General features: G+C 38.1%; 1 pseudogene; it reads left to right on the forward strand.

Annotated features, from left to right (window-relative positions):
* The first annotated feature begins 21,800 nt into the window (after positions 1–21,800).
* On the forward strand, positions 21,801–86,433 carry LOC139012848 (annexin A2 pseudogene; annotated as a pseudogene).
* Positions 86,434–144,179: the final 57,746 nt, after the last annotated feature.

Consider the following 144,179-nt stretch of genomic DNA (forward strand, 5'->3'; position numbering starts at 1 on the left):
TCAGCTGTCCTGGAGAAATACCCTCATAGAGAAGATGTTTATTCTTAGGCTGATTGTGCTGGCAAACAAAAAAGAGTTCCATGCAACTTTTTTACCAGGACTCGAAGCAGTTTTTTGTTTTGTTTGTTTGTTTGTTTTAAGAATACTCGAGGACTATGCCCTAGCCCAGTAGTCGGCAAACTGTGGCTCTCGAGCCACATGCGGCTCTTTGGCCCCTTGAGTGTGGCTCTTCCTAAGCCTTAGGAGTACCCTAATTAAGTTAATAACAATGTACCTACCTATATAGTTTAAGTTTAAAAAGTTTGGCTCTCAAAAGAAATTTCAATCATTGTACTGTTGATATTTGGCTCTGTTGGCTAATGAGTTTGCCGACCACTGCCCTAGCCGGTTTGGCTCAGTGGATAGTGGATAGAGTGTTGGCCTGTGGACTGAAGGGTCCTGAGTTTGATTCTGGTCAAGGGCACATGCCCTGGATTCGGGCTCCATCCCCAGTGAGGGGTGTGCAGGGGCAGCTGATCAATGATTCTCCCTCATCATTGATGTTTCTATCTCTCCCTCTCCATCCCTCTCTCTGAAATAAATAAAAATATATTTAAATTTAAAAAAAAAGAATACTGGAGGACTGGATCAAATTTCATTATGTCATATCCACGGAATATTTTTCCTGATAAACAGGGAAAAGAGTGAAACTGAACAGCTCCAAAGAAAAGCTAGTAGGATGTCGAGGAGAAACCTCTTTTAGCCACTGTCCCGCTGCTGTCCATTGTTGGCAGCAACAGAGGGGCTTTCTCTACAACCGTCCCAGCTTAGACTGCAGCATGCCACAGGGAGCGGCTGCAGCCCACCGACAGGCCACTGGACTTGCCCCTGGCGCGGCACCTGCTCTCGCCCAGTGGTTCTTTAGTTCTGCCAGACATTGTCTTCCGTGGCTCTGTGGGAACATGGGGACACATGGGCACGTCTAAGAAGGGAGTTTACGCAGGACCCTCGTTAGCAGGGTCCACTGGGTCTCAGGGGAGACAGGGTGACCGGCCTGCGCTATGCTGGGAGCCACCTTGACCCTCTGGACAATTCTTTGGAAAGTCCTCTTAGAGAGTCAATCACTGATTTTTCTTTTTCTTTTTAGCTGAAGCACCGAAGGAAGCAGCCAGGTGGTGTGTAGGGGTCATGCTTTATGAAAACTAGGTAATTTAAACATTAGATGCATTTTCAAAGTGGCAACGTGTTCCCTCTGATACTGGAACATATGCTTGTGGAGTATAATGAGGAGGGATGTGGGTTGAGAACTGGCCTAGCATTTAATTTCTTATGTAACATTAAAAAGTATTAAATATATGTAAATTGTATACAATAGCACCTCCTCACCCCTTATGTTGTATCGCAGTGCTTGTATTCAAGTAACCCTCACTCATATAGGGTTATCATTTTACTATCTCACGTCTTCACAGGAAGGAGGTTGTGTACATTACAATAATATATTTTGAGAGAGAGAGAGAGACCACATTCACATCACTGTCATTACAGGCTTTGTTATAATTGTTCTAGTTCATTAGTAGTTCTTATTGTTAATTTCTTGCTGTGCTTAATTTAAAATTAAACTTTATCATAAGTAGGTATATGTAGGGGAAAACAGTATATACAGGGTTCGGTACCAACTGTAGTTTCAGGCATCCACTGAGGATTTGGGAACATATGTCCAGCCAATAAAGGGGCACTGATGTATTACACGTGCATATACACCTGTGCTAGGAAATAAGTACTTTTCTCCAAGATGGAAACATTTTTTAATTGAATTTTTTAAAATGTATTTTCCTCTAAACATGCTTGGTGGTCATTTTAACACAGAAATAGTAGCAAAAGTTTATTTACTTATTTTTTTAGCTCTCGGGGAGTGATGCATAAAATGTGCTTCGACTTTGGTACATAAAAGATCTGGTGAAATAACTAGGTAGGTTAACTAGATGAAGAAATAAAGGAAGACGGAAGATTTATTGGCAGCCACATAAATATGTGAGCAGGGTGTGAGGTGGGGGCTCATATGATCAGAGCCATCTGGTTGCTTCCTGCCATATAGGTTAATTCATTCTTACAGCCTGTGACTGCAGATCTGTAGGTAACTTGCAACAACCAAACCACATTTCAGTGTTCAGACGAAAACTATTCTCTCTCTCTCTCTCTCTCTCTCTCTCTCTCTCTTCTCTCTCTCTCTCTCTCTCTCCCCTCCCCTCCCCTCCCCTTCTCATCCCTCCTCTCCTATCCTCTCCCCCACATATATGCTAGTTTAAAACATTGTCAATTCAGATTACAATGGCAAGATGCAATTTTTTTAAGTTTGGCTATCGTTCTGCCTTCTCTTATTTGTGTTGTGCTTTATTTTGGTCCCATTGAAAACAAGCTTTATCCTCATTTTTTCACTACTTTTAATGGCTTATAGATTTGTATTCAAGTTATTTGGATAATACCTTATTGTAAAAGTGACTTAAAAGCAAACAAAAAAAATTGCAACAGCAACTTCAATTCTTTCCTTCCTTAGAATTTTTGCTCCGGAATATTGTGGCCCAGAAGAGGCTGTGACATTTAGAGGATGTTTTATCATGCTGTATTCAAAAGGATAGGAAGGAAGAAGATAAGGAGGGACAGAGCAGGATTTCAAGGAGAACAACAGAGCTAGAAGAGGTCTGGGAGGACAGCACGTCTTGGAATCCTTTCAGAAACCTGTTCCAGTTTCTTCACGATGGCAGTTAGACTGTCCCTGCACATATGTGAGTTCATAGGGCCTATGAAAAATGGCAGGCTAGAGGTCTAAAATTACACTACAGATATAGGCTTGTAAAGGGAATTCTTTTAACTATTCCTTGGAGTTTGATTAATTACTTGCTTATTGCTGAAGACAGACTAGAGTGACCAGAACTGGGACTTTAATGAAGAAAATGAGACAGTTGCACAGTGCTTAGTATGGGAGAAGTGATGCACTAAAACTGTAAATGCTTTGGAATTAGCCTACCCCCTCTCAATTCCCAGCAGTAGCAGACCTTGAGGTTTCCTTGGCTGCTGTGGGTTGCAATGAGATATTTAGCACTCAGATGAGGATGCTAATCTCATTTGTTACATTTCATTTTAGAGCTCTTTGGGCAGCTAGATTACCAGAGAGTAATCATGCACACAGTTTAGCGCCATGTGTCTTTAATAACCCGGGCGTTTGTGTTTATGGGCTTAGTGTGGATTAGAATATATATTAGCTGAATATTAACAGATTTAATCAATCCTTTTTTGAATTCATGAGATTTTTTCACTTGTAAATGCACATTTAGGCTTTGACTTTTTGTTCATAGACACTATAGTACAAAGTAAGAGGAATAACTTTATTGTGTATCATCACCGCCACCATCATCATAAATCTCATTAAATTTATAATAAACACTGAGATCACTACATTGTGCTGGATGCTGTGTGAGTGAGATTCTGGTGAACACCAATTGTTTTTCTTTCTGGTAACTCATAAACAAAGGCCTCATATTTTTGGTCAGGCATCAAGTAAACATGAAATATTGTCACAAAGCAAGAAATCCTCTACTATTACAGAACAAGAATAAATACAAACATTATCGTCTGATAAAATGCACACACATGCATTCACACACATTTATATAGGCACACACACAAAAGAACATGTATCATGCTCAGAGCGATTGAACACAAAATTATTCAAGAAACACTGTTTAGTTAGCTCAGTTGAGCACAACACCTTAAAGGAGACCTTATTTGCTCCCTTACTCTGTTTTATGTTTAGGGGTAGAAAAAGCCTACAAGTCCAGTGCACACTTGAAAACTAGAAACGTGGTTGGCTGTTCAGGAATTACACACGGTAGCTTTTGTTATTGTTAGTTGGTTTTTCAAACTAGTGATTTGCTGAAAGTAAATAGAACAAAACACTTTGTTGATGGAATAAAAAATAATTTTTCATTATATTCTGCACAATTAGAACACTGTACAGAGACTATACAGCTAATATTGTCTTAGCTATTTCTTACAAAATAATTGGTAACTGGCATTATTCAGTGACGCAATAGTCCTAGACTAACTGTGTGTGTGTGTGTGTGTGTGTGTGTGTGTACATCCAAACTAGTTTTCTTGTATGACCAAGTGTGTCAGTTTTTTTATTCTATTGCAGCTGTAATAAATTAAATTTATTATTTTATGTATCTAGAGACCAGAAGGACTCAAACTAATGTGTCAGAAAGACTGTGTTCCTTATGGAGGCTGTAGGCAAAAATGTTTTGCCATGGCTCATGACTACTTCCCCAGCTTCAAAGCCAATTTGCAGCATATTTAAGTCTCTCTCTCTCTTTTCTTCTCTCAACACATCCCCTTATTGGACTCTTATGAGGACCCTTGTGAGTAATTACTTCAGATCCACATGGGTAATCCATGAAAACTTCCTGATATGAATATCCTCAATGTAATTACATCTTCAAAGTCCCTTTTTCCATGTAATATGTGGGAATTGCAAATGAAAGCAACCATGAGATACCAGTTCCGACTTACTAGAATGGTCCAAATGTGGAACACTGACAATACCAAACACTGGAAAGGATGTGCATAACAGACACTCTCACTTATTGCTGGTAGAATCCCCAAATGCTCCAGTTACTTTGGAAGGCCGTTTGTCAGTTTTTTGTAAAACTAAACAGACTCTTATGGTATGATCGAGCAGTCACACTCCCTGGTGTTTACCCAAAGGAGATGAAAACGAATATCCACTTGAAAACCTGGTCACAGATGTTTATATCAGCTTTATTCATAATTGACACCACTCAGAAGCAATCAAGATGCCTTTCAGTAGATGAAAGCATAACTAATCTGTGGTACATCCAGATAATGGAATAGCATGCAGTACTGAAAAGAAACGAGCTACCAAGCAGTGAAAAGACATGAAGAAAAGTTAAATGCATATTACTAAGTGAAAGAAGTTACTTAGAAAATACTACAAGTTGTATGATTCTGACTACATAACATTCATTAAAAGCAAAACTGCAGGTACAGTAAAGAGAACAGCGGTTGCTAAAGGTTGGTGGGCAGGGAGGGGTGAACAGGCGGAGCACAGAGGCTTTTAGGGCAGTGAAAAATGTTTCATCACACCATAATGATGAAAACATGTCATTATGCATTTTTCCAACCCCATCAGGAGTAAAAAAAAATAGTGTACACTGTAGTCTTTGGATGATTATGATGTGTCTACATAGGTTATCAATTGGAATTAATATACCACACTAATAGGGGCTTTTTACAATGGGGGAGACTATGCATGTATAGGGTGGAAGGTTATGAATAATATCTTTGCCTTCCTGTAAAGTTTGTTGTGCTCTAAAAAAAACAGGTCTAAAAAATAAAGTCTTAATAAGAAAGAAAAGATACTGTATTTTGACATAAAGCACATTAATCTTCCCCTCGGAGATTGTGAATAAGAGTTCAAAGAACTGTACATTCAGGAATTAAATACAGCCAGAATTGCCTCCGGCAGGGGTGTGAAAAGAATCATACTGTTTTTGTGTAGGAGAAATCAACCTCCTGACTTACGCTTGAGTGTCCAGCTTTATGTAAGAAATTGGTGAGAAAAACATTTATGGCGTTCTCCACAAGGTATAGCTAAGTTGAAACCTTAATAGTCCAGACATCAATGCTACATAGCCTCTGAGGGAAATTGCAATAAAACATTCATGTGAGTTCTATTTCTGTTATCTCTTGATCAGCACTTACCACAAACTGATTGTATTTGATTTCCTATGAAATTGGAAAGAGATATGAAGGTTTAAAGAAACAAATTAGCGTGGGAAGATATACTTGACTGCATATGAGAGAATATTTTCATTATACGGTAACTTTTGCTTTTCCATATCACAATATTTTAGTAGAGCTCCTGATAATTAATATTTAGATAATAAAGATACTTTGTACTCATTCAGAGAGAGAGAGAGAGAGAGAGAGAGAGAGAGAGAGAAAGAAAGAAAGAAAGAAAGAAAGAAAGAAAGAAAGAAAGAAAGAAAAGGAAATTAGCAATCTTATTACAGAGATTGCTCCCATGAGTTGGATTTTTTGGTTTGTTTGTTTTTGGTAAATTGGGTTTCATTCCTTTGCCAGAAAATAAATTATTTATCTAGTTTAAAATGTCCTTACCTATCTAGGACAGCTAAATATTTTGCAATATCAATAGCTAGAAGTAGCAAGTTCATTTCCTACTCTTTCCCAAGGTAACCTGTATGATGTTTAATAGAAAAACTAAAATTAAGCTGATTTTTCAGAAATTGAAAGGTAATATTTATTTAAAATGCTCCGTTCCAATATGCAGCTTTTCAACTAAGAACGTAATTATAAAAATGTATAGTTTAGTTATTTATTAACCTCAGGTAAAAATGTGTATATGTACACATATTTACATAAGAAAATATTACACTGTTACTAGTGATCTTAAAAGGTAAAATGGAAAAAAGCTATATTTCTATTTTTTCCTCATGCTCCTATCCTTGTCTTATTGTTACCAAAACATTTGTTGAGTAATAGTAAAATATTTAAGGGAATTTCCTAAATTAAGAGACCACTGTATTTTGGCTACTGCACTTACTTTTGCACCACAAAATCATTTAAAATTTTACCTTAGAATATTATTAATCATAAAATATGTATTACATAATGAGTGCTAGACAGGGTGAACAGAATTTTATGGCGCAAGTAAGTGTAGCATCTAGATTTGGGCACTGATATGCCTTGAAGCTGTGGGGACAGAGCCTTGACTCCTAGCTCCGCAATTCCCTGGCTGTGTAGTATTAGATTAGCTGTTGGAACTCTCTGGCTGTTAACGATTGTCTTCAGTAAAATACTAAGAAAACAGCATCCTCTATAAGGCTGTTGAGAGGTTTTAATTAGATGACGTCTGTTAAATACTTATTCTTTTATCTTATATATAATAAATGCTCCAATAATGAAATTATTTTTTTAATATTTTTTATTGTTGATAGCATTACAGATATCTCCCATTTCCCTCCCTTTCCCTGCCTTCTCCCTACTCCTACCTAAAATTCTTTTTTATTAATACATTTTATTGATTTTTTACAGAGAGGAAGGGAAAGGGATAGAGAGTTAGAAACATCGATGAGAGAGAAACATCGATCAGCTGCCTCCCGCACACCCCCTACTGAGGATGTGCCTGCAATCAAGGTACATGCCCTTGACTGGAATTGAACCTGGGACCCTTCAGTCTGCAGGCCGACACTCTATCCACTGAGCCAAACAGGTCAGGGCTAAAATTCTTGTCCTTAGAGGCAAGAGCGTCTTTCTGTCCACTTATTTTGTCCATAGGTAAATGTGCAATTGTTTAATTAAACAATTTAGTGCAGTAACTTTTTTAAAAAAAATGAAAGAGAACATGATATTTTGACTGTCTTAAGTTGTGCAAGTTCATATACCTGAAAACAGTGATGAATTTCTTATTTCAGAATTGTGTTTTCACTACTGGTTAGTGCTGGAACATTGATATATCAAATTGAATTTTCTTTATTTAGTATTTTTCAGCAGCAGTAAAATATACTTGAATTCCCTTTTGAGAAGCATGTATACTTACTCTTCCATTTACTTGCCTAGAAAAGACATTAAAATACTTTTGCTTATTGAATGTTATATTGTTGAATTAGATGCAACTCTACAGATACACTGTCAAGTATAATTTAATATCAGAATGCATTAATATCTACTCCAGTTCATCACCACATGGCTGTTTCTACAAAGCCTCTTAACATGCCTTACAGATAGATCAGCAGACATTGCTAATGATCGTAAACAACAGACTTGGCACTTGTGGCAACTGACTCCCATCTACTTTCAACCAAGTTGTCTTCATTTTGGAACCCATTCAAATTCAAACTTCTGTGGGAAGCCCCTATGGCAACGGTTCTCAACCTGTGGGTCATGACCCCTTTGGGGGTCGAACAACCCTTTCACAGGAGTCGCTTAAGACCATTGGAAAACACATATATAATTACGTATTGTTTTTGTGATTAATCACTATGCTTTAATTATGTTCAATTTGTAACAATGAAATTGGGAGTCACCACAACATGAGGAACTATATTAAAGGGTGGCAGCTTTAGGAAGGTTGAGAACCACTGCCCTATGGTTCTTTGAATTTGAGAATAATACCTAACACGTTATAATATCTGGGTAAACAAGTTCTGGTAATAAGTGCCCACATGACAAGGAAACATATATATCTTTAAAGATTATTATCATACTTTAGTGTTCTTCATGTGTTTATAAAATAAAACAAGGCTATATGTTATAACTAGAGGCCCCGTGCACAAAATTTGTGCACTAGTGGGGGGGTGGTCCCTTAGCCAGGCCTGCACCCTCTTCATTCCAGGACCTCTCGGGAGATGTCCAATGGCCGGTTTAGGCCCTCTAGCAATTTGGGACTGCTGACTCCTAACAGCTCACCTGCCTGCCTGTCTGATCACCCCTAACCACTCTGCCTGCTGGCCTGGTTGCCCCTAACCACCCTCCACTGCCTGCCTTGTCGCCCCTTACTGCCCTCCCCTGCTGGCCTTGTCACCCCTAACTGCCCTCCCCTGCCGGCCTGGTCGCCCCTAACTGCCTCTGCCTTGGCCCCCGCCACTGTGGCTTTTTCTGGAAGGACATCTGGAAGGATGTTCGGAATATGTCCAGTCTAATTAGCATATTACCCTTTTATTAGTATAGATGGTATGTCCTCTGGTCTACAAATTACAAATGCTTTCTTCTTACCAGTTCATTAATATGGAAGACTTGGTTAAAAAAAAATAAAAAGTTTGACTTAAACATCTTTTCAGTTAAGATGTACAACTTTCAAAAGACATCACAAGCTCTGAGGGAAATTTTAAAATCAAATCCTAAATATGTTATGGTGGAAAATTTTGGGAAACCTGAATTATATTAATCTGAGGACAGACTAAAATCCTCACGTCAAAGTCTTTGCATTTCTATTACTGTCAGAGCACAGAGTTACTTCCCTTTGTTTCTCATCAAGAAATAATAAACTCTAGCTTTGTGAGGTAGCAGAGCAGAGTAGGGAGGGACTCCAGCCATGGGATTAGGATACCTGGCTTTGACTCTAGCTTTGCGACTGTAACAAGGTGTGAATTTGGGTATAACTCAAACTCTCTAAACCTCAACTTCTTCACCTATTAATGGGCATAATCATGCCCACCTTTAGGATTATTATGTACATTAAATGAAATAATGTCTAGAAAGTACATATTATATAATAAACACTTTTGATAGTAGTTTTTCTCATGATTACCACCTTATCAGAAAGAAAAGGACACAGCAAGATAATGAAAAACTCAATAAAACTGTGTACTTTGGTTCAAATTTACGTAAGGAAGAAAGGCTAACACTTTATTTCCCAGAGATATCATTCTCTATCTTCCACCAATGCTAATCAATTCTATTCTCCTTTTAATAGGTTTTTCCATGCTTCAACCAGAGCAGACCTGTCACCTTAAAGAAAGAGATGAAAAGAGAGAGATGGTACCAGAAAAAGCTACATCTTTTTTTTTTTTTCATTAAACATATATTTTTATTCATTTCAGAGAGGAAGGGAGATAGAGAGATGCTGCCTCCCACTCGTCCCTCACTGGGACTGAGCCTACAACCCTGGGCAGATGCCCTGACCGGGAATCGAACTGTGACCTCTGGTTCACAGGTCAATGCTCAACCACTGAGCCACACTGGCTGGGCAAAGCTAGATATTTTATGTGTTTATTAAACATTTTAAATCTAGTCTCAAATTTAATTTTTTAAAATCTGGCTGTTCATTATGTCCTTCCCCCTACCTCCCTAAGAATTCATTTGCTGTTGAATACAATGATTTCCCCCATAAATGGGCTTTCATCAGCTATGTAAATAATATATTCATGAATATATCAGTCAAAATCTGAGTCTCAATCCTAGCCTACAGTCTAATTAACAGAGGGTCTCTTTAATATCTATCACTGGGGGAAGATCAATCAAGACACCAAGAAAGTAATCCCATGTCCATATGCATGGATCTGTTTTTCTCTGAAACAGAAGCTTGTTAACCAAACTGCCCTAGAGACTTGTTCATTCATAATTTGGTATGTTTCTTCTTTCTTGAAGTAATATAAAAATATTACTATAAAAATGTATAGGGGGATACATGGTGATGGAAAAATAAAATTAAATAAAAAACAAATACATAAAAATATCAGAATGCTTTAAATATTAATAACACTTTATCTGTAACATTGTACTCTGATAGCATGTTGTGTAGACTATTTTATTCAGTAATTTGGCTTTTAAGCACTTTTATTAACAACCAAGAATTCCTACTTTGGATGTCCATCTTTAAAACCACTCCAGCCTGGCTTGTTGGTTCTGCATAGACCTATGAACTAGGAGGTTATGGTTCAATTCCTGGTCAGGGCACATGCCTGGGTTGCAGGCTGGATCCCCAGTGGGGAACATGCAGGAGGCATCAGATCAATGATTCTCTCTCATCACTGATGTTTCTATCTCTCTCTCTTTCCCTTTCTCTCTGAAATCAACAATATATATAATAAAGCCACTACAATGAATTTCCATGTTAATTATCCCAACGTTGCCAGTAGGAGTCATGTGTAGAATGCAAACACACAAAGATGTGGTTGATTTCATCTCAAATGGGTTTGAATCAATTTTGCATAGGAAAATAACCATTTCTTTAAAAGATTTTAACTGTCCCCCACATATTTAAAATTTACATAGATAGCTTTACATAAATCGTTTCCTTTGTAGGAAATAAGAAAGAAGAGCCAGAAGAGAGAGACTGGGGTAGGAGAGGAAGAAAAGAGAGGCACGGCCAGTCAGTGTTAGAGTATAAAAGGGAGAAAACAGACATCTAATTTTGTCTATTAAGAAGAAAAGGAACAGATTGGTTTTCTATTCATTGGCATTCTATTGTGCAGGTGTCTCTACCAGCCAGTTTACTTATACATGTATAGAATGAGGGCAGCTGGGTAAGGAGTGATTTCCTAAACCCCTGACCTGAGAGAAAGACCCTGTTTTGTTCTTCAGCCAGCTCTCTGGTTGCAGAGTGAGAGCAGCTGCCAGATATAAATTTTCAAAGTGCATGCCTTCTTCAGCATCTGGCCTTAAAAGCTATAACTAAGGTCTTACCAGTTATCACCACCACCTCAAAGATTCCTAGAAAAATGTTCTTACAATTTTCTCTAGATTAAAGTAACCCAGACTTTAATACGTTACCTGACTTGTCTTTTATATTCTACAGCTGAAGTGAACCCCTACTAAAATATACTCTCCTTAACTTCTAAAGCAATAGTATGGATTAGAGCACACACGAATTTCCCATGTTAATTATCCCAATGTTGCCATTAGGAGTCATGTGTAGAATGCAAACACACAAAGATGTAGTTTGCTTTCACCTCCTATTGGCCTCAAATGGGTTTGAATCAATTTTGCATAGGAAAATAACCATTTACTTAAAGGATTTTAACTATCTGACAGAACACAAATGTGGAATTACAGTAAATGTGCTTTACCTTTACCCTTGAGTCACATGTTTAAATGCTTTCACTAAACTTTTTCTTTCAGTTTTTAGTAACTAGGCCAATGCTCACATACATCATAAATCTAGCTCATTACAATCATTCTTATCAATTTTGTCAACATATCATTTTATTTTTATTTCAGGTGATATATATTTATATATTGTATACATTTATTAATGTTTTTGTTTGTTTTGCGAACTTTCCAGCAACCTGCCTCAGAATTTTTTCTATATGGACCACCTTAGCCTATATAAGCTGATTTGTCCTCAGTTTTGCTTTCCAGGTGAGTCATCTAGTTTTAGAATCATAAAATCTCAGGAAGGGGAGGGAGTTAGTGGTCATCTAAGTCTCCTATTTTGGGGATAAGAGGGGTAGAAGTGAGGGTATAAATCCTATGTAAATGACAAGACATAACTACCTGTTGGGATTTAAGATTTACATGGAAGTCAGAAAGTTATTAAGCTACTTGACAACTTATTTCTATCTAGTCTAGTAAGTTAGCCTTAAACTCGGTAGTAATCAGTATGTAAGATAATAAATATCAGCACCTGATATGTAGCCATCATTGACTATGTGTTGTACATTATATAAAAAACTAGAGGCCTGGTGCACGAAATTCGTGCACTGGGGTGGTGGTGTCCCTCAGCTCATCCTGCACCCTCTCCAATCTGGGACCCCTTGGGAAATGTCTGACGGCAGTCAGACATTCCTCTCACAATCCAGGACTGCTGGCTCCAAATTGCTCACCTGCCTGCCTGCCTGATTGCCCCTAACTGCTTCTGCCTATCAGCCTGATTACTCCCTAACCACTCCCCTGCCAGCTTGATCTACGCCTAACTGGTCCCCTGCTGGCTCAATCGCCCCCAACTGTCCTCCCCTGCTGGCCTGGTCATCCCTAACTGCCTTCCCCTTCAGGCCTGGTCCCCCTTGCACCAACTGCCCTCCCCTGCTGGCCTGGTTGGCCCTAACTGCCATCCCCTGCAGGTCTGGTCAACCCCAACTGCCCTCCCTCCCCTGCAGGCTCAGTTACCCCCAACTGCCATCCCCTGCAGGTCTGCCCCCCCAAATGCCCTCTCCTGCAAGCCAGGGTCCCCCCAACTGCCCTCCTCTGCTGGCCTGGTCCCCCCCAACTGCCCTCCCCTGTTGGCCTGGTTAGCCCTAACTGCCCTCCCCTGCTGTCCTGGTCACCCCTAACTGTCCTCCCCTGCTGGCCTGATTGCCCACAACTTCCCTCCCCTGCCTGCCATCTTGTGGCAGCCATCTTGTGCCCACATGGGGGTGACAATCTTGTGCGAGGGCATGACAGCCAATTTGCATATTACCTCTTTATCGTATAGGATAATGTGGATATGATCCTTGTCCTCAAAGAAAACAAAAGGAAACTGGTCCTTGAAGCCATTAGAGAAAGAGTTGGCTTACAGTGGGTAAGCACTGGCAGCAAATGGAACAGGACTTCAAAGGGAAAATCTAAATGGAAGAGAATATCATGGAAGAAGAAAAACAAGCTGGATTTTTAAGGATTATAAAATTTTAACCACTAAATGAGCTAGAGAAAGTAATTTTTATAGGCAAATGAATGGAATAGGTTTTTATACATAAAGTGTATTATATGTAAAGTACATTATATATAGCACATAGTAAGAATGTAATCTGTATATTGGGGAGTAGTAAAAACAATATTTATGGGAGAGAATGGACAATGTTAAGTTGTCACACATTCATGAGCTTGGAGCTGATCCAGTAAAAAAGAATGCTTTCAGGAAGTTTGCCTAAGCAAGTTTAAACACGTGTAACTTCAGGATCTGAAAACAAGAGCAAATAGGGGCCCACCCACTGATTTGGACATGCAGAATGAAGACTGGATAACATGATGGATGTAAATATGGAGAAGAAGAATAGAAAGCTAAATTTTAGAGTAATAGAAGGAAGACCTTGTGTTTATACATATAAGTGACTGAGGAATAGAAGGGACAAATTACATGAATTAAGATTTGAAATGAGAGGATGAATATTTGTCTCTTGGGATTAAAATGGTTTTCAAAGAGCTGGAAAAATACTATTTGTTCATCATCATTTTAGGACTAAAATTCCCTTTAAAGTCTATTGAGTTTGAGATGGTAGTAGATATACCTAGTAGAACTACAATACTAGTAATAATAAATGAGAAGCTACAAGGTTTGGACAGGTTCAAGCCTCAGACTGACTTGTGGCAAAGCAACATACAAGTCCCAGCTTGGAGGGCAAAGCCCTCCCAGCACAATTATAGCCAAAAGGCTATGGTCAGACCTTATAGCCTGACCCTGAAGTCCTGGGTGGCTAAGGGATGTGGGCTGCGGTGGGTGCAGCAAGTGCTGCCTAAACAAGGCTTGATAGAGTTTGGAGAATGGCAACAACAGGAAAGAAACAGATTTCAAATTTGCAAGAACATTGTAAACATCTTGTCCTTGTTTTGCTTTGTGTGATCTGAATATAAAATAAAGCTTCAGCTTACAGGCTGTGTCACCATTTCCTCATCCAGGCACAGTGATCCCACCTGGTCTCAACTGTATTCTCTTGTGTGTTTTCTTTAATCCTTCACCGCCCCTCCTCAGGTTCATCCCTGGCTGTGCTGGACGCGGTTCAGATACCTACACTTGGGAGTGACCCAAATGAAGGTGATAATTGAAGTCAAGTAGGTAGATAACTTTTCATGTGCCTATTTATCTTTAGATTTCAATGTCCATCTTCCTGTCTACTTCCTTGATGTTATTTTACATAGGGCTTCACTTTGACATTCTCCAGCCTCCACCCAGGTTAGCAAAAAATATATCATAGCAGAGTGGCTTCGTTTTTAATCTACCATTGTTCTCTTCAATTATAAAAAGGGACTCTTGGGGTAAAAAACTAAAATCATCATCTGTACCTTATTACAAATCTTACCGAATGTATCCCTCACCCATGAATGTTTACATTTTAAGGCTTATCTCCATTAATGTGTTTAAAGATTTTTGTCCCATGGTAAAATAATTTCAAACATTTTTGAACAGCCCAGGTGAGCCTGGGAGGTATGCCTCTGAAATCACATTAGTAGATGGCCCATGTTTAACTCCCAGCCCTCGATAAATGACTCCTATAGAGCTAACTGTGAAGCAGAAGGCAACGAGCTATATTCTGAATTATTGACTATTTAATAAACTTTGCTGAGTGCATTTTAAGTTTATGGCTGTGTATCCTGAATCTTTGAGAATGCTATCTTAAAGAATTAAATATCAAGTAATTGACCAGAAAACTCCCACTCTCTTTTTATGCCATAACATTTGCTATGATGCTTTTAAATGTTTGGTAACTCTTTATAAAGATTCAGGGACAAAAGGAAAACCAGTTGTCCAAATTTTAATCCATAGGACTACTTTTGCCATTGTCATGTCAACTCTTAATTTCACTTATTTTATTTTAGTCTTCATAGCCAATCTTGATCTGACTCTTTTCCATGTGAAAGTTGATGTCATGTAAAAAAAAAATACAAAAAATGTTCTATTGATATTTTAAATTGTTACAACTTTAAAATTTATTTATGTTATCATACAAATGGCCACCATAGAAAAAAGTATAAATGTTTTCTGTTTTGGTTAATTCTCTGTATTCAACACTAAGAATTTTCTCTTTGCTGATCTATAATTTCACTGGAAAAAGTTAAGGGACTTTGCTTTTCATGATCATTAATTGTGAAAGTAAACATGGATATATTTTTTTAATTAAGCAATTAAAAAATAACTGAGCACCATTCCAATGGGTTGCATGCAGAATTTTTTCTAAATAAATTGAAATTGCTCTAAGAATGCCTAGGGTATGTGTCATCTCAAACAAAATCAAGTTATATTATAATGCAAGCATATGGTAGCTATATTGCTCTTAAAATTATGGTGCAATTTCATTACTTTCATGCCAATTACGCTGGCACTAACCAAGCTCAGTGTAAAATCACTATCAAAGACTCCAACCCATGTACTGAGAGGCATGCCAGGAGAAGTACAAAACAATATTGAATACCAGTTTTATTTGCTGCTGATATTTATTTATAGAAAGTGGCAGCTATAATTAATGTAGTCAGAGTTCATAACATGTAAATGGGCTGCTGGAACACAGTGAAACTAGATATATTTCAAATATCGCAGCCAACTCGCCCTCATAGAGGAACAGTTGTATTGTGGATGCAACTCTAAAATGGCACCCCAGAGAGGTTTCGGAATCTTTTGAATTACCATTGTTCCTTTGCACTTTCAGGATGGCCCACTGGAGTCCAGGGGCAGTGGTATTACTTCCTTTGCCAATAGATTCAGCCAGGGTTTAAAGGCAAGAAAAGTATAACAAGATTTCTGTTATAAATATGAATCCAGGCTTCATAGAATCTTTTCCCTATATAAATGAACCAAACCATTTATTTAAATGATAACTGTTCCACTTCTTTTGTTAGATTTATAGGACACAGAAGGGATGAGAAACAAACATATTAGAAATTGGTAGAATGTTGTGATCAATTAGTCTCTGTAACCAGACAGACTAGGATTCAAATCTTGAGTTGTCCATTTGCCAGATGTGTAAACACAGCTAAGCCCTTTAGCCTTCATTGCTCCAAAGTTTGTTTCTCTGCAAAAAAAGACATATACCTAATGGCAAGGTTTTTGTCTGGATTGAATAAGACAATATTTGTGAAGTACCTAGCACAGTGCTTGGCACATAGTGGGTATTCAAAAAATGATGCTTTGGGTGATGCTATTATTAGCAATGCTATTATTATAATACCATTAGTAGTGTAAAGGGGGCTCATCCATATAGAATGAAAAGGATTTTATTATATAAAAAAAACTGTAACGTTTGAGGGAAAGATTAGATTAAGCAGAGTCATGAAGATGTGACTTTGCACATACTTTGGCTTTCCTTTGTAGGTGTGATCATATGGCTGGCTTTGCCAGTAGAATGAAAGCAAAACTTACATGCATCACTTCTGAATGGAAGCACATAAGAGCCAGTAAGATATGTTCTATGTTCCCTTCTCCCAGCTGTTTTCTGCAGGTACTGTCAGCCTGCATCCCTGAATGAGAAGGACATAAAGCAGAGTCCTCAGTCAACCTGTGATGATTGGGATAAACCTTTGTTGTTTTAAGTCACTGATATTAAGGTGTTGTTTGTTACCACAATGTATCCTATTCAATCCTGAATGATACAGACTAGACATTCATGCCGTATTTGAGGGGTGAATGTGGTTAGAATATAAGATAAAGAGATTAATAAAAATCTGGAAATGAGACTGTCAATGACAATAAAGAACCTATGATGTCATTATAAAGATATAAACTTTTTTCTTATAAGCAACATAAATACACCAGATTTACTCTATGTGTACTGAATACAGGTAATGGGTCTACTACATTTTATACAGGATGGCATGCGGCAGGTAAAGACTGGAGCAGGAAGAAGATCCTACAGTAGACAGTAACCCAAGAAATAGGAATGTGAAGGGAAATAGGAGAGAAAGCATTAGGATGGCTTGAGAATATTGGTGAAATATGCTGGTTTGATAGATTTATAGGATACAGAAGAGCTGAGAAACAAACAAACAAACAAAAACATCTATAACCTCTTGCTCAGTTGTTTGGGTAGGTGTTAATGAAGTTAACTGAATTTGGTAAAACATATTGACCAAATGCTTGTGATTTCAAAAGCCTAATCTTTGGAAATTTGAGGATACTTATAAAAATAGTTTTATGTGCAGACAATAGAATTCATTTAAGAAATTATTAGGTCTAATTTAAGTGCATAAAATTTCATAAATAAATGTCACAAATTGTCACTCAAAAATTTTTACTTGTTATCAATTATTTCCAAGCTATGTAATGAAACAGAAAATAGATCAAATAGAAGTGAGAGTCAGTATGATCTTGATCACGGGTTCTGTGCCTAATGATTCTTGTAATTTCATTTAGAAACTATTTGCAGTGAGATGTTAAATCAAAATTTGTTATTTGTGTGCAAAGCATGGTTTTCTAAAATAATCAATTAACTGGAATATAATTTCTCTTCTGGAATATATGTGTTATCACTGCCATGCTTGCATAAACAATTTAATAAGAGTGCATTCTTTTGTATAATATTAATAGGATGGTAACGAAAATGTATTTAATCAGAAAAAAAGTAAATTGTATATTATAAATTTTTAATTATTAAAATTCATTGTTTGAAAGAGTACTGGCCTCTCCTACTATACCTTGAATTTACTGATGTCAGGGATTATATGGTTTTTCTTCTTTGAAATAATAACTCAGAGTCATTACTCAATTAACGCTTGTTGGTTACAGAAACTGATGCAGTGATACCTTTTGTTGCAAAAATTCAAAGATGTTTTCATTTGTCTGCCGTAAATCTCCAGAGAAGCAATTTTATGGTAATTCAGAGCACTACACATTAAAAGAATGACAAACATTGAATGCTTCTATAAATACCCATAATATCAGTGTGTTATTATACTCCAGAACATTAGTAAAAATGCTTTAGAAAGAGCTTCAAATTGTGGGTCTATTAGCAATTTTACTTTTCCCAATAATTTCCACCAACTGCCTGTGGTTACCTCCTCTCACTCCATTTAGCTGACTTTATTGATAATGACTATATCAGTCTGACTCCCTAACTTTTCATTTTTTGTTTGTTTACTAGAACAGAATAATTCTATTTATAAAACTTATTCCTGTTACTTTAAGATAATCAATCTAACATTTGAATCCTACCAGACTTGTGTTTAACAGCTTTAGTGTGGAGCTTTTTTTACCCTGAGTCATATCTTCTTCCCTGTGTTAGCATCATCTGGAATCACTGTTATTTGTTTCCAATATGTATTTTTTTAGGAGGCAAATAAGCATTTATTTGAGATCAATAACAACAGCTATTTGGGAATCATTGATTTAGGCAGAAGCCCAAATAATGTTCCAATTAGGAGACAAAGGCAATGGGTATTCATTTGAAAGGAAAGGGGAACAAGTACATGACTAGAAGGAAGGCATTTATATTGGTGCAGATCACGTAATGTAGCGGTGTCAATTCTAAACAGGGTCTTTCATTCTCAGCCCAGTAGTCATCAGTCCAGTAGTCATAATATCTGCTTTCTTGTTACTTTTGCAAACAGTTCTTTTGCAAGGCATGTGGTTGCTTTAGACCCAGTTCAAAGATTAGTTTGCCCTGTTTTAACATTCCAAAGTTTTGAGGCATAAGACCTGCAAGGCAATTCCTCTGGCATGGCAGCTTGGGCTCCATTTTAATGTGGCTCTGTTTATGTTATCGTTTACATTATGAAATTCCTGATGCATGGCAACAATACGGATGAATCACAACAACATCATGCTGAGTGATAAAAAGAGTACATTGTGTGGTTCCATTATGTGAACTTCTAGAACAACTAATATAATCTGTAGTGACAGAAGTTAGGTCATTGATTGCCAAGACAGGGAGTGCTGGGGTGAGGGGCATTGGCTGCAAAGGGGCACAGACGATATTTTGGAGAAATGGAAATGTTCTTGAACAGGGTGGTGTTCACATAGTAGATGCTTTTGATAAGGGGTTTTCTCCATCACTGGTGGCCCTTTGGCCACTGTAGTGACTGAAACTGACCTGGGATCATAATACCTGGGGCCTGAGAGGACTATGATTCCAGGCAAGACTGCAGCTTCCAATCTTACTCACTTTCCATTATTCCCAAATTCACCTACAATGGGCAAACATTGGACCTATCTTCCATAACGCTTGGGAACTGAAAAATTGAGGTGGTGGTTTTGGAACTATTTTTGACTCCACCCCCATTTCATCATCTGTTTTAAAGGTCTGCATATTAATCTGCTTGGGCTGCCATAACAAATACCATAGACGTAAGCAACAAAAACATATTTTCTCACAGTTCTGGAGGCTGGATGTCTGAGATCCAGCCACTGGCATGGTTAGGTTTTCTTAGGTTCTCTTGGAAGCTCTCATCTTGGATTGCAGAAGGCCACCTTCTCTGTGTTTTCACAAGGAAGCGGGGGGGGCTCTTTGATATCTCTACTTATAAGGACATTAATGCCATCACCAGAACCCCACCTTCATGACCTCATCTAAACTTAATCACCTTCCAAAGACCCCATCTCCAAATTTTATCACATTGTGGATAAAGGCATCAATATATATATATATTGGGGAGAGGCACAAATTTAGTTCATAGCACTCTTCCAGCAACAACTTGGGCACCTGAGTGATATCTAGTCAGGTAACAAAAGGTAAATAACATTTGCCATAATTACCGCCTAATTTGATGAGCAATCCCTTGTTAATGGGCTCTATACCTGACTCTGTTGTGGGGAGGAGATGCACCACTGTTCCCTTACTCAGCAGGGATGTGAGGAAAGAGAATATTCTCTTTTATTTTTTTTTTATTTTCTTTAAAATATATTTTATTGATGTTTTACAGAGAGGAAGGGAGAGAGAGAGAGAGAGAGTTAGAAACATCGATGAGAGAGAAACATCGATCAGCTGCCTCCTGCACACTCCCCACTGGGTATGTGCCCACAACCAAGGTACATGCCCTTGACCGGAATTGAACCTGGGACTCTTGAGTCCGCAGGCAGACGCTCTATTCACTGAGCCAAACTGGTTAGGGCAGAATATTCTCTTTTAAAAAACCCTGAATTGACTGGAAATGTGATTTTGCTCATCGGTCTCCTCCCCAGGCACCCTCCTGTGCTGCCCAGGAGGGTGGTGAGCTGGGCAGTGCTAGTGCCTCGGCTTGGCTGCCCTCTCAGCAAGGGCTGGTCAGTCTCAGAACTTGGACTGTGTTGTCCCTCGCGCTGCTTGTTCTCAGGTATGACCTCTGAGTAGTGATTCTTAAAAAGAGGATCCCATTTAGAATTTAACATGATTCATCCAAAATTTGAGCCACATGAAATTTCTAGTATTTGACTTCTAAAGTGGAAATTGCATATGGTATAAGCCAATCCATGGGTGTCTATCAGGATTTGTAATCTGCTCAAGTTCAGAATGTTATGGGGACAAGGTAGAGTGAGGAGTTATCCTTAAAATATTTTCTTTTTGGTGATTAGAAGCCATGGGATACAATGCTGTTGCTATTCATGACAATGCACACATCACCTCCCCATGCCCTGGTCCCTAATGAAGTGGGGAGCATCAATTGGCCATAGTTGGACTGTAGCAGATGTGCTACATATGACAAATGGTAAACATATTGGGAACTCTCTATTAAAACAATACTGCCTCTGTACTCTGAACTTACATCCTAACACAATGTCATCATCAATAGGAAGTGGTATAATAACAAAAAGACTGCATTCTCTCTGTCCATTTAAATTGTTTCAACTTTAACTCAGTTTGAATTAAAGCATTTCTCATATCAAAAGCACAGCTAACTTACTTCTAAGTTATTTCCAGATGCCACTTTTAGTTCCAATATGAGTGAATCAAATGCTTGCCAGTTTTCCTTTGGAGCGTGCTACCCTCACACTCTTGGCATGCGTCTTTAGGACATCTCTCCCACAAGGTGGATGGCAGGCCAGCTTGACTGTGGAAGTCATTTCCAATTATGGTGTCATTGGGAATATCCTCTCTCTAATCATTCATTCATAAATGAATTTTATGATTCCCAATTTTATTGTAAAAAGATGAACACTTTATATGTTATATTTCAAGAAAATTATATTCCTTCAACTGGGTTTAAAATATAATAATTTACATCTGAAGAAATAATATTTGGCAAAATATATGAAATATACCCTATAGCATAGGTGCTCTACATCTTGAAGCTACTGATACTCTCATGAGATGATGGAGAGTAATTTTGAAATCCTGGTAACTATTGAAGCAATGATATGACACATGCTTTCTTTTAATTCTTATAAGTATATTTCCCATTGGCTAAATCACATTCACATTTAGTCCAATTTTTAAAAAATTTACCAGTTTGAAAAAAAATTGGGAAAATTCTTAAATAATTTAAAAGTTGTAGTTAAAGCTGCTCATTGCTACTGTAAAACAAATTACTTTCTTGCTTGTGTACACACACCGAATTTAATGACTATCTCTATATATAAAACCTTAATAAGCAAATAGACTGAAGGGCAGAACAGTCAAACAACTGAACAACTGCACAACTGGTCGCTCTGACGTGCACTGACCACCAGGGGGCATGTGTGGAACATGGCGGGCATCAGCAGCAGGCGGCAGAGTGTGGAACATGGCAGGCATGGCTGTGGTGGGATGGTGGAGCAGGTGAGCGAGGACGCCAGACCACGGAGGGCGTCGGTTGCTGTCATGGGGGCGAGTCTCTGGTGGTTACTGAAAATTCTTTGCTCCCATGCTGCCGTCCCACCTGGCGCTCACACCCACTGCAGGTGCTGGAGCCACCGCTCGCACCCGCTGCTGGCACCAGCCCCAATTGCTCAGTGCCATCAGGCCCCAATCACTCCACACCATCAGCAGGTATGAGCAGTGCTGGCGCCGTCAGCGCATGGGAGCAGCAGCAGGAGTGGGGCTGGGAGGGGGCTCTGGAGGATTGACCAAGACCCACCCCTGTGCCTACCACAGCCTCACTGTCCACAGTTCCTTTCAAGGTGCACGAATTCGTGCACTGGGCCCCTAGTTGAAAATAATACATTCGTATTGGTCTTGTGCTCTGGATACTAATTTTCTTTGGCTTTGTAATATGCATTTTTTTCTTTAATGATTGTTTTCCATTCTGAATGAGTTTTATATAATTGTGATATATCTGTTCTGTATAATTCATTTCAAGAAGCATACCAAACATTGCTATGGACATAATAATAAAAATAAAAGCATGCTTATAAACTAGGAAGAGTGGCTCAGTGTGGCACAGAGGTTGAGTGTCCACCCAGAAACCAAGAAGTCACTGGTTCAATTCCCAGTTAGGTCACATGCCTGGGTTGTGGGCAGATGTTCCTATCTCTCTATCCTTCTTTCTTCCTTTCTCTCTAAAAAATCAATAAAAATTTATTATATATATGTAAACTAGGAAGAAAGTTTTCTTAAGTTTAACCAAAATAAGCTGCCAGAGTGTTCTTGTAAGTTAGCAAGTAATGTTAATGGAGATACAAGTAAATGAAAAAGTTTAAAACAAGACTTCTACAAGAATACTCTGTGAGCTGAAGTTTATTAGATAAGAGTAAAAGTAGTTCATTTTTTAAAATAGGGACGAATCATTCTATGTATAATCATTTTCCCCATATTGCATATAATATGTCAGTATTTAAATGATTATTTTATCCAGTAAATTATCTTTAGTCTGGAACTATTTATAATATATTTAAATTGAAACTAAGTATTCAGGTATCTAGATAAGCAAAGGTTTTTGCCATATCTCAAAATACATGCCTACATAAGCCGGTGTCTATTCTTGCTGTATCTTATATTAATTTTTTCCCTTATGATATTTCACTAATGGCCTGGCCCCATACAATAGGGAATAATTGGTTTCTTAAGGAATAATTAGTTTTATTAGGAGTTACTTAATAAAAAGTGCATTGTGATTTACTTGGAGGTCATTGGCAAGAAAATTAAATCATAAAACCCTGAAAATGAAGCATGCCTATGTGCCTTGTGTGAAGCAATAAATAACCAGAAACTGAATTGATAATACTTAGTTTTAAAAGCACTATTTTAAGACTGTAGCAGAGATTGCCAAAATTTATCCAGCTCACTTCTCCTTTCATTCAGCTGAAGAAACAGATCTTCAATTAGAAACGTATCTAAGAATCAAAGATAACCGTGGAATTTGGATTTAAACTCTAAACATTGTTGAATATAATTAACTGTAAAATTTCTATAATTTACTTTATGTTTTACCTCATGAAGTGGTAGTTCTGGGGCGGACCCAAAAATCACAAAATTCTGCCTGATAAATACACATCCATCACAAACTGAGCATTTTGACATTGCGGAACCCATTTGAAAGAATTCAATCTAAAACTGTTCACAGCAGCACATGACACATTCAATTTTTCTACGTATGTTCACCTCATTTGGCCACTGGATGGTTTCATAACACATGGACACTCAGAAGCAAATATGCCATGGAAAAAGAAATCATGAGAAAAATGTAGAAATGTTATAACTCTAAAATATTCTACTCTTTTTATTCAGGATTAAGGTCAATACTAAAGATACATTTGAAATAAATACACATTTTAATAAGGTTTATTTACAAAATAATCTACTCAGTTTATTTCTACTTTGAAACCAAATCACTATTATAGAGCTTAAATTAATAAAAAAAGATGTTAATATCATATTCAAAATTGGCATTCCCTGAGATGTTGACTGATACTTGAGGGAAAATTCAATCAATAAAAAAAGAGCCATGTAGCAAACTGTCTCTAATTAGAGACTATCCCAGAACACCTTCTGGAAAAATAATTCCTTTTTCCTCCTTTTTTGTTATTTTAATTTTCACCTGAGTATATGTTTATTAATTTTAGAGAGAGAGAAAGAGAGAAACATGGATGAAAGAAACTTCAATCGTTGGCTTCCCATATGTGCCCAGACCTGTGATCAAACCCAAAACCTAGTTATATGACCTGACTGGGAATTGAACCCTCAACTTTTTGATGCATGAGACAATACTCCAACCAACTGAGCCATCTGGCTAGGGCCAGAAAAATAGTTCTGTATAAGAATTCTAAATAAGATATTGTTTTTATTTGCCTTTACCAATATTCTTTATCTACATCAGCTCAAGCCATGGTAGTTTTATAAATGCAAGTATGAAATAGGTCTATGAGATAGATATTATTACTTTGTTTCATCATGGAAAATCACCAAGAGCCTGACAATATGAAACCTAGCATGATCTCAAGTGAGTCAATATGACCTTGAATGTTAAGAATGTAAGGTAGACCAATATTCAAGACTGTCTTGTAATATAAAATTGCAAAGGCTAGATCACTCATGAACATTTGTAGAGGCATAGAATCTAAATATTTTCTTAGTTTTTTTATGCACATTACTAAACTTGTTAAATTCAATATCTTATTTAGAAGAATAAGTTTAAAATATTTCTTGCTTAAAGTTTTTTTAAAAGCTCTGGGATCTTTCAACGAAGGGCTTTAATTCTCTTATAGATTTGCTTATGTCTATAAATTATAAGGCATCAAAAGAAGTGAACTAAGTAGACATATATCTCATTTGTTTATAAATCACCCTCAATATATCACAGGCTTGTATTATTTATTTGTAAAATTTATGTGTACTAAACCTTTACAGTTGTCAACTTAAAAATTACATTTTTCTCTAATCAGATGTTAAAGATTGAGAGGAGAAGGTTGCCTTTTCAGCATTTGAAAACTAGGTAGTAAGAAACACAGAGGATATCATTTGCAATGCAAAACATAATTTTATTACTATACTTATAGGATATATATGGAGTTCTTTATTGAGAGTATTTCATACAGTTTTCTTTTCCCCCTTCCTGGTTATTCATCTTCAAATAAAAGCTATAGCATTTTAATCTTAGAGTTTCCTAGGAAGTAAAAAAAAAATGTACTCTATGTGGTAAACTCTGAATTAATTTAGAGATGCCAAATATATCTTTTAATTTAGGGAACCTGTTGGTATTTGCAATGGGTTATAGTACCTTTAGTTCGATTTTTTTGTATGTATGTGTTTATAATACATCTCTTTTAAGAAAATGTAAAATCAATGTTTTTTTGTCATTTTAAATAAATAGTTTAGTCTGACTAGTGGTTGTAGCACATTAAACTTCAATACTTGAGATCTAAGTAAAAAACTGTTTCATTAATTCATCTTGAATAAATCATAAAAGTACAGAAAATATAGGAAATGGAAATGGGGAAAATGCTGCAACTTATCTAGTTTATCCCCTGAGGCTATATAAAATTGTCACATGAAATATATCCTCTAGTGTTTTATCTTCCCATATTAAGCCATTAAATGGTCCTGGTTCAATACATACTGAGTAATTTCAATGCTCAACTCAGCACAAAATACACACATGGCAGAGTTCTAGTTTTTGAGGTGGTTTGTTTATCAGGTATAGGAATCTTACAACCAACAGATACTGTCATGCAGGAATTTACTTTTCAAGAGGTGATTTAAGTAATTTAAACATTGTGTAGAGAGGATTGGCTAACTATTGCGAATGGGCCAAATCCAGCCCCACTGCCTATCTATGTAAATACAGTTTTATTAGAACACAGCTACATTCATTAATATTTACCTATTGTCTATGGTGGCTTTTGCACCCCAGGTACAATGTTGAGTAGTTACAACATAAACTGAATGACCCACAAAGCCAAAAATATGTGCAATTTGGTCCTTTACAAAGAAAATTTGCTGACTAATTGAAGGGTCAAGATTGGCTTGCTTTTCTCATCTAAAATATCGCATCTTTGTGTACTACATAATTTCATCCTATTTGTTCAAAATATGTGGCCTCATAATACTACTGGTTCTTTTTATTTCACTGTTAGTGATTGAGATACAATTAGTATTATAGGTTTATTATAATTCACTAGAGGCCCGACTCATGAAATTCATGTGAGGGGCTCTGCCCTCCCAGCCCCAGCTGCCTCAACCTTCACAGCCCGGCTGCCTCATAGCCCCGGCTGCCTCATGGCCCCGAGGCCCTGTCCACTGGTCATTCAGGAAGGTTATTCCATAAGGCCGTTCCGCCATCTGGTCTAATTACCACATTAACTCTTTATTATATAGGATTGTGATTTTAATGAAACTAACTCCTGCGCTTCTTTTGTGCTGATTGTGTGATGTGTACATGAAGAACTAGCAATCACCTTAAACTTTATCACCGTCCCTCTAGTGCAGCGGTTCTCAACCTGTGGGTAGCGACCCCTTTGGCGGTCGAACGACCCTTTCACAGGGGTCGCCTAAGACCATCCTGCAAATCAGATATTTACATTACGATTCATAACAGTAGCAACATTACAGTTATGAAGTAGCAACAAAAATAATTTTATGATTGGGTCACAACATGAGGAATTGTATTTAAAGGGCCAGAAGGTTGAGAACCACTGCTCTAGTGCCTAATATTGTGTTTTACACAAAGCAGAGACTCAATATGTGTTGAAATTACATAACTTACATTTCAAATTTCAAATTAATTTCTCTAATAGAAATAATTCTGGCATATTTTGAAAAATGAATGCCTGTATTTCTGTAATTTTATTAGATTTCCATAAACTATCTTATATTTAAATGACCATTTGAAATGCAAATATCCAACTGAAATGCAAATATCAGACAGTGAGATAAGAATATGCTTCTACAATAAAAACTTTTCAGGGTAATAGGGTAGAGAAGTTCTGTGTTGACCTAGTCTGCAACCCACTATTCATTAATTCTCACAATCCCCTTAGATCATTTAGATCAAGAATACTTAAAAGTAGTCTTTCAAGTTCTATTGAATCCCCATAGGTTTTACCTATACCATGATTTTTTTTTTTTAAAAAAGAACAACTTTTCCTTTCACTTTTCTTCAAAGTTTAATTCTTTTATTAAAAACACAAGAAGGCCCCTAATGTAGATATTACATGTATATAGCTTTTTTTTTTTTTTTAACATTGTAAGGGATAAAAGTTAATGCATGATGGTAGCAGCTGGAGTAGTTGCACCTGAAATGGGAGAGAGAAGTCACTTCTCTAATTCTAAATATTTTTATAGAAGTTTTTGCCATGGAGTTGCATTACCTTTACTTAAAACGTGAACATCAGTAACTTAAAGAGATTAGATAAAATGTCTAAATGCTAACAGTTTGAACTCCATTACTATTCTAGTGATTTTGGATCAAAGATGCAATTTGTTTTACTTATTAAATTATTATGATTACCAGGACACTTATATTTTACATTTTCTGTTTATTATAACATTGAGAGAAACTTGTCCTAGACAGACACAATTATTGCCAGTTTCTGATTTTTCCAACACTACAAGTCATTCCCTATTGCTGGAAGTATGAGGTGCATGAGGCTACCCTGCAAAGCTCCCAGCAATTTAGCCTTCTGAAAGGATTAGAAAATGGGCTGGGCTTATAGGCTCAGCCTACCCAGGTAATGAGAAATGTAATACACGGTTGCATTCGCATTCTCAGAAGTTCAAATGGATTATCCATGACCTGGATCCTTCCCACCGCTGTCAGTCCTTAGAAGCGACCCACTTTCCTGCCCCCCCTCCTCTGTGAAACAGAGGCAGAGAGAGACTCCGTCACTTACTTGTATGTTCAATTTTCAGTTTAGAAAATATGGTTAAAATATGAAGAGTCCTTCTTTGAGTAGTGATTCTAGGGAACCTTTTACTTTTCTAATTAAAAAAAAAAAAGATGAGCAAAATGCCTAGTAATAAAGCTTAATTGTGGTGAATATGAGAGACTAATAATGTACCATAAGTTTTTAGAATTTTGTCATTTTATTGCCCGATATCACTTAGAAGATGGAATATTAAAAATAGATTTAGGAAAGAAGAAAAAAGATAAGTGGGGAGAAAGTTCTTTCTACATTATACTTTTGTTGAGATTTCATGTCCAGCATTGTTATATATATTTTGTCTACAGTCAGAAATCCAAGTGCTGTTCAAAGAATCAAGAAACCACGTAAGCTTGATGCAAAGTCAAGAAGAGAATGCATTTGTCTTGTCATGCTTTCCACCTGCTCACTTCAGAGGACGGCCTGGCGACATTCGTATTCTAACTAGCTGCCTCTGCCAAATAGCTCCCTGAATCTGTGTATAAATGATTCCCGAAGAAAATGACTTTCAGTGGTGTTTCCTGTCTTGTAGCTCTTTGAGGGAATAAAAGAGCACATTTATGGCGTTTTTCTCAAATCGGACCAAGGCACTTATTTGTTGTGAATGATGCTTTTAGAATTGCACACTGGATTGTTTGGTATTACAGGACATACAGTATATACAGCAGCTGAGCAAAAAGCGACAAAAAGAATAATGGAAATAAAGAAGCAACACTGCATGGCCGTACTGAATGGTATCGATACATTTTGGAACACTGGCTGAAGACGCTGCAGGTAAATCCATAGAAACAGGATTATCTCCACAAACGCGCAGGCTCTTTAGGAGGCAGCAATTCAGAGGTCTCCTGAAAGCAAAAAGATTCCTCTCTGAAAGGCAGTATTTGTGTTTCGTCTTCAGAATGACTCCATGAGAATAGTAGCCCCAAACCACACATTTAAAAAATTAGCATTGTTTTCACACATTTTATCATATTATGCCACAACAGAGGAGTTTACTCTCTCTAAGGTTTTTGCCTGAGAGGCATAAAGTAATGCAGCAATTTCAGAGCCATGGTTTTTAAACTATAAAGTACCTTCCGATGGGGATCGAGGTCACAGGCCAGGCGATTCCAGTTCAGCAGGTCTGAGGGTGGGGCTGAGACCCTGCCTTTTCCTCAGGTCTCCGGGGGTGCGGAAACTGCTGGTTTGAGGACCGCCTTTTGAGTAGCAGGGTTTAAAAGGCCTCCTGAAGTCTTAGTAGTTAAAACAAGATGCTGTTGAATGGGTATAAATTTCAGTAATGCAAGACGAAAATGTTCTAGGGATCTATAGCATTATGCCAATAGTTAAAAAAACTGTACTGTACACTTAAAAATTTGTCAAGAGGGTAGATCTCATGTTTTTGTTGTTATTGTTGCCATAATGAAAAGTATTAGTGCCCTGCAGGTCATTTTCTCCTCAGCTACAACTTTGTATTGATATCTTCTCTGTTCTTGTAACTCCTTTAGACCGGCAAAGTGGGCTCCATCAATTTGCAGACCAGCTCTATGTTCTCTGACGATTCTCTGGAGGAGTTTTAGAAATCTTCAGGTATAAACAAAAGAAATCATAAGGTTTCAATATGGTAATTTAATCTGGAAAAGATAATTGCTGTTTTTTTACCTATTTTTTCCTTTTCCTTTTTTTCAAGTCAATCCTGTAACCCCTTAGGAATACAATACCTGAACATGTTGGTCTGTGTGTGGCTAGGACATACAGATTGTTGGTTGCTACAGATCAAAGCTGATGTTCTCTATTTGGTATGTAGGACATTTGCAATAAACTTTGTTTGCTTGTTTGTTTTAAGAAAGATTTTCTACATTTGGCAAAATATTTCCAAACTACACAGAAAAAGAGACTCAATATATTCCCCATCCTTGATATATTCTTATAATGATAACTAGAGGCCCAGTGCACGAATTTGTGCATGGGTGGGGTCTCTGGCTGGCCTGGCCCGATGGGGGCTGATTAGGGCCAGGCTGGAGGGGGGAGGGGATGTGGGAGGTTGGCCAGCCTGCCCCACCCCCGATCAGGGTGAGGGGTCCAATCTGGGGCGGGGCTGGCTAGGGAATGGAGCCGGCCAGGAGGTGGGGCTGCAGGAGGTTGGCGGGCTGGCCCTGCCCCCAATCCAATCCGGCCGGTTGGCTAGCCACAGTGGGTGTCATAGTGACCAGTAATTCCCATCATCCTGGTGTTCTGGTCGCTGGCTTTTTATATATATAGATGCTACATATAGAGTTAACTAGAGAGCTTATTACTGTTTTGTTGTTGATGTTTATTTGGCTATTTTAAAATTTTTATGGTTTATATTAACTACATGGAACATTGAATTTATTTTGAAACCTTTATGCTTGATGCCAAATTTCACTATTCAAATTTTTTGTATGTATCCCATTTTCCAGGTTAAACTACTATCAGGAAGTTACTTTTCTTATGCAAATATAGCTTAAAACACAACTAAAATCTTATAATATGGTACAAATATTGATTTCATCATGAGAAATCAGCAAACAAAAAAAAGTTAGATGTAATCTTTATTTAAAATTACCTATAATGAAATAAAATTTTAAATATCCATAGATTCAAGAATATCCAAATAATTAATTTGTACTGATAATGAGGAGTATGTGTCTGGTGGAGAGGAAGCCAGCTGAAGATAAAGAAAAATAAACAAAAAACACAACCTCCCTTCCCCACCCCCCACCCCTCACCCCAAATGCTGTGCATGCTCAATTAGTAATAAAACATGGGACTTTTGGTGTATAAAATGGTCATTTTTTAAAAGAGAGAAACAGGCAAAACTACTTTTACAGAAAGTATTTGAAAGTTATAAAATTTGACTAAAAATGTGTATAAACACTCAAATATATATTGCAAAAGCTGATTTAAAAAGAAAACACAAGAAATCAATATGTGTACATGGGTGTTTTAAACAACATATACTTAAGGGCTAGCACATGTGTCACACATGATGCTGAGTGGAAACCATTAAGAAGAGAGCCATCTAAAATTGTTGTGGCCAAAAGTCTGTTTAATGCTATCACACACGTTCCATAGAACTTACAATGGTTTCCGTGATTCTGGCCAATGGGGAAAATCAGTTTTCAATTTGGATGCCAATCAGGAAGTTAGTTGCTTCTCAAAATATAAAACATAGATCCCTTCCCTGTAGTATGATCAGAGTCACAGAATGGGAGATTTTGAGAGGAGACAGACAGGCAGGAAGCCAATGGGCCTCATAAACAGAAAGAGAAAAGCACAAGCCATGTGAGATGAAAGGAGTGTGAGCCGCAGAGGGAAGACAGCAGAACTTGGAAGGAAGCAAAGGGATACTCATGGAACAAAAATGAATAAAACATTCTAAGCAATAGTGGCTCGTTCTAGTTTTTTAAGTGAGTGACAAGGAAAAGATATTGATATTAGAACTTTATTTAATAGTCAAATGTTGTTACATATACCTATGCATATATTTATGGTTAAATTAATTGTATCACAATATATATGTTTTTGATTTCATTTTGTGTTTTAAATCACTCCAATTAAATTAGCCATGTTTTTCATAAAGTTCTGAATGAAAGACACCCCTCCCCGCCGGCAAGTATTCCAGGCACACAGAACTTTCAGTGTGAAAATCAGGACAATCCTTAGGCAAACTGGGGAAGTTGTTCATCCTACACAGGTATGAACAGTTTGAATCTCAGGGACCTGTTTTCCTCACATAAGTTAGCAGGTACTTTATTTTCTAATTTTGAGCTATTATTTCATTTGAACAATGGAACGAGCAGGGCAACTAATTTTTTACTTGGAGAAATAATGAGAAGGAAGAGAAATATTTGAAAATTCTACGAGTGACTCATTCAGCTTCTATGTACTATATGATCATGCTGGTGTTTTTTCAACGATGTTAACCGTTCTGGTTCTATAAGATCTCAAATCACTACATTTGTTTGTAAGGTTTAACTACCTTTTAGCAGAAAGAAGCCCTGCTGTTAGGGCATCTGGTCAGTTTCTCATCTTTATGAAGCGAAGGGAATGCAAGATTCCAGCCTCATCTCCCGCCCAGTTGGTTCAGTAGCACAGTGTTGCCATTCTGTGCAGCAACTGTATTGCTTTGTAATTAAAGCTCTGGTGAGTTAAGTCCATCAGGCTCAGTAACGTATAGATCATGAAAGAAAAAAATATCAAGAGAAATTTTCTTCACCACATGAGTCAAGTAGCTCAGAAAGAAAGAGAACAAAGACATAACCCTGAAAGTGCACTTACCTTTCAGGGTTGTTTCTTAGAGTCACATTGATTTATTTGAGCTCGGCAGGATGTTCCTTTTTTAAAAGACCTAATTTACTAACAGTGTAGGATTTTCCAAGTTTTTCACTCCCCTCAGATTACATTTTCATTTGCTCTAGCAGTAAAGACTGCTTATGCCAAGGCAGCACAGTGGAACTCAGTGCGGGAGTCTCTCTAAGGCAGAGACATTGCCATATATCTTTTTTGTCTTGTATGAAACCTTTTCAGGGTCTTTAGGTCCGAAAAATGGAGAACAATTCGGCACTCATTGTAATTTACTATCAGTATTGACTTCATTTCCTTTTTTGTCCAGTTGAGGAAGGTGTGTCTCACAGGTTTTATTTTTTAATAGACCATATTAAATAACCATCCTAACTCATCAGGGGGAAAAAAAATCTGTAATTGTTCTGCTTTTGTTCAGCACTCTAGGACGTAATAGGATTAAATTTTATTTCTTTACGTTGAACTTGGGAGTGAAAAGGTTTGAGCAGGGTAACTCCACTCCGAATAGGGCCCTCTATAACGTGTCATCTAAACCTGGGCACTTTTCAGAGTGAAAGGGGATGTTATTAATAATTATGCTTGAACACCTGGTGCAAAGCAGGTTTATCCCAGGCAAACCAGGACTTGCAGACATGCTTAGTGGCCTCTAGAGGGAGTGTCAGAGTTCTCAACTCCAAACTGAGTTAAAGTGGGTACCTAGAAAAGAAAGGGAGTGGAGGGAAGGAGGCCCCGTGGCCAGGCTTGAGTTCATCTCACTGGCAGTAGCTCCCCACCAGCTGTTCCCATGGCTCTGGGGTTTGCTCACTAGAAGTTGCTTTCTTTTCAATGTGCCATTGTGGTTACACCTGAAGGGAAATTAGAAAATGTCTTCCGTGGGGGCGGAGCAGATTTCTCAGCCTGCTTCTAGCCAGTGCCAGGTGGAGAATGCAAAAGTCGATTTGTGAGTAATGAGTTACTGTATGTTTTAGTCTGGTGGTTCTTTGGGTGTGGGTAAGCGGGAGAGATCAACCAAAGGACTTATATGCAAGCATATAGGCCTAACCAATGGGCACAGACAACAGGGGGGTGAGGGTATGAGTGGGGGGGCGTTGGGGGTAATGTGGGGATAAGGACACATATGTAATAACTTAATCTATACAAAAAATTTTTTTAAAAGAAAACAATGGAGATAATAAAATAATCAGTGCTGTTTTAAAAAAAAGGACTTGAGGTAACTTTTTATCTACGTATTTGGTTACAATTAGCTCTGCATATAAATAGCCAAACCCCACATTTTAAATACAAGTTTCTCTTTCTCTTTCCCTCTCTCTCTCTCTCAATTTATTTTGCTGGCAATTTGAGTTGATCTTTTGTTGTTGTTAATCCTCACCGTAGACCAGTGATGGCGAACCTTTTGAGCTCAGCATGTCAGCATTTTGAAAAACCCTAACTTAACTCTGGTGCCGTGTCACATATAGAAATTTTTTGATATTTGTAACCATAGTAAAACAAAGACTTATATTTTTTATATTTATTTTATATATTTAAATGCCATTTAACAAAGACAAATCAACCAAAAAATGAGTTCGTGTGTCACCTCTGACACGCGTATCATAGGTTCGCCATCACTGCTCTAGACTGTGGTCGGCAAACCATGGCTCACAAGCCACATGCGGCTCTTTGGCCTCTTGAGTGTGGCTCTTCCACAAAATACCACGTGCGGGTGGGCACATACAGTGCGATTGAAACTTCGTGGCCCATGCACAGAAGTTGTTATTTTGTGGAAGAGCCACACTCAAGGGGCCAAAGAGCCGCATGTGGCTCTCGAGCCATGGTTTGTTGAGCCACAGTTTGGCGACCACTAACTATAGGGCCTAGGATATTATTTATATTTATTTTTTGAGAAGTAGGAGGGAGGGAGGGGGAAGAAGAGAGAGGAATGAGAGAGAGAGAGAGAGAGAGAGAGAGAGACATCAATGTGAGGGAGACACATCGATTGGTTGCCTCTTATATGCACCTCGACTGGGGCCAGGACCAAACCTGCAATTCAGGAATGTGACCTTGACCAGGAATCAAACCTGTTACGTTTCAGTGTTCAGCCAACACTCTGACCACTGAGGTTCTGGCCAGGACTATTACTATTTTTTTTAAGGATAGCTATACTTTTAGTTTCTTACTTGGGTCATTTTAACTAATTCAAAGGATTTGTTGGGTACCTAGATGCCCATGGGTTCTTCCTTCCTTCCTCCCTTTCTTTTTTAAGTTACAAAAATGCCTTGATTTTCTCCTTACTCTCAGGGAGACTGCGTTTTAACCAGCCATAGTTTTTCAAAGTCCTTCTTGGCTATATCTTAGATTTTGGAAATGGCAACCAGTTACATCTTCTACTCCACATTTCCTGGAATTTCAGGACTTTCTCAGTTTTTTTCCAATGTGTTTGCAATCCGTTCAAGTCTTTTCTGAACCAATTTAATTTGTAGTGCCTTGTCTAATGCAACCCACTCAAGCTATCAATATCCTGTTTTCCCATTCCTACAACCAAAGCCAAAATATATATTAGATGCATCATCTGCTTTCTAAGCTACAGCAGATGATAGCTTTACTAATTGTTTTGCCATGCAAGCATATCACCATCTTTCCAGCCTTCATTAATAATTTCTTCATCACCTACTATCTGACACTCAAAAGCATATATATCTATATATAGATTAGATATAGATATGTATATATGTATATATGTATAATATATAGATATGTAGATATTTGCATAATATATAGATATATAGATACCTGATTAGAGCAGTATTTCACTTTTGGGTATCACTTTTTGTATAATAAGCTTAGCTAAATCAGATTGTGGTAATAAATGACACCACAAATCTCAGTGGCTTCACAATAACCATTTATTTCTTACTCATGCTACTCCATCCATCATGAGTCAGTTTAACTCCTTACTCCAGAGCCCAGAGGAATGGAGCATCCCTTATCTTAGACATAGATGAGTGGACTAGTGGATTAACCAGTAGTTCTTAAAGCTTCTGCAGGATAGTGTCACATGCCACTTCCTCTCACTTTTCATTGGCCAAATCAACAGAATGGGATGATTATTTCTTCATCAGAATGAGCCCAAAAAAGAAGTTTCAAATTTGGGGAAAATAGTGTTATGAGGTCATTAACTGTTCCTCCCTCCCTCCACCTACCCCAGCTACCATTTCATCCATGTTCTCCCTTTGTCAACTGTCCCAACTCTGTTTTCTTTGTACAACAAGGTAGGCTCAAAATATTATGGCAGGTAAAAAATGAGTATCTATACTAATAAAAGGGTAATATGTTAATTAGACCGAATAGACCGGATGTCTTCCAGATGTCATTCCGGACATCCTTCCTGAAAAGCCGGGGCCCGGGTGAAGCCACCTGGGGTCCCAGGTGCCAAGGGCTGGCCAGAGGGAGGGAAGCCTGGGTCCTAGGTGCCTGCCGGTGGCTGGAGAAGGGAAGCCTGGGTCCTGGGTGCCGGAGGAAAGCTGGTACTGGCAGCCAGGGGAAGAAAGGCCTACTCTTGCATGAATTTTTGTGCATTGAGCCTCTAGTATTTAATATAAAAGAATTCACTCATGCACATTTATCAGAAATCAAACTTCCTATTAAAAGATAAAGAGCTAGAAAAGTAAATGAAAGAAGTATTCAGTTTTATGCTTTTTTTTTCATAAACTTTGTAGACTCCAAAAGACTACTAGATTTATATTTTCAATATGCTTACAAAAGAACAACTATTATTCATGCATTTAATAAGCTACATATAAATAAAGGAAAGAAAAGAAGGAATATAGTTAAGTACACTATGAACCAATTGCATATTTTATCAACTAAATGAGTAACAATGTATAATTTTATATGTATGTTTGTATCAAAACAGTTCCATCACTTTTAAATTAATGAGCGATGGTGCAGTATTATGTAAATGTTTGGATTTGAAACCATAGGACTGCAGAATGAAATTTCTAGCTTTAGTATTTATTAACTGTGTACTTAGGAAAGAAAATATTTGTGAAATCAATATGCACCATTATTCAAATTGGAGAAGGGATAAGATTCTTACTAAAACAATTTCATTTTTGAATTAATCATTTAGTTCACCAACATTATTGTCAGAGCCTCACTTTAGTTGCTTCAAAAACAAGAAGGACCAATAGAACCTGGCAACATAAGAAAAGAGGAGACTGGAAGACTTTTCTGGAAATTCCAGCACCAGACCATCACGGGGAACCCTTTTTCCAAGTCCTGTAAAGCATGGTACACAATAGAGAAGCTGGACTTTGGGGATGAGGCAAACGAGGAGGCCATTGGCATGTACTTTGTTGTTTATTTATTTATTTAATATGTTTTTATTGATGAGAGAGAGAGAGGAAGAGAGAGAGAAATGATTGGCTGCCTCCTGCACACCCCCTGCCAGGGATTGAGCCTGAAACCCAGGCATGTGTCCTCACTGGGAATCAAACTGGTGACCTCTTGGTGCATGAGACAACATTCAACCAAGTGAGCCACTCTGGCCAAGGCAGCATGTACTGTAAAACCTCTGGTGCCAAAAGGAGGATGGAAAATCTTTACCCAAAGGGCCAAGTTGGATTGCTGGTAAGTACACAGTTGGTCTAAGATAATGACCAGAAAATATATTAGGGATTTATTGGGTAGCTAATAGCCAGGTTGTGATTATCACTGAGAAAATTGACACTCAGGGAGGAGGGCCCTGAGGTGTTTTTTTTTTTTTAAATGCAGCAATAGAAACAATGCCTTCCATTTATTTTGCAAGAGATGCACCCAGTGGGAGAGACAAGTTAAAAACCACATACATGAGATAGAATGGTTCTGGGAGTGACATAGTACTGCATCTCTCTCCTCTTCACCACCGTCTTCCCCAGAAACAGCTCCATATCGCAGGAAGGTAATGTGGGAAATGAAATGTAATTTCAATGCTGTGTGGACTGAACAGGCACCTTAGAAATAAAAGCATAAAGTTGCTCAGCAACCTAATTTTATTTTGTGGGACTTCCAGTTAGTTTAGAAATCATGAAAGAGAGAACTTCAGGCCATCCTTAATATTTATGCTTTTGTTTTTCTAATTTTGTACAGGTGAAATAGTTCAATCGTGCCATAAGCTTTAATCCAGCACTTTTTGGAACTTTCCAGAACTGATCCTTTGCTGCCATTGCAAAACCAGTCCTCTCCAGTTGCAGTATTGCAGATGTTTCAAGCCATTCCATAAGCAGTTCATTCAGATTCTTTTTTTTTCTTTTTTAAAAATATATTTCATTGATTTTTTACAGAGAGGAAGGGAGAGAGATAGAAAGTTATAAACATTGATGGGAGAGAAACATCGATAAGCTGCCTCCTGCACATCTCCTACTGGGGATGTGCCCACAACCAGGTACATGCCCTTGACCGGAATCGAACCTGGGACCTTTCAGTCCGCAGGCCGACGCTCTATCCACTGAGCCAAACTGGTTTTGGCCATTTAGATTCTTTAAATTCCCTGGAAATACTTGGGTAGGCCTGGCACCATGACATTATTTAAAATGTCCAAATGATTCTTTTTTATGGTCTTATTGCCCATCTTGTTTTTTTTTCTTTTCTTCTTCTTTATCTTCATATTGTTCTAATTGCTAGATTATACATGTATAAACATGTCAGCTTTTGTTTATAGACAATTCAGTTAAGGATTCATCTTCAGTTTTATAAATAAACCATTCTTTTATATAAAATAAATAAATGTAGAATAAGCTATTCATAGTGTTCACAATTCTCTATACTTATCAAACTGTGACTTCTCTTCCCATACCAACCTATGTAGGTATAATTAATTTCCTATCAGAGAAGAACTTGATTTAAATCATAACTGGTGCAGTGATAAATCAATCACAAAAAGATTATTAGGTTTTCTGTTTAATTCTTGGGATTATTCTAGACTTTTCTTTCTTATGTTAGAATTATTATTATTATTATTATTATTATTATTATTATAGCTTTAGAGGGTAGCCTGTCCTAATTAGATTCTCGATGGGTTTGCAAACTCTGGGAAGAGTTGGAATTTCCTTTCTAACAATACTTTGTGAACAATATGGGTATCATGAAGTGGGGAGAGAGTGAACGGGTAAGAGGGGGGGATTCTATTTTCCACAGAGCAGTTTTCCCTGGAGCTTACATGCTGTTTCCCATCAGTGCTGCAAACCAGCAGGGTTTTTAGAATGAGTTGCAGTATTGCAGATGTTTCAAGCCACTAACATATGATTTGAATACCATTGTGGTAGGATTTGCTACAGATATAGTTTTGATTTGCAAACTGGAAATTAAATGTCTCTCCATTAATCCAACACTGTGTTATTTGTTCCCAGAAAAACCAAAGACTTAGTTTGCTACACTTTGTACTCAAATACAAGAGAGGTGACAAGGTTTGACATGTGTCCGTCCTTTCCACACCAAGTATGTGAGAAGATTCCCTAGGAGGTTGTTAGCTGGGTACTACATCTATTTGTGAAGTGGATGATAAACTATTGTTCCTCTTGTTTCATGACCTCTAGGGAGAGGAATGCAATTTGCACAGTGCAGCGGTAATAACCAATGTGACATTTTCAAAGGAATCTAATCATGGAATCTAAATATTCATACCCAGGGCCTCTGCTGAGAGGTTTTTTTTTTTTCTTTCTTTCTTTGAAAAAGTGCTCTTTGAATAGAAAAACACATTGTATGCCTTCAGATAGGTAAATATTATACTTTTAAACATATGGTTCATGGAGCACTATTTCTGCAAGTTACTTTGGAACATACAGTACTAGTCATCAAAGCCTTGTTAGCTGACCATGCAATATATCAAGCAACCTTTGCGAAGACACCTTTAATAATTTCACAGGCACAAGAGTCTTAAATTGGCATCATCCTATGCAAAATAGGTAGTTCAGTCAGTCTACATGTAATAGATTTTTTAAATTGTTAACATTATAAACTATTTTTGGAGAAAATAAAAATCAAATACTACCAGAAAGCTAGAAACCCATGTGCTCTGATGAACAGAGGTGGAGTCTCAATTCTGCATTTATGGGGGTCCCATTCGGAAAGTTTTATAATGTGAGTATCTCCTTCTATGAGCTGTAAAGAATTTCATTGGAATTTCAGTCTAGAGTCTATATATTTAGGATCATTGATGGGGTGAGACCTTTCTACTCTCTTCACTGTCCTTGGCGACTGGCTATGAGTATAAAAACATGTTTATTTTCAGTCTCAAGTCATTTTATTTCAAGAGACCTGTATGCTGGATTATTTCAAGAAAAAAATCAGGAAATTGTATTATCATGAAGAAAAATATGCTTTCCAACTACTCCTTTTTAAAAATCCCATGTTGTTGTTTTTCCAATTTATGTTAACAAGGGAGAATTTGAAATGTTAATGTGACTTAACCCTAAGAAACACTGCCTACAAAACAGCTAGAGGGTGTGTGCTGTTTCTACAAGTTACTTAACATCAAGAAAGGTAGCCTGTATATCCTGACCTAGCTCTACTAATTTGCCCTGAGGCCAGGCAAGAGAGTGTGCACTTGAAGGAGATAAAATTTCCTTTCCTGGAGCCACTTTAGATTGAGGGACACATTGAGTCTTGGTGAGACTAAAGAGATTGCACCACAATCAAAGTGCAGAGCTGCTATTGGGTTTGCTCTTGCTTGAGAGGAAGAATACCCTGCAAATGGGATGGGTGGACATAGTGGAGGATGAAAATCTAGAAATGAGAGAATGGGAGTCCCTGATAATCAAGCTGGGGCATCAGAACTGTCAACGGGTATAATGGAATAGAAGTTAGGGAGTAAGTATCGAGAGAAGCTGGAATAAGCTAAATGAGATGAAATGCTTAGTTCAGGAATGTGGAACATGTTGCTAAGAGCCTAGAACAAGCAAGTTAATTTATAGTGTTCCTTTTGGAACATTTGGTACGATGCTAGCAATTTACAATGCAGGTAGCTGCAAGGACAGCAGTTTTGACCTGAAGCAGAGGTATGGCTCTGCAACCCAGACAGCAAAGGACTTTTTCCTTCGAAGGACAAAAATCATACTAAGGGAATTTGTTGAACTTCAAACTAGAAATTGTCTTTATAATTATGCTTTCATTTTTATCCCCATGGGTTTTTACAGCTCAAAGTTACAGGGACTTCTCTTCCCAGCTCTGGAATCCTGGGCTGGGGGTCTGCTATGGAGCTAGGACCCCTTGCTCCTCATGGAAGGCTCCTGATGCAAAAAGCACCACACGTGGGTGTCAGACCAGCATGTTCCTGCTCTATACCCCTCCTACCAATCTCAATGTGCTTTCTACTTTACTACTCTAGTTGTAGGACTTCCAATTCGCCAACTTTCAGGCGGTTCTGAATGATGGTTGTTCCGTGTTTTAGTTGTAATTTTGATGTGGTTGTGGGAGGTAGTTAGTATAGGTGTTTACTTACGCTGCCATATTGGTTCTCTATAAGATACTCTTTATATGATTAAACCTTTCCATCTGATAAAATGGTATGCCATACAGTTGAAAGGGCGAAGGCTACGCCCTCCACCTTCCCCCAGGGTAAGGGCTACATCCTCTGCTAGCCACACCCAGGAACGGGACATCGACTTGTGCCTGGCCAATCGGCAAAGCACAGTCCTTTCTCCTCCCTTACTCCAACCCCCCCCCCCTATATAACCGGTCTTGGGGAGGGGTTCGCTCTCTCTTGGCCACTTGGCTAGCCGATGTGTCGGTGGGTCTGGTGGATAGAGAGCTCAAGTTAACTTGAATACAGATTCTTATGCTTTTACATCGAATTGGCTCCCTGATGTGGTTTCTTGGGAATCTTGTAATCTGGGCACAACAACAGTAAAATTCTGTGTTTAAAAATATTATTTAATATTGCTAGCAAATTTATATCATTCTTTCTTTGTAACCTAACATTTATTTTTATATTATCCCAAGGGTATTATTTCTATAAAGTGTCAAATGTTTAATATTTAAAATTAGACAATAAAAGAAAATATTAAAAAGTAAGTAAGACACTTACTTAAGGTGATAAGACACTACCACCTTACCACAAATAATAACCTTTCCTAATATGTACCAAACATCTTTTCAGACACTTATCTCTACAGACTTACATGTTGAAGTATAGACAGGCAGACATGAAAACCAAATTAATAGCATAAAAAGGGGAACATGCTATATATAGATTTTAATAAAAATATCACATTACACTTAATTTGGGCTGTTGTTGTTTTTGAAGAAAAAACACAGATGTGAAACTGTAAGAACCTAGATAGTGTTTTACCAAGAAAATATATTACTGTCTAAAACAGGTATCTTAGGTAAAGTTAAAAAATATGTATCAAGAACATAATGAATTAATATCATTCTGTTGTTCTTTGCACTGCATGTATCCTTTGTAATATTAATTGACCTCTTGCTCATAGAAATTGCTTTCTAGTTCTTAGATACTTTCTTTTTCTCTCCTTCTGCAACCAGATATATAATGATTTTTCAAAATGTATTGCATCTAGATTTTGTTCTGTAAACATTTTTTTAAGTTTTATTTAAGTTCTATATTTAAAGTGGATCTTAGTTTCACACCTGGTTTAAACTATGGTTTCTTCTTTCTTGAGTTATATATTTTTATTCGACTGACTTACTTGCCAAGTGGTTTCTCAATAGGGACCCCTGGGTGGTATTTCCTTGAGTTATTTCATCTTTAAAATGTCTGTCTGTTGATTTATACCTTGAATGACAATTTGACTAAGCATAATACTCATGGATCAAATTGTCTTCTCAGAACCGGAGACATTGTTCAATTTTCTTTGGCATAGAAAATTGCTGTGCCAAAGTTTGAAGCTAACTTTATTTTTCTCTTCTTGTAGCTGATCTTTTATTCTTTCTACTAAATCTCTAAATAATTCTCCTTATTCTTGAATTTGAAAAAAATTCTTATTAATTGTTTTGTTTATTTTCTATTTGAAAGCAAGTTATTCTTTATATTTTTTAATGTGGCACATTTCATACTTTATTTAAGGGAAATGTCACTCTATCATGCCTCTAAATATATTTTTTGTTCAAAATGTCAAGTTTTCTGTTGATTTTTCATTGTATCTGTCCCTCCACACTTGTTCACACATACATTGTATGTATATGCAAATGTTAATATAAGTTATATAAACAAGATACATATGAATATGTCTCAACAATCCTCTGTAACTGTTTAAATAATTGCATTTTTTTCTATGTTCATTATTATTAACTCAAGCCTTTTACCTATGTGTATAATTTGGTTTTAACCCTACCTTCTCAATAATTGCTGTACCCAATTTTATTTTAATTTTTTAAAAATATATTTTTATTGATTTTAGAGAGGAAGGGGGAAAGAGAAAGATAGAAACATCAATGATGAGAGAGAATCATTGATCAGCTGCCTCCTGCATGCCCTACACTGAGGATCAAGCCTGCAACCCAAGCATGTGCCCTGATCAGGAATCAAACCGTGACCTCCTGGTTCATAGGTTGATGCTCAACCACTGAGCCACACCAGATGGACTAATTCATTTTATAATGACAATGTTTCATTCTAATTTTTCATCAAAATTTGTTGCTTTGTTATCTCCCTGCTTCATTGAAACCATATATTTATTAGACTCCTTTAGCATGAAGATTATCCAGGCTTATTTGTATTATACTTTATAAAATATTTATGTACCATATTAAATGTTTACAGAGTTTCAGTGTCATGTTTTTTTTCAATTCTTTGTTTTAATTAATGAGCAGATATGCTAATTGCTTTATTTGTCATAGACATATTTGTGAATTTTTTTTTACATCTATCACATCAGAGAAGTATTAAATCATTGTTTGGGGAAAGATATAGCTTTAAATCCACTTTCTGTATCTTTGTAAGGCCAGGGGAGGCGGGAAAGGGGGCATAAATAGAAGTGTGCTGGGATTTTCCCTTGTTTTATCATTCGTGCATCTCTTACACGCAAACACCTGCAGCACTCCACTCAACCTCAGCTACTAAGATTTTGCTTTCTTACTTTGGTTTATACTTTTTAAATTATGGCATAAAGTTGTATACTTTTTCCTTGTGTTTTTTTTTTTTTTTGGGTGTGGTGAATTTTTACTATTTAAATTAAAATAATGTAATATGTATTGAGGTTCAAAGGTCTAAATTCTTTCTACTTAACACAGAGCTCTTCTAACATAAATGGCTTTTCTAGATTTCTTTATTATCCTTAACAATATGTTAAATTTTCTGTTTTAATATTTCTTTATTCACTCATTTTGTTTCCTGATTAAAACAATTAAAAGTACAGATAATCCTTATAAGTGGTGAAAAAGGAATTCTGACAAATCTTATGTACATTAAAGAGATCATAAAGTTATTATAAACAACTCAATGATGGTGAATTCAATTTCCCATATAGATTTTCAAATATAGATTATAAGGTTAAGTTGCTAAAACAATACAGTTGACCAAAATTAACTTTAGAAAAATAGAAAGTATACTGACTATGTATTTTATATTTTAATATGTAATATTAAACAAATTGCATCTATTATTAAAAGCTTCCCAAAAGTCGGGGGGGAAGGCCCAGTGGCTCAGAGATGAATTATTATTCTAGGAATGTAAGACTAGTTCAACAGTTGAAAAATTAGTTTAATTCACTACATTAATAGTATAAAGAAGAAAAATCATATGATTATCAGCATATGTGCATAAAAAGCATTTGATAAATATTTATATCCATTAAGGATAACTTAGCAAACCAGAAATAGAAGTGATTTTTTAAAAATCTTATAAATGTTATCTACATAAACAATGAAAATGTCCTATTTAATGGTGAAATATTGAATTTTTTTCCCTTTGAGATAAGACTAAAACAAGGACTTTTGTTTTTTTATCAGCTTTATTTCAATATTACATATAGGTTCACACTCAGTGTTTTGCAACTTCATGAGTATTTGTAGGCAGATACATCTTTGCTGTGTGTGTGGGAGTATACTGTACTTAGTAGGATGTTTAGTATTATCCCTCATCTCTACTCTCTGGATGCCAATATCACCTTGTCCTCACCCAGGTGTGACACCCAAAAATGTTCTTAGACATTATCAATGTCCCCTGGGTGTAGGGTGGGGGTAGTTACCTTCGGTTGAGGACCACTGTTCTCCCAGTGCAATTAAACTAGGAAAAAAAAGTGTGTGACTTGGAAAAAATATAATATATTTAGTATCTGTTGATGGTGTGTGTGTAAGTAGCAAATCCAAACTAATTTATAGATTAAGTTAATATGTGAGTTTAGGAAGATTCCTGGATTCAAGATAAAAACATTAATATTTATTCTACTCCACTATAACAAAGGAAATAAAACTTTAAATGTTGCCATTTTTAATAATACCAAAATTTATAAATCTAATAGGTGACATGTTCATTCTCTGAAGAGGATGATAAAATATTAAAAAAAATATTTAGAAGACCCAAATAAATAGGAAGATATATCATGTTCATTGTCTATACAATCTTATCAAAAATAATTTCAAATCTCTGTAAATAAATTTATAGATTCAATGAAATTCCAGTAGAAATGCTAGCAGAGTGTGTGTGTGTGTGTGACTTGACATTCTGTATATAAAATTAATTTTAAAAAAAAACCAGAAATGAGCTAAGAAAAGGAAAGACCCTGTGACAGAAGGATGGGGTGAGGAAGAATTACATAACCAAGTATCAAGAAATTATAAAGTTATAATAATTAGAGATGATATTGATGAAAAATTAAGAAATTTATGAATGGAACATAATAGACAGCCTATATATAAACCCACATGTATGTCGCCACTTGGTTTATGGCAAAGGTTGTATTGCACAGCAATTAGAAAAGAGCAGTTTTTCCAATAAATAATATAGGATCTGTTGAATATCCATAGTGGAATAAAATTAAACTTGGCCTCTATCTTGCATCATATAGAAAATCAACTCCTAGTGTATTATAGATCTAAATTTAAAAACTAAACTATAACATTCCTATAAGAAAATACAGGACAATATTTTTATGACCTTGGGATAAATGTAGATTGCTCCCACGGAACACAAAAAGCACCTACCTTAGAGGAAATGATTGTTCAGTTGTACTAAATAAAAATTAAGAATATCTCTTTATGAAATGTTAACAGAGTAAAAAGGCACCTGGTGGAGCAAGAGAAGATATTTGTAAAGTGTACAAGTGACTTAGGGTTTATGTACAAATTATGTAAAAACGTCAAAGATCAATATGTAAAGGGTTGAAAATGATACAAGGCACAAACAGGCACTTGACAAAATAAATATATGAAAGGGAATTAATCTTAAATTAGTTGTGAAGAAACTACAATTGTTAAAACTAAATGAGATAGTATTATGTACCTATGTGAATGGCTCAAGTCAAAGAACTGACAATATTAAGTTTTGACAAGGACAGGAGCGGTGGGGACAACTATACACTAAAACTTATGGAGATCTCAATTGACATATCTACTTATGAAAAGGCTTGATAGTAACTACTAAAGTTCATATTCATGTGGTACAACTTAGTTTCATTTAAAAGTATATATCCTACAAAAAAGGGTTACACCTATGCATTTAGATGTAAGTACAATGATATCTGTAGCAACATGAATAATAATGGCCAAAAGGCAATGGGATAATTCACAAATCCAAAAATAGTAGAATAAAAATATACATTTTGATTATTCATATGGTTTATTTACACAACAATAAAAGAGAATAAGTAACAGCTATGAAAGTGAATGAATGACAGTTTTATGCAACATGTATAATTCTGATTACACAATGTTTCCCCAACGAAGATAGATAAAAAAGAATAGATACTATACAATTCCATTAACATAAAGGTGAAAAACAAGCAAAGTAAATCTTTAGTGTTAGAATCATACTAATAGTTCTCCTTGAGTAATTAAGGACATAAAGGATTTAAATAATACCTCTTAGGTGAAGACATACTTCCCTGAGAATCTGAAGAATATATCTTGAACTTTCTCAGAACAGACAAATCTGTTTCTGAGGGAAAATATTCTAAAGTAAAAGGGGATGTTAATGGAAATATCATTTGAGAATTAAAAATAGATGTATTTCACAAAGTAATTGGTGGTATCATCAAATGGATTTTCTTTCCCTCTTTCTTCTTCTATTTTATCCAAGTTAAATTCCACCTAGCCTAAAAAGTGGACATTTGAAGATTTTTATTAACAACACTGCCGGAAGCCGGTCCATCCTTGCTGCTTGACACAGTCGCTGCAGGAAAGAAACATCTGCACAGCATATGTTTCAAGGGACCTGGCGTATATAGCATACTGTTCTTAATATGTTTGTTCCCCTTAGCGCTATGTGTTTTAACCAAGGTCACCTCTCCGAGAAAGGTTGTTTCCCCAGGTAGGGGTTTCTCCCTGAAGTTAGGGAGGGGATAAAACCCCTTAACTAAGTGCCAGGCGGGTAGTTAATCACTTTAACTACGAACAATCACGCTTAAGCTACATAATCTTTACTCCCTGGAATGGAGATAAGAAACACCCTAACTTTTGGAATAGAAATTGATAGGATTAAAATCAACTGGTATAAATACAGATGTAACAAGACAGCAGAAGACAGAACCTAGAAACAGAGACAGGACTTGGCTGAAGATCCCACACAGAACCTAGGGACAGAACCTATCGAGAGAACATGGCAAAAGATCCTGGACAGAGCCTGTCTACAGGACTTGGCTGGAGAACCTGGCTGGAGAACCTGGCTAGAGAACCTGGGGAACCTGGCTGGAGAACCTATCGAGAGAAAATGGCTACAGAACTTGGCTACAGAATCTGGCGGGAGAGCCTTGCTATGCTGATCAACTGAACGCTGCCTCCATGTCATTCCTTCTTTGCCGACTCCGTCCACACCTTTGGGGACCCCTGGACCTGCTGGGGTTAGACCCCAGCACAACACTGGAAATAATACTAGATTGTCTCATAGGTAAAAATATTATTGATGTAGATTTTACGTTTGTAAGGGCAGTGGGTACTGAGTGATAGTTCATATACTTGCTCTGATTAATCATATTAAATACATTTGCATGAGTTTGGAAGCCCTGCTTAATTATTAACCTTAATGTAGAAGGAGTTGATGATATTACACTAAGAATGTTTGGCCCTAGAAAATGGCATTTGGCATGCATCAAGAGTCCCTTGGCTTGCCAAGAAGTGCAATGTTAACAACCATATAATGAATTCGAATGAGCTGGTTTTGTGCTACATACCTATATTTCTCCTTGAAACTCCCTAAACCCAACATAAAAACAAGGTCATTAAGAATAAGTTTGACATCTTTCAAAGAGTAAAGATCAAACTCTTTACATACTGCAGTTATTTAGTCTTGTACATATAGGATAAAATATGAGACTTCTAGCTAAGGAACTCTGTAACTGTTCAAGTAATATTCAACACTGAGCAACTTTAAGTGTCAGGCAGCATAAGACACATTCTGACCACTGGGGTCAGGTTCCTGTTGCTAGGCAGCACTAAACATAATGGTAGGGATCCAGATTTTAAACTTATTTTATTCTCTCCTGTGTTTCATAATACAGCTTTCATCTTTTAACAACACCTCAAAGGGGGGAAGAAGACTCTAGTTATAGGGCTAAGTGAAAAATATTTTTTCTTGAACTTTCTACATCATGACATTTCATGGCCCCATTTTTACCTCTCCCCTCTTTCTTTCCTCGTTATCACACTGTGGAAAATAATTCCCAGATGATACAGAGTGACTCAGCGATGTCATACTCTTCTTTAACCTTAGTTTAGAAAATATTTTATGAAGTGTAATGGTCAAACTTTTAAGCCAAATTTTAAGCAGAAGTGTGCTCCCTGATACAGGTAGCTGTACTTCCCTAGCTCATCAGATCGGATATTTAATAAAGACTGAAGATGGAAGAGAATAAGGGGAATAAATCAATACATTTTCCACCCTAGCAGCTATTGTGCATATTTCCCTGGACTCTTGTCCAAGGGGGAGTAAGATTTTATTTTCTTAAATCAGTACACAGGAAAGGAAACAGTAGGAGGCTAGGGACAGGGATCGGTAGGGGAACCTGGGCCCAGGTGAAGTTCATTATAACTCTCTTGCTGCCTTTGTGTTTCGGTAGCAGGACTTAGGTAGCTGCAAACAAGAGTTATTTATGCTCCATTCTCCCAGCAGGACCTACGCACAAACAGGCTGTTTGGTCAGCATTCTGTTCCAAGAAGAAGAAGAAGAAAAAAATACAAAAAATAAGAAGTCAGACTCCATTTGCCTTTCTGATGTATTTTTTTTCTCTAAGTTTCTTAGGGATAAACCTTTAGAATGAAAGGCCAGTGGAGAAACTAACTTTACCTCATGATGTGGCTAATTTATGAGAAGCTCAAAGGCTTGATCACTGTCATCTATTTCTGGCTCTCTGATGTAGCAGACAGATGAAGTGCACTTATAGCTGACAGATGTGGAAATCCATATATAGCCAGACAAATCTCTAGTGGCTACTGATGCAAAATAATATGAGTTGTTTCCGAAAAGGTCAGTTGAAATTTGCATTTGAATTTTTCTTCCTGGGGTGCTTTTAATGATAGGATCGGGTCCTCAGGCTCCTGCAGTAAAATGTGCCCTCCAAATTTGTCAATTACACGAAGGCAAAATCTGGGTTGAGGAAATGCTAAAGAAAAAAATGTGCTCTGAATATTTACTACATGCACAGAGAGTGGCTGTAAGACAACTGAATGAGAATTGTGACATTAATCCACCCTTGCAATTACTCTGTTAATTGGCAACTCGATTATCAAAATTAGAGTTCATTAAAGGTAAAATGTTTCTTCTGTAAATTTCATCTTCTGTACAAGATAATACAAAATATGATGCTCAGTGGGAAGACTATTTTATCCACTTGGTTCTTTTTATGGCTCACATTTCTGGATGCTAAATTGTGATTATCTGTCTGATTCATTCTTTTTAAAGAACTCATCATCCCTATTGTTTTTATTTATATAAAGCTAGATTGCTTTAATAAACTCTCTAATCCCAACTCTCTGCACTGTACAGTGTGTGAGGACTCTTAATTGCATTCACATTTTTCACTTTTTATTGCAAAGTAAAACAAAAATTCAAGATTATTAAAAGCCCATTTAGATCTATACACCATTCCATTATATACTCAATTTAATAATATTTTAATTAGTCATTTCAATGGCTTGACTCTAAAATTAAAGAAGTGTTGATTGTATAAAAATAAAGGTGTTATTGGATATTATAACTTAGCTTGAGTCAATTTGTTTTGCTTGTAGGGGGTCCTCATTGTGAAACATACGGGATTTTGTACAGTAGAGAGTACATGGTTTTTTTTCTTTTGTTTCCATTATTATGATTGTTTGTTTGAATGCCATAATTTAAAAACAACAATGAGGAAAAAAGACAAGCTACTTTAATAAAATTGGTTCCTTGGCCACTGGAAGAGGTGACGGTATCTTAGGGCAGTAAGTTTAGTTGATACCTTTTCCTTTAATACAGTACAGATTACCTTTGTATCTTTACAGCATCCATCTCCGTGTATAACACATAACCAGCAATCAATGACTATCTCATGAATGAATTAGTAAACATCTAAAACAAATACTGTGCTTTCAAGAAGTACTTGTAGAGCTGTTTTGAAAAGCTAGTTAAGTCGTTGTGACTATGTATCTATAGGCACCCTCACACATATATTTAACTTATTGCTGCAAGGGGTGCTATTATTGCTCAAGTGTATGAGTGGCTTTTATAAAAATATACATTTAACATCAGAATCAGAAGTTAATTCAAATGGAAAACCTTAAGCCCCTCTTCTGTTTCTGGGAAGCATTATTCTGTAGTCTTCGTTGTCCTCAGAAATTTCTGGGGAAAGGGTGTTTTTTTTCTTTCCAAAAAAGCATATTTCAGTTAGAGTTGAAATGTCTTTCTAATAATTTAATCTGAATCCCATCTGCTGTTCTCTTAACCTGCTTCTCCTTGTCTTGTCAGTGCAATCAGAGTGGTCTTCACTCATAATTGCTCATGACTATGATGACTTCAGGTAATTCCTGCAGTGCCCGCAGATAGACGATAGCAAGGTCTGAACAACTGCCATGTTTAGCAAAAGTCTTTTTTCTAGTTTCAAGAAAGAGATTTTTGTGAAAGCTGATTTTTTAAAGAGATACACTTGGCAAAATATGATATAATACTTAAAGGTAACACTTTCAGGATGTAAAACTTAGGTAGTTTGCCATTAATTGTATTGGGGCAGTGATCATATTTATTTTCCGGAAAATAAAATCACACTATCAGGCTACCTAGACAGTTTCCTATTACTTTTATCTACTGAATGAGAGGAAAACCAAATTTTCCTTCTTGATAACTTTTTCTATTCTCTACTTAGTTCAGTGTCCAATATCAAGCACTACTTTTAGCTATCATACAGGGTGGGGCAAAAGTAGGTTTATAATTTGTATGGAAAATAATACAATAATTAATAAATAATAATTCAACAGTAAATTGCTTTGGTATTCACAACTATAAACTTACTCTTGCACCACCCTGTATGTGAAGTGTAATCAACAAAATATAACACAGGAAAAATAAGAAACCTTTTATTGTGACCTTTGACCTTTCCCTTTTTCAGGAGTTTTACGATTTGTTTAATATTAAGTTCAGGATATTTCTATAGTTTTCTTCCTCTATTAGATGGCAAGTTTCTTGAGGATACAAATTCTGCACAATTTATTTTTGAATATACATATATATTCCATATCATCAATCATAGTCCACTTCACACTCCAGGTGATAAAAAAAGTACTTATAAATGAATACTTTTGCTGGGCTTCCATTGGCTATAAGGAAAAGAAACTCACTCAAGATAGCTCAAGTTGGTGATCATTTATTATAGAGGTAAATGAGAAGCTAATTACAATCTTAGCTTGCAAAATATATTGGTATGTGGCCTTAGAGGTACCAGAAGTAGATAAAAATTCTAGGTCTAAGATAATTCCAGCAATTTCAGCAGCAGGAATTCATGAAAATCTACTCTAGTGTCTCACCATTACTGCTTCTTAATAAGTTTCCAAAGTGTGTTTCTGAAGATTTCTCGCTTTCCTCTGACACACTTGCAAGATATTTTTAAGCTTATTTCACGCTTGCCCTGAGAACTGTCTTCCACAGAAGGTATATCACACACCCTTACCTATTGAAAACCAATGTGTACTCTTTCAATATTTTATTGATTTAGTTTAGATAGATGATAGATAGATAGATAGATAGATAGATAATTAGGTAACCTATGATTTGGCAGTTCTTTGGTCATGTGCTTTCTATTCAGGAGTAGGGAGGGGCATTCCTGTGGTCTACATGTGATGGTCCCTCAATAAGTCATTTCATTATAACCCTGTTTCTAACACTGTGGATTGAGACCTCTCCCATAGAAGTGACCTAAGTATGGCCTTATAGCTTAATGGTACGTTAGATCCAGTACTCCCTATGCCAGGTTATTTAAAGATGAAAGTTCTCAAACAAATATTTTTTAACTTATGTCTGTTTCTAATCATAGAGTATTTATATTTTCAAAATTATATGCTAGAGTTTAAATTACTTTCTGTGAGGAAGTTGACTATTTTAAAGGTTCCATTAATCTTGCAAGCTATGGTCTTTAATATTTTTATAGTGTTGACTCTTGTTTTCTTAAAGTATGTGAATAAATAATTGGGGTCCAATTCATTACTTCATTTAAATATTTAATATATAAGGTTATGGAATATCAAGGAATGTATGAGCAAACCCAAAATGAATAGTATGGTATACTAAAGAATAGTAATATGTATAGATATATATGTTAGTCAGAGAATAATAGCCTGAGATAGAAGATGAGACTATGATGTTAATAATATGTGAATTGAGTTAGTTTAAAATGTCTCCTTCCTAAGGACTTATGTGCACACACACACACACAGTTTTAAGATTTGTCATCAAAGAAGTGGGGTATGAACCAAGAAAAAAATATATCTCACTGAATAAGGATTGCAGGAAATGTAATAGGATGCAGAAAGTTATTAAGGAAAAAAAGGAGTGTAAGATGTGTAAAGCAAAATGGTATTGAGGAGAAAAGATGAGATTTTATAATCATATCTGTAAAAAAAAGAGATAGAAAATAAGCTCATTAATAAATTAGAGGAGTTATGAAATTAAAGAAATCAGTGAAAGCCTCAAATGATTGAGATGCTAAATTACTTTAACAAGACAAATGAAGAAAAGTAATATAAATAATTAGAACACAATAGTCCAAAAGTAAAAACTTACAAAAGTAGGAAATGCACACTTGAGAAACTAAATTAGATAAAGTGCATTGAAATAATCTACAGCAGGTCCTTGAATAAGTCATTTCATTATTACCTTGTTTAAGAAAAAGGTTCTTGGCCTGGATCACTCTCTTTATGGTGTTTGCACATTCTCCTCATGTCTGATGTCTGTGTGAGTTTCCTCAGATACTCTGGTGTCCTCCCATATCTCAAAGATGTGCACATTATGTGAACTGGTGTGTTTAAACTGTCCCAGTCTGAGTGTGTGTGTGTGTGTGTGTGTGTGTGTGTGTGTGTGAATGCGTCCTGTGGTGGAAGGGTGTCCTGTCCAGGGTTGGTTCCTTGCCTTTAACCCTGAGATGCCTTTAAAGGCTCCCCACCCCCAGTTCCTGAACTGGAATACGTGGGTTGGAAAAGAATTAACGTGGTTTTATTCATCATTATTCTATGCACAGCTTACACGTATTTCAATGTTTCATATTAGAAGTGTTTGAGGGGTTTATTTAGCAGTTTGGTGATGTCTATGTGACCAGAAATATGCCCAGACACTTCTCTTGTTTGTATCAGTTAGCCTGTGGTAAAATGGTTATGTGATGTCATTGCATTTAAAACCACAGTTTCTGAGAACCTATGGATGATACTTAGTGAGGGCCTATGGTATTTTGCATCAATTTTAGGAGAGCAACATAGACTTCACATGTGTTAATTTCATAATTCTCAAAATATTGCTTTGTAGATAGGAATGTTATTCCTTATTTGCCAGTGGATTAAATGGATGAAATTGCAACTGAAATTTTCTTAAAGGGAAAGAGTTTTGAGTCATTAGTCACTAAATAGATGTGTTACAACTTTATAACATTCCCAAATAGTTCTTGTTGTCATTGCTTTAATAAAAAAAGGAGGGTGGATATAAAATGCAATAATCATTACAAAGAGTTTGTGGTGATGCAAATCCATGATGGAGAATAGAATAGGAGAGAGAGAGGAGTAAGGTATGAGCCACAGAGAACTCTTTAAATTTTAGACTTACAGAGATTATATTTGAAACTGAATGAAACATAACCTTTTTCCCCCTATTCCACAGGCTTGTTTAGTAAACCAGGCTATTGTAATGTCTGCTGCTTATTTAGATGTTATTTGATACACTGGCTATCTGGACTATATTTGACTTGGACAAGCCAAATATTTAATAGTCACATAGCATATGACTCACAGATTTTACAGTATATGGAGGAATCATTGCACCTACAATAAAAGCAAGCCATTGAAAAATGAAGTAAAATGTTCAAGACCATATTAATTACTTCTATCCAGTTGCTATCAGTGGCAGTCAATGTTTAGACACAATACCTCTGTGGATAAAGGCAAATTGAAATAGTTAATATCTTTCGTTAAACTGATTTACCAGCACTAGAATACCTAATGCACCTTTTCTGGATAATGGTAAAATATTTCACTTTTACTTATATATATTTTTTTCAATTAGACAGAAAAACCAATCATAATGATTTAGCATTTTGACTTCTTTAACTGTTGTTATAATTATTGGATCCTGCATTATAAACTGAATTTATTTTGCATTCAATCTAAAACCCTGAAGCTGTGCTGGAATGTATATGCTTAGGAAATCTATTGATTCTTACTAACAAATGGCCTATGGTACATGGGCAAATCATATGTACCAAATGTAGAATTTAATGTGGAAAGGAAGGATGGTGGTTAAGAAGAGCTATGAACCTGTAACCATTTGGCATCTTCTATGCTTAATTTTAAAAAGCTGTTTACAGGAAATGCTGTGCTTTCTATTATAGCAGTGATTCACAAATTGTAGTCCTAAAATGGGCAGTAGCAGTATCTCCTGGAAACATGTTAGAATTTCAGATTCCCAGGCTCTGCCCCAGACCTACTGATAGGGCCCCTTAATCTGTGTTTTAACAAGCCATCCTGTGACTTTAAGCATGTCAACACATGAGCACTACTGTATGAGTTTTTGTAAGTATAACATTTGGGCAGAGTTATTACATTTTAAATTGGAGAGAATCTGGGTTGTCATATATATCCTATATAATAAAAGGCTAATATGCTAATCAACCGAACGGTGGAACGACCGGTCGCTATGATGCACACTGACCACCGGGGGCAAACGCTCAACGCAGGAGCTGCCCCCTGGTGGTCAGTGCACTCCTACCAGGTGAGCACTGCTCAGCCAGAAGCTGGGCTCATGGCTGGTGAGTGCAATGGTGGTGGCAGGGCTAAGTTTGTCCTACTGCCACCTTAGAGGAGTGGGCCTAAGCTGTTAGTTGGACATCCCCCAAGGGCTCCAGGACGGTGAGTGGGCACAGGCCGGGCTGAGGGACCCCTCCTCTCCCTGAGTGCACAGATTTCATGCACCAGGCCTCTTTTGTGTATATATATACATGCACACACACACACACACACACACACATATGCATGTATACACACACACATATACATATATATGTATATTTGAGATTTGGTCAGAATGAAGATATTGATTAATTTTGAAAAAAAAATAAATGCTTAAAATGATTACTGATAATTTAGGACAGTATAATTGTTAACACCTGCTAATGTATCTGGTACTGAGTTATTCTACTTCTTTCTCACAAGAAGTCATACTATATGGACATATCAATTTTAAATTATTTCAAAAATATTTTTTCCTTAACTTCAAACAAAAGTAGACTAAATTTTACATATTTAAAGTTTAAATTCATTGGTAGTAATTTATTTGTGGTTTAAATAAAAACAATAAAAATAATCCAAACAATAAAAGGATTTCTTGGTGTGGTCGGCTGGCTGAAGCCCAGCTGACTAAAGCAGGTTTCTGGGGTTTTGTTTAGCTTCTATATTTGCAGCATAGTTGCTTAGAGTTGCAGCTGAGAGGCTGGCAAGTCAGGAGGGGGACGTTGGAGTCCATCATCACTGGAGCAAGCAAGCCTCCCTGTTCGCTTCAGTGCATGGCTGCCCCCCGCCATCTTGGCTGGCAGTTAATTTGCATATTGCCCTGATTAGCCAATGGGAAGGGTAGCGGATGTATGGCTAATTACCATGTTTCTCTTTTATTAGATAGGATAGATTTATTAATTTATTCATTCACTCCCTCAACCAGTATATAAGAATCTATTAGGTGTTAGGGCATATTCTTGTTGCTGGGAATAAAATCAACAAAATAAACTTCCTATTAATAATATATTTTCTTAATTCACCATTTAGAATTAGAATTTATCATATGCCAATTGATTACAATGATTTGATTTTTTATCTCCTTGGTAATATTTTAGCTCTAATTTACTTTCTATCAAATGCCCTGTAGATGGTGATTGGATTGGTTAGAAAAAATCATCTCAATAAAACTAGATTTGGGTGCCAAATACACCTCAATATATTGACTACATAACCTTGAGAAAGCCAGTCTTCCAAAACTCATCCATTTCATTTGCATAATGGCAGAGATAACAGCTCTGAACGTCCCCCAAGAGGTTTTGAAGAGAAAACTAGATAAGAACTTGGAAGTTTATTGCAATTGCTATAAAGCATTACATATGTTGGGTTTTTGTCTGTAACAAGTCACCATTTCTAAATTAATCAATTGCATACATTAAGTTCTGCCACTGACACTTACTAGCTCTTCGACCTTGAGTATGTTACTTTATCTCTTGGTACTAGAATCTCCTTAAATTAGTGTGGTGGTAATATTATGGAACTCATAGAATTGTTGTTTTTTCAAATAAGGTATAACAAACATGCGTAGAATACTGTTTAGTATATTGCTTACATTTATTAAGTGCTTACTATCTTTGTTTAAATTATTTTTAAAGAAACCTTTTCACTAAAATGATATTTAGGCTAAACTTAAATACTTAGGCCCTTATATTTCCCCATACCTATGAATATGAGCATATTTGGTGTTTCATTTAAAACTGACCCCTTGATACAGTGTAGGATATGTTTGTTTTGAAGAAAAAGAATGAACTATTTTAGCTACTCCCTTGACTCTAATGAAACAATGTCAAAAAGAAGATGAAGTTATAGGCATACCTTAAGATATTGCAGGTTCAAGTTCCAGACCGCTGCAATAAAGTGAGTCATAATCTTTTTGCTGGTGGAGGGTATTGCCTTCAATTTGTAAAAAAATGCAACATCTATGAAGTACAATAAAGTGAAGCACAATAAAACAAGGTATGCTTGTATATGTACTTTTTGGTCTTTCAGTTTTCAGATTAACTTACATTTTCATTTGTTGATATAACTCTAGTGTTTTCCAAGTTAAGCAAAATCCAATCGAAGAGGTAACATTGTTTGCTACTTATTTGTTTTGCCTGTATATCTTGGTGATGTGCATAGTTTACCACTGACCGAGTTAGCCATGGTTTCTCACAAGCCTGGATCATGTACCGAGGCAGGAAAATGTAGCCAAACAACTGAAAGACAAATAAAGGCCTTATAGTCGGAATTAAATTTTTGTCCCGGTAATAGAAATTTAACTAGATAATGGTATTGCTTCCTGGCTGCAGGTAGCCCACAAATCCACCTGGACAAGAATTATGTTGAACCCCTTCTGCAGCTGCGGGAAGTGAATGGGGGGGGGGGGGAGGAGCAGGACAGGAGGTGAACAGCTGCAGCGAGACTGAGAGAATCATATCTCCTGTGCAGCTGCCTTCTGAGGCTCCTGACCTGGTGAATCATGGACTATGTGAGGAGTGGTTTGTCTGGTGAGGAGCATTTCAGACCTGACCACTGACAGGGCCCATTAGCCTGAATACCAGGCATCCCTGGATAACTAAGGAAGTGACTACTCCCTGTCTCATAGAGCCAGCTTATCTACCAAGGTTAATAGGGTAGCTCTTTGATGGATAGCACATCTGGAAGGGAAGCAGCAGGAACCCACACACCTGCAGTTTAAATCTCAGAAGCTTTACCATGTTTTATGTTTTATATGCTATATTTTAGTGTAGAGGTGAATACGGTTCTTCCCCCCCGCAAGAAAAGTTTAAGACTATTGTTTGTGTCCAGCTTCATAGTTCTCCACTAAACCCAGTCTTCATTTATTTATTTTACTCAGATATCCCTACACATTTCCACACCCTTTAATTCATTTTTTGTTATTTTTCATAATGTGCTACCTCATTAGAACTCAATGAAAATGACAGCAGGCTGATTGACTTTAGGCTGCATGGACTTGGCAGAACACTGAACTTTTCCCTGGCCATCAGCAGGTCTCAGGGTACTTAGGTGAATTACATTCACTCCACATGCAGTTTTACATGGATCAGCTGCACGAGGTACACTGTTGTTCCAAATACACAAAAGGTGAACATATAAGCTTCTCAAAGTGGAGGTCATGCTCAGGTTTCATAGAAAGTCATCTCCACAATTGTCAACGAGGTTTGAAATACAGAGAGCGTGGAAGCAAGCATATGCTTCTCCATGCAAGTTGGACAACAACAGTCAGAAAACCCACAAATTTCAGGGGAAAATAAACAAAATGGGTACTAATTTTCAGAATCACAATTTTAAACTTTTTATTTTAAGTTTGAAAGGTAAATATCTTCTACCCAGAAATTATATGTATAGTCTCTTTCCCTTCAGATATGCACAAGTTTAAAATAAAGAAAAAAGGGCTGTGGTAATATTTTTTGCAGTAATATTTTGTATGGAGAAAAAAATGTAAACCACCTCACTGTCTACCAATAAAGAGGTGTTAATAAAGTATTATATAGTAATATAATTATTACATAGTTATTGAAAAGATTGAGGAATGCATTTATGTATTGGTATGAAAAATTGTCTAAGATATATTGGTACTTAAAGCAAAAAAGAAGAGTATCTTATTGAGTGACAGTTATGAAAGCTATCTATCTATCTATCTATCTATCTATCTATCATCTATCATCTATCATCTATCTATAATCCATGTAACTATCTAACTCCCTACGTATATATTCACTCATCTTCTCTCTACCTAGTGACCCAAGCACATAAAATGTAAGGAAGGATGAACAACAACAACAAAAAATGGCAACAGTGATAATTTCTGGGAAATGAGGTAGGGAGAATCTGTGTAAGGAGAATTGTTACCTATTGTCTTGTGCTTCTCTATCTGTACTAGTTGTCTACTGCTGTATAACAAAGCACCCTGAAGCTTGGTGACTTCAAACAAACACCACTTATTTGCTTACAATTCTGTGGTTAGCGATTTTGTCAAGATTCAGTTGGATGGCTTGTCATTATGCTATGTCATGTCTAAGTTCACTCCTCTGTTTATAATTGGAGGGCTAGTTAGGGGCTGGCTAGTCCAGAATGACTTCACTCTCATGTCTGGGCTCTAGGCTGAAATGGCTGAGATGCCTAAGTTTCTGTCTCCATGTGATCTCTCTCTCGGTTTGTTCATAGGCAGCAGTTTTCCAAAAGGGGGGGAGTGGGGGAGAAAGAAAGAAAGAAAATTGCAGGCCCTCTTGAAGCCAAAGCTTGATAGTCACCCAGAATCACTTTTGCTGTATTTTATTGGATAAAGCAAGTATCAAGACCAGCCCAGATTTAAAGAATGGGGAATTTGACTCTATTTTTCTTTTCTTTTTATTTTTCATGTACTCAACCCTTTTATTAAACTTCATTGGTAATGTCTGCCATTGACCTTTGCTGGGGGAATTTGCCCTTAAGATATTTGGTTAACATTTACTTTCTTCTATTTTTCTTTGTATATTGGTACAGTGTTTTGAAAATGAGGGGAAAATGTGCATAAAATAGTAAAGGGAAGTGCGTGAGAACTGAGAAATTCTCATACTTAGCTGTAAGACTACATTTCTTCATGAGAGAGCAGTAACATATCTGTGGCCATATAGAATCCAATACACTCTACTACTTGAATGTTTTATTAAAGGCATTTGTTGTTTTAATAAAAATGATAACAGAAATGATGGCATCAAGTTTTTATCTATAATAAAGTACTGGTTTGTTCAATTGGCATCTGCATCTTTGATGGGAAGAGCCTGTTTCTATTTTTTATAATGGAATGTGATTACTGGTTAGTTCAGAGTGATCCTGCAACATATACAAAAAGGTTTTGACTGTTTCAGAGTCTGCAAAGAGGTCCATTGTAGATGTGAAATTCCACATACATTTACAATGCACATATAGTTTTATTTTGTGGCCATTACTAATGACATTTGCACAATGAGTAAATGGCCTTATATGCAATTGCATTATCTTGTGTGTGTGTGTGTGTGTGTGTAGTTTTAATAAAATTAACAATATTTCTTCTTACAAAAATTTATCATTTAGCATTGTAATGATGTAATGTTCCCCACTGTATGCAGTAATGTTCTACAAAAAGGAAATTAAAACAGAAAAGTTATAAATTATTTTAAATAATTATTTTAATTAGTTTTTTAGTTTTCTCCCAAAATGAATCCAATGATTAACTGTCTTATTAAAGGAAACTACATCCTAATTTTTCAATTTCAACTGTGGAAAAGAGCTATCCTCTCCTGCCACATTCACAGATTTTACCTGTCCCCTTACTGTTCCTCCACTTTCCCTTCTCCTCTGCCCCAGGTGTGAGCATAGACACTTTTACCAATGAAACAGGAATTCATTTCTTATGGAAGAGTTACATCTCTAGTACTTCTCCTGTTTTCTTTGCATTTACCTTTGCCTCTTCCCTCTCACTGACACTCCAAAGCCAGTACCTTCTGCCAGTCCTCACCAAAGCAAAAGCACAGAGGCAGAGGCAAAAATTCCAAGGAACCACCAGCCAGTGAGTCGAATGAGGAGTCTCAGGGAAATGCTTACTTGCAGAGCTAGTTTTTTGTTTGCTTTGTTTTCTTTTATTTCCAAAATTTGATATGGTTTGCCCTAAAGAAAAGACAAATGACCCAGAGGTAAAGCTAATACAAGGGGAAGAGAGGACTAAGTGGTAAGGATTTCTCATACCTGAAGCTGGAATTTTCTGTTTCCCTGCAGAAAACAGCACTCAAATGAGGACGATGCAAGAGGAGGCTGACATTAAATAACTGTGTTCAAAGGCATAGTCTCACTCTGCCCTGGGGCTGTTATCATGCTAGGCATAAAGGGATAAAGAAAGAAAATGACCTCAAAATGCCCTGAGTTCAATCTATTTCCTGCTTTCCATTCCTGGTTTGGCTTCCTGTTGGCCAAACCTATATGGAAAATAGAGAGCAGGTAAGTCTATTGGTCCATTTAGGGGCAGTCTTCTAAGCCAAGAACAAGGTAAAGAAGGGCAGAGACAGGTTCCAGAAATGCAGTGAAGGTATATGGTCCAGGCAGAAAAGAGCAAAAAGTAGTGGGTGGGAGTGAGAAAGGAGATGGAAGAAGAGGAGGAAAAGGGAGAGAAGAAGGAACAGGAGATGAGAATAAATGCATGACCTTGTAGCTGGTTATCAAAATTTTAATTATGAGGCTTTTATTATAAGAACTAGGGGCCCGAAGCATGAAATTTGTGCATGGGTAAGGGCCCTAGGCCTGGCTGGCAATCAGGGCCAATCTGTGGGGTGACCGGCGGGGCAATTGGGGGGCCCCCACTGGCACCTGCCTTGGCTAGCCTGGGGCATGCAGGCTGGAGACAGCTCCTGCATTGAGCATCTGCCCCCTGATGGTTAGTGCGTGTAATAGTGACAGGTCATTGTTCTGCCGTTTGGTCAATTTACATATTAGGCTTTTATTATATAGGATAGGGAAAACTAATTATGGTAGTTACTATTTATCAATCTTGTAAATGTTTACATTCTAGTTCCCTTCATAGGTTAAATGGGAAGGTACCTGAGGGTAAAGATCCTGCTGATTTTACCTACTAAAGTCTCCTCATTAAATATTTGTTGACTTACATTGAATGATAAGCATATTTTATTGATTTTTGAAAAATAAAGAATAGCTCACATTACGATTGTCAAGGTTGTCTCTTACTTTCAGTGGTGCCATTTTACCACGGACAAGGATGTTGCATCCTTTCACCTGTCAACATTGTAAAATCATTAATCTACCACAATGTTTGCTAACAGCAGATAATCTGCGCTGACAGCTACAATATAAGTTGGTTTACCAACAGCTTGAAAGTTTCATGATGAAATGACTGGTCAAGTTAGTGTTGATGGCATCTGGCCAGAGCCATCCATCACTAATCCTGGAAAGCAGGACTATCTGATGGTTCCAGTTTTATTCAATCTATTTTATGCAGCCATGCTTGACTATGCAACAAGGGACCTCAGGGTTGATATTAGGATATATTTTGATCTCCTAAAAGGGTTTTCCACTTCAATAACTTGCAATCCTCCTCAAAAGTCCTTGAGGCAGTTGTTCATGAACTATTGCTTCATGATGACAACATACCCAACATGAAATGGATTTTAGAAAACTGTGTGGGGCTTGTGTCAGGAGTAGTCTGTTGGTTGAAGATGACATAATACATGTCATGTTTTACTAAAAAAATTCTAACCACCTCAATAACAGTAAATTTTTGAAAGACATTGTTGACAATTTCTTTCTTTTCGATTTTACTAATAATCACCAGGTAGGTGAGATAAAAAAAATTCAGAGTAAAAACAACATATTTGAGGCTAACAATATCATCAATAATTATTACTTTCATAATAGTGTAAAATTAATGTGTCTTTCTAAGTGCATACATTTGAAACATTCATTGAAAAACACTGGGTTTGACTGAATCTTAGGATTTTCTTCCTAATAACTATATAACTACTAGACATCTAAATTAAAATGAAAAGTTTATCTAATCACACAATAGTCAATCAAGAAGAGATATGAGAATATTCAAGATTTTACATATGAAAGATAGTTGACTTGGTCAATATCTTTCTCTTAACTAATTTCAGAAACTGGGCAATGCTTCAAGTACCTGGATCACCTCACTATTGATTTCATTATTCTAGTTTGCATGTTGTGGTAGCCAGTTTCCAAGATGGCCCTCAATGATCCTCACCACCTGGTATTCATATCATTGGGAAATCTCCTAGCACATTGTATCAGGGTTGGTGGTAGGTGACAAATAGACTCACACAAATTATTTCATTTTTGAGGCTAGGTCATAAATGTTACCATAGCTTCCTCTTCACTTTGGTTTTGCTTATCTTGGGGGAAGCTGGCCACCATATCTGAGAAGTCTTATAAAGGAGTCCATGTGATGAGGAACTGAGGATGGCAGCCACCAGTCAGCTGGAAACTGAACCCTCTTCCCATCAGCCATGTGATTGAGCTTAGAAGCAGATATTCCTGACCCAGCCAACATCTTATCTGCCACTCATGAGGGATCTTGTGCCAGAACCAGAGCTCAGCCACTCCAAGATTCTTGACCCTTAGAAACTATGTGACATATTACAATTTTTGTGTTTTTAGCTATTACATTTTAGAATAGTTAAGGTTTATGCAGCAAGATAATTAGTACAATGTGATAGTCAGATTTTCTTTAGTTTGTCAGGCAGCTGTGAAATGAGGAATCTCGTCATTAATTAGCTATGGGAGGATCATCCAGGCAGCAGTTGAAATCTGTGATGCATGAATCCCTGGGTATATGTGTAGGCTTTAGAGACATGTGAACCCCCAAAATTACCTGTGGAATTATATGGAAACCTATGCATATGTGTGTTTTTTCTCTTTAAAAAGGCTCATCGTTTTGTTTGATATTCAAATGTATATTTGATTTCCTGGTCTATGGCTCTCGTGTAGTGTTATATACTGAGATCACTGAGTGCAGAGTCAATCAATTTTTCATTATAACTTTAGCAACTTTCCATAGTACCTTATATAGTGGGTGCTCAACAGATGGATGTTGGATGAGGGACTGACTAGGTTTATACATTTATGTGCACATATACCTGTCATGGTTGGAAAACTCTGAATAGCCATATACTCTTAGTTGTTTTCCTATATGGGTTCATTCATCATCTCTTGTCACAATTATTGGGTATTTAGGAGTGTTTAATTCATGACTGTGGAACAAACTGAAGCTAAGTGGCTCAAACTGAGATAGCTTTTTTTGGTCTTAGCATAGTACATTCACACACTAGGCGGTGAAGTAGCCAATAAGTATGCATAAAAGAAATTTCCTGGATACATTTTGACCCTTTTTTTTTATGCTTCACACACAAAGAGTTTGCTGTAACAAATGCAGACTTTATCTTCATGTTTTTCTTTGACTTTCCGCACTCAGGAAAACCATTACCCCCAAATTTAAAAAAAAATTTCAGAGTCATTTGCTATGTTGACTGCTTATTGCTTCTGTCACAGCTTTAGAATTGAACCCACCGCAGTTACTAACATCCTGCCTGTCTTTCTTAAGTAGTTAATGACAATCTCATGCAATCTTTCTGGGAACCGGTATCCATTAACAAAATTGGTTTTCTTTCGATTGTGGCTATAAGTTGATGGATCCCAGTTCACCTATGTTTTTACCAAGGGTAATGCTGCTCAGGCCCATACAAAGGGCCCAAGTGTGTTTATTTTTAAGAACTTTGTGGAATTATACCCACTTCCATCTTCAAAGTACTGTTTGAAGTTCCTGCTGTAGTCTTGATGAGCCATGTACTCATTCACTACTTCCAATTGTGCTGGTATTTCACAGGCCCCTGGTAACACATTCCTCTTTAATTCAACATAATTAGTTTCCATCTAAAAGTTACCTTTATGAAATTTCCCTTTGAAAAAACATTATTTTCTCAGTTCTCTTATTTTCAACATATTTACTTACATCTGGGAATGTTTCCAAAAGGAGCTTTAAGAAATTATTGTATACTCATTTGGAGCAGGGGGAATACATCTATTGAAGGCCCAGATACTGCCACATGGAGAACAAATGAGGGCAATTAATCCTGGTAATTCTCAAAGTGAAAATACTTTATAACATGAAAAATATAGATTTAACAAATTGATTTTTCCATTTGAGTTATATTTTCTTCTTTATCTTGAGGAAATACACATAATTGTGGGTTTTTTTTGTCCTTTTTTTTGTCAAGATGCTAGTTAATACTTAGAAAAATGAAAGAGGATGAAAACAGATGCATATGTTTAAGCCATATAAATAATTTATAGCCTCACAATAATGCATTGTAATATAGGCCAGACTCAAAAGCATGGTAATTAAAGTGCTCATTTAGTATCTGTTAATGCACACCCACATGTCTCTAACACTTATAGGCCATTCACAGTTCTGTTCATTAGGCCCAGAGAGAATTATTCACTCTTGAATCCCTTTGGCTCCATTCATTCTTCAAGTTATGCATGCTTGTGTTGCCTACTTTATGCTTTATGCACTATACTGGGCTGTAGGAATATAGAGGTAAAGAAAGAGAAAATAATTCGGACTTAAAGACTGACCTAAATTCATACCCTAGTCTAGTTTCTATTGTCTATGAAACAGAAAACTCATCCAAAATGTATCCAGGAAATATCTTGTAGGCCTATTGAATGACTCTTTCATTCTCTATCTAGCACTGCCATGAACTTTCACTGCACCATAATAAAAGAATTAACTAAAATTTTCCAAGTAGCATGTTCTAGGACTTGCATCCGTATCCACTACTTTAGTCCTTAATCATTGAGCCTCGGAGAAGCCAGATGGGCTCCTCTGAGATTGTTTCATATGGAGCTTATCTTAGCCAAAATGTTCACCCTGAATTATTTGACAAACAACACTGGCTCCTTCTGTTTATAATCTCCTAATTTAATTTGAGGATTGTTTATATCACCTTCATTTTTAGAATGTTTATGCATTGTGTTGAGGTTTAGAGATATAAATTTGATAGAATTGGATAAAGGCGATGGATGAGGGCATCTGTTGTCTAGATTGTGCAAATGGGTAAGCTGGTGAGCATTGATTTTGATGTTTGTTTAGATTTTTTGAATGTGTGCCATATGCTATATATTTTGTTTTCTATCTAGGAGTTTATTTTAGAGTAATTTTAAAGAAGCCAAAATCAAGAAAATCAATTTCTGAAATCTAAAGCTATAATGAAAGAAACAGAAGTGGGAGGGTGGATAAACATAAGGCAGAAATCAAGAAGAAGAGAAAATTAGGCACTTCATGGAGAAAGTGGCTGCAGCACTCTTGAAAAGATAAAAGACTGACAGATAAAACGATCAACCGAGAAGGCATGATTTAGTTATATAATGCAACATCTATCTCGGAGGCCCAATCACTGGTTCTAAAAATTTCAGATCTTAAAAATTTGCATCTATAAAAAAATATAAGCCAGATGTTTAAAAACTTCACTGTTCACACACTTTAAACAGAGTTTTGATCATTTCAAACTACCTTAACTACCCCTACTCATACTCACCCTTGAGGGGATTTACATTTAAATTGTTTTGTTTTTACTTTTCATTGAATCATAGCACATATGTAAAAAAGTGCACAAGTAATATGTCTGCAGCACACTGAATGTTCACAAGGTGAAGGTAACTTGAGCACAAAGCATTATCAGCACCCAGAAGCCCCCCTCATGCTCCTTTTCATCTTTAACTTCATCCCACTCTCCTGGCTTCTAACCCCTGTAGATTGTCTTGCCATTTTTTTGAATCTCACATAAATGGGATTATACAGTTTGAACTTTTGGTTCACGCTTCTGTTTTCTGCCTGTGAGATTCTTTCCTATTTAAAAAATGTATTTGTAATTCTTCATTCTCATTTTACAGTATTCTATTCTGTGGATATGGCACAGTGTAATTATCCATTCTACTGCTGCCAGGCAACAATGAAGAACATGTTTTTTAATTGATTTTAGAGAGAGAGGAAGTGAGAAAGACATTGACTTGTTGTTCCATTTATGTATGTGTTCATAGGTTGGTTCTTGTATGTGCCCTGACTAGGGATTAAACCCCAAACCTTGGCATATCAGGAGGAGGCTCTAACCCACTGAGCTACCCGGCCAGGGCCACAGAACATTTGTAAACTACCAGTTTGAGCCTACTGGGGACTATGCTGCTATGGACAGACATGTTAGTACTTGTTTTCAGGGTCATAGGGTTAGCACAGCGTCAGCTTTAGTGGCTACTGCCAAAGGGTTTTAAAAAGTAAATGTAAAGCTTGTGTTTTGAATACAATTAAGTCAGCACTGCTCAGCAGAAGTCTAATGGCTGAATTTGTAGACTACAGACAAAATTGTGTGATGGAATTAATGAAACATCGTTCCTTAAGTCATCCCTCCTGTTGTTGTCCTACCATGTTTCCTGTCAAAAGGCCTGTCTCCTGAGGAAGGAGGTACGGACAAGAGCCATTACTCTTCTGACAGCCACGTGGCACCAGCGTGTCTGAAGGAGGGCCACTGAGACTGTCTAAAATGTTTGGAAGGGCCTCTATGTCAAAACCTGCCTGTGGATGGCATGACAGGGGAAAAAAAGTCATATCAAACCATGTGCATTTCCTTGTAACCTATGCCAAGTGGGTAAATTAGTAGAAATATTTTTTCAGCAAACAATAAAGTTAGCTGGATGCATGTTATCTTTACAGTTGAAATGGGAACATTGTAAGAAGGATTAGGTACACAAAATATATTTTTAAAGGAAAAACGATGCCTATCTGAAAATTTAAAAGTAGTTATATCTCATCTTTATATCACCAATTTTCTTAAAATAGTAATTTTTAAATGGTTATTTCCTTACTAAGCTATGAGCTTTGAATATAGGGGGAAATATTTTGTATAATCCTGGTCACACCCTCTGTTGTGCTACACTAGAAAATAATTTAAGGTGTATTTACTGAGTTTTTACAGAAATAATTTCTCTTAGTTCTATTGGGATGAATAAAAGACACAATAAAGTATTTCATGGGTGTGATCATTGTTTGGACATCTTGCTGAAAGTGGGTACTAGAGGACTTTAAGCAAAGGTTAGGCCAGTATCTTAGCTATGGAATGTATCACAGGTTTTCTTTCTTCAGCAAATATCCTATCTAATAAAGAGGGAATATGCTAATTGACCACCACACCATCACAAAGATGGCGGCGCCCACAGCCAATAAGGAGGGAATATGCTAATTGACTGCCCCACCTTCAAAGATGGCAGTGCCCACAGCCACAAGATGGCGGCGCCCAGTCTGCTCAGCCCCGCCGAGGTGGCAAGTGCACAGCAAGGCCAGGCCCACCCCTGCCTCTGGAGACCCCCAGTTCTCTCAGTCCCCTGGCTGCCCAGGGCTGGCTCAAGGTGCAGGCAAGCCTTGGATGGCGGCTTCCCAGCTGCCCAGGGCTGCCCAAGGCTCAGGTAACCAGGACTGGCTAAGGCTTGCACTGCCGGAAGTGGCAGCAGCAAAGGTGTGATGGGGCATCACCTTCCCCTGACCACAGGGTCACCTCCCACCCCTGAGGGTTCCCGGAATGTGAGAGGGGGCAGGCTGGGCTGAGGGACCCCCCCAATCCAGTGCATGAATTTTCATGCACTGGGCCTCTAGATTAAAATAAAATTGTTTAGGATGTGACATGCATAAAAATAAAAATAGATTGTCATTTTTAAGACTTCACAAGGATGATAACAATCAAATTTAGTTTAAAACACACGTTTGCATGCCTGCACATGAATGATCTTCCCATAGTGACTACTCAAAATGGAAAAGTTTTCATATCTAGTAATGGGGAGAGTAAGGGCAGAAATCACTCAACTAAAACTAACGCAGTAACGTTTTTTTGAAACTATTAAATTAGTTTAAATGATTTTGCAGTGATGATTTTCATCATCTTATTTTAGCTTTACTAGGTTAGGTTATGTAAGACTTTTGCAGCAAATATCTTACATAACCTTATCTAATAAAGCTTAAAAATTCAAAATTCATGTGTTGAAGTCTTAACCCCCCCCCCCCCCCAATGTGAGTGCATTTGGACACAAGGCCTTCAGGAATAATTAAGGTTAAATGAGGTCCTAAGGAGTGAGCCTTGATCTGATAGCATTAGGGTTCTTAGGAGAACAAACACTAGAAAGCAATCTCTTTTTTTCCCTCCCTCACTGTCTGTCATGTGAGGACAAAGCAAGAAAGCAGCCTGTATCATCCCAGCAGCCCTGTAGCTCTCACCCGAGACAGAGCCTGCAACTGAGATATGTGCCCTTGACTGGAATCAAACCTGAGACCCTTCAGTCCACGGGCCTCCAGAACTCCGAGAAAATAAAAGAATGCCATTCAGGCTGTGGTATTTTGTTAGGGCAGCCTGAGCACACTAAAACAGTCCATTAAAAAGCTGAGCTTTTTTTCCTTAGGTCATAAGGAAGTGCTCACTTTTAGAGAAGTGAGTTCATGCTGCATGCATGGCGCCTGGAGAAAAAAAGTAAAGGAAAGTGGCCCTTGAAATGTAATACTACCTTTCCCCATTTAGCTTCCTACAAGTCTTAGAAATGAGTCGCCAATTCAATTGTGTGTATTTTCAGCAGACATGCAGACGTTTAGCACTTTGGGCTCTGAATGAGCACTTCCTCTGGGGGAGCGGATTCCTCTGGCCGTGACATACAAACATTTGATTTCTATTTTATGCTTAATAAACCCCACGCTACTCACTATAAGAAAACATCTCAGGCCTTTATATTCACAACTGTTGTTGTTATTAATCCTCACCCAAGGATATCTCTCCCCTCCCCCTGCCCCACTGATTTTTAGAGAGAGTGGAAGGGAGGGGGGGAGAGAGAAACATGGATGTGAGAGAGACACATCAATTGGTTGCCTCCCACACACGCCCTGACTGGGGCCCAGGCATCGAGCCTGCTACCGAGGTATATGCCCTTGACTGGAATCAAACTTCATACCCTTCAGTCTGAGGGCTCATCAATGCTCTATCCATTGAGCCAAACCAGCTAGGGCTATATTCATAATCTTTTTTTTTACCCCCTTGATAATTTCCCAACTCAGCATGACCCAGCAGTGCAAAACGTGACTCCTTTCCACTCTCATCCGCCATCCTTCTATCCAGGAATACGGTGTATCTCTTCACAGAAATTCCAGCCTCTGTCTCAGAAGTTCTGATGTTTCAGAGCCTTTATTTAGCTCTTCTTTTATACGAAGATATTTTGAAATGGTAATATCACTTGTAAAGAGTCCTTCCTCCCTCTGGGACTAGTCATCATGTTTTGTATTGTTTCTGAAGTGTAACATGGGGCAGAGGTAATATATCTTTCAAGCTGAATGTTTTCATTGTCACCGGTTTTCATTTTTCACACAGACTTTGACGTATTTCAGTATTGTCGGTGGTGATGCTGTGGAAAGCTAGGAGCCTGAGGAGCCTGGTTCATCAACATCCCTGCTCCCCGCCCCACTCCGCCTCCCACACTTTCATATAAAATGGTAAAACTTAGATGATGACTAGCTTAGCAGTGTTGCTCTTTTTAAATTCTTTGTGAACTTTGTGCTTTGGCTGGTATTGATTTCCTTTGCCATTGTCAGTACAGCCCATGGAACGGTTGTGTGCATTATCCTCCAAAGATCTGTTTGTAACTTTTTCTATAGAATGACTTAAATTTGGGGGTAGAGTCTAATGATCCAGGAGGTATATGTGAAATAACACTAAAATAGTTCTTTGGTGGATGCTTACAAAAAAAAAAATATGAAGATAAACACTGAGTACCTTCATAATCTTATACATCAAAATGGAGAGACCTGTTTTGTGGTCTTTTGATAAATCCCCCAAAGTTTATGCCTGCCTGCATAATGAAATTATACATATAAAGAATATAATTATCATCTAAGTTTTCATTTTACTCTAAAAAGCATCTCTTATTTAAAAAGTATTAACAATCTTTATTCAATGGATGGGTGTAATGAAGAAATTACTGTAGCATTATTGGAAACTTTAACAATGGACAATAATAATAATTCTATAATTACATTACTTTTAAACAACAAATGTTCATTCCTCTATTGACTCTTAAGTTTACTATTGCTATTTCCATTCTAAACTTTTCAAAGGTATTTATAAGTATTAGTGATGTTTTATTTTTCATTATTCACATTTTTAATTAGAAAGATTACAGTCTATCTTTTTAATTTTATATTTATGTTTAAAAGTGTAAATATAAATTTAACCTAGATTTCTAAAATGTATAGTTGTTTTCAGGGGCACAAGTCAATCCATGCACTATAGCCCATCAGACTATCACAAACACAAGGGCCACATTCTTTTTACATAATAAAAGGAGTGGTCTGCAATTCAGTGAAAGCACAGTGCCATATTATTTGTATTTTATTTGTTTTTATTTATAGATATGGCTTGCCAGAGGATTTCTTTGGACCACATCAGTTTTGTCATGTAAAATACTGGTTTATTTCATATTCACTTTTGTTACATTGCTCCATTCCATAACTTATGCTGGGTTGCTATGTACATTTCTCCTATAAGAAAATAGGAGTTGTAATTTTTTTAGGTTCATGATTAGCCTAAATGAGAAATCCATAAACAGAATATTTAAAAGATTCAAGCCTGACAGAAAATTCTCTTATAATAAGAAACAACATAACTTCCATTGTAAAAACACATGCTTAACAGTAATTCGGGCGCACTTTATGCTGATGGTCTGCTGGAAATCAGGTAACTTTGGTTTATTTTTAAATTTCAAGTCGTTTTCTTTTCAATATAGCAAATTGCTCCCCCTACCCCTTTCATAGACTGATACCTTTTAAGTTTTTTCAAGTGATTAAGAGGAAATTCTACCTACAATTTTATTTCAGGCTCTGTCCACTTTATGAATGTCATTGAAAAGATGCTCTTGCTCAAATATCTCATTTAGAGGATTTATATTTCTGACATAAACACATTGCTATTCCTTTTACCTAATGGGAGATACAATAATGATAACAATGCATTGTTCTTAAATCTGAGAACTGGTTACATGGAATGCTATTACAAGACATAAAATTTTAATTTTGCATTTAGACAGGTAAAACATGTTGAAATATGCATTGAAAATATATTTATACATATACATAATTATGGAAAATATTATATATCAACATATATTTAAAGTATTTCTGTATGTATATATGTGCATGTGTATATAGCATTTTAAAACAAAGCTAGAACTACTATATTTATTTTTCAGTTATTATTACCTTTTGGACAATTTTGTACATTGTTAAAAAATTTTAAAGAATGTAATTTTAATGATTTCATAATATTTTGGCTTATGCATGTGTCATAATTTATTTGTCTACTCTTTATTGTAGGGCATTTAAATGATTTTGATATTTTTACTTCTGTAAAAGCCATATTTGAGATTTATGCATTCATATATGTAATTTATACATTGATTAAAGGTCTTTGATTTGTCAGGCAAACAGTTTACTAGGGGCTGAGAACCCAAGTGTGGAAACAAATAAAAAATACATAGAAATGCTTTGAAAACTAATGTGAGTGAGGACCTGAAAGTTTTTAATGTGACACCACTCTTAATTTTTATATTTTCTATGTAATGGTTTTCCAGAATATTTTGATCAACATAGCTCAGAAACTCCAAGAACAAATAATGTCATAAAACTCACTTGAAGATATTTTCTCCTTCCCATTCAGCAAATCCATTAGAAAACACATACCTCCTTCCTTTCTCAGTATGTGTGTATTTTAAATATGAATAAAATGTTGAATTTGTTGAGCTCTGGACTCCATGAATCTAATAACCCTACAGAATGGTGTTTGGCAGTTGTTATCAATCAGGGGCCCATTAAGTTGCACAGATTATCTTACAGACACCACAGGAATAATTTCCCCTCAGTTTTTAAGAACCTAATATTTGCATCTTTATTTTTATATAAGGAATATCTATTAATATTGGAATTCAATTATCCTACAACTTTTAAATTCAGTAAGTAGCTATGCTTAAAGCCTAAAGATTAATAAATGACCTAGTTAAACATACAAATTACTATGTTTATGGAAGAAAAAGACAAATTACATTCATATAGCTTAAGAGTTTAGTGCATCATAATCTAATTTCCAGAAAGCCATTGTATTTTAAAGCTATCAGGGAAAATATCTACTCTTGCTTTCTGTGAAGATCTTTCCCCCAAAAAAAACCATATCAAGCAATTAAAACCTCAATGTAAAAATATGAGCTCCTGAAAATCAGGCCTTCCTTTAGCTGTGATTATTATAGCATCTAGTAGATTCTGATCTTTCTACAAAGTGAAGATTTTAAATTTAGATAAAATAAGTGAGAAAGCCTTTGGCAAAAAAGGATTGAAATTCACAAACGAGTATTATGCTATGTACACTCTCTCAATTGTTTACTGTTTAATCTACAATATTTATTGAACACCTATTGTGTTGTAGGTTACAGAGATGTAGAAATTAATAATTCAAAGTATGTAAACTTAATATATAAGGTGTTTGGGGTGGTTTAAACAATGCTGAACAGGCATGTAAGAAAATGCTTACAATACAGCATGATAAATTTCCTCAGAGGAATAATGTGGGACATCTCTGGAGTACACCAATGTTCACAGCAATATTATTCACAACAGGCAAAAGTTGGAAACAACCCAAATGTACATCAATGCATAAATGGATAAATAAAATGCGGTATATACATTCAATGAAATATTATTCAGCCTGAAAAGAACATGCTGCAATAGGGATGAACCCTGAAAACATTATGCTAAGTGAAAAAAGCCATGTTACACTTATGAAATACCTAGAATAGTCAAATTCATAAAGATAGGAAGCAAAATAGTGGCTACCAGGGGCGGTGGTGATGGTGGGCAGAAGGAGGTTATTGTTTAATGGATACCAAGTTTCTGTTTGGGATGAAAAAGTTCTGAAGGTGAATGGTGGTGATGGTTGCACAATAAGTAATGTGAATGTACTTAATGCCACTGAATTGTACACTCAATGGTTAAAATAGTAAATTTTATGTTATCTATATTATACCAAAATAAATTTTAAAAGTTAAAAAAATTAACTCCTCTGGGCCATAGAGGAGCCCGGTTCTCAACCTTCCTAATGCCGCGACCCTTTAATACAGTTCCTCATGTTGTGGTGACCCCCAACCATAAAATTATTTTCGTTGCTACTTCATAACTGTAATTTTGCTACTGTTATGAATCGTAATGTAAATATCTGATATGCAGGATGTATTTTCATTGTTTGCGACCCACAGGTTGAGAACCGCTGCCACAGACCTTCTGCAAGAGACAGGGTAGGCTACATGTAGGACAGCCCGGATGTGAAGCTGGGTAGGGTGTTGCTGGTTAGACACAAGGGGAAGGAGCAATTCGTGCAGAGAAACCAGTCTCCATGGCAGGGAGATATGCAAAAGCATAGTAATCTACACTAATAAAAGAGAAACATGGTAATTAGCATACGACCGCTACCCTTCCCAGTGGCTAATCAGCATATCCTTATGCAAATTAACTGTCAGCCAAGATGGCGGCCGGCAGCCATGCATTGAAGTGAACAGGGAGGCTTGCTTGCTCCAGTGACTGCGGACTCCAACATTCCCCGCCTAACTTGCCGGCCTCTCAGCTGCAACTCTAAGCAACTATGTACTATGTTGCAAATAAGAAGCTAAACAAAACCCCAGAAACCAACCGGACTGAAAGCCAGCCGGACCACAACATTGTATCGATGTTTTCAGCAGCGAGGCCTCAGAGCTAAAGCTGGCCCAGAATAAGAAAACAAAAAAAGAAAACAAGGAGCGGTTGGGAGCTTCAGTCACCCACTTCCGGAAAACGGCCCTCAGCCCCTCACCCAGACTGGCCAGGCACCCCAGTGGGGACCCCGACCCTGATCCAGGACACCCTTCAGGGCAAACCAACCAGCCCCCACCCGTGCACCAGGCCTCTATTCTATATAGTAAAAGGGTAATATGCCTCCCAGCACCGGGATCAGCGGAGCAGCGAGGCTCCAGGCACCGGGATCAGCGTGACAGGGGGCAGCGCCCAAACCCCCTGATCGCCTGCGGCTCTGTGAGTGACAGGGGGCGGGGCCACAACCTCCCTATCTGCCCTGCTCTGTTCGTGACAGGGGAAGGCGCCCCAACCCCCTGATCAGCCCTGCTCTGTGCCTGATAGGGGGGAGCTCCCCAATCCCCTGATTGCCCTGCGGCTCTGTGTTTGACAGGGTGCGGCGCCCCAACCCCCTGATCAGCCCTGCTCTGTGTGTGACAGGGTAGAGCCATAACCTCTCCATCAGCCCTGCCCTGAGTGTGACAGTCACGGTGCCCCAACCCCCTGATCGGCCCTGCTCTGTGGGTGACAGGGGGCGCTGCCCCAGCTCCCCTATCAGCCCTACTCTGTGAGTGACAGGGGGGAGCTCCTCAACCCCCTCATGGGCCCTGCTCTGTGAGTGACAGGGGGCAGCGCCCCAACCCCCTGATTGACCCTGCTCTGTGAGTGACAGGGGGTGGCGCCGCAACCTCCCCATCGACCCTGCCTTGAGTGTGACAGGGGGCGGTGCCCCAACCCCCCAATCGGCCCTACCCTGAGCGTGACTGAGGGTGGCATCGCAACCTCCCGATCTGCTCTGCTCTGTGCATGACGGGGCTGCGTCCCAATTCCCCAACTGGCCCTGCTCTGAGCCCGACCAGGGGCTGCACCTAGGGATTGGGCCTGCCCTCTGCCACCTGGGAGCAGGCCTAAGCCAGCAGGTTGTTATCTCCCGAGGGGTCCCAGACTGAGAGAGGGCACAGGCCGGGCTGGGGGACCCCCCCTCTCCCTCCCGAGTGCACAAATTTTTGTGTACCGGGCCTCTAGTATCTTATAATTCCAAACAGTTCCCTGTGACAGAAGATACGTGGCTGTACAGGAAGCAATGGAGAGAATTACACCTGGAAATGATGTGCTGGGATCAGGTCATGAACAATGTCTATGGCAGTTTGTATTTTCCTACGACAATAACACTATTTCCTATTTCACATCGTCTTCAGGGCCTTGCCACTCCTCCAGCCTCTAATTCCTCTCCCTTCCAATTTAGGGAGGTTCATGATCTGCTTGTAAACAATGGGATGTGACATGTGCAACATGCAGGATTTCTGTGGGACTTCCCAAACTACATTATAAAAGCTGAACCAACTTCCACCCAAACTCCTGGCATGATTGCTCGTGGAGCCTTCAGCCACACTGTCAGCCATCTGACTCGCAGGGACCACCATACTGTGAGGAAGCCCACACAGAGGGACTACATGGAGAGGCCCTGACACTACGTAAGGAGAAGCAGATGCTCTGTCAGCTCTCAGTTGTTTCACCCCCACAGCTTTCCAGCTCCAGCTACTGTCTGACTGCAACTTCATGGGAACCTGGGAGCCTGCCCTGCAAGCTAAGCCCTTCTCCAATTCCTGACCCACAGAACCTTCATTGACAATGAAATGATTTGTGTGTTCAGCTACTGAGTTTGGGGTAACTTGTTACATAGGACACAGCAAATAGCTAACCTGAACAATGCCATAGGTCAGGCTCTGGAGTTTGAACTGACTGCTCAGTATTTTATGTGCATCCTTTGCTTTTTTTTTTTTTTTTTACCTTTGTTCCTGCTCCTTTCTTCACCTGGAATGCTACCCACTGAGATTTCTCCCTATTATAAGTCTTTGTGTTCTTTAAGGCTCAGTCACAAAACATGCCTTGATGACCCTAGCTCTCCTAGCTGAATATCATTGTTCCTCCTTGATAATAGTTTTTGTTTTGTTTGTCTTTTACTGTGTGGGTGGTATAAATTGCATCCTACAACATTTTTTTTTATAATCCATGTTACCTTTTAACAAAATATGAAGACTTGAGGCCAGGCATTGTATTTCTCACATCTTTGCAAAGTCTATCACTGTGCTTTAGATTTAGCATGTTAAAGGTGTTTGAAAATATATAGTGAAGGCATAAAAAGTACATAGAACACAGAAAAATGTTTTAATTTATGGAAAGCTATTTTCCTTTACCTAGCTAATACTACCGACTGTCATGAGTTTATCTTCTTTTCTTCTTTTACATTTAAACATGTATATATTTTTATGATACATATTAGATAACAGAAACTTCCAGAAAAAAAGTTATTTTATTTAGCTTGAACCTAATTTGAAAAGTAGCCAAGATATTCAGAAAGGTTATATAATTTTTGTCCTAAGTGCATAATCAGAACCTATATGTCTATGAAAACCAGGCAGACTTTACTTTTAATAACAACTCATCTAAATTTTGGAAATTGTCCAGGAAAATACAGGCTGCCCTAACAGCCAAGTTTCCCACCAATTTTCAGCCAGCAGTGAATGCTGAGAAATGAAGGCAGGGATTGCTTTTATATTCTAAAGCTTCATTATCCTTTAAGCAAACAAATGACAATCAAGCATACTTCCAGCAAATATACTTTCCTTGTACTGACCTCCACAAAATCATCCATGAGATAGCAACTATGATTTCTTTAGATTAAAAGGTTCTGCTAGACTTGAGATAATTATTAGAGTAATAGAGATATCTAGCAATGCAACCATAAAATAATAAATGCGTCAAAAATAATCAGATTTAAGAAACACTCATCTGAGTTATTCTAGAAGTTGTGATTTTGTGGTTTCAGAGAAATTCTAATACTTGTTCAATTCTGGCATTGGATAAAGCAAGTTAGAGAATTTTTTTTTTTTTAGATAAAAAAAGAAAAACAAAGAAAAATGCGAAATCTAGTCTCCCTATACATTTCACTCACCGCTCTCATTTTATTTCAAGGTCTCAGCTAGTAGTCTGTTGTGTCTAGAATTAATCTGTGAGAAGACTGCTTAGAAAGGCAAGACTTGAGATGAAATCAGTTTAATTTATAATTCAGGTTGGAGGGGAAATGGGAGAAGTACAGGGAAGGACGGTTACATCAACATTTATGGAGGGTAAGCATGGCTCTTGAAAAAAACAACATCAGGCTTTTGCTGTTCTGCTAGGACATTGTTGTAATGGGGGCAGGCTGATGCACAACATTTGGCCATGCTTCTAACAGATTTCAAGTTTTTGCAGTTTAAAGAAAAAAAGATGGTAAAACTATTGAGAGGGGTGAGCTTTACTGTCTCAATAAAATATTTCTTTTCTATTTTGCCCTTATACTCCCTTATTTCTTCCCGTGGAACTTGATTTTTTAAAACTGTGATTTAAAAACGATCTTATTTGATTTTTCTTTCCCAGGATGTTGAACACACCCCACTTCAAATGTGCTTACTATGCGTATCTATACGGATGACAGTTATATGATACTAGAGGCCCAATGCACAAATTCGTGCATGGGTGGGGTCTCTCTCTGCGTGGCCTGAGGGGATCAGGCCCAAACCCCACAGTCCAAGGCTGCTTGCAGCTCCTACCTGTCGCTCCCACTCATCCCGGCCCCACTATGCCTGCTGCGGGCTTGAGCCCAATCAGTCCCCAGAGAGGCTTGCGCTGCTGCAGCAGCGCTCACCAGCCATGAGCCCTGTGTCTGGTGCCCTCCCAAGGGGAGTGGCCTGGTGGATTGGGCTGGGACTAGCTCTCTGACATCCCCTGAGGGGTCCCAGATTGTGAGAGGGTGCAGGCCAGGCTGAGGGACCCCACCAGTGCATTCGGGCTGGGGATGGACTATGGGAGGGCTCCAGGTCATGTCTGGCTCATCTTGCTCAGTCCCGATCGGCAGGACCCCAGCAGCAAGCTAACCCACAGGTCAGAGCGTCTGCCCCCTGGTGGTCAGTGCACATCATAGAGAGCGGTTTAGCAGCCTTTGCATATCATTAGCATATTATGCTTTGATTGGTTGTTCGGTTGTTCTGCCGTTTGGTCTAATTGCATATTACCCTTTTATTCTATAGGATTAGCTCTTTCCTCATTATTCTCTACCTCCAGAGAGTACATCCTCATCATGTGTAAAATAAACCTAAACTTTAAAGAAGTCTGAAGGAAAACTTAATATGGCACTTAGTTCTTCTTTAAGAGTTATTAAGTCTCTACCTTATAAAAGTAGAAAGGCAGGTTAATAATACAGGAATATAGTGAATGTTTTGCAAAATATTTTTTAAATGTTTACTGAAATGCACTTGAAAAATAAAACTGTATTATAAAAGAGATTATTGGTTTGGAAATCAGTTTTATTCAAGATTTTATTGGTATTCAAGGCAAATACAAACAACTCTTAAATTCTGAACATACTTTCTAGAAAGTTGTAGTCATTTAAATAATTTTAAACATAGAACTGAATCATCCAGATGTGACTTTCAGGACGAGAGCCCCTTGGCCTGGGTGTCAGTGTCCCCGTTCCCATCACTTTCTGCTGTCTGTGAATGCTGCCCCTGAGAAGAGCATGATGGGAGCCCTGCTGGTGGAACTCAGGACAGACAGATATTTTTGTCTTCAAATATCGACATCATTTGGAATTACTGACAATTGCCTTTGTACTTACACAATGGAATTACTGTAAGAAATGTTATCTTGGGAATTTTAATAGAAAAAATTACAGCTTTAAAATCTGCATAAAATTTATTATGCATTATTATAAAATTATTTCTGAATCACCTGGGGAAATTTAAATTGTTTTTCAAAATTGCCCAGGGAGATTTGAAATAGTCCCTATGGGAATTTTCTTATAAATCAATTTTAGCCTTCAGACAGGAATGGGGCTAGGACAGAGGTGAAGTAGGAGAAGAATTAAAACAGTGGTCAAATAGTCATTCCCATGTAACAAGTAGGACACTTAACAACTGTTTTCTTTATAGCATTAAAGGGCATTCATTGCCATGACAAAATGTTCTATGTATAAACTCACATTGGAAAATCACTATGTCTTGATTGCATTCATCTCCCCATCAGGGATTTATAACTGAGATATAAATATTTCATTGAATTTTTAATAAAACCTTAATGTGCATGATATACAGAGAGAGCGCTACTACTTGAAAGCCCTGATATATGGAAACTGCAGCAGTTTTGAGGTGGATCAATAAATTTCATGACTTTGTGTTATGAGGATTAGGTATCATCTTGTCATTTACTATCCATTTCTCAAAAGAAAATAGCTACAATTAGAGTCCTAGGCTGTGTTTTTGGTAAGAAACCAAATGTCTCCCAGACATATGACTGAGGCTCTTTGGAGTATTCTGTCTATTAACTGACACCTTTTTTTTTTTTTAGAATTTCAGTTTTGCCCTAATTAACATAAGGACTGTGGAATACAGCATATCCCTGTAGTATATCATAAAACAAGATGGTCACTAGAGCCAGAACATTAATCTCCGAGGAACTAGAATTTCTAGAGAATATCCAAGATGATGTAAATTTTATGAAACCAAGTGACAAGATCCCATGAGTTGCAAACCCGTTTATTAATGGCACATAGAAAGTAAGATCACAATGTTTCTAAGAATTTCTGCTGGAGAGTTGTCCGGTGCTGAATTTATTCATCTTTAAAATGACATCCTTGAATTGAATTATTTCTAAGGGTTTTTTTCGTTGTTGTTGTTCCAAAATGTGTTTTTCTCACACTGTGCTTAGGAGCTATACATGAAATTTAAACCACACTAGGCTCTAGAGAAAAAATCCCTTGAGTGGTTCTATTTTATTTTATCTTATTGGTAGAAAGGCCCTGTAAACAGTATAAACTCATGGGCCAAGAGAAGTAGGTGAGCAGATATATCACTAAAGCTTTCCTTATAATATTAATGTCTGTTTTTATAGTCCAAAATTGGAGAGATTTTCTAGAATTCAGAATCTGGCTGATATATCAGTAGAGTCATATTATGTTTTAATGAGATTCCAAACATTTATGTGTGATGGTATGTGCTCAGTAAATTGGATAACATTGCAAAGTACTTCAGTGGAAAATATAAATTATTTATGTACTTCTTGACCTAAAGTACTCAATGGGTTTAGTGAGTGTGCATGGATATTCATTCTCTATTTTTGTAAAATGTCTTATGCTGAAGAATAGCTAAACACCTACACATTTGGTCGTATTGTTTTGTCCTTTGAGTAATGGGTATTAATTCTATAAGGTGGCCTTGAATATATACTATGAAAAAAAAATGCGTCCAGTATGATGTGCTAAACTCAGTTGGTTTACATACTCTGTTGACAACATTCTGAAGATTAACCAAAATTTATTGTTGGATTCTATGTATTTTCCTGGAGAATAAATATTAAACTTGTTCTTACTCAGTTTTTAAAAAATTATTATTGACTTTAGAGAGAAGAAGTGGGAGAAAGAGAGAGAGAAATGGGGAGAGAGAGAAACATCAATGTGAGAAAGAAACATCGGTTGGTTGCCTCCTGCACATGCCCTGACCAGGCATTGAACCTGCAACCTGGGCATGTGCCCTGACTGGGAATCGAACCCACCACGTTTTGGTGTATAGGCCGATGCTCCAACCAACTGAGCCACACCGACCAGGGCACTCAGTTTTTAAAAGAGTATTTCCTGCTCCGCATCTGGGGACACTCAGCTCTTGGCGCCCGGCCCAGCTTCTTTCAAAGTGTCTCCTGTTCTCGAAATTCTGTGCAAGCTCGGCTTGGAGGGCGATCGCTCCACACCCATAAGTGTGTATGGGTCAATCAGAGCCCACCCCAACTTCGATGCCCACAGGGACGCTTTGCACATTGAAACGGCCATCAAGACCAAAGCGGTGGATGAGGTCACCATGTCAAGGTTTTGACCAAGCGCAGCAATGAACAGAGGCGGGATAGTGCCTTCGCCTACTAGGGAAGACCGAAAAGGAACTTGCATCAGCACCAAGCCAGCCCTGTCCGGCCCCTGGAGACCGTGACTCTGGGCCTCTTGGAAATCCCTGCTCATACGATGCTCCCGAGCTGAAGACCTCCATGACAGGGCTGAGCACTGAGGACTCTCTCACTGAGATCATCTGCTCCAGGACCAGCCAGGAGCTGTGGGAAACTAACAGAGTCTACAAGGAAATGCACAAGACTAATCAGGAGAAGGACACTATTTCCGATACATCTGGCGACTTCCACAAGCTGATGTTGCCCTCGCAAAGGGTAGAAGAGCAGAGGGCGGCTCTGTCATCGATTATGAGCTGATTGACCAAGATGCCCGGGATCTCTGTGATGCTGGAGTGAAGAGACAGGAACTGATGTTCCCAAGTGGATCAGCATCATGACCGTGTCCCACCTCCAGAAAGTATTTGACAAGTACAAGAGCTACAGCCCTTGTGACATGTTGCAGAGCATCAAGAAGGAGGTCAAGGGAGACCTGGAAAATGCTTTCCTGAACCTGGTCCACTGTATCCAGAACAAGCCCCGATATTTTGCTGAGTGACTGTACGACTGACCCATATGCACCTACGGGTGTGGAGCGATCATCCTCCAAGCTGAGCTTGCACAGAATTTCGAGCAACACCGGCCGAGCTTGAAGTAGGCTTTAAGTTTCTTTTTAAGTAAGTGCCATATTCATTTTTCCTTTGGACTTCTTTAAAGTTTAGGTTTCTTTTACACATATTGAGGGTGCGCTCTCTGGGGCGGAGAATGTGATGGCAAATTTAGAGTTGATTGAATAGCCTCAATTACAGAGAAAAATTATATTTCATGTATTCTCAGGCCTGGCACATGATCTGTTCTCTAGGTTTTTAAGTGAATGAGTGGTTCTGCTCAAGGAATTTGACTTTCTTGGTTAAGGCCTGTGGTCCTATATACTTGCTTAAAGCATTGTTGATGTTATTATCTTAGATTTTTATCTTATTGACTATATTTTATATCTAACTGTAAAAATGGAGCATACATGGACAGCATTAAATACTTGCTTTTCAATATTTCACTTATATTATCATGGATTTGGCTCAAATTTGGAGCTTCCAAACAGTAATTCTCAAGGTTGTGTGCAGCACAATCACATCTTGCCTTAATGCTGCAATGGTTAGACCACTCTACTGACAATAGTTTTTGTCATCCTCAGAAATGCTTAGTAGGAAAAGAGATTAAGTAATCATTATTGTGATTTTGGTCCCTGGAAACAAAGAAAATAGATGGAGCAAACTCTTGTAATAATTAGGAGACTAGGTGAGGGTGAAGGATCCCCTCCAATAAGGGAAACAGCAAAGATGACCAAGCCACTGGAGACTTCGTTATATCCAAAGCACTGAAACTGGAAGCTAGAAAAAATATTTACTTTGGAGGGTAACATATATTAATCATTCTAAAAGGATGGGAGTTTTGTTGAGGATGGGAGGAGAAAAGTTATTTCAGAACCCTAAAGAAAAAAGATGAGAGAGGAGGTAGGCAAAACTATGTACCATAGATTGGAAGGCTGGCAAGTATCTGGAGACCAATTTAAGTGGTTATTCAACTCTAGTCATCTGGGCTTCACTCCCGAACTTATTTGCCCTGGACCAAAGATGAAAGCATTGGAAGGGACTTTACCAAGCAAAATGTAAGCTCTTGCTGAGGTTAACTTCTTAATTCTTTTCCCAACTCCTTTGTCCCACTTTTACATCTTCATCACATTAACTACAGAGACACAGTTATCATAACCTATTAAGGTAAAGTGTTTCAAAACTCATAAAAATAAATGTTGATGTTAGAAATGAAAGTTGATCTTCACACAAAGTAAAATACAATTGATCTTGTTTTGCCAGTTATCACCTGTCACCTCTCTTCCCTGTGCTCAACTTGCTTCACTGATTTAAACATTTCAGTACGGGGTGGGAGAGGTGGAGTTCTATTTTGAGATTAGTTTTCTGTTTGCTAGTTTTTGTCTTGATCAATATTCTTCACAGATTGTAAGTTGACCAGGGTAAGGAACTTGTCTGTACCTTCACCAGCATATGCACATACCCAGGCTGGTGCTGCATGTGGTAAAGGATGATATTAAAGGATGCAGGTGCTGAAGCCAGATGTCCTGAGCTGGATCTGGCTCTGCCATTTTGTGATCTTGGGTGTCTAGGTAACATCTCTCTGTCGCAGTACAATGAAGCACTGAGTATCTCATTAATACTATGGTACCAAATGAGGATAATAATAGTTTCTATCTTGCAAGGTTGTTGTGAAAGTTAAAGGATTTAAACACGAAAATCCTGTAGACACCTTCCTGGCATATATTATTTTCATTGTAGCTATTATTATTATTACTATTATTATTGGTGGTGGAGCTGATAATACTTGGAAGGAAGGAAGGAAGGAAGGAAGGAAGGAAGGAAGCAAGGAAGGAAGGAAGGAGAGAAGAAAGGAAGGATCAAAGTGTTCACAGACATGTAAGAACTGAATAAAATAACATATAACAAAAAGAGAAAGTGTCAGTAATTATCATTGTCAGGGATAGTCTATATTGAGAACTAGAGACCCTGAGCACGAAATTTGTGCACTGGGGGGTGGGGGATGGGGGAGGGTCACTCAGCCTGGCCTGTGCCCTCTCACAGTCCAGGACCCCTCCCTCCTTACCACCGGCCTGCTTGCTGCTCCTTATCTCTTGGCTCACTGCTCCTTCGCACTGCCACAGAGGTGGGAGAGGCTCCTGTCACTGCTGCTGCACTAGCCAGCTGTGAGCCTGGTTCCTGGCTGAGCAGCGCTCCCCCTGTGGGAGTGCATTGACCACCAGGGGACAGCTCCTATATTGAGCATCTGCCCCTTGGTGGTCAGTGCATGTCATAGTGACCAGTTGTTCCACAGGTCCTTCCACAGTTTGATTTGCATATTAGGCTTTTATTATATAAGATTTGTGTGAGCTCTTATATGTTACAGATACCAAATATTTATCTAATATTTGCTGCAAATACATTTTCCCCAGTCTGTCTTTTAAAATCTAGGCTCATTAGTGATTTCCCCTGTAGCCACATGGATTCCTTTAGATGCCTGTTTTCTTCCTCATTGGAATTCTGTTATTTTTATTGCTATAACTTCTTTTTTTTTAAGAGTCTCTTATTCTTGTTGAGTTATATTTTCTTCTAGTTTGCAGCCATGGGACCATAATGGCTTCACCTCTAACTTTATTTTTTAAAACATGTTTTCATTTGTTTGAGAGAGGAGAAGAAGAAAGAGAGAAAGAGAGAAACATTGAGCTCACAATCTGGGCATATGCCCTAACAGGGAACCTAACCAGCAACTTACTGATATACAGGACAGACATCCAGGCCTCGGGCTTTTTACTCTTTGTTGTTAATGCTTATAGGAGTCAAAAGGTCCTTCACAGGTGATTTATTATGCTAATGAGCTCATAGTTTCTGAAAGAGGCTGAAGATTCTCATTCAGGCTTTTCAACAGGACAGTGGCTCCTCAGAGAACCCCTACTCCTAGGAGACTCACCTTTCAACAGTAATGACAGAACAGCTGACACTGAATGGCCACTTAAAACAGGCCCCAGCACTCTTCTAAGTGCTTCACCTGGTGACCTGGTTTGATCCACAACCCCAGGAGGTGGCACTGTTATTCCCAGCTTTCAGATGAGAAAACAAAGGCGCAGAGTGGTTAAGTGATTTGCCCAAGTGCAAGGCAGAGCTGGGAGGCACACGGAGTGGGGGCTGCTGGGGACCAGATGTGCACACAGAAGAAGCAGAAATTCCCAGCGTGAGTGACAACTGAGGCAGGACAGGACAGTGCCCGGAAGAGAGGGAAGGCAGCGGGTATTGCCCCGGAGACGCAGGGAGCACATGCTCGCACCCGGCTGGACTCCTGACCCTCAGGGCTTTCATATTGCAGAGCGGTCTTCTCCCAGGGGCCCCAGGACACGGAGCAGGCAATTTCCACACCTGCCTACATTGCTAGTTAAACACTGGGGTTCATAAGCCCAGTGAGGGCAGGGCGCAGATAATCACAGTGACAACAGTGAGGCTTAGTACCTGTCACGCACAGGGCTGAGAGCCTTACGTGCATAATCTTATGCACACCTGTAACATTCCATCGAGTCTGGTACTGTTATAGCCATTTTATAGATGAAGAAACCGAGGCTCAGAGAGGTTACACAGGTATAACTGGCAGAGTCTGTGTGACTCCAAAGTCACCACGCCCTCGGCTACCCCCAACCCTCGGGTGGGTGGCGTTGCTAAGTCCAGCTTTTCTCTCCTCTTGCTCTGGGACACCCGCTGATCAGCAGGGCTGAGCAGAGGAGGAGAGATAGGGCTCCGAGGGACCCAACAGGGGACCTGGCCATTATTTCTCTAGAGCCCAGGGATAAAGAATCAATAAGCAAAAAGACTTGCCCTTTCCAGGCTGTTCTATTGTATCTTCTTCCCACTAAAACTGGTATGCCATGGGCGATCAGAGCCTGTGGGCCGGGGGGAGGCACCAAGAGGTCTCCCATTTCCCCTCACTCACTGGCCTTGCCTTGGGGCTGGTGGACCTCTGTATGTGGAGTGATGGCGGGGCGGGCCTTGGCCTGGCTGTCGCATGCCCTGCCATCCACCCCGGGTTCCCCCAGTTCCCCATTCGCCATCAGGGATTGGAGCCTGAAGGCCAGCGGAGGGACCGAGAGGTCTGAGAGGTCCGCCTTTCCCCCCAGCTCGCGGGTCCATCCCAACCGAGGGTCGCCCTCTGTGTGTGGGGGAGGGGAGGACTGGCGGGGCAGAGGCATTGGCCTGGCATGGCCTGAGTCCCCTGTCACCCATCCCTAGTTCCCCATTATCCAATGGGGGATGGGAGCTGCGGGCTAGGGAAGGGACCCAGCGATGGAGTGGTCATTCTCACCGCCACACCCCAGCTGCCCGGGGCCACTGTTCCGTTGTCCAAATGGTCATGAAGGCCCTAAGCCAGGGGGTGGGCAACCTTTTTGTGAGTGCGTGCCCAAACCAGCAAAAACTCTGACTCAAAATTCTTCTGCGTGCCAATCCTAATTTTTTGAGAACATGTTATGCCTACTTGATATCTCTTAAGGTGTACGTATGTGAAAAACCTTGAAGAAATAATAAAATTCATTCGAGCAACAAAAACACAGTATATGATGATGAAAAATACATTTATTTTTTAATGTATACATGTACACTGATAGTCCAACAGAAAACTTTATGACTCCGTTTGATATTATCAGTGGGACTTTTGCTGCTGCATCACTGATGACAGAGATTTTACATCAGGTTTATATTTCATGACCTTCAGAGATATGCATGCGCTACTACTTTCATCCGTCAGGCTACTCCTATTATGAGACTTAACAAAATTCATCACTGAGAACAAAGATTCACAAGCATATGTGGATGAAACCAAAACACTGGTCAGATCTAGGAAGGCAGGGAGATTTAAGGCAGAGGCATAGAAATTGCTCTTCCCCTCTCTCGTCAATCCATGTCTATGGTCTTTAAGATAACTTGTTAGGTAAAATTATTTATTTATCTAAGATGCACCTACACTGAATTTATCTGAAAAATTGAAAAGTCGATATTTAAGAAAGAAATTGTAAATGGAAGATTATAAGAGAGGGTTTCGAGTGCCAGCAAAAGTTACTGGCGTGCCATGTTTGGCACGCGTGCCAAGGGTTGCCCACCCCTGCCCTAAGCTATTATTAGTATAGATAAGTGTCAAGAATCATTGCCTTTCTCTGTACTTAGTGCTGGCAGAAGTAAATGGCTTTGCACACACTTTTCCTTCAGTCTCTACTGTATTGAAATACCTCCTCTTCTTGATACACTCTCCATAATGCCTCAACTGCATGTCAGATATCCTTTTCTTACAGCCACACCCCAGTCCTTTCACCCAACCCTATTGTATTGCTCTCATCACGCTACACTGCAGCTTTTCTAATGGAATGCTCTTGTGAGATAGTAATAGGTGTTTCATTTTTTAGAAGTTTCCATTTACAAGTTTGGCAGACTGGACTTGACTCCTCAAATTGCAGAACAGGTAGGAGTCCTTAGTGCACGAATGTATTTGGAGATTGCTTAAATTAAAATGACAATAGGCAATTTCTCAAATTTATTTCAGGCTATTACCCTTTTTAATTCTTGAGAACATTTTTTTAAAGCCAAGAGCAAAATGTGGATTATTCAAAATATGATTTCTGTTCTCAAAGTAATCTGTTTTGTTTGTTTGTTTTTATACTTTTGTACTTCTATTGCCCAACCAATGTATGGAACTTTATAGACACTTTATTCAATAGTATTTGAGTGTTAATTGTATGCTAGATCAATTCCAAGGCAACAGGAATACAAAGGAAAACAAGATATAACTTACACACAGTTGAACTTATATTCTCAGGCAGTGCCTCTCATAATTTTCATAAAAATATGCAGTATTGTAATCCTGACTTCTAGAACTACTCCCGAGAGACTTATTCGGTTTGTTTGGCAGAAAGCAGTCTTTTCTAGGGCGTTTCTGATCAATTTCATCATAATGATACTGGTATATTAGTTAGTGCTTTTTTAGTTACAAGTAACAGAACAATAAAACAAAAACAAAAGCAAAAAAACACCTACTCAACTTGCCTTAAGTAAAAGCAGAAAATTTTACACAGCAAGCTGGTAAAGTCTAAGCATGGCTATCCTAAAATAGTATTTTTAAAAAAATATTTTTACTGATTTCAGAGAGGAAGAGAGAGAGAGAGAGAGAGAGAGAGAGAGAGAGAGAGAGAAACATCAATGATGAGAGAAACATCATTGATAGGCTGCCTCCTACACTCTCCCACTGGGGATGGAGCCCACAACTTGGGCATATGCCCTGACCGGGAATTGAACTGTGACCTCCTACCTAGTTCATAGGTCCACCCTCAACAACTAAGTCTCGCCAGCCTAAAATAGTACTGTAAGACAATTACCTCTCTTCCCTATTGGCTATTTATTTTCTCATTGTTGGTTTACTTTTGAGGCAGGCTCTCCCACTCTAGAGCCTAAACAACTTTAGCTGTACATTCTCAAAGCCGAGCAGCAGAAGAGGGAAGACGGCTTTTCTTTCCCAGTTTTTCAACAAAGCTTCATTGACCTGGCTTTGGGCATATGCCTACCTGTGAAGCTATTAGGTAGCTTTAAGCTCATCTCAGCTACCTAGAGGTGGATGAAGAAGTGATGAATTTCCAAGGAAAAGCTGTATGCTAAACACCAACCGCCAACTCAAGAGGGAAAAAAAGAAAAGGATGAATAAATGGCAAGTTGGCAAAGATTATTCAAGTCCCTGTCAGTTGATGTCTTAGATGACCTGATCAATTATACCTAGGTATAATCATAAATATTTTATATGATATGTTTCATATGTGTATGAGAAGAAGAGAAATTTAAATATTTTTTTGAATAGAAATATTACTTTGTCTTTTTCAGTCCTTATATAATTTCTATGTCAAGATAAAGACAGTAATGTTTTTGCATAATTTTTTTTACTCCTGTGTAAAAATATGTCTGTGTAAATTAAAGGATTGCAATTTATATCTAAATTTTACAGCTGAATATTTTTAAGGGAAGAGAAACTAAGTAACCCAATAAATACTATTGGAAACATATTCATACTGTATTTAGTCACCTCTTGAAAAATTGGTATAGAACATTGAAGAAATTATCATGTTTGCCTCACTCTTCTGAGAATAATATCAGAAAATAGAATGGCAATATGTTCAAATATACATTTCCACATGTGTAGCACATATGGACAACTGGACCCTGACCCAAAAAATCAAATAAAAACATTCTCCATCCTTTGCTTCAGTGGATTCTGACAACTATTTAGTTGTTCATGTAGTGAATGGAACAGCTTGATAGAGTCTTTTTTTTTTTTAATATCACAAATCTATTAAAGTACATTTAAGGCTCAGTTTCTGTGAGGTTTAGCCAACATCTATGGGAAGACCTGATTCAGGAAAGTCAAACTTACTAAAATTTGATTGTAATGCTGGATGTAAGGGGAAAAAAATCCACCTGCAGTCTATTTTTGCAGATATAAAATGCTGCCTTTGCTAAGATATTATTCACCAACTTATGAAGGAAAACAAAAACCATAGAACACATTAGTTAAACACATCCTCCTTCAAGAACTACTGCCAATTGGTGTCTCATTTCTTTCATAAACTTTGCTTGAAAATGTTACAAATGCCAAGTGCTGAGTGTACAGGAAGTACTTCCGTTGTTGCTTTCACTGTATTAGTTTATAATTTATATCCCAAAAGCTTTTGTTGCTTAGGTAGGGGCTGACCACCAGTAAAGTACTGGGCAATAACATTAGAAATCAAATGCTTGCACTTAGATATGGGAAAGGCATCTGAAAACAGTTTCCACTTTCAAAATGAAACATTTGCATAGAGTAAGTTAAAATTTTACAAAGGAAATCTAGAATTATAGTAAATTAGGTTGCTGGGGGAAAATCAATCAATCTGCCTTTGCAACTGATACTATTTTGAAAAATACACCAAATTAAGGAGTATTTAATAAACAGACAGAAAGACACAGAGAAGAGAGACAGGGAAGGCTTATGGTGAAATATGCTGTACATTGCAAATAATAGGATCTCTTCAAGGTCTAGCTGAGATTACTTTAGCATTTTCCCCATATTTCAACATGTAATCCTCACTCTTGCTGGTTTAGGAATTTTGTCAAAATCCTAGAGTAGATTGCATTTAGACTGACTTATAATGAATACATGCACTCACACAATTCTACCACTACCACAAAATCATAATTTATAATTACATATACATATCATACCGATTTCATCTCTCACCATTCATCCTATGGTTCCATGCCTCAATCATTCATCATGACTTTCTTCATTGAGTGTAAGTTGCTTCCTCTTTGACCATCAACAGCCCATACAAAGCTCTGACACAGTCTTCTCTCTCCTCTGCACCTAGTTAACACTTTACCCATTTTTCAGATGATAGCCTAGATGTCACATCATTGAATTCCTCACTGCCACTGCCCCCCGAAACGTGGTTTATCAATTTGTGCTTCCCTGAGCACTCTGTTCTTCCATTACAATGAATTGTACTTGTTGCATTGTACAATTGCTTCTTTAATTATTTCATTCTCACACTAAATTGGAAGCTCAGTGAGAGCAAGAACCTTGCCCATTATACTTACACTTGTATTTCCAGCAGCAAATGTGGCAACTACAATGAGTAATTCTTAAATGAAGTTGTAAATGCATATAATTAAAGGAAATTTCCAAATAAAGAGTGAATTGTTCACCAATTCTATTAAATTACTAAAGGCCCCGGTGCATCAAATTCATTCATGGGGGGGGGGGGGGGGGGGTGGAGGGTCCCCTCAGCCAAGCCTGCACCCTCTCCAATCCAGGACCCCTCGAGGGATGTCTGGCTGCAGGTTTAGGCCCGATCCCGGGGATCGGGCCTAAACTGGCAATTGGACATCCCTCTCACAATCCTGGACAACTGGCTCCTAACCGCTCACCTGCCTGCCTGCATATTTGCCCCTAACTGCCCCCCCTACCAGCCTAATCACCCCTAACCGCCTCTGCCTGCCAGCCTGATCGCCCCTCAATGCCCCCCTGCCAGCCTGGTCTCCCCTAACTGCCCCCCTGCTGGCCTGATCACCCCTAACTGCCTCTGACTGCCAGCCTAATCGCCCCCAACTGCCCCCCTACTGGCCTGGTTGCCCCACACAGCCTGCTGCTTGGTCGTTTGGTTACCCCTCATTGCCCCCCTGCCAGGCTGGTCACCCCATGCAGCCTGCGGTTTGGCCATTTGTTCGCCCCTCACTGTCCCCCCTGCCAGTCTGGTTGCCCTATGCAGCCTGCTGCTCGGTCGTTTGGTTGCTCCTCACTGCCCCCCCCCCCTCCCCCCGCCGCCAGCCAGGTCACCCCACGCAGCCTGTTTGGTCCTCTGTTCAGTTGCGATGGTCTCTTAGGCTTTTATATAGATAGATTAGCAAAACTAAGACTTTTCTGGACTGTTATTACAAAACAACCTGAAATTTGGGTTTGTCCTGTGCTCTACAGATCCATTAGTAACATCATGACCTTCAATTCTTTTTTTTGTTGTTTTTTTTTTTTTTTTTTTTTTGTTAAGGAAAATGTAAGAACACTAGAATTTTTCAGAATGCTTTTCATTAGCCAGCTCTTCTCTTTCTCTCCTTTTGACTTCCTGAATCCTTAATGAGGATTGCCCCACTTTATATTTATCCTTATTTTAAGATATTATACCTTGGGTATACATTTCTCTTGGCACCATATTTGGAACTCATACTCTCAGATGGAGGCTATTTTGACAGCAGTCATAATCTGCTCCACCCCCCATAACCAAGCATGGACCTGTAGGACCTCCTATGAACTACTTTCCTTCATTTGGGGAAGGAATTTAGCTACTTTTCTTATTGTAATAGGTAAGTATTTTAATTATATTATTTTAATAGTGTTTTCAAATTGTGAGTCCTTAATTCTATGCACTCACCTGATAGTACAAGACATGAACACCTTTAAGAAAGAACACCTATGATTATGTTGATATTTCTATTATTTGGAGTGAGACACTTAAGAATGTATAAATTCACCTTCCATTCCTAAAAATGGAAGTTGATCCTTTCTCCATTTTAGATCTTTCAGAGAAAAAAATACTTCTTAAATATAGAGTTGATACTTCCATTGTAACACATTGCCTTATTTGCTACTGGTAAACAAGACGCAGGGTGGAAGAGAATTGAAATTTCCCTCTAAACTTAAAGAAGAAATCTATTAAGTAACACAGAGTTTAATTTGTAGATGTTTTTTCACTCCCTCTGTCTATAAAAGAGATCACGAAAACACAAGTGGTACAACAGAGATAACACTTCACAGCATTAAGTAAATTTCATCTCTCCAATTAGCATCATGGCTCAACAAGAACAGATGTACAAGAAAGGAATGTATTTGATGATTAAGATTACGTTGTTATTTAGCTTTTAATTATATAGCACTTGGAATAATAAGTGTGACCTAGAAGGACAAAGAGTTCAGATGTTTGGTTTCTTAGTATGTGTGTTTCCTGCTTTTGGCATTATAGCATTTAGTCAGAAAGGGGAGGACAGAGAGCACCTCCCTCAGATCACTAGGATTTTTTCATAATGGAGGCAATTGAACCACTGGACATCAGCAGCCCATATAAGATAATGTGCTGTCACAGTAAAGAATGTTTTTTAAATCAGCTTTATCAAGCCCATTAAATGATTTGTTGTCAAATTGTTGTCTCCTCCCTTTTCCACCCCAAGAATCTAAAAATTCTGTGGTTGGGGACAACCACAAAATGTAGGACAAAATGATGGAAATGTGACAAGACAACAAAGAAAGCCTAAAGTCTCCACGTTTAAAAGGATCAAATTAAATGTAAGTTTCCTCATTTGTTCTAGATTTCCATCTGGGATACAGCACTGATAATGCTCTACTGGCTTCATGCATTATTAACTAATTAATTAGTTCCTACACTGTGAAAATCTTTGAGATTAAGCCTGCCTATGTAAAAGAGCGAAATTTGCAGTTTAAAAGGATAGAACTCTCACAGCTATTCTTGAATTCGCTTTCATTTTCCTATAATTATAACTTTGACATATTAAAATTTGAAGCCACTTGCAGAACAAGTGCTGCTATGAGAAATGTACACATACATTTTAGTATGTCCTCTTGAAGGGGAGGGGGTGTTTTTAAATGAATATACTTTAATTTATGATATTTTAAAGCAGGCCAAGTGGGAAGAAGGAAAGTTATATATAGTCAATTATGGCACTTTTATGTAGATGTTTACTATGCATATTAAATACACTTAAGTGGAGAACAAGAGAACAAATCTTATTTTCAATAATAAGTCTTATAGAGTCAGATATAACAAAACAAAGACAAGGCAATATTGCATATATTGTCATTAAATATATAGATGCCTCCGATCCTTTACATATGAATGAACACACACATATACACACAAGTATATCCTCTAAAAATCACTTTAAAACAAGACACTATTAACAAGAACTTAATTATCATGCACAGTTCTTATTTTAAAAACAAAGGCATTAAATCCTTGCTTTTAGAATTACAAGAAACATTTTATTTAGAAAGCCTGTTGTTTATATAAACTATTCTTCCTAATTATCTAAATAACCACAAGCCACATTAACAAAACCACAGCAATGCAGTAAAGAAAATCTGTGTTTCCAAGTGCCCTCAGGGTCATCTTCCAGACTTCTCCAAATCACTATAATTAAGAGGCAATTGACAACTCAACTTCTCATTGGACATTTTTTGATTTGCAAAACTTATTGAATCAATTAACAGACTTAACATAAGAGACAAATTTAAAGGAACCATATAAAGCAACTCTACCAAATCCCTGTTTAAAAAGTTGGCATTTGTTATTAAAATAAGAAAGCTTAAATTAACTTATATAACCCTATGCATTTTCATTGTACATTAAATATAGCATTTCAAAGGAAATATTCTTTCTTCATCACTCGTCATATTGTGGTCACATTAGGTAAACAGTTCCTTTTGATTTCTCAACTCTTTACAATTTATACAGTCAGCCCTCCATATCCGTGGGTTCTGCATCCATGGATTCAACCAACTGCTGATTGAAAATATTCCACAAACACAAAAGTATTATGTTGTTGCTGATATTTACTATATAGTTAGACTTACCATGGTTGTGTCTTTATTGAACATATAATTTTTCTTGTCATTATTCCCTAAACAATACAGGGTAACATTATTTACATAGCATTTACATTGTATTTGGCATTATAAGTAATCTAGGGATGATTTAAAGTATACAGGGGAAAGTGTATAGTTTATTTGCAAACACTATGCCATTTTATATAAGGGAATTGAGTATCTGAAGATTTTGGTATTGGGGGCGGGGGGGCGCTTAGAACCAATCTCCCTGGACACCAAAGGAGGACTGTAGTTGCTAGTATTCTATGTATTGAAAATTTTTTCTCATGTCTATATCAATATTTTTGAATTATAAGTTGATTATTTTTGCATTTAAAAATATGTGAGATTCAAACATCAATTTGTTTATCCATGATTACAGCACAAGTGTATTGGTCATCAATTATATGCTGGTATTAAGCTATTTCTCTGGGCTACAAATGTTGAAGAATGCCCTCAAAATAAACAAAGCTTAATTTGAAAGTAAGAAAAAGAAACACCTGTTTAATAAAGTGTGGTAATTGCTCTAATTGAGTTTTCTATAAACTACATTGAGGAAAGACTTCTAAATTCAAATAGGTGACCATGGAAAGCTTGCACTGAGTTTTGGGATATTAAGTAGGTATTATTTCATGAAGTAAGAGTGGAGGAGAGAGGACTTTTATAAGCTTCCAAACATTTGTAAGTAGCATAAAATAGGAAATTTCCAAATAACAAATAATACTCTGTGTTAAGCAAAGGCATTTTAATATTGTCCTGAAAGCTACAGGGAGTCGCCACAGGATTTTAAAAGATTTGCATGTTTAAAAAGGTCACTCTGGGAGCAGCTTGGAGGATGAATTGTAGCTGGATCAGGCTAAAAGCAGAAAGAAGCAGTTGGGAAAACTACAAGAATAACCCACTTGACAGATAATAAATAAGTTTTAAACTTGCCTAACAATTGGGAGGAGAGAAAAGAGATATGACAGATTGTAGATAGATAGGTAGATGATATATACCCACATAAATACATACACAGGTACAAGGATAGAAGGTAGATAGAAGATTGATAAAGATACATAAATTTAGGGCATGAATAAATTTTCATTCAGAAATTTGAACTTTGAGATATTTGCATAATTTCTGAAAAAGGGCACCTGGTTGTCATTTAGTTATACGAGGCTGCCCTCAGAGCAAAGGTGCGCAGATATTGAAAGCATCAGTCAGGAAAGATGGGAGATTCCTGGGGGAGCAGATGCATTTAATAGGTGACATCTCCTTGCAGGAAGCTACCCAGAAGTAGTCAGGTAGAAAGTAAAGTCATAGATTCCATTTAAAAGATTTTCTTACAGCCCTAGCTTGTTTGGCTCAGTGGCTAGATAGAGTGTTGGCCTGTAGACTGAAGGGTCCCAGGTTCAGTTCTAGTCAAGGGCCCATACCCATGTTGTGGGCTTGATCTACTCGATCTGGTCAATGATTCCCTCTCATCATTGATGTTTCTATCTCTCTCTCCTCCCTTTCGCTCTGAAATCAATAATAAATAAATAAATTTTGTACAGTAATTAATAAAACCCCAACAAGGCAATTCTTTACTTCTTTCCCAAGATCCCTAGTCTGAGGTTTTACTTTTTCTACTTTCTGTGATGATCCCACTAGCAAGAGTCCTGAAGTAGTAGGTATCACAAATAAAAGAAAAATAGCTTTGAAAATTTCAGAACCTGCCAAATTAGCCCATAAAAACAGAGATTGACTATAAAATAAGAAGATATTATGTTGCCGAAACCGGTTTGGCTCAGTGGATAGAGCGTCGGCCTGCGGACTGAAAGGTCCCAGGTTCTATTCCGGTCAAGGGCATGTACCTGGGTTGCGGACACATCCCCAGTGGGAGATGTGCAGGAGGCAGCTGATCGATGTTTCTCTCTCATCGATGTTTCTAACTCTCTATCCCTCTCCCTTCCTCTCTGTAAGAAATAAATAAAATATATTTTAAATTTAAAAAAAAAAAAAGAAGATATTATGTTAAGAAAAAAAGTCTCAAAATATGTCAATCATTAGGCATCTACAAATATATGTTATGCTAGATTGATACTAACAAATAAAAATAAATATATGTTATATATAATATGATACCTAGATAAATTTGCCTTCCTATTCAATTAACAAAATGTATTACATTCAGAATTATGTTGCTTATACCTAGTTTGGCAGAAGAAAGTTGTTACAAAACTCTCAGGGGATATTTATGTAAGCCTACATTTTGAATGTGTGGCTTCTTTGGGGAGCACTGTGTTATGAGAACAAATCCCAAATCTGGAGGACGATGGAGTCCAGGTTCTTTCTGAGCTCAGGTCAGACCTTTCCTCTTCCTAGGCCCCTGATGAATATATGCCCCACGGATATGACAGGCTGTAGGGAGAAAACATTTCATCTCACCTTCCCATTCTTGTTTCCCCAAACCTCCTGCATATGAAGCATCTCCCAATTTTTCAAGATTTTCCTACTACCACTTACTACAGAAAATCACAGGGTGACCCTGCCATTGCAAACTTGAAGAGATTTCAGTTTCTAAAACACCAATATTCTTTAAAACAATTATTAATGAGAAAAGATATCCTTAGGTCCCCTCATTCTCTGCCATTTTTATGCTACATTTTACACATGTGAATCGTTTGAGAGGTTGCCTGAACACAACTATTTTTCTTTTTCCTCTGGGACTTGTCACTTTCCTGGAGCTATTGTTGAGGAAGTTTGCTTTACAAAATTACAGAACAGCATCTTGGGAGAGAAGACCTTCCAAAATAAGCCAAGTCATATAAAAACTCAAACCAGTACTTAACCTGACTATGTTGTTAATTGGATTTAGGTATAATCAAGATAATTCTGAATGAATAAGGGAAGAAGCTCTATAATCCTCATAAGCCAATTATTCTAAAAAACACATTAGGAAAAAAATCAGTGGGCTTCAATTCAGGAATTCAAGACTGGATTAAGATTTACAAATAAGTCAATGTCATTCACTAAAAAAGGAGAAAAATCATGTTTATTTTAATATATACGTATTATGTGATACAATTAACACCCATTTATTTTTTAAAAGTCTTAGCATACAAATAAAGATACTTCTTTTACATGATAAAAAGTTTTAACAAAGACTCTTAGCAAACTTCACACTTAATGGTAAAATATTGAAAAATTTTACTCTGAGGCAAGCATATCCACTAGTACTGGAGGACAGTGAAAAAAAACAGTTATGAGAATTTGAAAGGAAGAATAAACAGTCATTATATTTGGATGACATTATTGGTAATGTAGAAAATAGAAAATAATGTATTGTTTATCTTTAAATTTTTGAGTATGTAAAATTTTCCTTAACAGAGAACAAAAAGCATGAACCAGACAGGAAAAGAAAAAGAGATCACTAAATTAAGAACTCTGTTCCTCAAATAATATTATTAAATTAATCAAAAATAAAGGAACAGAATATATAATATGACTTTAAAATTTTTATTGTTGGCTTAATTCGACCACTCAAGAAGAACTAGACAAGAAAGAGAGTTAGAGACACTTAGAGGAAAGGGGAGTTAGAGAAACTAAGAAAAGGACCATGATCTCAGTAGCCATCAGGAGAAGGTAAATTAAAACCAGGACAACTGGATACCAATACACCTGAATGGCTAAATGTGGGGAGACTGATAATAGAATAGCTATTAGTGTTCTATTCCTATATATGGTATGTTCACTTTGTGAAAATATATAGAATCATAGTTATTATTTGTGCACTTTATGTATATGTTATACATCAATAAATATTTTAGGAAAAAGTTACAAGTGAGAAGTAGAGAGCATGGTCTAGCTGAGATTTAAAGTTGATTATAGGTAATTTCTGTCTATAGGAAAAAGGTTCATAAAATTCCAGTTATTCTGCTGAAAGAGGATCTGGCCTAGATTACAGATGTTGAGAAAAAGACAGAAGTGGGGGTGCCCTTCAGGAAATCACAACCAGAAATATCTACAGAGTATATGTAAGGAATGCAGAATCTCAGGACTGCTCACTGTGGGCGAGGTACTGTGTGGCACAATGCATTTCAAGGAGGAAAAAGAATTTAGTAGAGGAAAGTTGAACATTTCAACTTCCTGCTTAGGTTGTCATTTCCAATGGATTCTCATTTCCAGAATGTCACTGTCAGGGGCTTATGCTTTTGTTGTTGTTTGTTTAATATATTTCTATTGATTTCAGAGAGGGAAGGAGAGGGAGATAGAGATAGAAACATCAATGATGAGAGAGAATCATTGATTGGCTGCCTCCTGCACACCCCCACTGGGGATTGAGCCTGCAACCCAGGCATGTGCCCTGACCAGGAATCGAACCGTGACCTCCTGGTTCACAGGTCGATGCTCAACCACTGACCCACACCAGTCAGGCATGCCTATGCTTTTCACATGCTTTCGGAATGAGGTCCAAAAAAATAATCAGGCAATGGCAGGAAAGGAACAATATTTGACTATGTTTGTTCAATTTTCTTTTTCTAAAATGATGTAGGCCTCTACTACTGATGTAGGTTTCTTTGTCACATGTTTGCTCTCATTAGCTAAGAAAATAGGGCTGCATGTTTCTGTACAAACTGAATACACAAATGAGCTAGCCAAATGACCAAGGTGGCTGTTTTTCAAAAGTGTTGACAGTTGTTGTTGTTTTTTTTAATTCTTAATGGAAACCAGTCATTACTATCCTTCACTAATAAGACAATTTCTACAAACCCCAAGGCAATAATCCAAATCCACCATTAAAAACAATGTACAATTTTTTTATAGGTCTGAAATTTGCATAGGCCTGCAAAATCATCTCCCAAGATCTCCTGTTTTCAAATCCTAATCAGAATAAAAAAAAAAAATAAGGTTCTTAAAGTTTAATGATATTTTACAGTAACCTCAAGATTCCACCTGCCTCTTTATTTGTGAACCCTTTTTACTCATTTTAAAAAATTGAATTTTATCAAGCAATCAAAATAAACTAATTTAGGTACTCTTGTTGTTAACTGTCATTGTAGCTGCTTATGGTGTTTAATTTATTCTTGAAGTTGAGCTATATCCCAAGAGAAAATTATTCTGTTTATGACCATTTAAACTGCTAATCTCTACTGAGGGAATTCACTTATTCAGCAATGATTTATTTATGTACTATAGATGATAGATGGATAGACAACTAGTAGATTGATAGATAGATAGAGAGATAGATAGATAGATAGATAGATAGATAGATAGATAGATAAAGGTGATAGAAGATATTTAGTGAATACCTACTATGTGCTAAGGACTGAGGTTCTGACACAGTTTTGTCCTTGGCACAATGACAGCATAATCATCTGTTGGTTTATTATTATAGCACTTTTAACACTTACCATGGATCTGTGCCCCAAACAGAAGCTCAATAGATGTTAATATATTTAAAGAGTCTGAGGAAGAAAGGAGAAATTGAACAAGTTTTATGAATAAATCAACCAAAGAAGGAAAAATGAAACAAATAGAAAAAGGAAAATAAATCAATGTTGTATGATGCTTGCTACACTCTCAAACACTGTTTTAAAAGGAAGTTCTTATTCATGTATGTACTCTAAGTATTAATTCAGAAATAACATTACATGTACTTGATATATACAAAATATGGTAACTAGAATAATTCGGTTGTGCATGTGGGAAAATGAGAGGTCCATGAAATGGTAAGCTTTGTAAGGACTGAGTAATATGACCGAGGCATATGCCAAGAGCTGGGCATTCCTGGGTCACTGTGGCAGGCAGGGTTCCGCCAGACGATTTGGCTGCAGCCCAGCCACCCATAAATTATGATGGATTTGACTGAGCACTCATCTCAGACTTTTGTTCTGCTAAAGCTGGCTCAAATTCAAGTGGTAAACAATTAAATAAATATACCATTTACCAACTTAGCTGTGCAAACTCACAATTATACCACTGACCCCAAGGAAGACAAATCTAAAGACATAATTGCCTTCATGGGATCTGTAGTCTGTCAAGAGAAGGAACACACATAGTCTACAAAGAAAATAACTTAAACCAAAATGTCATCAGCACTGAGGCCTTTATATATTTTGTGGTTTGTTTCACTGGAGCAGGAAGAGTATTCAATTTGTAACATATTGGTATGATTATGTGAACTGAGTTGATCTTTGCTGAAGAAACCCTATTATGTTACTGTTTCTTTGGTTATAAGGATTTCTCTGTTCAAATAGGAAAAACCCATTTGAATCCTATTTTGTCAAATTTTAGTATATCTAGGGCAAACTATCCCTACGTAACTGTGTTAAGTTTTACTAATAAAAGAAAAAAAGGAACTAAGCTCTAGTATTATTATTACCAGAGTCAAAGAAGACATCTATATAAAAATATTTGTATTGTTGGAAAAATAGTTACATAAAATAGGCAAGACCTTGTAGTTTTTGCATAGTGTCTACTTGAAAAAAAAATCTTTACAATAAATTAATCCAGATAAGCAACAGCTCTTGGACCCTTGGTTATAGATTTTTTAAAAAGTAGAAGACATTTCTAGAAACAGAATGCTTGTTTCTATAATTCTTATTTAGCACAAAATTTAGTTTAATCACATCAGCATTCAGAGAAAAATCATTTGGTTTACCATTGTAAAATGTTTTGAAAATCATGTTGACCATCTGTGAGTCTCACTTAAAATAGTCAACTACACTTTGAGGAATGTGAAGAATTTATCTTTTTAATAATGAGTTTCATGAGTGTAATGAAAACTCTTATTTGGTAAATGAGAGACAACAATTGTGTTTCAGAAAAAAGGAAAAGCAGAAAAGATGCTCCAGTAGTTTGGCTGCCCCACAATACAAAAAACTGGAGTTTCACTTCCTAACCTTCAAGATTTGAGAAATGTTGATTGATTTTAGTGAATCAGTCATGGACCCTTTCAGTGAATTAATCATGATCATGTTAGAGCTAGAGAGACTCTTAGAGATAATGTGGAGGAAGCCCTTGAATTTCACAGGTAATAAGAGTCCTCTCCAGAGTTGTTTTCCCTTCCTGGTATAGGAGATGTGGACACCTTTACAGAGAGAAATGGATGCCCTACTTTTAACATGTAGTATCCTATATAATAAAAAGGGAAAATGCAAATTGACCTCTCACCTTTGCACAAGATGGCTGCCTTCATGTGGCCACCAGATGGTCGGCAGGGGAGGGCAGTTAGGGGTGACCAGGCAGCAGGGGAGGGCAGTTGGGGACGAGATCAGGCCAGCAGGGGAGCAGTTAGGTGTCGATCAGGCTGGCAGGGGATAAGTTAGCACTTGGAGTGCGGGAAACGAGTTAAGTCGGCTCGCGTGAATTGCGCGTACTCCGCGGGAGCCGTCTTAAACTCGGTTCATATAGATTTGCGGTGGAGTGCGGGAAACGTGTAAACTCGGGCCGATTGTAACTGCGTATTACCAAATATTTGTTTGTAATCCACCCTTTTGGTGGATGGAACAAAACCAAAAGACAGAGCCATCTTATATTTTGGCGGGAAATTCACCCGCACTCCAAGTGTTAGGGGGTGATCAGGCTGGCAGGCAGAAGCAGTTAGGGGCAATCAGGCAGGCAGGCAGGCAAGTGGTTGGGAGCCAGCAGTCTCCGATTGTGAGAGGGATCTCAGATTGAAGAGCGTACAGGCTGGGCTGGGGGACACCTCCTCCCCCCTCCAGTGTAAACCCCCCCCCCCCACACACACACCCGTGTGCACCGGGCCTCTAGTTTAGACAGAAAGAGGAAGACAAAGAGTACCTCCTGTGGTGGCTGTTTCTTAATTGCCTCCAGCTCAAAACAACCCTTTTGCCAAAGGGCATATTTTGGGGTGACATATTTTGAACCCTTTAAAAGTAATATATTTCACCTGCCTGCTGCCCACTTAAGTGTGTGAACAGGTAGAACAAAAGGTGGTGGAGAAAAAAAAGAGTGGAATTCAGGAAACAAACCATTGGTTCCCTTAATATAATTACTAAAGGAAAAATATCTCCTGTTTTTGAAGTTTACGAGTTGTAGACACCTTTACTGAGCCACTTGCTTATTTCTAAGGATGGCCTGCTAGAATTCTGTTTTCCTTCCTTTCCAGCTGGTTATTGATTGTTACATATAACCGTCTCCCAACCATCGCCATTCTCCAAATTTTATGTAAGCAGTGTGATCATCTTCCTTCATAAAAAAAGAGAAATAGAAAATGCAAAAGCATCCTGTATACCCATTATAATACTAATTATCTTTAAATTAATCCTGTATCAGTGAACTCTACTTGATTCTTAAAACTTCATTTATTAACATACATTCAAGGCTAAAATTAGTCTAGGTCAGGGGTGGGCAACCTTTTTGTGAGTGCGTGCCAAAACCAGCAAAATCTCTGACTCAAAATTCTTCTGCGTGCCAACCCTAATTTTTTGAGAACATGTTATGCCTACTTGATATCTCTTAAGGTGTACGTATGTGAAGACCCTTGAAGAAATAATAAAATTCATTCGAGCGTCAAAAACACCTTATATGATGATGAAAAATACATTTATTTTTTAATGTATACATGTACACTGATAGTCGGACAGAAAACTTTATGACTCCATTTGATATTATCAGTGGACTTTTGCTGCTGCATCACTGATGACAGGGATTTTACATCAGGTTTATATTTTGTGACCTTCAGAGATATGCACGAGCTACTACTTTCACCCATCAGGCTACTCCTATTATGAGACTTAACAAAATTCATCACTGAGAAAAAAGATTCACAAGCATATGTGGATTAAACTAAAACACTGGTCGGATCTAGGAAAGCAGGGAGAGGCATAGAAATTGCTCTTCCCCTCTCTCGTCAATCCATGTCTATGGTCTTTAAGATAACTTGTTAGGTGAAATTATTTATTTATCTAAGATGCACCTACACTGAATTTATCTGAAAAATAAAAAAGTCGATATTAAGAAAAAAATTGTAAATGGAAGATTATAAGAGAGGGTTTCGCGTGCCAGCAAAAGTTACTGGCGTGCCATGTTTGGCACGCGTGCCAGGGGTTGCCCACCCCTGGTCTAGGTGGATTTCTTTAAAAGAAAGGGCCATTCTAATAATTTTTGATCTATAAATGTTTGTTTGCCTTTATCTTGTGTCTATTTTAAGTGCATTAAATCAGTTTTCAAATATTCTTATTTATAAAATACTGCTCGTACACATTCAAATTATTTAATATGTAAAAATATCATTTTTTAAATAATTCACATTCTTGCTCTTCTTTTTCCAGCAAAGGGGGATAAAATATGTCCCCTTAGAGAGAGCTGCTGTCAGTACTAGTTTTTGGAAAGTTCATGCCACACAGTATGGCTTTCATATCATATTATAATTGCAGCTTTCAAGAGTTATGATTGATTAGGGCTTACTAAAAATTCCAGTGTCAATGCACCTTTAAAGGCAACAATTCCCCTGTATATGTAATAGCCTAGCCCTTCAATTCTTGACATTCTTTTCTCTCACCTTGAGGAAAGAGGTCATTCTTACTGTCTCTAGCAAAAGCACTGCATGAACTGGCTGCAATTTTTAACCTTACATTTATTCATACTTTTTAAAGACACAATATATAATTTCACTTTATCTTTTCCATTTTAAAAAAGTTTCCAAAATATCAACCAGAACTTAAAGTGTTATTGTGAAATTAGGTTCAAGTTTTTAAAATTTTAATCTGATGTCATGTTTGTTTTTTGTTTGTTTGTTTTTGCAGAGGGTGGAAGTTGCTGGTTTTGTTTTGGTTTGGTTTGGTTTTGGTCAGCTTTCCTGTATCTATTTCTCTTTTTTTAAAATATGTTTTTATTGATTTCAGAGAGAGGAAGAGGTGGAGAGAGATAGAAACATCAACGCTAAGAGAGAATCATTGATTGGGCTGCCTCCTGCACGTTCCTTACCGGGGATTGAGCCCACAACACGGGCATTGTACCCTGACCAGGAATCAAACCTTGATAGGTCAACACTCAACCACTGAACCACACCGACTGGGTGATTTCTTTCAAAGTTTTACTTTATTTTCCTGAAGAATGAGCAACTTATTATTAAAGTCAAATAGATTTTTTAATTTAAGATAAAACTTATTAATAACAAAGCAAGTTATTTAGCAAAGTACTATGGACTGGCAAATCAATGACTGCCATGATATAATAATGAATTTGATCATGAAACTTTATTTTTCATGACATGAAAAAGTAAAGACAAAAGGTGTCACTATGATTAAATTAAAAATTGCCAATGTGAATCTGTCAAATTTAATTATTGAGTTTTAATTGTGCAAATTAAAAAAAATTGACAAAACAAAAAAGCTTTGCAATGGACACAGACACCAGGGGGGTAAGGGCATGAATGGGGGGGTAGGGGGGTGGCAATGGGGGGAAAAGGAAACATATATAATACTTTAATCAATAAAGAAAAATAAAAAATAAAAAAATAAAAAGATTTACCTTTGCCTTAAGCAAAAAAAAAAAAAGCTTTGGGGTAACATTCAATATAGTTATTTTGGCAGAAGAAAGAAACCTGAGAATAACCAAGCAAACAACATCCAGAGCAACACCTTAACATGAGAACAATGCTCTGGTCATGTTTATAGAGTGAATTAAAGGGAATATACCAAAAGCTTTAATATTTTCAATGCTGTCATTATTCGTTTATTCTAATGATGATATCTTGAGGCATTAGGCTACATTCTTATATTTAGCAGAAAATAGAATTCACTGGAGGGCAATGAACTATATACACTTAATAAATTACTTTTTAAAGGTCATTTCGTGAATGGAAGAAAGCAGATTCTGAAGAATTTGTACAAGGTAAGGTCTTCTTTAGATTCTCCAGTGATTAACTCTGAGAAGGAAGGAAGTTCAACAAAAACATAAATGTTACGTCTCTTCTCAAATAGTTATAAATTTAATGTAGACTTTATAGATTTTCACTGAACTAGGAAGTTTATACATAGTCATGTGGTCTTCTATTGTTCAGGATATTTTTTTTAAAAGAAGCTTTTTTTCTTTTTTCTTTTTGTTTTAAAGAAATCTTTTTTTAAAACAAATTATTGTTGACACTATTGCAGATGTCCTCTATTTCTCTCTCCCTTTGCTCATCCCAACCCAGCCCACTTCTCCATCACTCCTCCCTTGGCCCTCCCCACATTACTGTCTGTGTCCATGGCAGTGGTTCTCAACCTGTGGGTTGAGACCCCTTTGGGGGTCGAAGGAGCCTTTCACAGGGGTCGCTTAAGACCATTGGAAAACACATATAATTACATATTGTTTTTGTGATTAGTCACTATGCTTTAATTATGTTCAATTTGTAACAATGAAAATACATCCTGCATATCAGATATTTACATTACGATTCATAACAGTAGCAAAATTACAGTTATGAAGTAGCAACAAAAATAATTTTATGGTTGGGGTCACCACAACATGAGGAACTGTATTAAAAGGTCGCGGCATTAGGAAGGTTGAGAACCACTGGTCCATGGGCTATGCATATATGTTCTTTAGCTAATCCATTCACCTTCCTTTATCCAGTCCCCCTCTCCCCCCACCCACCTCCCCTCTGACAGCTCAGTCTGTTCCATGTATTCATGCCTCTGGTTCTATTTTATTCATCAGTTTATTTTGTTATTAGATTCCACATATTAGTGAGATCATATGGCATTTGTCTTTCTCTGACTATCTTATTCTGCTAAGCATAATAATCTCCAGGCTCATCCATGCTATTGCAAAGGGTAAAGAGTTCCTTCTTTTTTATAGCCTCGTAGTATTCCATGGTGTAAATGTACCACAGCTTTTTCTCTACTCATCTACTGATGGGCACTTGGGCTGTTTCCAGATGTAGGCTATTGTAAATAATGCTGCTAAGAAGATAGGGGTGCACATATTCATTCTGATTGGTGTTTCATGATTCTTAGAATACATTCCTAAAAGTGGGAACACTGACTCAAAAGACAGTCCCAATTTTAATTTTTTTAGGAAACTCCATACTGTGTTCCATAATGGCTGCACCAGCCTGAATTCCCATCAACAGTACACTATGGTTCTCTTATCTGCACATCCTCACCAGCACTTGTAGTTTGTTGATTTATTGATGGTATCTATTCTGGCAGGTGTGAAGTGATACTTCATTGTAGTTTTAATCACTCCCCTAATGATTAGTGACTAAGCATTTTTTTTCATACATCTACTAGCCATCTGTATATGTCCTCTTTGGGGAAGTGTCTATTCAGGTCTATTGCCCATTTTCAAATTAGATTGTTTGTCTTTCTGGTGTTGAGTTGTAAGAGTTCTTTTTAAATTTTGGGTATTAAACTCTTATCAGATGAATTGTTGGGGAATATGTTATCCAACACTGTGGGTTACCTTTTTGTTTTTTGATGGTTTATTTTGCTGTGCAGATTTTTAGTTTGATGTAGTCCTATTTGTTTATTTTTTCTCTTGACGTTGGAGACATATTGGCAAAAATATTGCTCTGAGAGATGTCCAATATTTTACTGTCTATGTTTTCTTATAGGATTTTTATGGTTTTGCTACTTACATTTAAGTTTTTTATAGATTTTGAATTTATTATTTTGTATGGTGTAAATTGGTGGTCTAAATTTATTTTTTTACATGCACCTGTCCAATTTCCCAACACCATTCATTGAAGAGACTGTCTTTACTTCACTATATGCTTTTGCCTCCTTTGTCAAATATTAATTGACCATAAAGGCATGGGTTGATTTCTGGGTTCTCTATTCTGTTCCATTGATCCAAATGTCTTTTCTTGTGTCAGTACCAGACTTCTTTGATTATAGTGGTTTTGTAGTGTAGTTTAATATCTGGTATTGTGAGCCCTCCAACTTTGTTCTTCTTTCTAAAAAAAAAAAAAAAAAAAAAAAAGGATGAAATAGATTCAGGTGGCAGGGAGAACCAGCAAAACGTAGTTTTTGAAGCAACAAAATAAAAATTTTGCTTTGAATTATGTATATGGTATTAAGTAAATATTTTATTAATGTATATGGTAATATAATTTGAAAAAAAATGTGTGTGTCTTTTAAACATATTAAAGTTAATGAGAACTTTCAGAAGGCCAAACAAGGTCTAAACATTGTCCTATAGTGTAAAATGATTTGTAAAATCACAGAATCTTACAGCAGGAAAGTATGTTAAAGGTGAGTAAATTCTTTCCAAACACTACGGAGTAAATTATTATATAAATTGTATGATCGAGTGACCATTTTTTCTGCTTAAACATTTATCTCTACCTCACACAGGACAGAGCACTACTTTTTTGTGTAGCTTGATAAATGTATGAAAACCTTTTTTCCCTCTCATATTTACTTAAAAAATAATATCCACTCATAGATTTTTAGTTCTACCTTCTAGACATTTCTAAATTATTCATAATCTCTTTTCTGTTTAACAGTCTTTCATATATTTTATGACTATTTTGTATTTCCTCACTTTTTTCCCAACAAACATAGCCTCAGCTCTTTTTATTTCAATATAGGTCTTTAGAAGGAATCAGGAAAATTTGTATCTAGAGAAAGGAGCTTCATATACAAGAGTAAGCCATGATTCTGTCAAGCAATTTGATTGCATCATAAGGCTAAATCATTTAGTAAATATGCTTAGATATACAAAGCCATTGTGAAGAACTCCTATTCACAGTGAAATGAACTAGACCTCCCTTAATCCACATTACCTTAATACCCACTTCCTCAACATCTTAACATCAGTAAAAATGTCCATCATTATAGATATTTACCAATTTGACCTGTCACCCTACATCCCCAAGAAATTCCTTTCTGAGATTTATGGTATCTTTTCTTTAACCATTTTTGACATCATGAAGACTGAACCAGTAATCACTGGCAGATTCAACTTGTATCCTTCCATTTCTATTTTCATTTTCATTCCCATTCTTGAGAGATATTGTGCTTGGATTTAATTAAGACCTCATCTAGCATGTTAATTATCCCTCCTATTTTGTGTCAGTTGAAAATTTAATTATCATGTTTCATATGTCTCAGCTAAGTCATTAATATAAAAAATGATGGTCTATAAAGTGAGGTGTTCTCATCCCTTGGATTTCACAAGATGATTTGAGCCATTGAGATGGAGAATATTAGATGAATTTTATGTATTTTTTATCTATATACTTAGACTATATTAATTTTGCTAATATTTCTAATATTAATTGACTCATATTTGAACTAGGTTTTGATGTAAGAAAGAATGAGAGTAGTTCAAGACAGAGGCCTTGATGATGACAAACTAAAGAGTTTGTTCATATTTTACATATTGCTACATGTTGCCCTTAGTGTGTTTTACGTGAATTTCCTGGTTATTTAAATGTATAAGTAGCTTAAATATTTCAGTTAAGAAACTGTGAAAGAAAATAAAAATATTTTAACAAAATAGAAACAGACTCATAGAGAGCAGAGTGACAGGTATTGTGGGCAGGAGGAGGGAGGCAGGGTGAAAAAGGTGAAGGGATTAAACCAAAAAAATGCACAAAAAATCATAGACAGAAAACAACAGCATGGTGATTATCAGAGCGAAAAGGGGGTGGGATGGGGAGTGGTCAGAGAGGGTAAAGGAGAGGTAAATGGTGATGGAGATGGAAGGAAACTTGACTTGGGTGGTAAACACACAATACCATATACAGATGATAAATTACAGAAATGTACACCTGAAACCTGTATAATTTTATTAGCCAATGTCACCCAATAAATTCAATTTTAAAAATAAAATAATTACCACAAAAAATAAAATAATATATTTTTTTCAAAAGTAAACAAAGAAGAAGAAAATGGCAAACAGAACAGATGTTCACTTTCCAGGGTAACGTCATAATCAGGAACATTACACATATGAGAATCTAAGCATACTTGGCGATGTCAGGCCCCAAATTTTGTAATTTTCAAGAAGATCATTTCAAGTATCCTCAACTGTTGGGGATAAACAGTAATAAATGTACTTTGTGCCTTGGGATATTACTTAATAATTAAATGGAAGTATCAGTAAAGGCAAGACATTTTAAAAACATTCAAAATGTTATTAATATTTTCTTAGAGCAATTTTTTATGTTCATGAATCAAATGTCATTTGCTCAAGCTTTATCTCATCCTTGTAAATTTGACCTTTTGTGTGGGTTTTATAATCGACAAAATTTTAGCATAGAAATACTTAAAGAATTTATATGTAAATAAATATAGACATATATATTCAAATTTTTTTCTATATTATATTTTATATTCCAACCAAAAACACTTGATGAACACCAGTGTAATAAACTTCTCTCACCTAAATGATTGAAGTTCTATGAGAAATAATGTTCAGGCAGGTATGCATCTTCCCAGAAGTCTATATTTATTTTTCTTTTTTCTTTTTAAAAAATATATTTTATTGATTTTTTTACAGAGAGGAAGGGAGAGGGATAGAGAGTTAGAAACATCGATGAGAGAGAAACATCGATTCAGCTGCCTCCTGCACACCCCCTACTGGGGATGTACCCGCAACCAAGGTACATGCCCTTGGCCGGAGTTGAACCTGGGACCCTTGAGTCCACAGGCCGATGCTCTATCCACGGAGCCAACCCAGTTAGGGCCATATTTATTTTTCTTGACAACAGTGATATTTGAGAGGCTTGCCAAATATTCAGCTAAATCCCAACAAAGTGAAATTTCCTGAATGTTAGATGTTATCTGAGTGTAAAAGAAAATATGCTAATTTAGAACCATTATGGTTCTTACAGATCACTCTTCTTAAATATTTATAAATCATCTATTTAGTTATCAAGGCTTGGATTTTTTTAGGACATAATATCAAGTTCACCATATGGTTTTCACACACAAACTTCTTCTCTCAACTGGGAGCAGTATTTTCTCACTTTTAGATTTTTGTTGTTCCTCTTTTTTCTTTATATTCCTTAAAACATCCTAATACCTGAGTTAAAACTTCTAACCTTTGGGAAATTTAAATTGTATTTATTTAAAATGGCTAGCTGTGTTGTTACAAGCATTCTTTCTTATTTTTAGGCTTCAATTTATCCTTTTCAGTGTTCATTCTATATTTCAGTGAAGAACTATTCTAAATAACGTACTAAGTGTTGAGCATTTTTGCTTTACGTGTTTTCATTGTCGCATTTAATAATATGCCCTCTCCTATTCCTCTAGCAATAAGTCCTTTGAATACTAGTTTAAAAAACAGACACTATTAAAAATCGAAAAATAAGTTGGAGAGATATATGCAATAAATAAAGGAATAGGTAATATCCTCCAAATACTGACAATATACTTTTAAAATAGAAACAAAGTTCTGACTGATAAATGAGCAAAGGACATGAATTGCAATTTTCTAATAAAGATCTATAAATGGATTAAAAACATATTGGTCATTCTAGAAAGTTTTTAAGATGGTTTCCGAAATACACAAATAAAAATAGTATAAATAAGAATAAGAGCAAAGGAATAAATATAATTAGGATGGGGGGCATAAAATACAACCAGATTAGGCCTTAAAAAATAATACTATGACATGTATACTTGTCCTGTCTTCCACATTCAAGCTTCATATGAAAGTGTCTGATTGGCAGAACCTGAATCACATCCTGAAAACTTAGCTGCAACAGCAGGTAGGAAATGTGGATTTTAGCTTCCCAGCTCCTGCAGCACAGGAAGACACACTGAGAGGAAGATGGAACAGATATGGAGTTAGTCTATCTATCATATCTGCTACAATGCAATAGGCAAGCATATTTTTAAGCTGAGAGAAGGGGAAACATTTTATAATAGAAATGCTTGCTATTCCCCTTAGCATTAAGGCAGGCTTCAACTCATTCAGAGATTGAATCGCCTTTATAACCTCTTTTCAATTGGGTGCCACTGTTTTGTATTTGTCAACTCCTTCTTCCATTTTGCGGTTCACATTTTTTTAGTAAGGTGAAGTTTCAATCAGTTCCCCTTATGCTCCATTGAAATTTTAGACTGCTTCCTCATGGATTCCTCCTGGGAATCACAGTGATTGCACCACTGAAATGTTGTGGTGCTTATGTAATAGAGGCTAAACTATAAATGTGCAGTGGAGAAAAGTCCGTAATGCATAGGTCGTCAGTTTGTCCCTAGCCACGCCTTAACTGCTTGCTCCATCAAATCCTGGGCCCTGCATTTTTAAAGAATCAGGATAAATTGAAACTAGAAAGAGGCCAGAGAGGCCAGGCTTACTGACATAGTGCGGAAGCCAGGGAATATTAAGTGTTGCACTTGTAGGATTTTGGTGATGGGAGGAACAAACTAGGTAGAGTTAGTGGTCATAAACTGAATCTCCTGTAAGTGTCCTCTGGGAGAAGAAAGCAACAATGGAATTACTTTTATTTTTTTTGATTCATACTCTGTGCTTCTTTGAATTTAATAATTTCACAGTGAGGCTACAGGCTCATATGTAAATAGGCTACAAGCTCATATGTGAATTACGTGTAAAGTTTAAGCAAAGTGGCTCAATTATAGAAGAGTTTTCTCAGCACACCTACATTAGGTTCTTCCACTTTAACGAGAGTATAAATCTAGAGTTTTCAAAATGACAAACTATTAAACATAATGGAGGTACAGGATAAATCCTGTCAATTGTCTCATAGTACATTTAAAGACCTGGAATCCTAGCAGTGTGGATGCCCAGCAGTGTGAGTGTAGGGGTGTTGAGGGATGAAGGTGTGGCTGTGTCAAAAAGGATCTAGTAGGATGGTTTTAGTTCAGCCAAAGAGTGCTGAGTTTACAAATGTTGGCTATTGTAAACAACATTCCAATAAACATAGGGGTGAATATATTCTTTCAAATTAGTGTCTTGAGTTTCTTTGAATATACTAGGGACCCAGTGCATGAAATCTGCCTGGGCCTGGCCTGCGATCAGGGCCATCTTCCCCAGCTGCTGGCAGCTTGCCCCCTCCCCCACCTACCCCCAGTTCCCCATTTGCTACCAGGCCATCAGAGCTTGCCTGCCTGGGAGAGGGACTGAGTGGTCACTGTTCCCACCCACTCACTGGCCCCACCTCTGCCACGGGTCGCCCTCTGTCTGTGGGGTGACCTGTGGGGCGGGGGCCTTGACCTGGCACCACCCACATCCCCCACCACCCACCCCCAGTTCCCCATTCGCCATCAGGCAATGGGAGCCTGCCGGCCGGGAAAGGGACCAAGAGGTGGTCAGTGCACCTCATATTGACTGGTTGAGCAGTCGTTCTGGTCATTCTGCCATTTGGGTAAATTTGTATATTACCCTTTTATTATATAGGAATAGTGGCCTGGTGCATGAAATTCGTGCGTGGGGGGGTGTCCCTCAGCCCGGCCTGCACCCTCTCCAATCTGGGATACTACCCAGCCTTTAAAAAAGAAGGAAATATCACCTTTTGCAACAACATGGATGGACCTGGAGAGTATTATGCTAAATGGAATAGCCATTAAGAAAGACAAGTACCATATGATTTTGCTCATGTGTGCAATCCAATGAACAAAAAAACTGAACAGAGTTGAGACATACTAATGGATACAGACTGACAGCTGTCAGAGGGAAGGGGGTTGGGGGCTGAGTGAGAAAGGTGAGAGGAATAAACAAAGGAAAAATTAAGACGCATGGACACAGCAACAGTATGGTGATCGCCAGAGGTAAATGGGGGTAGGGAGAGGTAGGACAGTGAAATGTTCATTGAAAATAAATCCAAGGGAACAAACCCTAAGAAAACCTAAACACTAATCTGTAAGAATACATGTACCCTTATGTTCATCAAAGCATTATTTACAACAACAGGCCCAGTGCACGAATTTGTGCACAGATGGGGGCCTGGCTGACTGGATTGGGGTGGATCAGGGCTGGGCCTGTTGGGAAGAGGAGATGGTGGGAGGTTGGCCGGCTGGCCCACCCTGATTGGGGCCCGAACAGGGCTGAGCTAGCTGGGAGAAGGGGCTGTGGGCAATTGGCCAGCAGGCCCTGCCCCCTATTGGGGTGGGGGGTGCTGATCAGGGGCCAGAGGCCTGGGGAAGGGGCCATGGGTGGTTTGCCGGCCAGCCCTACCCCTGGATCAGGGTGGGGGGCTGATCTGGGGTGGAGATAGGTGGGGGAGGGGCTGCAGGAGATTGGCTGGTCAGCCCCACCCCCTATTGGGGTGTGGGGGAGATCAGGGGTGTGGCCTGCCAGGGGGAGGGGCTTCAGGAGGTTGGCCAGCCAGCCCCACCCCTATTGGGGTGGGGGGGGTGTGATCAGGGGTGGGCCGGCCGGGGGGAAGGGCTGTGGGCCTATCACGGTGGGGCAGGGCTGGCTGGGGGGAAGGGAGGGAGCATTTGGCCAGCTACCCTGCTCTTGATCAGGGTGGGAGAGTCCGATCAGGGGCAGGTTGGCAGCAGGAAGGCGCCACGAGGTTGGCCGGCTGGCCCCACACCCTGATTAGGCTGGTTCACTGGCCACAGTGGGTGTCATAGCAACCAGTCATTATGGCCATTATGGTTGCTGGCTTTTTATACATATAGATAGCCAAGATCTGGAAACAAGCCAAGTGCCCATCAGTGGATGAGTAGATAAAAAAGCTGTGGTACATTTACATGATGGAATACTACTCAGCCTTTAAAGAAGAAGAAAATATCATCTTTTGTAACATCTTGGATGGACCTGGAGAGTATTATGCTGAATGAAATTAGCCTCTGAGAGAAAGACAAGTACCACATGATTTTGCTCACGTGTGGAATCTAATGAACAAAATGAACTTACAAGCAAATAGAAACAGACTTATAGATACAGAGAACAGACTGACGGCTGTCAGAGGTTATAGGAGTGGGGGAGCTAGGTGGAATGACACAGACAACAGTATGGTGATTACCAGAGGGAAAAGAGGGTGGGGGAACTAGAAGAGGATAAAAGGTGACAGGAGACTTGACTTTGGGTGGCGAACATACAATACAAAATACAGATAATGTATTATAAAATTGTATACCTGAAACATATATAATTTTATTAACCAACTAGAGGCCCAGTGCACGAATTTGTGCATGGGTGGGGTCCAGCCAGCTCACCCCAATGGGGGCCCATTCCCCCTGTCGGCCCTGCCCCTGATTAGGGTGGGGGGCCAATTGAGGGCCGGGCTGTCCAGGGGGAGGGGCTGTGGGTGGTTGGCCAGCCTCAGGGCACGCCATAGCCACCAGTCATTCTGGTCATTCTTGTTCTGCTGTTCTGGTTGCTGAGTTTATATATATATAGATGTCATCCCAATAAATTCAATAAAACGTTTTTTTAAGTATATTTTTATTGATTTCAGAGAGAGGAAGGGAAAGGGAGAGAGATAGAAACATCAATGATGAGAGGGAATCATTGATCAGCTGCCTCCAACAGGCCCCACATTGGGGATCAAGCCCACAAGTGGGCATGTGCCCTGACCAGAAATTGAACTGTGACCTCCTGGTTCATAGGTTGATGCTCAACTGCTGAGCCATGCCAGCTGGGCTCAATAAATTATTTTTAAAAATATATTTAATAATCAACTTTTCTGTCCTTATTTTTCCTTTTCTTCTGACTTCTGAAGATCCTGAGTTTTTATAACCAGCTACACCAAAGCAGCTACACAAAACCACCTTCTCCATCCTGTCAGTGTGTTCCCATTAGCGATGAAAGCAAGTTTAAATGATCAGAAGTTGATGCCCACAAAATATAGCTTTTCCCTTTGCTTTGGGTTTTTCTGTTATTTTGTTTCCTAAGAATAACTGTTAAGAATTTTGCGGCTGACAGTACTATAAAGCACAGAATGCTATGTGTAAAATGAATTGAAGATCTAGTTTTAAAGAGGGTTTAGTAGTTTTCATAAACACACAAACACACATAAGCATAACAAACCCTTTTTATAACATAGCAACTAGAATTTGAATTAAAGTAATAACCAAAATGTAGACAACTACTTAGAATTAATGAGAATATCTTGGTGATCAATTTTCATATTAGCCATATTTTGTTTTAGAGTAAAGAAAACTGAGAATCTCAACAGAAAACCCTTATTTATTTATCTAAATGACTACTGATCCTTAGCTGTAGACCATTTAGTTGACACTTAAATTATCTCAACAATATAATTATTTCTTTGTTCAACAAATATTAATTAAGAAAGCAGTGATCATTATGAATTAATTCATCAGCTAGCCACCTTTTTAATTTATTTTAATCCTCCCTTAAACCATATTATCCAACACAAATTGTCTGCGTGATGAAGCTCACTGAGGTACAGGTGATTAGTAATGTCATAGCTGCTCTCACTTTGACTTATTCTGGAATAGGAAAAAGGGTTACACCATGCAAACACACAACTGAGAGCAGAGGGCTCTTTCTGAAGCTTAACTTTGGAGTTGATTTGGCCTATTACATGCCTTATTGCATTTCATTCGGAATGTTGGATAACTCAGTTTGCTATTATCACTTCTGTACAGAATATTCAGACAGTCTAACTCATCATTTGGTGCCAGCGACAGCATGAATAATATGCTGTCTAGAATACAACCAAAGGAAACTATCTTCATCACTTTCCTGGAGTCTTTTCTTAAGCTGACTACATGGGTTTTCAGGCTGCCTCCAGAGCATGCTACATACTGTGGTCCACATGGAGTGGCCTTTAGCCAGAGAGGGGCTCCCAGTTCCTGTGACTGGCCACTGCCTCCCTGCCCCCTCCCTTCTCCTGCTCTCCTCTCTCCTCTGTGGGGACCTGACCTGCACCAGGAGCAAACTGGAAACATTGACAATAGTGGTCAGAGTTTCGTGGAAGAAACAAAAGTATGTAAAAAACAATAATACAAATATAGGATGCACAAACTGTGTTTTTCTTTATGGTCAACTGCTTTTCCTCTACAGGTCTCTAGCTCATGAAGATGAAGGGGCATGATGGGAATAAAGCTGCTTCATGTTTGGGAGACACTCCTCCCCCCCCCCCCCCCCCAACATTAGGAGCATAAACTAATGTCGAGGTAGGCGGTGGTGTAAACTATTTTTGTTTTAGGTCTTTAGGGAAAATGTTTCTTTTTTGAGTCTTTATTCTTATAATGGAATGATAAAAACCAGAGGAGCAAGTTAGAACAAATGGGATTCTTCCTTAGGCCTGCTGCTACTCTAGAAGAAGTTAGAATCAGAGGTCCCACCACTCATAGCCAGATCACTAATCACTAGGGTAGGAAGACAAATCTAGCTGATAGAACAGAGTGTTTACCAGTTTTGAACAATGGGAACACTGGGACTGATGTCTTTGTTAATGTATTCCTAGTGCTAAGATACATACATAATGTGGATTATTGCAGGAACCTAGTAAGTATTCATGTAATTGCTCAGATCATCTGGTTATGGGTTCATTGATTTAATGATAATTTCATTGTCTGGTATATCCTGAATTTATATCATGGAACCTAGTTGAGAATCAGGCTATTAGGTAAATGAATATATAACATAGAAACATTGATAATTCTAGCTCCATCTGACATAATTAAAATATCCCAAAGAGAAATGTTAGCTAAACTGGTCACAGAAGATAAGAGTGATACTCCTGGAATATTGGAATATGTTGGTCTTTCTCCAACCAAAGGTGAACAGTTCCCCATCAGATTTTATTTTTACCTGCTTTTGTTGGCTGCAATAAAAGTAGACCCTACTTTGTAAAAATAAAGTAAGACCTGGGGCCTTTGACCAAACCATCACATGTACATAAATAGATAAGATTATCACCTATAAGATATGAAGAGAATACTAGCAAAAGTGTCCACCCTGAAATATTTTTCTGACAATTCTCAATATGCCTAAAATTCCACAGCTACAGATGTTTCACTTCAGGTGGTGAATGCCTGCTAACTTGATACTTACTTTTTCTCTCACTCGTGTAAATAGTTTTCAAATCCCATTATGTGTGTTTTTCAATCTTCAAAATTCAATACTTTTAGTAAGCTGCTAAAATTGATTAGAGTTTTTAAACATAATTTTATATTATTATATTTAAATTTCATTGCCTTGGAGACAAAAATGTGATGCTACTTTTCTTTTAAAAACAGCTAACCGGTTTGGCTCAGTGGATAGAGCGTTGGCCTGTGGACTGAAGGGTCCCAGGTTCGATTCCAGTCAAGGGCATGTACCTTGGTTGCGGGCACATCCCCAATAGGGGGCGTGCAGGAGGCAGCTGATCCATGTTTCTCTCTCAATGATGTTTCTAACTCTATTGCCGGAACCCGTTTGGCTCAGTGGATAGAGCGTCGGCCTGCGGACTGAAAGGTCCCGGGTTCGATTCCGGTCAAGGGCATGTACCTGGGTTGCGGGCACATCCCCAGTAGGAGATGTGCAGGAGGCAGCTGGTCGATGTTTCTAACTCTCTATCTCTCTCCCTTCCTCTCTGTAAAAAATCAATAAAATATATTTTAAAAAAAACAAAAACAAAAAACAAAAACAAAAAAAAAAACAACAGCCAAATGGTGTGAATTTTAAGAATGTGAAATGGAAACTCTGTTCAATATTAGTAATTCTTCTTCTTTCAATACTATTATATTTCTGTAATATTCATGACCACCTGACAGAAATGTAAGTCTCCCCATGTTTCTTTAATCGTGACCTATATTTCATGTTATACTGTAAAGTATAGCATATTTGAGAGTGATATCCTTGAACCTCTAGGAATATTCATTTTCCTGATTGCTTTCCTTGATTATATAGGTAGACCACAGATGTCTGAAGTTTGAATATGCTAGTATATTTAGAAATTTACTCTATTTTTGAAAATATGATTTTTATTTATTTTAAAACATAATGATAGCCTGTGTTTTATAAAGTGTTTTTTTTCCAAGGCACTTACTTTTTATTTCCTGGCATCTGTGAAGTGGAAAGGAAGGGAATATGCTATTAACTTTATTTTTACCCAAAACTGATTGCAATTTGTCCAAGCTGACATGACCATAAAACTCCAATGTGCCTTGCACTTTTTCAGTATACTCTTTTAAACAATTTTATGTACCAGTATCATTTGGTTGCATCAGACACTGTGCTGTTGATAGGTACCATATATCAGGACACCACATGGATTGTCAAAGCATCATCCTAGGATGATAGTAAACCAATTGCCTTATCTAAGAACCAGAGATATGAGCAAATTTAGGAAAACAAAAGAAGCAAGTCTGCCAAAAAGCATACTTGAGAGAAGGCAATTTGTTATATAACTAAATTACCTATTCACTAAAAGCTAATTTCCTAAAGAAGATGCAGGGTTTGGGCAGAGACAAAGAACAGGGTAGATGAAGAAAAACAAAATTATGGACAGACAAGAGCAGGGCTAAAAATAATACAAAACATGAAAGAAGGAAAGGAAGGAAGGAAGGAAAGAAGGAAGGGAGGGAGGGAGGGAGGGAGGGAGGGAGGGAGGGAAGGAAGGAAGGAAGGGAGAAAAAAAAGACCTGACCTTAATTTGTAAAGTTAAATCCACACATCTTATCTATATTCACACATACACACAACTATATATATGGTCTCTCAAAAATGTATACACACTTTAACAGCTGATAGCTCAGTTTTGAAATGAAATATGTTTTAATAAGCACTGCTTTTATAATTATTCAAAGTGTTTGTATACATACATTTTGGGGGGACACCATATATATATATGCTTAACATGGAAAATATAAAACACATAAAAATGTTTGGGTGGGCCCTAACTGGTTTGGCTCAGTGAATAGAGTGTCGGCCTGCTGACTGAGGAGTCCCAGGTTCGATTCCAGTCAAGGGCATGTTCCTTGGTTGCGGGCACATCCCCAGTAGGGGGTGTGCAGGAGGCAGCTGATCGATGTTTCTCTCTCCTCAATGTTTCTAACTCTCTATCTCTCTTCCTTCCTCTCTGTAAAAAATCAATAAAATATATTTTTTAAAAAATATTTGGGTGGTTGTATTGCAAATGAATTCCTAGAATGAGGCTAGAATTCCTCATTTAAAAATAGAAATACTGACATAGAGATATTTATTTGAACAATTTAATGTCTTTAATGCATTTATTTCTGAAATTTAAAAAATGACATGTAAACACATCAATTCATTACAGCGAAGTGCTTCTCTTCAAGAAGGCATGTAGAATTTTCCAGAATATCTATAATAATAAAAGTGTAATATGCTAATTAGACTGGACAGCTGAACAACCTTCTAGATGTCCTTCTGGATGACCTTCCATATGAAGTCTCGGTGGTGGAGGCAGCCACTGTGGCAGGCGGGGGCTGAGGCAGAAGCGTTAGGGGCAATGAGGCAGGCAGGCAAGTGGTTAGGGGCGATCAGGCAGGCAGGCAGAGTGATTAGGGGTCATCAGGCAGTCAGGCAGAGGCAGTTAGGGGCGATGAGGCAGGCAGGTGAGTGGTTAGGAGCGATGAGGTAAGCAAGGCAAGTGGTTAGGGGCGATGAGGCAGGCAGGTGAGCGGTTAGGAGCCAGTGGTTCCAGATTGTGAGAAGGATGTGTCAGACATCCCCCAAGAGGTCCCAGTTTGGGAGAGGGTGCAGGCGGTGCTGAGGGACCCCTTTCCCCCATGCACCTCATCCTGGCCTGCACCCTTTTGCAGTCTGGGAGCCCTCGGGGGATGTCCAACTGATGGATTAGGCCCGCTTCCCATGGGGAATGAGCCTAAGCTGCAGTCGGACATCTTTAGTGTTACTGTGGAGGCAGGCTGCTGCGCTCCCTGTGGAAGCACACTGACCACCAGGGGGCAGCTCCTGCATTGAGCGTCTGCCCCCTCCTTGGTGGTCAGTGTGCCTCATAATGACCAATTGTTCCGCCATTCAGTCGATTTGCATATTATATCCTTTTATTATATAGGATAGTATTACTTATCAAAAAGAACCTTATAATGGCAAGAAGAATAATTTACATACATAGATAGATAGGTTTAAAATAATTCCAAGGATCTCTTGAGATAGGAGAAATCATAGAAAAAACTATTTGCAATATTTCCTAAGTAAATGTATGTGGTCCCTTTGGAGAGATGTCATAAAAATTCACCTAAAAGGTATAATATTTGATGAGTTCAGGTGTTACAGTCAGTGCTACATTTAATAAAATGTAATATCTCTAGATACATTATTTAAAAGACAGTTGTAAGTCTAAATACATAGTTCATATTCATCTTCCTATCCCTCCACAGCCCTCATACATTGGCTAGTGAGAACTAGAGACATAACTGGAAGGGCAGGAAGGAAAAATAGGAAATGAAGAGAAGAAAGCTAAGAGGAAAAGAAGAACAGAAAGAAGGAGAGAATATATTCATGTAGTCAACATGTTTCTTAAATTTAAAGAGTACTCTAAAGAAAATAACTTCAGCAGTGTTAGGAGGCCAAATGACATTTTACTTCATGAATCTATATTGCTTATGTACAGAAAATGGATTCTAAAAATAAGCTAACATCATGGACACCTATCCTAACACTCAGCTTATTCTTCAATGCAGATCCATGTGACCTGTCAGTTGCACTAATGCTAAGATGTAACATTGAAATGTGTTTGAATACTTGGAAATAACTTAAGAGCTCATAGGTGTATATTTCACTTTTATCTACTATAAAATTTAACAAAGTGAGTACCAGAGATATAATGCCCAATATAAATGTCATTACTCATCATAAAAGTGCCTCCCTTCAAAAATTCAGAAAGGAAAAATAATTTGAGGTATACATTTGAGGAGGACTATTCAAGTGGTTCATATTATACTTTTTCCCAGGTGGAATGCTTCTGGGATTGTGTCTGAATGTGCTTACCTAGCAACTGTCCTGCTTTTATTATATTTTTATAGTATCAGAAAAAGGTTATTTTTATATTTACATGAGAGCATCTCTTTTTCCCCTCTTGTTCTGCTTCTAGTGCGTGTATCCAGTAATGATTTCATGTTTTTTGTTTGTTTTGCTTTATCATTCAGTACTGAGAACTGATACCATGGGGTCCCAGAACTAGCTAAGCTTACATACAAGATTTCAAACTTTGCTCCAGAAAATTCTTACAAGGAAGACAAGGCTGTAAAACAATATAAAACTTCACTGTTTTCTTCTATAATTTCAGAAAAAGCCACTTAACTAACCAATGAAGTACTCAACCAGCTCCCTTCTCAGGACAATATATCACTCAACTGGTCAAAACCACTTGCCTATCAGGTAACTATTTATTCACCAAGATACACTCCTAGCTTCCCTCTGTCTTTCAATCCTAAACTATTCAATTAACAGTTTGACCAATATCTCTAATGCAACCCCACATTGAAAGATTTGCCTTAAACCATTGGCAAGATGGTCCCAAATCTTTAAAATATAAGCCTAAACTCCTTTTCCAAGATACCAACCATGGAGCCTCAATTAAGATGGTGCTCTAAGTGAAAAACTAGGCTTTGGTTGATCAATATGTCATGCTGGCCTTCTCTTTGGAGAGATACAGTAGACACTGCTTTTACTATTTATAATTTAAAAAGTGTTAAAATCTAGTGTGAGCTCCCTAGGAGAATATGCTCAGAATCTAGCTTTGCTCTATGAATAGCATCTAGTTTTAGTCTATGGGCAATGTGTATCACTATCCTACCTAATAAAAGAGCAATATGCAAATTAACCATCACTCTGCGACAAAGATGGCAGTGCCCATAGCAGCTGGGGTGGGACACTGGTAGCGTCGCCCTGGCAACATGAGCCCAGCAGGCAAGCGTGGCCCATAAGCAGCACCCAGCGGGGCCTGCTTGGCCATCACCAGGGCGACCCAGGAGCAGGAAAGCACAGCCCGCAGGCAGCACCCAGTAGGGCCTGTTTGTTTGTCACTGTGGTATGGAGCAGGCAGGCCCCACAGAGAGCAGAGAACCATGGGGAGCGGGCCTAAGCCATCAGTAGGACATCCCCTGAGGGCTCCGGGATTGGAGAGGGTGCAGGTCTAGCTCAGGGACCACCACCCACCACCCCCCGCCCGCGCATGAATTTTGTGCACTGGGCCTCTAGTTCTGATAATAAAAAAAACGTCCATAGAAAATACAAGACAAATCTTTAGAATTTAGCTACTCTACTTAATATTCTCCTAATTAGACTATGAAAATAATTGTTACTAATATTTAAATGCCCATTTTCTTTTAATATGTTCATTTGTGTTACATCTAGAATGTTGAAAACATTTTTCTTTTATATAAATGTTTTAAATAAAGTAATTTGAAATTCTATTTCATGTAGTTGTATACAGACTTTCAGTTATAAGACAAATTTATTTTCATTGAACAGCTTGTTCTTAAGCGTTTGTTTTAAAGATCTTTGTTTATGTGTCAGGGAATCTCTAGTACATAGTGCTTTCTTCTTGAATAAAGGACTTTCAACCTTTGGGGTTCAAAGAATGGGAAATGCAATTAAATGTTATAAAATGTAAGGTAAAATTTAAGATCTTGGGACTTTTATAAGACCTAAAGTTCAACAACGTTTTTTTCAAACAGCTGTTTTAATGTGTTTATAAAACCCACTATAATTGAATATGGTTTTCAATATAAACTGCTATGACTTTGTGAACTTTTCCCCAAACAAATAATTTTGGTTTTGAGCTGATGTTAAAAGAATATGCCACCTCTGTAAGCTGAAGCTAAATGTTAATTTATGTGGAAAATCATTTTTTTATATAATCTTTTGAAAATTGAGATTTTAAAATAAAGTGACAACATTATTAGGACCATATTTATAACATTAGAGGATAAATGTGATCTTGCAAAATTTCTCCCCTTTCATATTTACCAAGGAAGTTTGACTATATTCAAGGTTGTTGAGTTATGCTTCAGTTCACATATTAAAAATGGTGATATCTTTTTTCAGTTATGCTTTTAATAAATATAATCTTTACCCAAATTACTCACAGAATATTTAAATTAATATCTCAATAATTCATTGTTTTAGACTCCAATACCTATCTAAAAAGTGGACCTTTCTTTTCACTCTGAAATAAAAATATTCACCAGAGTACTAAAATTATCTACCAGAAGATAAGCAGATCCATTATAGCTGGTATTTACTATATTTTGTAATGTCAGCATTTTTCAAAATAATTTTTCTTAACAGGAACCCTAATTTGCACTAGTTTAAAAATGTGCACAATAAATTTAAAAAAAATGTTTTTAAAGCAGCACTGATTTAAACAAGAAACAAAATGCAAGAGCCGGGAAACCAAAGACTGTTACAACTGTCACCAAGGTGACAGGGAGGATTGAAATAGACCTTTGCTTTTGCCAGTATCAGGCATATTGTATGCCACTTTCCACACTCGGTTCAGAGGCATACTTGTCTTTTAAATTGTCATATCAAATAAGTAAATTGAACATAAAATAATTTATATTATTCAAGCTAAAATTAGCAATGGAATAGCAGTGTAATATTGCTTAGGATGGCATGCAGCTAATGGAAAATATGGTAATGGATGTATCTTGAGTGTCACTTCCAGTCTAAATTCAGTTTACTAAGTAATCACAATAATAATTCCCTTTTGCTTTCTCACCACCAGCTTCTCCGTGTTGTGCTTTATTTTTGCATTGTTTCAGAATCGTTGCTTCTATTTATAAAAATCTCAAATGCCATATTTACATGTGACCTAGAAGAAGGATCAAAATTCATCTCTGTAAAGGAAAGATAATTATCTATGATACATTTCCAGCCTTTTCTTGATGAGATGTTGCATCTAATATTCACTTCTTTAGGGTGGATATGCACAGCAGAAAGGCAGGGATGCAAAAAAGGAGCTGCAATCAATGTAGATTGTTTTCAAGGAGGACAAAATGGGCTTTTGAGAAAGCTTGTACCAAATTAACAGAGCTCGATGTCCAAACATTTAGGGCTCCTGGTCTGCTTTTCTTACCAGTCTCATGGTAAGTCTTTTTAATGATGTAAAAGTAGAAATTTAAAAAAAAATCATTTTCTGTGATCTATAATGTGTTGGTAAATTTAAAACTTAGAGTTTTACTTGTAGATATTATTATTATTCCCCAAAAAGATAAAAATAAATAGAAGGAAGTTATATGTTTTGTTTTAAAAGCAGAATAAATCTGTGAATTATGATTAGAAACCAACTATTTAGAATCCAGTTTGGAGACAAAAACTGTTTCTTTAATTAGTCAATGGTAATTTTCTGCATTGGGTAGTTAACATCAGTTCTATCTATTCATCACTATAATTTAACTAGAGGTCTGGTGCACGAAATTTATGCACTTGGAGGGGGGAGGGTGTCCCTCAGCCTGGCCTGTACTTTCTTGCAGTCAGTGAACCCTGAGGGGATGTCTGACTAATGGCTTAGGCCCACTAAGCCATCAGTCGGACATCCATAACATTGCCACGGAGGTGGGAGAGGCTCCCACCACTGCCTCTGTGCTGGCCAGCCATGAGCTGAGCTTCTGGCTGAGTGGCGCTCCCTCTGTGGGAGTGCATTGACCACCAGGGGGCAGCTCCTGCATTGAGTGTCTGCCCCCTGGTGGTCAGTGCTCATCATAGTGACTGGTCCTTCCACCATTCGGTCATTTGCATATTAGCCTTTTATTATATAGGATATTTTCATTAAAAATGTCACCTTCATACAGGTCTTAGTTTCAGTATCAGAAATGTAAGCAAGGTCTACAATTTGTTGGGCACCTGTATATCAAATTCTGTAGACTCCTTATATTTTCTTATTTTCATAATAATCCATCAGTGCAAATAGTATTAATTATATGTTATAGCCAATAGATAGTGAAGCTCAGAGGATACAAGTAAATGGTATCTAAATAGAGCTAATTCATTTTGGAGATAGAATTTGAACCTGGATCTACTTAACAATTCTTTTTTTAAAAAAATATATTTTATTGATATTTTACAGAGAGGAAAGGAGAGAGATAGAGTTAGAAACATCGATGAGAGAGAAACATCGGTCAGCTGCCTCCTACACATCTTCTCTGGGTATGTGCCCACAACCAAGGTACATGCCCTTGACCAGAATCGAACCTGGGACCTTTCATTCTGCAGGCCTACGCTCTATCCACTGAGCCAAACCGGTTTCGGCAACTTAACAATTCTTAATACAACAGATGTTCTCTCAGAAATTTTATGTAAAATTATTGCTTATTTTTGCCTTGACTGTACAGTTATGGTTCTTTATTTCTTTAGCCATTCTTAGAATCCATTAAAATCCTAGAATTTATTTCCTAAGAAGACTCCTCTTTATAGTGAGTAATCATTTGAAAATGACTAAATGATACTTTTATAATTTATGACTTTCTTATTTAGAATATTATTATTCTAATAAATTTTGTTTATATATTTTTTAATTTTTAATATATATTTTGATTATATATTTTCTATTTAAACGTTGTTAAGTTTATACTTTGAATTTTTAAAATATATTTTTATTGATTTCAAAGAGGAAAGGGGGGGGAGAGAGAGAGATAGAAACATCAGTGACGAGAGAGAATCATTGATCGGCTGCCTCCTGCACAGCTCCTACTGGGGATTAAGCCTGCAACCCTGGCATGTACCCTTGACCAGAATTGAACCTGGGACCCCTCAGTCCACAGGCTGACTCTCTATCTACTGAACCAAACCAGCTAGGGCTATACTTTGAATTTTTAAAATATATTTGTACCTTTCATTTTGTATTATATATTTAGTTTATATTTTCATTTTTTTAAGGCAATATGGACTCATTAGTATTGTGTGTGAATATTGATGAAACATCTTCTAAGTATCAGTAATGTGCTTTGTGCCTGGGTTACCGAGTAACCACTGTCCCTACCATCCAACATCTCCCAGGTCCAGGAGAGAAGATAACCATGGAAACAGTGATCATGGTGTTATGGGATGGAATCCTTAACAGAGGGCCTGATCAAAGAAGTGTGATGGACTTGCCCATTGAGCCTCAGGGAGGAGATATTGAGTATACACAGGAACATTCTTCAATTCAGTTAGTTAATTTTATCAAGCACTGTCTATATGTCAAACCCAAACAGATTTGGGGTTTTGAAATAGAATAGTGCATTAGCTATTGCAAGCTTTCAGATCAGTGGAAGTCAACTATGGCTTTATATAGGCAGGCCATGAGCAATATAAAATATAGAGTATTTCCAAAACGAATGAGTAGATCAACATTCCCTGACTACTGAGTGAATGCATGTGAAAGGCCAGAGTCTAGACCAGTGGTTCTCAACCTGCCTAATGCCGCGACCCTTTAATACAGTTCCTCATGTTGTGGTGACCCCTAACCATAAAATTATTTTCGTTGCTACTTCATAACTGTAATTTTGCTACTCTTATGAATCATAATGTAAATATCTGATATGCAGGATGTATTTTCATTGTTGCAAATTGAACACAATTAAAGCATAGTGATTAATCACAAAAACAATATATAATTACATATTCAATATGTGTTTTCTGAATGGTCTTAGACGACCCCTGTGAAAGGGTCGTTCAACCCCCAAAGGGGTTGCGACCCACAGGTTGAGAACCGCTGGTCTAGACAGTTTGGTGTAAGGACACTTTGGACTTGAGTGCTGGGGTATGATGTGGACTTTCTACTGAAGGGAAGAAGTGGGAAGTACTCAATGATTTTAGTAGACAATGCTTTTTGCTCTATCTCTGGTTATTTAAAAGCAGCAGGTCATCTGCATGGTTTGGACACAGGCCCCTATATAGTTAACTATGCAGAACATCTGGGCCTCCGGCATTTGTTCTGAACTGCTGGCTTGCCTACTAAACACATGTTTATAATTCTGTGGCCTTTAGATTACCTGGCTTGGTGCTCTAAGTATTGAGAGCTGTTTCCAGCTCACCTCTAAACTCAGGCATCATTTCACGGTTTAGTGACATTAGCACCTGTGCTCAGTAGCTTCTGTGGCTTATGAAACCATGACTGACTGAAGGGGATCCCATTAGCTTTCTAGGAAAGAACAGCAGCCTTTTATACAGAGATCCTGATTCTCAGAGCCTCTTAGCAAATATCAGAGCTGGGAAAATGGATGAAGTGTCCTCCACTTCTAGTGATCTGTGTGAGGCAAGATGGTATTGAATAAGGAAGGGCACCACACCATATAATCAGTTGCTTTCACAATTCAGCATGGGTGAGGATAGAATTAATGAATTGGTATCTGTGCATTCCCTGGGAGAAGAAGGAGCTGGAACCATGCTGCCTTGACTTTCTTGGAGAGTCAAGGGAGATTCCAGACGAAAGTGGAAAGAGAAGGTGGTCATAACACCTTTTCCCTCCTCCAGGTTAGGGTCCTTCTAGGCCAAAGTAATAGAAGAAAGTTATTTTTGGTAACTGACACAGGTTCAGGAAAACGAGATTACATTTAAGTAATAAAGATAATTTACCAGGAAATATGACCTGGAAATAAGAGATGGCCATTCTTTTAGATTTTCTTTTCATTCTTTTATGTATTTTTGTATGGTACTAGACTGCTTTTCCTACCTTGGCTCCACTCCTCCTCCAGCAGTAAAAAAACAAAAACAAAAAAAACAAACAAACAAAAAAAAAAAACATAAGTCAGATGGGCTGTAATTGAATGAGGAAGAAAGTCCATGAGGGATTGAGGCTGTGTGTCTCTTAGTGGTACATGTAAAAGGTGTCCATCTGATGCTAACTTGATTCTGAAATGAGAGCTGATTTTCTATTCTTCATGGCTCTGTGTGTGTGTGTGTGCGCGCGCGCGCGCGCGCGCGCGCGTGTGTGTGTGTGTGTGTGTGTGTGTGTGTGTGTGTGTGTTAGGTTCACTGGTGAAGATAGAAACTAAACTTTGCCCTCTGATCTGCAATTACTGCAAATATCTCCATGATTGGTGTTACACAGGTTGACCTAAAATCCAAGTTTGCCAAAAATGGTCCTAGTTATACATGTTGTCCCAGTGTGTTTAATAGCATGCCTATCATTCAAAGGTATCATGATTGCCTAATAAATGGAAAGGTCACTTTAATATTAAGGAATAAGTAGAAAGCTCCTTGTGGAATCAAAGACTGGCTGTTACTGAAGTCTGACTCTTACTTAATCTTCAGTCACTCTCCCTTTCTGGATAAATGGCATTGAGCCAGTGTCCTCAGGGTATCCCCAGGGTGCCCTTTGCCTTCTGTTTATCACAGAAATCTGAGTAGTTACCTGTCTTACACATAGCTAGTGTACCTGGATGTGGCATTTGGGTATGGCATTCATCTCTGCTGCTCAGGGAACTATGTTTGACAGTCAGGCACAGGGGCCATACATTATTTGTCTTTATGTCACAAGAGGCAAGCACTAGATGCCAGGAAAGTATATTATATTTATGGGAAATGCCTTGCTTTTCTAATGCCATCAGGAGATGAGTGCTGTGTCCCCAAATGTCACGAAGTGCTATTGAACCTGCCTTCCTGTTTACTACCAGCGATGGAAACATGAGGATCATGAGTGCAAGTCTAGAAACAACTGGATAGGAAGATGGTAGAGGATTGGGAGCAGGAAACGTGCACCTTAAACACCTCAGGTGGGGAGATGAGTTTAGTAGAGTCTAGCAGAGAGAGTCTTCTTTTTGTCAAAGGAAAATTGCCCCAGATGGAATTAACAGGCAAGGAAGACTTTATTCAAGGCTATTGCAATAGTAGAAAGAAATTGAACTCAACTCCACTGAAATAAAAGGTGGAGGGTGTTAAACTCTGGGATGATCTAATGGAAAAAGTACCTGGGGGTCTTTAGAAGGAAGCATGGTCAGTGTGATTATGAAACCAAAACGTGGGGGTTGAGTCCAAGTTCATTGTCTCATGAAATAAAAGAATGAAGTTGAGGACAAAAACAGTTAGTGGAACCCAAGTTTACTGAGAGTGTCTATGTGAATTAAAGTCTATTAGTCCATTGTAGAGTCCCACATGGCCATGAGCCACGTGGGCCCCAGGGATGTGCTCCCACAGGAACGTCAGGAATCCATTGAGCACCAGGGAGAAAGGGGAGGGCGAGAGGAAGTGCACGCCTTTTTATTTAGGGGGTGAGTAGAGTCTTGCTAGCTCCCAATTGGCCTTTTCAAAGAATTCTGCCTTAATAACATTCTTGGGATTGGTTTTTATGCCTTACTATCTTGTGATTGGTTATTTGCAAACTGCCTGCCTTAGCAATATGCATACATTTTAAAGTCCATGCCTCTCAAGAGCCCTTCCTTCCCCGCCCAGTTGGGGTGCCTTAGTAACTCCCCTAGCTGGGTTCCTAGGTTTTATTTTCCCTTCCTGTGGTCCCACCCCTATCTACCTAGTTTCCTTCTATCTCCTCAATTAGGCGTCTGTTAGCCCATTGTCTCTTATCAAAGTTAGGCTTCTACCTTGCCACAATGAATGAGGGATTGGGGAACAATCTTTCTTAATAATTACATTTCGATGGCTCCTAGTTACTTGAGGACAACATTTTTAGTTTATATGAGATTTGCATCTCAAACGGGCAGAGAGTTTACAATTGTACATTTTCTAAAGTAAATATTCTAAGAAAAGGGAGGTTAGAAGATGTAGTCAGGAAGAAACCTGTCCAAAGTTTAGTTGAGCTAAGGGAAACAGTCATTTTAGTCACTCCTCACTCTCTGAATAAATGCATCCCCAATTAAAGCTACAGGACCAGAGGGGAAGATTCCCTGTGGCCACCATTTAATTATGCTGGGAGAGGTGGTAGGGCTCATAAAACTGAAAGGGAGAAGAATATGCCATTCCAAAATGTGCCACTTTGGCATATGCATTATTTTGAGCTAAAGACCATCAAGACCCAGCCAACTCAGAGAGCATTTTACCTTCCCTTAACTGCCTAAAAGAATTTAGATGGGGGCTTATACCAGGAAGAGAGCTATTTCAGAGAAAACTGTGTATATTAGGAAGACATCTGCATGGCAGGGTAAACATTTGTTTGCCAAACATTTGCTCTTCTTATCTTCCAGTGAATCACCTTCCTCCCCTGTGGAGCACCAGGCCCCTACCTCCTCCTCCTTAGCTCTGGATGGTATGTATTTTAGCCTGAATTTCCTGACTGCCTTTGAGACTCATGTCTTTGTAGGGTTCTGGTACATATGTAATTAACTTTATTTTTTTCTCCTGTTAATCTGTCTTAATGCCAATTTAATTATAAGGCCCCTCAACAGAACATGCAAGGGAAGAAGGGACAATTTTTTCCACCCCTTCAAAACTTCCTGACAATGAGCTGGAGATCTCTTTGCTTTGGAGATGATTTTGGTTTCATATTCTCCATATTCTTTAATGAGTAAATAAGCACCCTCATAGGTGATGTGGAAAAGGGAGAAAGGGCTGAAAGGGCTATAGGTGAGACTAGGCTGTGTGGGTAGGAATGTGTGGGGCCAGCAAAGGCTTAGCAAGAATGAGGGAGGGGGCTGGGGGGGGGGTGTTGATTGTAGTTAAGTTAGAGTCCCTCAGAATAAATTTGCTTATCAGCCTTTCTTCCTTACAAATGTCCCAAAGAGTAAACACTTAGTTTGCTTTTCTAGAACCTGCAGCATCAGTAGCACCCTGACCCTTGTGAGAAATGCATGTTCTCTAGCTCCACCCTGGGCTTGAGGAATCAGAAACTTTGAGGTGGAGGCCTAGCAATCTGTGTTTAACAAGCTCTCCACGTGGCTTAGATGCACTCTCAAATTTGAAAAACTCCATTGCAGTATTATTTACAACTACAGGCCCGGTGCATGAAATTCATTCACGGAAGGGGTTCCTCAGCCTGGCCTGCACCCTCTCCAATCCAGGACCCCTTGGGGATGTCTGACTGCCTCTCGCAATCCGGGACTGCTAGCTCCTAACCGCTCACCTGCCTGCCTGCCTGCCTGATCGCCCCTAACCCCTCCGCCTGCCTGATCACCCCTAACTACCTCTGCCTTGCCCCGCACCTGGGACCCAGGCTTCCCTCCCTCTGGCTGGCTGCAGGCACCCAGGACCTGGAAAGCTTCGCCCAGGCCAGCTGCAGCCACTTGTCCCTTTCCCGGGCCGTAGTCCCAGTTGCTGGTGCCCAGGACCACAGGGTGTGTGGCTTGTCCCTCTCCTGGGCTGGGCTGCAGGTGCAGGTGCAGCCACTGGCACCTAGGACCGTGGAGTGTGCGGCTGGTCCCTCTCCCAGGCCACAGGCACAATTGCTGGCACCTGGGGCTGCAGGGAGGGAGGCTTGTCCCTCTCCCGGGCCGCAGCCTGGCTGGGCCCCATTCCTCTCTCTTGAGCTCATTTGTGCCTGGCTGGTCCCTATTCCTCTCTCCCCAGTGTTGAGTGTCTGAGCCATTAGGGCATGCCAGCGTAGGGTGTGATGACCATTAGCATATTAGCTCTTTATTATATAGGACTAGAGGCCTGGTGCACAAAAATTTGTGCACTCGGGGGGGAAACGGGGGGGATCCCTCAGCGCAGCCTGTGCTCTCTCGCAGTCTGGGACCCCTCGGGAGATAATGACCTGCTGGCTTAGGCCTGCTCCTGGGTGGCAGAGGGCAGGCCCAATCCCTAGGTGCAGCCCTTGGTCAGGCTCAGGGCAGGGCTGATTGGGGAGTTGGGGCTCCGCCCCCTGTCATGCACAGAGCAGGGCGGATTGCGAGGTTGTGATGCCACCCTCAGTCATGCTCAGGGTAGGGCTGATTGGAGGGTTGGGGCACCGCCCCCTATCACACTCAAGGCAGGGTCAATGGGGAGGTTGCGGCACCACCCCCTGTGATGCACAGAGCAGGGCCCATCAGGGGGTTGGGGAGCTCCCCCCTCTCATGCACAGAGCAGGGCCCATCAGGAGGTTGGGGAGCTCCCCCCTGTCATGCACAGAGCAGGGCCGATAAGGGAGTTAGGGCACCTCCCCCTGTCACACACAGAGCAGGGCGGATCAGGGGGTTGGGGCGCCACCACTGTCACACTCAGGGCAGGGCCGATGGGGAGGTTATGGCTCTACCCTGTCACAGACAGAGCAGGGCCCGTGGTGTGGGGGGCAGGTTGGGGATGCCACACCCTGTCACACACAGAGCCGCAGGGCGATCAGGGGGTTTGGGCGCTGCCCCCTGTCACGCTGATCCCGGTGCCAGGAGCCTCGCTGCTCCCCTGATCCCGGTGCTGGGAGGCATATTACCCTTTTACTATATAGGATAGAGGCCTGGGGGCCAGCTGGTTTGCCCTGAAGGGTGTCCTGGATCAGGGTGGGGGTCCCCACTGGGGTGCCTGGCCAGTCTGGGTGAGGGGCTGAGGGCTGCTTTCAGGCTGGTGGTTTTGATTGAAGCTCCCAACCGCTCCTTTTTTTCTTTTTTTTTTTTCTTCTGGGCCAGCTTTAGCTCTGCCTCTAGCTCTGAGGCTTCCGCTGCTGATTGCGTTCTATAATCGAAACAATGTATAACTCCAGCTCTGAGATCCCGGCCTATATTTGTTAGAATGTTTCAAACTGCCAGCTCAGAGGCCTGCAAGGCAGGCGGGGAACGTTGGAGTCTGCAGTCCCTGCAGCAAGCAAGCCTCATGTTCGCTTCCAGCTGCCTGGCTGCCGGCCACCATCTTGGCTGACAGTTAATTTGCATAAGGATACGCTGATTAGCCAATGGGAAGGGTAGCGGTCATACGCCAATTACCATGTTTCTCTTTTATTAGTGTAGATAGCCATCAGTGGATGAGTAAATTAAAAAGCTGTGGTGCATTTACTCAATGGAATACTACTCAAATAAAAAAAAAAAGAAAGTCTTACCCTTTGAGACAGCAAGTGCCATATGATTTCATTCATATGTGGAATCTATAAACAAAATAAACTAATAACAAAATAGAAACACACTGAAAGAGACAACACACAGACAGCTGTCAAAGGGGAGGGGGCTTATGGGGCTGGGTGAAAAAGGTAAAGGGATTAAGCAAAAAAAAAATCATAGACACAGACAACATTATAGTGATTACCAGAGGGAAAAGGTGATGGGGGAGGTAGAAGAGGGCTAAGGGAGGATAAATGGTGATGGAAGGAGACTTGACTTGGGGTGGTAAACACACAATGCAATATATAGGTGATGTATTATAGAAATGTACACCTAAAACTTATATATAATTTAATATTTTTAATTTGAAAAAATCTTTATTGTTGAAAGTATTACATATGTCCCATTTTTTCCCCACTGACCCCTTCCAGCCCATCCCTGCCCCCCACCCCAGGCCAATGTCACCCCAATAAATTAAATGAAAAAGAAAAGAAAGGAAAAACTACTATGTGTACCTAGATGGCAACTGTGATGACATGAGGTTCATGTTTACTGTTTGATATACATATTTTGATAATTGATTATGGGGAAGACTATAAATCCTCTCAGGCCTAGAGCTGCTGTTGGAACTGAGTGTATGGAAAACTCCAACTGAACAACCTCTGACAAAGGGATTGATAACAATTAACTTTAAGCACCAGTGATTAACCCTAAGTAGCCTAGGATGATCCCCCAGGACCTACAATTTACTCAGAGGCTAAGTTGCAGCTATTTAGCATGTAGATTGGTCCTAGCACACACATTTTCTATTTTCTAGAATCTATTGGTGTAGTTTGTGTCACTTGCTATTACTTCCTCTCTCTCTCTCTCTCTCTCTCTCTCTCTCTCTCTTTTAGTATAAGTACAAATTTGAGAGAAAGAACACAGGAAAATTAATTCTATTGAATCCCTACTATATGTTTGGCACTTACACAACATACCTATTTTTTAAAAAAGAGTTAATTGACTCTCAAAATAGTTCAGTAATGAGTCCCAGATAAACAAAAGTACTGACAGAAAACTTGGTCCAACTTCAAAGTTTATGGCAATTATTGGGGGGATAGAATAATTCCATGTGACACCATGTGGAGCCTTAATCCAACCACTAACCTGTAATATCTCCCAACTTATTTTTCTGGCTTAAATATAATACAATAATTAAAATAAAATTATATTATTTAACAATTATTGAGTTCTTCACATGTGTCAGGCACTGTGCTAAATATTTGGCACATATACAATCTCAACAAACCTTTATAACCCCTGTAGAAGGTAAAATCTGACACTACCACCCAACCCCAGACTTACTAATGAGGCTACTGAAGCAATGAGAGAAAGGACTTATCCACAGCCATCCAGCAGACTATTCTAGAACCTGGGATGAATATCTGGACATACTGCCTCCTGAATGCTTGACCTTATTGACACCTCACTCCATGTGATATTACAGTGACTCCCCTCAAGTGACAATATCCAGGGTGTCCTGGAAGACTAATTCTTTAGAGTTTGTCTTTTCCCAGAGAATCCATGAAATATCCCTAAGAAACACTTCTTTTTTTTTTTCCTTTATAAGGTGGCTTTAAAGTTACTACTTGTGACTTTTAGATGCAAAAAAACAAACAAAACAAACAAACAAAAAAAAAACAAGTCCTTCTCTGCCCCAACTTGTATAATTTGGGTGTCACCATGCTGTGATGGACTTGATGGCTTCTTTCTTGGGGACTAGCATTCTCTACAAAATCTTAGACATGCCTTCCTTCCTCTCCCTTTAAGATACAGGCCTTCTTTCCTAGAAAGGAATTAATTGGTAGTCCTCTCCATCGAATGACTGAGAACGATTTAGTTAGTCCAGGAATAGCAATATGATCTCAAACATCTAATCCTTGTCTCCTAATCCCTAGTGAGAAAAGGCCCATGAAGATTTAGCCTCGCCAGGTGTTCACACAGAGCCAAGTCTGTATCAGACTCTCTTAGTCTGGGGTGGGGAGGGGTTAGGGAGAGTGAATAGATTTTCTCTTATTATTTCTGAGAGGCCTAATTTCACTTTTCCCAACAAAAATGCCTTTATATCATGATTAGCTAAATCTTAGGCCCAGATATTAAAAAACAAACAAAAATAAATTAAAATACCACACAACACACACACACTCACACACACACACACACACACACACACACACAAAACCACCTCTTTGGGGAGAAGAAGAGTGGTATATTTGGCTGGGTTTATGAGAAGAGCTGGATGGGATGAGTTTGGCCATAGTTCTGGGAGGTCATGGAGATATGGGAATACTTGCCATCAGAACAAACCCTTACTGAATCCATGGGGCTGTGTTGGCAATGGTTGGGTAGTGGTGGAGAAAGGCAGTCAAAATCATAGAGTTTAGTCATAGTATTTTCAAGGAAAATATAATTTTGATATTGTTACTAACGGAAAAGAGTGCAGTATAGGAAATAAGACCTGTTTATAAATTATGTGATGCGCTGAAAAATCACTTACCATTACTTAGTTCAACAGCATTTTAAATTAATGTGTTCTATGTTTGGTCATAACAATCTCTTTTGCTTTATAATTATACTAGGGGCCCAGTGCACGAATTCATGCACCTTGAAAAAAACTGTGGGTCACAAGGCTGTGGTAGGCACAGGGGCAGGTCTTGGTCCATCCTCCGTGCCCCTGCCCAGCCCCTCGTGCCATGGCCCCCGGTACCCTGTCTGTGGTCAGCCCCACTCTGCTGCTGATGCTCCCATGCACTGACAGCAATGGCCCCACTTGCACCCACTGACAGCGTGGAGCGATTGGGGCCGGCGCCAGTAGTGGGTGTAAGTGAGGCTGGTGCCATCAGCAGATGTGAGCAGCAGCGGCTGCTGCCCTGATTGTCCCTCAGGAGCAGGGTGATGTGGGGAAGCCCTCAGGGGCAATCGGGGCCAGCAGCTGCTGCTTGCACCTGCTGACAGTGCCAAACGATTGGGACTGGCACCGGGCACCGGCAGCTGGTGTGAGCGCTGCGTGGGACCGTGGCACGTGGGAACAAAGAATTTTCAGTAACCACCAGAGGCTCACCCCATGACATCAACCAGTGCCCCACCTTGGTCTGGTGCCCCGCTCACCTGCTCCACCATCCCGCCATGGCCAATGATCTCCATGTTCTGCACTCTGCCACCTGCTGCTGACTCCTGCCATGTTCCGTGCATGCCCCCTAGTGGTTAGTGCATGTCATAGTGACTGGTTGTTTGGTTGTTCTGCCATTAAGTCTATTTGCATACTAGGGTTTTTTATATGTAGGCCCAGTTCATGCACTCAGGGGGTCCATCAGCCCGGCCTGCACCCTCTTGCAGTCCAGGAGCCCTCAGGAGATGTCAACTGATGGCTTAGGCCCGCTCCACGTGGGGAGCGGGCCTAAGCCGTCAGTCAGACATCCTTAGTGCTGCCGCAGAGGTGGGAGAGGCTCCCGCCATCACCGCTGCGCTTGCCAGCTGTGATCCTGGCTTCTGGCTGAGCGGCGCTCCTCCTATGGGAGCACACTGACCACCAGGGGGCAGCTTTTGTGTTAAACGTCTGGCCCCTCATGGTCAGTGTGTGTCATAGCGACCAGTCACTCCACCATTTGGTCGATTGCATATTAGCCTTTTATTATATAGGATTTATTATATATGATATAAAAAGTATTTCTGTCCCTTGACAGTCTGAGGAATATTTAGGGGTGTGGGATTTAAGGCTTGTTGTAAGAAGATATTGTAACCTGAAGCAAATCAATAGCTAAGAATAATCATTTGGTATAATGTTCAAATGTGTCTGTATATACCTTTGATTCAGTTTTAATATGTATCAGTTTTAACAACATTTCTACATAAATAAATTATGTGTCGCAGAAGTTCAAATGTTGTCATGTTGACATACTGAAATAGATATTGATCAAAATTAATTTATTTTAAATAAATTTTTAATTACATCCATGAAGACATATAGCCTTTTAGACTATGGGATTAAAGGATGCACAGATTCTTAAGACTTTAAGCAGATTATGACAGCAAATTATACAATAGCATAGGAGTCTTAGTCTCATTAAAACTAATTTTGTCATTAAATAAAATTTCATATTTGAACTAAAATAACTTGAAACTTTAGCATAGGAATAAAATTGTTTTATTTTTAATGTTATATTTTAAATTTTTTTGGAAAAATATACTTTCAAAGACTGAAAGATTGCTCAAATTGAGGTAGCATTCATGATTCTTGTCCATCATATCTGGACTCTATAGATCCAAGACTGGTTCTTAGTGGCAATGGTAACTCATCAGCAAACTCAGGACTTGAGAAACCTGAGCCCTGAGTTTGCCCAGGTTCAGAGGGATACTTTCTCAGTCAGCAACTTACTTACTCCGTCATTGCCAGATATAAAGGTTGTTGTGTGGTGTGCTCCATCAAAGGGATCAAATGGAGTCTTTTCTATTTAAAAAGGCTTAGGATCAAATCAGAAATCTCATTTCTTAGGATGTTCGTAAATAGCTGATTATACAATTGCGTCCCTGTTCTACAGCCGTTCCCACTGCTTGTAAACAAATAGGGCCTCCGGGACATCCACTGTCACCTAAAAATTAATTTACATTAAATAGAATTTTAAGGTATTGTTATGCACGTGGTAATAAACATAAGCACTACTTACCCAATAATACAACCACCAGTGATCAATCTATCTTCAAACAGATGGTGCAGTGACAAATTAGGCAAAATGTAGGAATCATGACAAGATCCTGGGAAATGCAAACAGATGTTTACAGTACAATGATTGTGATCACATTCTACTTATACATTCATACAGTGCTGGTGCCTTCTGCTGCAAAGGGATATTTAGTTTCTGAAAGGAGGTTTAATGTCTACATGAGTGTAATCAACAGTCCCCTCAACGTTAGAAACACTCACTAGTTGCCAATTTCAGCATTTCATACTACAAATGTGTGTGTTTAGAGGAGAGATGTAGCACATATTCACTGCTCAGTCCTTACTCTTAGGTGTCAAATAATTCGGGTTTTGCATTTTTTAAATTTAATTTTCTATTAGCCTAAGGAGAGAGCAGCAGTCATTACATGTATCATTATATATTTATATTTATACTTATACTTATACATATATATAAATACATTTATAGATTGAACCTGAAGAAAACAAAAGCAATCTAACTCTAATGTTTAATTAGAGTTATTAATTTCTGAGGGCTACCGTTACAAATTATCACAAATTGGGAGACTTAAAAAAGCAGAAACCTATTCTCTCACAGTTTGGAGGTCAGAAACCTAATATCAAGATGTCAGCAGGCAACGTTCCCTCATGAAGCTCTCAGAGAGAATGTGTTCCTTGCCCCTACAGCTTTTCATGGCTTGCAGTATTCCTTGGCTTGTGGTCAAGTCACTCCATTCTCTGCCTCTGTAGTCACATTGCTTTTACCTCTTATCTCTTCTCCTGTGTGTGTCTGTCTCAACCCCGCACCCCCTTTATGAGAATGCATGTCATTGCATTTCGAGTCCAGTAGGATAATCCAGGATAAACTCCTCCTCACACAATCCTATCATTCTATAAGGTAATGTTTACTCTTGTCATATACAGTAATATTCACGGGTGGGATTAAAATGTGGGCATATCTTTCTAGGGGCCACCATTTGGCCCAAAACGTCTCGGTAAATTAATTGTACTGATGGAAAGGGCCTACATTTTTTTTTTTCAGGCTGAAAATTGCAGTCCTTATCACACTAAAATAATTTCCACATAGCCATTTTTTATGGGCATCATTTATCTTACATTCAGTGTCCTTACTAAATTTATACCATGGAGTTTACTTTTCACCTTTAAATCTCTTTCCTTTCTTCTCTGACTCAAAAAGAACATTCCTAATTCTAAGCTGGCAAGTGGGAGCCATCAGAGAGGTTGCCCCATGTGTTCTAAATGGCCAGGCAGGACTGACCTTAAAGAGAACTAAGGCAGCAGCAAAGCCACATAAAAATACAGGAGCTGGAAGTTCAAAATCAGAGTTCAGTGCATCTCTACCCAAAGAACTTATATGCAAAAAATAAAGTAAATCTGAGTTTAAAAGAGAGAAAGACAGAAACAGATACAGGGACAGAGACAGAGACAGAGGGAGTCAGATAAAAGATATTTAGGGAAAAACACATGTGTAAAAACACAGGGTTATTCTTGAGGGAATGGCACTGCACCCTTGAAACTGCTCACCCAGATTGCTTCCTTGTCAGCTTTGCATGTAGTCACTTGGCAGAATTTGCATCTCACGCTGTGCTCCATTCTCATTGGTGATACGAATAATTGCTATTGCTTCCCCATTGCAAACTGGAGGCAAAACTGTTTCTTTCATTTATGACTATCTTAAAATGGTGGTTGACATTTCAGCTTGCCCAACGGGTACACCTTTTCTCCGTAGCCATGATACACAGGCAGCCAGATGCACATTCTGTGGGCTGAAGACATCCCAAAGGCAATCAGACTTACAAAATACTTTAATCCACATGTTATGTGCATATATCAGAATGTGGAAGGGGAGGCATCTGGAAAAGGACAATCAAAGGATCTCAAGCACAGCGTACACCCATTGTGACACATGAACTAAACAGAATTCACGTAGAGCGCAATCTTGCACACATAATTATGAGGACATGCAAATTAGCAGGTCCAAACCCCCCATCTTGAAACAATCCCTTGGCCTTCCCTCCTTCATTAACACCCCCCCTGTTTGTCTCATTTGATTTGCTGAGGAACCTCTGGAAGAAGTTATTTACCCATGCTGATGTTTCCTATTTAGTAACTCCTTAGCTCACTTCTAGCAAGCTGGTTCTCATCCCAAATTCATCAACCATGCACTTATTCATTCAACAAATACCTGATGCTAGACACTGTGCTAAGTGGGGGTATACAGAGGTGAGGAAAACAGATGATGTCACTGTTAGGGAGCATACAGTCTAGTGTACGCATTCGAATGTTTTGGTTTTAAATATTGAACTTTGGTTATGCATGTTACTGATATCAATATTTACAAAATTAGAAGATAAACATATTTTAACCCTTTGCGGTCCAATGTTATTTTTGGAATTCAAACAGTCTGGTCCAAATAATTGACGGGATTGAATGTTGAACTTTTTAATGTTCTTATTGCTCGACATTGGACCTGCTCCTAGCGCCTGGTCTGTTGAGTCAGCCTCGAGGTTGGACCGAAAAGGGTTTAAAGTAAGATCATGGCTTGGATTAAGAATTGGTAGCAGAAATAGAGTTTTTAAATATATATTGAATGTAGAATCCATATAAATGAAGGATTGGGTGTGTTGATGTTGATCTCCCAATGACATTGATAACCAGTGATTAGATGTGCTTTATACTGAGATGTAATTAAGGGGTACACTACCAATTTGGGAAGATATAAAGAGTTTTATATTTGATATGTTAAGTTTGAAGTATATGTGAAACATTCAAGGACAGATGTCATAGAGGTCTGGAGATATAATAAAGAATCCAGACTGTAAAAATTAAAATGGCCTACCTGGAAAATTTGCAAAGCCAGAGGGAAGAACGTGGAGGCCCACATACTTTGTGTGTGTGTGTCTGTGTGTGTATGTGCAAATCAAACTAAGGTATTGTTAAATAGAATATGTTTTTCCCTACTATTTTGACAAACATACCTTCATAATAACAAAATGTAAATGTGTGTAAAGCCACAATTTTTAAGTTAGTGAAACTTGGCAAAAATATCAAAATAAATGACAGTTGACAAAATATCCCAATTGACTGAATTTCATTATTATTGTGCATGCCTGGGTATGAAGGTTCAACAATTAACAGTAAAACAAACATATATGGACTTAATAAATTGGTATATATTTATTCCATTAAAGTTATTTGTTGTTGTAATAAGACATTTAATATAATTTGTTCTTGATTGTTAGTAACATCAAATTACACTAGCTTTCCTGTAAGTTTTTAGCTTTTTTCTTTTCTTAAATTGAATTGGAAGCAACTTCAATCAGCTGATGTTATAGCAACTGGAATTCAGAAATGAACCATGAATTTTACATATTGTGTTAAAATTTTTAACAGAAAATATTACTATACACACATTGTGGTCACATACAGCATGATGTTCACTTTTTATTACAGTATCTAGCTACATGTTATTCCTTAATTTAAAAAAAAATGTTCTAATGCTTAGATATTATAAAGAACACCAAAATTAGTGGTTTATATTGGGTTTAAATAATGTCTAATTGTGTTCAAATATCCCTTTAAAAACTTATACCATATCAATAATGGACAGAAAATAGTCCTTCAGAAATTAATTTTGGACTTAACTTGCTTGTGAATCTTTTTCTTTATAGTTGTGAAAATGCTTTTGTTTTCTGGTCCTAATAGCCATATGTATATTTTTTGGAATGTCACTTTTGAGTATTGTTTTAATTTAGAAAAACAATATCCTTTTTAAAAATCCTTTAAAAGTGAAATAGTCACTCTTACCTCTCTTTTCATCTTTGTTAACACTGCTAATAGCAAGCAACAGATCATACCCCAAACTCTAGCCAATTGGCATAAATTCAGAATCAATTTCCTTTTCTCTTAAAGACCCTGACTGGCTCTCTTAGGAGGATCTTCTATTCTTTAGTCTCTTAGTCTTTTCTCACTGCTGATGCACTACACCCAACAGCTTTAATACCATTTGGTTAGCCTTTCCAACTGATTCACCAGGAGTGATTATCAGGTTAAATTTAGCATGCATTTTAGCAAAATTCCTCATCTTTTGGCAGATCCTGAAAAATCTTCTAACGTATTTTATCTTTTTGGCACAGTTCAGACCATACATGACATAAAGAATCCTTAAGGATTTTCAACGAAACATAGATTCTTACATTTTATTTTAAACCAACTATATTGGTACTATTATCATAGGCTCATCTTTGACAATATTTTAAATTATATAAAGCTGGTTTTATATTTACTTTAAAGCTATTAAATATTTAATAAACATAACATTGTCACTTCTATCATTTAATGCTCATATATTGCTCAATTATTTTATCCTCAATACTTCTATTTTGAAATTCTCCCATGATTTTTCCATTATTGAATATTAATGCCTGAAAATCTCTTTTCCTTTTATGGGTCTTCATGATTTCATTGTCTTACTTCGTAGTTTATGTGTTTTTGGTACTGATATATTATTGGTCTAAATGAGCACAATGTTTTTCTAGTGCCAAAATGATATAATTTCATCTCTCTGGAATAGAATTGAGCATCAGGATTGATGGTGAAATGATCATTGAAGTTTTAGCTACTTTACATAACTCTAACCTTACTATATATGAAAGGTTCCAACTTAGCTGTTGGAGAGCTTACATTAAGATTATTGAGCTGCTATCTCTATCATATGAGGGACATTGGAAATCTGGAGAGTTATTGGGAAAACAGAAATGGACAATTGCTCATAATTTTTAAAAAGGGAATTTTATATTAATCTCTGATATACTCATAATTGGATGTTTGGGGAATATTTTATAAAATAGGAATATTGGCAGAAGTCATTATGGCTTCAACATAAAAAGTATGTCAGACTACACCTCATTCTGTTCCTCATTTATTAAAGTTATTTGTCTGATAGAGATGCCTAATTTTTTCTGAATATAATCATAAATGCCTTTACTTATTACAAGCTCTTTTCTAAATTTTAATGTGAATAAGATATTACTAATTAATGATAAGTTTGAAGTTAAAATCTGTTTAGACTCCTGGCTCAGTAATCTTCCCTTAACATAATGATTGTCATGCACTTGCATACTGTGGTGGTCTTAACAGATGCCTATAGCTTATTTAAAACTCCTCCAATCAAAAGGTTAAAAATGAAAATATTGCCCAAGGAATTGGAAGATCTAGCTGAGGAGATTTCCAGGTAGAAATGCTTAAAGTGCCAACCAGATTCTTCAAGTTGCTTAATAGTAAAATGTGAGGGAAGAGAGAAAGGTGGAAGAAAGGAAGGAAGGAAGGAAGAAAGGAAGGAAAATAGTTAAATAGAAAGGATACTGAGCTCGCTGGGCTCAAAAATAAAATGGTTTTTTATTCCTAGACTCTCCTGATTGCAAAAGATGCTATAATTAAATAACAGCTTCCAGGCAAAGGTAAAATCTAGGGCACTCTCAGAAAAAGATGTTCTAAAGATAAAACCAAGGATGTAACTAAAAACCTTTCTTAAGACCTCAGAAAGTTTTAAAGGGGTACCATATAGACCCTTTCAAATAGGCAAAAGGCCCTATAAGAATCTTGAGAGAACTGTCTCCACAGTAGCATTCCAGGGAACCTAAAGTAGAGCAGACTAATCTTGACAATATTTTTTGAAAGATTTGGTGGCTTTATCTAAGAATTCTTTTTTTAAAATTGTATCAGTTTGAACTAAAAGAGGCAGAGACGTTATAAAATGAAAAGAGCCCTTTGGGCTCTGGAACTGTTATGGGCAGTAAGAAGATTAAAGAAAATAATCTGCTACAAACACTAGTCAGGTTTCATGTGAAAAAAAGGATGACTCAACGGGTGGGGCCAAGAGTACTAAAACATTTTGAGAACTATTTCCAGGAATTAGGACTAGCAACATGTGTGCCTGGTTGGAATTTGACGTTGCCATGGGCCAGTGACTGCTATATACCTCCCATTCTATTTTTTTCTGAATGGGTGTGTCTATAGTAGTTCTTCTATGCCTGTTCCACCATTGTTTGTTAGGTGTATAGGGGGTCAGATAACTTTTAGTTAGTTCAGGTCCTTCAGATGAAGAGAAACTACTTGAAGAGCTGTAATCAAGTGTCTACACCACAAGAGCCTCAAGTCACCTTGACCTAAGATAGGTGATGCCATCTGGTAACTCAAGCTTAAATCTAGTGCTATAGAGCCTTTTGGGAGGCCTTATGAAGAGATGAGGTATTTTTCTTGTTGAAGTGTTAAGTAGCTTGTGACACACAGAGTAAGGACCATGGTCACTTTAAAACACATCCACACTCTTCCCATAAAAAAAAATTAAAAAGGAGACTGCTACCTCTCCCCTGACGTAATGGCTAGCCTTAATGACTTTCTGCTGATAAATGGAAGATGGCACTATTGAAACTGCATGACTAAGAGGCTAGGTTAGAAAAGGTACCACGGTTCCTGCTAAGTTCTCTCTAGGGATGCTCCTCCTTGAAATCAGTCTTAGTGTCACGTGTCATAAGGCAAGTGAGGCCACATGGAGGCCACATTGAGGTATTTTGGCCAACAGCCCCAACCTAGGTCCCAGCCAACAGCCCAAGCCCAAGGAGCAGAGGCAGAGGCTTGTCCAAATTACAGATTCAGGAGCAAAATGCATGCTGTTTCAATTCAAGTTTTGGGATGTTTGTAACAGCATTAGGTAACTGGAATAGTCATGAAGAGTTAAGAGTATTTATTTTAAAAAAACAGTTAAGTTTATTTATTTATTAAAAAAAGCAACATAGGGGCATT

The sequence above is a fragment of the Myotis yumanensis genome, unplaced genomic scaffold, assembly GCF_028538775.1.
Source record: "Myotis yumanensis isolate MYYU_CA2020_CCGP unplaced genomic scaffold, mMyoYum1.0.hap1 SCAF_6, whole genome shotgun sequence".
In the NCBI taxonomy this organism is placed as follows: Eukaryota; Metazoa; Chordata; class Mammalia; order Chiroptera; family Vespertilionidae; genus Myotis; species Myotis yumanensis.